General features: G+C 42.0%; 3 protein-coding genes across 4 annotated transcripts in view; all 3 read left to right on the top strand.

The window, feature by feature from the left end:
• Positions 1-2,003: 2,003 nt before the first annotated feature.
• On the top strand, positions 2,004-81,574 carry col7a1 (collagen, type VII, alpha 1). Of its 2 annotated transcripts, XM_050038254.1 has the most exons (115): positions 2,004-2,328; positions 14,210-14,282; positions 14,442-14,465; positions 14,762-14,942; positions 15,038-15,194; positions 15,936-16,029; positions 16,147-16,305; positions 16,463-16,620; positions 16,890-17,019; positions 17,142-17,261; positions 19,203-19,358; positions 19,836-19,955; positions 20,057-20,206; positions 23,234-23,350; positions 23,707-23,853; positions 24,030-24,155; positions 24,269-24,415; positions 25,769-25,891; positions 26,035-26,301; positions 26,530-26,673; positions 26,791-26,922; positions 27,086-27,232; positions 28,317-28,454; positions 28,543-28,692; positions 28,785-28,921; positions 29,043-29,169; positions 29,264-29,407; positions 30,282-30,451; positions 30,742-30,783; positions 30,911-30,937; positions 31,020-31,064; positions 31,174-31,293; positions 31,377-31,448; positions 31,966-32,001; positions 32,088-32,141; positions 32,277-32,348; positions 32,560-32,673; positions 34,541-34,567; positions 34,667-34,720; positions 34,831-34,902; positions 34,985-35,044; positions 35,436-35,471; positions 35,554-35,598; positions 37,588-37,623; positions 37,733-37,777; positions 37,907-37,942; positions 38,127-38,162; positions 38,295-38,327; positions 38,428-38,499; positions 38,619-38,675; positions 38,864-38,899; positions 38,983-39,063; positions 39,515-39,550; positions 39,683-39,727; positions 39,837-39,908; positions 40,046-40,090; positions 40,180-40,215; positions 40,382-40,423; positions 40,573-40,653; positions 40,820-40,855; positions 40,978-41,013; positions 41,420-41,500; positions 41,604-41,639; positions 42,759-42,830; positions 42,989-43,033; positions 43,429-43,464; positions 44,225-44,260; positions 45,826-45,930; positions 46,023-46,088; positions 46,507-46,542; positions 46,636-46,671; positions 46,769-46,816; positions 46,905-46,940; positions 48,760-48,885; positions 49,069-49,278; positions 49,361-49,396; positions 49,503-49,547; positions 49,660-49,776; positions 49,885-49,956; positions 50,471-50,515; positions 51,973-52,008; positions 54,713-54,748; positions 54,843-54,887; positions 54,991-55,023; positions 55,242-55,304; positions 55,422-55,457; positions 55,981-56,061; positions 56,195-56,263; positions 64,558-64,593; positions 64,812-64,871; positions 64,987-65,031; positions 65,119-65,154; positions 69,479-69,514; positions 69,599-69,658; positions 69,727-69,852; positions 69,941-70,012; positions 70,291-70,326; positions 70,414-70,473; positions 70,588-70,632; positions 70,925-70,960; positions 71,103-71,138; positions 71,509-71,565; positions 71,680-71,751; positions 73,116-73,187; positions 73,293-73,328; positions 73,434-73,514; positions 75,530-75,583; positions 75,878-75,931; positions 76,042-76,104; positions 77,213-77,275; positions 77,417-77,533; positions 80,384-80,461; positions 80,757-80,810; positions 80,953-81,001; positions 81,223-81,574. In XM_050038254.1, exons 2-115 carry the CDS (start codon positions 14,219-14,221, stop codon positions 81,237-81,239), a joined length of 8,700 nt encoding a protein of 2,899 aa, XP_049894211.1. In that variant the 5' UTR covers positions 2,004-2,328; positions 14,210-14,218; the 3' UTR covers positions 81,240-81,574. The 2 variants fall into 2 exon arrangements, with proteins under 2 accessions (XP_049894211.1, XP_049894212.1); XM_050038255.1 differs by lacking the exon at positions 14,442-14,465 and having other exon boundaries at positions 81,223-81,573.
• Positions 81,575-83,179: 1,605 nt separating this feature from the next.
• On the top strand, positions 83,180-90,512 carry LOC126386115 (WAP, Kazal, immunoglobulin, Kunitz and NTR domain-containing protein 1-like). The gene is made up of 5 exons (XM_050038256.1): positions 83,180-84,657; positions 85,029-85,154; positions 85,928-86,104; positions 86,554-86,736; positions 86,824-90,512. Exons 1-5 carry the CDS (start codon positions 84,393-84,395, stop codon positions 86,850-86,852), a joined length of 780 nt encoding a protein of 259 aa, XP_049894213.1. The 5' UTR covers positions 83,180-84,392; the 3' UTR covers positions 86,853-90,512.
• A 20,263-nt stretch (positions 90,513-110,775) lies between these two features.
• LOC126386086 (G-protein coupled receptor 22) overlaps positions 110,776-123,302 on the top strand; it is a 24,765-nt gene continuing 12,238 nt past the window's right edge. Inside the window, exon 1 of the mRNA XM_050038211.1 lies at positions 110,776-111,091. The gene's annotated coding sequence lies outside the window, so the exon portion shown is untranslated. The remainder of the gene's footprint in view (positions 111,092-123,302) is intronic.

Below are 123,302 nucleotides of genomic sequence, written 5' to 3'. Positions count from 1 at the left end.
ACTGACGTGGTCAATCTATGTGAAACTGCACATAGGCATTGAGGATTGGCATAGGTAGAAGGTGACAAAGCTACCAATGGGTACGGACTAACGTTAATTAGTAGTGTTATTAGTAACACCTGTGCTTTTCCTACTATGAAGAGTCAAAATGTCTGCTGTGTTCAGTCCGTGACTATGACAGGTAAGTTATGACTTTTTTGTTTGTTTGTTTTTTGGTCACAACCTTTATTTGACGTATGCATTTGAGTACAATGTAGAAATTGGAGGAAAAGAGAGGGGTATGGGTTCCCCCAAGCCAGCCTGGAACTGAACCCCTGACATTGCGTTTTTTTGGCATAAAACCACATTTCTTCTGAGGTGAGTAGTAAGCTATGTCATATTTTTGACAAATAGTCTTCAGTTGTACAACAAGTGCTAGCTGTTAATGGGAGAACGTTTTAGTTATCAAAAAAAAAAAAAAGTAACAGTTGAAAGCTAGCTAGTTAGCCGTGTACCGCAACTTAGCCAGCTAAGCTAACGTTGCACTGACATTCATAGCTAACGTTAGCTAGCTAACGTTTGTGGTTAATTTGGTTTGTGCTGTTAGCGTTAGCTTGGTTACACATCTCTGAATATTAGGCTAGCAATGAATTAGCTTTAAGTGATTAATATTAAATAAGGATATTGTTATCTAACTTGTAACAAAATAATTATTTTATTTGGCTGAAAATAACCTCAGTACTTTCTTAAAAAACACCACAACTCCCTGAGGTAGAGAAACGTTCTGGACTGCCCTCTCCTAAGGTCTGCTGTGTTTGGTTTAGAAATTATTTAAGCTACTTAAACAATTAAAATAAAGTCTCTTTCAAACTTACACACTGGCAGCATGGTCACAAATCACAATTATTTAAGCAGTAACTCTAGATGTATTGTTTGGGCTTTCAGCCTAACAATTACTCCCAATATCCATTGATGAATTTAAGGGCATCATAAAGAATGTGGTGACAGAGACGTGTGCTTGTTTTTCTTGAGAGGCCACTATGTTTCAATAGTTGTTGTTTTATTGTGGCTTTTTGTATTATATGTTGTATTTACTGCATTTTAAATGGGTTTTTATTTGCTGCTACCTTGGGTCTCTCTTGTAAAAGAGATTTTCAATCTCAATGGGACTTCCTGGGTAATTAAAGGTTAATAGGCTAAATAAATAAAAAGTGTGCATTAATGAAGCACCAATCACAAAGCCAAGAAAGTATTTCCTTTGAAACAGCTGAGCAGTTATGTCAGAGTAATTCTACTGTGTGGGGTTAATTTTAGCATTTTGAAAAACAAACAAAAAAATTAATACAGTAATACAAGTGTAGCTTTAATCTCCTGAGACCCTGTGTCCTCATATGAGGACGTCACACTTTGGGTTTAATTGAACTTCTTCATTCTACTTAACTTAGACCTGTTGTCCTCATTCGTGGACACTTTTTGTGACATCTAGTGGTAGTAAGAACACAATACACTAATCCATGTAAAAACAAGATGGCGGCCATCTCTGCCAAGTCAGTCTGCAGCCGATCCTGACACAAAAGTGGACAAGGTTCAAAACCTGATCACATTTTATGGTTGAAACGTGTTTATTTGCAAAGATGATAATATTTGTAGTTTGATATGGCAACAAATTTGACCAATTTTAGCAACAGTAACAAGGCAAAACACTGTTAATTAGCATCAGCAGGTTAATTTGTAGATTCTTTTTTTATTTTTTATTTTTTTTATGTCTGCATGCATTTTTTTTGTATTTTCGCTGTCAACCCCAGGCAGCTAAACCACGTGGGCTGACTGTCAATAAAGCCAACCTGCGTGAAATCATGTGACCCCGAGCAGCAGTCCTGTTTTACCTGTAAAAAGTAGCGGAATTATGAGATTGTTTCAGCTCCACATGGTTACACGGGTTGCTCGCAGGCAGGAGCAGGGAGGGACAAGAGGCAATGAGAATGAGGTGGGGAAAAAAAGCAGAAAGGGAGAGCTCAGGACTCTCCTTCAGGCATCCGAACAAGTCTGGACTGTTCTGCTGCCGCTTGTGTGCAGCTAAGACAGGCAGCCTCGGGAATCAGAAACTGCGTTTTACAGTCTCCTGCAGGGATGCAGCGACAGGAGCTCGGTTACTGAGCTTACAGTGGATGATCGTGAGGTTGTCTTGTGCTTTATCTTGTTTTTAAAGCTGTGACACTGCACACGGGTGACTGGGAGTACTACTGTGTGTCCAGACCACTGCACGGAGAGCGAGGGCTGGATATGCCACAGGTGGAAAGGTGAGGAGCGGCAGGCTGTGGCCCCGGTGCACGGAGCAGAGATCCCCAGGTAAGATGAGGCAGAGGCGGAGAGATGAGGTCCAGCGCTGGGCTCTGTGGCTCTAATGTGCATTGGTCTTGTAAATACCGGTGTTACTCGGTGTTTGTGCACAGTGTGCAAGCTGCATTAATTCTATAAGATCAGGGCATAGCTTATTGATATGTCTGCGATATCACACGTGCATATGGATGAAAATTTGGGCATTGATTGCTCTGCATGTATATGCAGATAAGCAATAACTACCATGCTGCACGTATAGAGAGCACTTATCTGAATTGTAGCCAGTGCACCACTCCTTAACCTATTGCTTTCCCTACAGCTACAGCCTTTACTTTGAACAAGACCTAGCAGAACATTCATCACCTCAAGTCACCCTCTCTGAAATTTGATTGTACAATTTGACACCTTCAGAGTATCAGAATCCTGCTGGAGTGATGATAAAAAACTTTGCAATGCACTTTAAATGAAATAATGTCCAACCCCGAGAAAACCTGTAATCATACTCCTTTGCCCTTGCAATCTCTCAGTCTGCATTAGTCTTCATTACAGTTGTTCAGGACAACGGGGGAGTGTACAACCACGCTGACCTTAGCTGAACTCATTTAGTTATAGGGCAATACTCCTGCTACACACCATGATGCTGCACAGAGGAAGGGGGTCTCGCTCCTCCTCTTCCTCCTTTGTCTTTGATTGGTTTCAATTGTCTGTTCCACTGACTTCTAAGTGTATCCATGTCTTTGCTGTGGTTTGGCTCATGCAACAGCAAAAAATCCCCCTATTGACATGGAATTTTTTATTAATGTCTAAAAAAAGCTCCAGCCGGACTGATTAGACTCTTCCTCTCTGCCGCACCTTCGCCCTCCCACTGTCTCTCGCTCATCTTTTCATTCACTGCATTGCTGCAGCTATACTTGGTTAAAGTGTTTGGCGTGCCAGTCTGGAAGTGGAGAGCTCTGGACTGATCCCAAGTGTGTCATCTATGGAGGACTGCAGCTGGTTAGTGTCTGTGTTAGATGTGTTTGATGTTGTTTCCGTCGTCCTCCAGACAACATTCTGTTTAGATCATCATTTTTAAGAGCGACGCTTAAAATAATTTGATCAACAATGGGCATTTTGCAGGAAATGTCTGCAGCCAGATTTTTTTTAAGTGGGTCTGTGTGTATTTCGATTGTTACTGGTGCGTAAATGGCCTTTTAGTGTGTTTATGTCAAATTAAACTAGCTAAATGCCAGGGGATTTTTACTTTTGTCTCCATTCATTCATGTCTTTGAATGAGATTGAGATAACCCATTGATGAATCCGGTTATTTCCTCGATTTATTCCATCTGGCTTTTGTTAATAGTAATGTGAAAGCTTGTGAAATAAAAGGAGGATAAGATCAGGGCTTCTTTTGAAACATGTTCCAACAAGGGGTCATAGAAAAATTCAAAAGCTGACTGTTTTTAGTACTTTTGTTTAGTTTGGATGAGACAGACTGATAATCCCTTAATAGCAGATGTGAGCGATGCTGTACTTGACCTCAGGGTAGAGGTCAGAGGTGACAGGATCAGTCTATCCAATTTGTGACTCCCAGACAGCCTCAGAGTGAGGCTCTAATGTTCTTGCTACCAGCCGTTTTTTGGCCACCAAGAACACAAAATCCTGGTGTGAGCAAATTTGCAGGAGTCTCTGTTAATTAACTGTGACACCCCGCCCTCCTTTGACCCCACCACCCCCATGTCCACTTGTGTCACTCTCTGTCCCTGATGACTGATGTTCTGCTCAGGGAGCTTACACAATCCTGCACTCTGTCACATTGCAGTGGCCTGTGGCCCGCCGCCCCCCCTGGGAGAATGGCATCTCTAACTAAACCACAACTCTGTGATCCTGCCTGAGCCGAGCTTTCAGAAAGCACAGCACAGTCTCTGTACAGCTCCCACCAGAAGCTCTGGGATGAGTCCTAATCTCTTTCTTCCTGTGCCTGAAAAGTCCTTTTATTCTTCTGTCATTGCTTTTTGCATACAAGGTTGTTTTTTTCCCACACTAAGTCCTCACTTGATTCCTGTTGAGGATGGTTCTAAGCAGCACTTTGCTACTAAGACATTGACCTTTTAACCCTGTGTTAGGTTTGATTCCCAGGTGGCCTATAGAGGGTGTGGCCATACCCATAAGCCAGTTACTTCATCCTTTAAAAATTCCAGGTGTGGAGGCCACGGTAGGAATGCACTTGATGAGTATCTTTACATATGCTGTAATAAAAAAGGAGTTTATCAGAGGAAGTGGGATCCTCCCACAATTGGCAAGTGGTCTAGCCCGGTGCATTATTTCAACAATTATTTGAAAATATATACCAACAGGGCTGCATGTACTCACAGATTAGAATAGAGCAGGGTTTGTGGGTGTGTTGTGGGAGTGGCAGGAAGGGGAAGAACTCTGTTTTTTGTGATACGTTTACTGACACTTCTTTTAGTTGTCAGCTGGTGTTTTTTAGTACTCTGCGTATCATTAATGCCCTTCAATTATGATCTGCTAAGTGAGCCAAGATGTAAGTGCTCAGAATAAACTGTGGGTATAGACTCTGGTTTCAGCACCTGGCTGATATAACGAAGCCACAAATAAACATGGTTTCATTAGATTCCATACAGGAAACAGAAAAATAACATCAAAGGTGAGCATGCAGATGTGGCTCATCAGGAGCTAATTGTACATAATTTAATTTTATAGGTGCAGAAGTCTTAGAATAAATCCTTTGAATCTTTAAAAGGGAAAGGGGCATTACATTTGGTTCATATTAAGCGTAATGTGTGTGCTGCGTGTAAGGGACAAAATCTCTGAAGCTGTTGGGTTTGTGGGCTCTGCATCTTACAGCGGGAACAAACAGTTATGGCTCATTATGAGCCTCTGGCTTCAGGCAGTGTCTGAAAGTTTTCATTCTTGAACAAATTAAAAGAGGAAAAAGCCAATGGATTCCAGTGTCTATTTTCGGCTATGCAAGTATTGCTTTACTTTGTGTACTACATACTCAATATACAATGTATGAAGTACTCAAGTATTGTCACATAAAGACCCAAGTCCTCCTAAATCTTTAGCACCATAACTTTTAAAGGAATAGTTCAATATTTTCTTATACTTTCTTACAGGGGATAAAGGCCTTTGTACACCGATTACATATGGGTTTTCTAAATATCTGTTACCTGATAAAAATCATTAGGCACAGAAACCTTGAAAACTGAGTCCAATTTGTTGCGGAAAATTTGCAATATGAGATAAAATGGAGAGACACATTAGCTTCCTTGCATCTCTCCACCAGAGGTACCCCCCCCTCTGGCTGTTGCCACTCTCTGCCCACTAACAGGCTGAGCTGTCCTCCCTCTCTGTCTCCACACTGTCGCTCTCGCTCTGTGTGCAGTCCTCATCCTCTGTTACATCCTCCTCCTTGTCATCATCATCATCATCACCTGTTGAAAGTGGGCTATCTGAGTTATGAAATGATATTGTGCACCCTGTTCTTCTCTCTTGTTGTGAATGAATATGTCCTGCAGATTACGCCACATTTTCTGTACTGCTTCTTTGTCAAACATCTCCAGGCTTTTGTTGTATGGAAGAAAAAATTGAACCTGTTCCGGAAACTTTAATGGTGGAGGAGAGTTTCGGAGTCAGTGTGTAATGTGACTGACATAACATGAGGATGTATTTATTTTTAAAAAATGCGATAATTTTGGACAAAAAAAAAAAATAGACTAGAGCAAAAATAGAGCAGAGGCCTTCATATGCACATGTGTGAGTGTGTGTGTGTGTGTAATGTTCTGCTCTGTGTATCTATGTTGTTTCTGTTCGTAACCTGCCAAGGGACTGCAGATGCAAATTAGCTTTAAGCTAAATCTGGTGCAATACATCAAATGGCAACATTTATGTTTAATATTGTACATGGTCCCTTTACAAATAAACTAAACTAAAATAAAATAAATAAATATTAGACGATTGATACCACTCATTTCTGTGGGTAAATGTATTTAGCCACAACCAGGAGACATTTAGCTTAGCTTAGCATAAAGACTGCAGACAAGGGAAAATGGCTAGCGTGGCTCTGTCCAAAGGTAACATAATCCTGCTGACAGCACCTCTAAAGCTCACCATTTAACATGTTCTTGTATCTTGTTGTTTGAAGCTGGAGTGGGGAAGTTTCTTCTCCCCCCTCAAGCAGTGAGAGATTTTACATAAATACTGCAGGTGAGCTTGACACATCTCCTCCGCCCCAAGGAGAGCTTTCCTCAGGTCTTTTTGACTTTAATCCTTGAAGGCTGAGTGTCTTTTCTATCTAAACTTCTCTTAAACACTTTTAGGATTTTCCACCATACTCCTAGCTGCTGCGCCGTTGCTATGGTCTCTCCGCCCTTCCTCTCCTCTGTAGCTCTGATTGGTTGACATAACACTTTCGGTGTGCAAGCACAGGAAAGTCGCAGCAGACACCAGAAACCACAACACCAGTATACTACGAAATACAGAGAGTTTTCTATGGTAGCGATGGGCTTAATTGGCATTGTCAGCACTGTGGGAACTCATCTTTTATATGTAAATGTCCCGCACTCTGGCTTTAATCTAAACAAAACTTAAAGTCCCTGTGCAGTGAAACTGAATAGTTGAGCGGTGTACAGTTACAAGAGGGATTTAAATCAAATCCGTCACATTTGATTGGACCACTATAAAGGGGGCAGGCCTTAAGTTATGTGTGATTCAGAGCTGCAGCAGAATCCACTGTTAAGCAGACTGTGTTGGCTGCACACACACCTCCCTCGCCATTAGATCAGGAGGAGGCTAAGAGATGAATAAACACACATCTCCTCCTACTGTATCTCTCCCTATATTGCTGTTTAGCTTGCTGCTACAACCCATAAAAGGTGAGGTGCAGGATTATATGACCAGTGTGGCTAGCTAGTCGCTCAGAGTCTCATTTAATTTTGTTGAACTTTTGTAAAGGCCCCTTAGTGCATAACGAGTCATCAAACATTTGAAACCATTTTACCTGGTTTTACAGAAAGAGCAAAGACAGGGATTTTGATGTTAAAAATACAAAAAAAAAACCACTGATTTTTTTGGACAGTTAACAGGAGGCAAATGATAAATTAACACAGAGACACAGGATTAATATTTTTCATTTAATTAATGGGGACTTAAAGCCACAGTGTGTGCAAATTTCTCCCATCTAATGTTGAAATCATATATTGCATCATATATTGCATTCCTCACTGTTTCAAACGCGCATTGCAACAACAGTAGCCGCTGTGTACCAAAAAGCTATAATAACATTGATGAAACCATGTCATCCGATATTTCATGGAGGATTCATTCAGGCTCCTACACAGACACACGTGACGCGAGTTGACAAACCCCCTCCTCACCATGCTGGCTGTGTTTACAACATAGGACTGTTGGGGTGGGTGTAAATTGAAACAAACCAATCACATCTTGTGGCTCAACCTCACACACCTCATCCCTCTCCTCGCATCACTGCTGGCCTGTGATTGCATTACCTTTCTCCTTCACCAGCCCCTTCCACCTGGGAAAGGCTACTCTGATGTTGACCCTCGTTTTTTGAATTCGCCGGTCATGTTGCCTTTTTGATTCTCTTTTGCGCTTTCTTGGCAACGAGGATTCCGTCTCCCGTGATGCTGCATATGCATGATCCTGCATTATGCTCAAAGAGTGGGACTTTGTTATGCTGCAGTGGTGCCTGGGTAGTAGCGAAGGGCCTCTTGCTCCTCTCCTTCGGCTTCTCAAGGCCAAAACACACCGGCGGCGTACGACGCGTGTCAAAACAGCCGCCCCCATTATTTTCTATTTACAAACCCACACTGGCACTTTACGCTATTGTCCTATTTTTCCAGCGCTGCCCTTGAAAAAGCGCTATTTTGTACTTCCCAGCCTAGCAGACTGGAGTGTGCAATAGAAATCCGGTTGACGCCCCGCAGCGCGACGCTTTTTGTGTGTGTTGGAGGCGGCACTTGACTCGCGTCAATGACGCCGCCGTCATATGACGCCGCCGGTGTGTTTTGGCCTTCAGTCACGCAGCGATGGCCTGGCTCTCAACGAAAACGCAGAAGGCGGGGCTACATGTCCATTGCTGGCGGATATATTTTTAAGATGGCGAAATGTTATGGAACCCCCCAAATGACTTACCCACACAATGTACAAAACCAATATTCTCCTTTTATGAGAATAAGTCAGATTATGGGTGGAGGTAACAGTACACCAATGATGACATATTTATGAATGCAGACATTGATTTTTGCCAATAAACAACTGAAAATGTTACACAATATATATTTATACTTTATTAATCCCCCTGAGGGGAAATTCAATTTTTTCACTCCGTTGTCATTAACACACAGGTCCGAAACACACACACATGCACAAACAGGACCTATACATGCACAAAGTGGAGAGATGTCAGAGTGAGGGGGCTGCCTTGGTGAGGCGCCCCGAGCAGTTGGGGGGTTCAGTGCCTTGCTCAAGGGCACCCCGGCAGTGCCCTGGAGGTGAACTGGCACCTCTCCAGCCACCAGTCCACGCTCTGTGTTTGGTCCGGACGGGGACTTGAGCCGGCGACCCTCCGGTTCCCAACCCAGGTCCCTATGGACTGAGCTACTGCCGCCCTTAAAGCATCCGCCATTAAAGTGTAAAGACAACAAGTTGTGGTTTTATTGGGGGGTTATGTGCCGGACATTTTCTTGGCTTGGTGCAGTAATTAAATTTTGATTAAACAACTGAGAAAGCTGCTCTCCCTGTATCCAGTCTATGCTATGCTAAGCTAACAGGTAGCTGGCTGTAGCCTCATATATACCAGACAGATATGAGAGTAGTATCAGTCTTCTCATCTAACTTTTAGCAAACAATAGTGGTGTAGTACAGAGTAGTACAATAGCTATTGTAAGCCATAATAGTTGTAATACATGACTACAACACACTGGGAGCCATTTAATGCAGTTTTTTGGTCTGCTGTCAGTGTTTCTACTAACAGCTGCCTTTCATGTGGTCTGGTTCTGATGGAAACACACTGACAGTCAGTCTGGTTCAGGTCAGTGTTTCAGCAAAATCCCAAGCAGTGAAAACGACCAAATTCCAGATGATGTTGATGTTCTTTTCGTTCCTATACAGGCTCAGAAAGTCACTTCTGTCTGCTGAACATTTGGTTTCATCAACTTAAGTGGTTTCTCATGGTTTTGATCCTGACAATGTTTAGTGTAGCTTCAATAGCTCTACAGAGAAGATCAGAGGTTTTGTTCGTTGGCTCAACATCTGTCAGCTATTTGCAGTAGCCGCTGTGTCTTGCATCACCTCTGTAAAAAGGTGAATGTGAATAGAGGTTGGCATGGAAAGAGGTGCCCGACATCTGCATTAAAGTTTTCTTACCAGATGACAGCTGTCACTGACATGACTGAGGGTGATAATTTTGTTCATAATTTTTAAGCAGTGGTGTGTGACATTGATGATGTGTAAAGATGACACGGGTCAAAAATAAAATCCACAATGAGAAAGTCCTGCGTTCTCAATGTTTCAAAGAGGAGCAAACTCCTGTGTCATTTTTCAAAATGGTACATTTTGTCCATAAGGTGCCAGCATCTGCTTTCCAGACACACAGTAGTAAAGTTATGAGTGTTATGGGTCATGGTGTGGAGCGAATGATACACCTCACTCCTGAAACCAAAGAGGCTGATCTGATAAAGTGCTTTGGAGGAGTTTATCTGCTCTAATGAAGGCAAAGAGGACCATGAGAAAAAGAGAATGTACAGACAGCAACACATGATAGGCTTGTGTCCCACTGTATAAATTTATGGTTTAGGCCGTGTCTGCATATATACAGATACTTTTTTAATCTACTATTTCCCCCCTCCATTTACAAAAAATTTAAGTACACACGACCTTCGTTTTACAAAATATTTCCATCCTCATTAGAACGCAAAAACAACACCAAATGCTTGCTGGCATTAGATGTCTTTGGCAATCTCCCTCATTACACACACATACTGAAGTGCACAGGCTGTTACCTTTTCAAAACACTTACAGGAGATCACCGTTGATTTCCCTTCTACATAAGGATGAAGGAGCTCATTCAAAGATACGAGTGATGCTCTGGACATGTGAAAGTTTTCCTTCCACCCGTTAGCGATAACAATCCCACTCTCTGAATTGCCCCATGATCGCCTGGTTTGACGTGTCTGATCCAAAACTGCTGTTACTGGTGGACTTGAAACTGCGGATGCTGAGGTGGACCAAATAACACTGGGTGACGCCTCTGTTCATCCGTGAAGTTGTGCAGCTTTACTAATTTTAAGGGGAAAGTAGTCATTAGACTAAGGAGTCACTAGTCACATCTTGTTGTTTTTTTGAACCCAGAAGTGATCATATTCAGGCAAGAGGCTGGCACTTTGGAGGAATGAGGGGTGGATGTAATTCAGAAGCTGAAGACACTATTGGCAGACAGCCTGTCACTCAAAGTAGCCCACCCTTAATTATGCGTAACTGTAGGCCTTAATGACATGTAAACGGGTGAGTAATACTAAAATTCTCCCCCCCGTACTGTCATAAAGGGGGAAATTAGCAAAAGAGACCAAAACCGTTTTTTGCACCAGGCTGTAAACATGTTTATTTCTGCTGTAAAGCTGGACATTTAACATGGGGGTCTATGAGCATTGACTGGTTACTGGAGCCAGCCTCAAGAAGCTGCTCAAAGAACTGTAGGTAATGGCACCTCTGTGTTGGCTTCATTTTTCAGCCCCAGAGGTTGGTGCTTGGCATAGACAGGGCCTTAGTGTACCTTGTATGCCCTTTAAATATAGACCTAGTAATGATAGGCATACACATTTCTGTAATTTATAAAGACCAACAACGTCTTGAAATGTTATGATTTATTTTTTAACCAGATGGTGTTTGACACTGGGAATGAGTGCAGATTTAATCAGACACATGTGACAACTTCAGTCAGAAATGTGATTTTTTTTTTTTTGTCTTTTTTGATTTGATATTTTAGGATGACAATTTAAATCAATACTAAAGGAATTTTATCTGCAAACATGTGCAGTGTTGTATAATGCAACTGTTACATCAGTGATGCTTAATATTGGCATCCGACTGCTTCTAACTTTAGTTCACTGCAGGTTAGGACCAGCTTTTTTAGGAGTTTATCTTCAACATACATGAAGATAAAGTCTTGCAGGATCTTGTAATTTAAGTTTTGTCAGATTAATATGCACAGAGGTCAATGAAACACAGCTGCTATTTTTCTAACCTCATTCATGTGTTCACTTGTTTTCACCAGATTTGATGTCTTTTTCTTGTTTTGTCAAAGTGTGTGGAGAAAGGCTTTCTGTGGTTTAACTCCTGGACCACAATTATTGAGAGCAAATGTAAAACATCCATCTAGTAACACAGCAAATAGAAAACCTAATTTAATTTTCACTATTTTAAAGTCAAAAAGCTTAAACTAAAGTCTTATGTATACGCCACATGGGGGCATTGTTTCCATTGATTCTTTTGTTTTGTAATTCCAAGTAATTCTGGTCAAAACAGGATGGGTCATGTGGGGAGAGATGTTCAAAACTCTAAAGAACTTCAGAAATGCTTTGTATACATCTTGAGTTATTTCAAATTCAGGATTTTGGTTTGAGGCAGTACAATCAAAAACATAAACATGACAAGGACAGTGTAGGGCGAGGAGGTTTACAGGGTAAAAACAATAAATACTGCAAATAATGAGTAGTAAAACCCAAACAGAAAATATTCATTATGACATTGCACAATGTGTTTCCAGTATACATGAAATGGTGTCAGGATGGACAGAGGTAGAGAGGAATGAACTCAGAAATTGCAAATAAGGGGACCAGATGTCTTTGAGAAGTTTGATGTCGTACTGTGAATGTTTGTTATGTTTGCGGTGTTGAATTGCGCTTGATAATGTAATTCTGTCTCTCAAGTTGAGAAATATTGTCTTTACAACATCGCCATTAAAGCAGTTACATTGCTATCTTCACAGCCATCAAACTCACTTGAGAGAGGGTAATTTTACCTCCCTGCACACAGGAGCTGCTGGTCTACCTGCTGCCTTGATCATTAAATTTTGTATTATTGTGTGACTGAACTAATGTGGCATCCACAGCAGTACGTAGGTTTATATGTAGCAACGTCATCATGCAGAAACCTACGTCGGGTCATGTGGGAAAAGGTTTTAAGTAAAACAAGCAGTTTTTATGTTTAAGGTTGGGAAATAGTGGCATTTTGATGCTTAAACATACATCCGGTGACCAAAATTTGAATTTTTCAGAAGGAAAATGAGAAAATACAGGCAAAAGGCAGAGTCTCTGCAGAAAGAAACACCACCACACACTTCTAGTGGGTCATAAGTGATGATTTAGAGGGATAACTTCTGTATGAGTCCATACATCGTTGATTTAGGGAAATCTTGCGTAAGGATTTCCCTGAAAGGTCACCCATAATTAAGATGTGGGCTGCTGAAGATGTCAGACAGCCTGCTCATTACTCACAAACGTAATTATTGCAGTATGGTGTAGAGACAAAGAGAGCATGAAAGCATTCATGTGTTACACAGCGTGGACTTGTTTTTATTCTGAGAAGACGACCATATTGTAACCATATTTGAGTATAGTACAATTTGTATTTTATTACCTTGAGTTTCAGGGTTCAAGGTTGGGAAGAATGAATTGTGTGATTCTGCCAGTAACTTTTGGATTTGTGCACATGTATTGTAGGTCCAGCATCCAGTGTTGGTAGTGACACAGAGTTTTCAAGATAAGAGACATAATATTATTTTCCCTGGCTTCATCAGTTTGGGTCATTATGCCAGTTTATGAATTGTTTTTTCAGAGTGTCACTACAATGCAAATATTCAGTGGCCCTGAAACTGTGCCATGCAAATCATGCAAAAGGAACTTGTGAAGTTTGCAGACTTCACCCTGTAGGCAGACATGTAGAAAAGGAAAACATTTTCGAAGAGACAAAGCTGGCAGGAAGGATATCAAAGATGCTTGGTGGTTCAGAACAGGTACAGGCAGGAACAATGGCTATAACTCTAAGGCAACAAAGACGCTCTGACAGATAACAGGGCTGCACTACCCTCAAACACATGCTGAGGAAAAAAATGAATAATGGGATGCAGCTGAACAGGAAAGTGACAAGATCAGGTGACTAGCAGCAACAGGAAATTCAATGGGGATGAATGGTAAGTGGCTGTGGGATGGCAGTGTTTCATCCAGCAGGAGATGATTACAATACAGGGACTAGTATGACCTGGAGACACAAGGGAAGGAGGAGTAGAAATGACAAAAACTAGGCCTGTCAAAGTCTCCAAGCATGAATACTATGAATGTTATTTTTCAACAACCAATTAATGGATGCACTACTTTACTTACTATTAACAGAATATTTAGTAGCATTATTTTCAAAGTGTGCTTAAAAAGTTCAAAAAGTAGTCATACGCGCACTGAAATAATTTCACCAAGTTTTATTTAATATTGGTACATAAGCAGCCTGTCTTTGAAAGGGTTGCTTGAGTGTCTTTGTCACTGTAGATGAGGACAAGGGACTAGTAGTATCACTGGGGTTGTCTGCTGTACGTCCAGTCTGTAAGCAATGGGGCTGAAACATCTCCAGAGGCACTGCCTTATGTTGTGCTTTCAATGAGGGAAAAGAAACCCATGTTGCATATGGAAATCAAACACGATTTCAGTGATAATTGATATTTAAAACACTAGCTGTTGGAAATTTTATTGTGCTTTATCGTGAAACTGGTCACCGTTTCATCCCTCAGCACAATTTTGTGATGTGGTCGAACTGTTTTGTTGTGAGTTTAAAGTGTTTTCGACATGATGAAAGTTTCATCTGTTCTTTGTGTGCCCAGGTTGTGAAGATGAGGAGCTGGTTTTTCACTGTGACTGTCCTGCTGTCCTCCATGAAACGGACTGAAGCTCAGGGTATAAACGACTTTAATTCTTCTCCCAGCTATCACATCTGCCCCAAATGTTGTCATGTCTTTGTTAGGGCTGCAACTAACAGTTGTTATTTCTCGATTAATCATTTAATCAATCAATCATGTCAGTAAAAAGTGAAACTTGCCCTGTGTAATTTTCCAGAGCCCAACGTGACGTCTTCAGATGGTATGTTTTGTCTGATCACAGTCCAAAAACCTATTCAGTTTATTATCATCTATGGCAAGGAAGAGTCTTAACTTATTACATTTAGGAAGCATGACGCCAGCAGATGTTTGGCTTTTTTGCTAAAAAAAATTGCTTAAACAATTTTTTGATTATCAAAATAGTCACCACTTAATTTCTCTTGACAGACTAATTGATGAATCAACTAATTGTGGCAGCTTTAGTTTGTGTGTCTGTTTAGATAGAGAATATATGTCTTTATATGCTCACGTGTGCTCTGTATCACTTTGTATTTGCAGGCAGGTGTAATAATGTGCAAGCAGCAGATATTGTTTTCCTGGTCGATGGGTCCTCCAGTATTGGCCGAGCTAACTTCCTGCAGGTGAAGGGCTTTATGGCTGGAATCATCAAGCCGTTTGCCGGCTCTGTCAGCGAGTCAGGGATACGCTTTGGGGCCATACAATACAGTGACACCTCCAGGTTAATATTCATCTTATTACTTTCCTGTGCATGCAATGACAAAAATGCATGCAGGTGTACAATTATGTCTTTAATGCACATTTTCCTCCCTCCAGAGTGGAATTCACATTTACTACCTACCTGGTTGGCACCGAGGTCGTCAACGCTGTAGAGAATCTGAACTATAAGGGTGGAAACACACGCACTGGTGCTGGTCTCAAATTTGTCGCTGATAACTTCTTCAACCCTGTGTCCAGTCGAGATGTTCCAAAGGTCTGAGGAGCAGCCATTCTTTGGATTTTCATAATTATAAAACTGCATTTTCAAAGGAATGCTTTGCCCCCAAATGACCATTTTATATCGGTTACTCAATTCATGTCTCTGGTGAACAAAGAATTCCAAAACGGAAAACATTCTTGATGAATTGAAGTCATAGGCGACCATGTTTAATAACAGCAAAAAACTATATCAAAAGATTTGTCTACAAACTCTCATACAATATGTGCAGCATAATCCAAGTCTCATTTATTCAGTCATATGTTGAGTACTTCCCAGACAACCCTATCCGACGGGGAACTGAATGTAAAATGAAATGTAGCTATGCTCTCTTTAAAGCAAGACTCCGTTGAGAAAAACAGTGATTTTACCCCACTGAATGCAAGAGCTGCTTGTCTACCACTGCCAGTTCATTTGTTTGTGTTATTGTGTGACTTTTGGTGTTTTTGAAGGTTAGTTCGGTTTCACCAAAGTCACACAGTAACTCCAACAAACTAACTGAGGCTTTGATAAAGCAGCAGCTCCTCTGTCCATTTAGGTAAAATTACTGTTTTTGTCAATAGAGTCTGGCTTTTAAGAGAGCATAGATAATTTTATTTTTAGGTCACTTTTCTTCACAAATTCAGTGTAACATGGGGTGAGTAACTGACAATCAAATGGTCATTTGGTGAAGAATCCCTTCAAAATAGCACATCTTGTGTTTCTAATTTCTACCTGTGTGTCCTCCTTAACTTTCAGATCACTATCCTGATCACAGATGGGAAGTCCCAGGACGGCGTGCAGGAACCAGCACAGAAGCTGCGCAGCCAAGGAGTGCATGTTTTTGCGGTTGGTAAGTGTCTCACCTGCAGTCTCTCCTCTCTTACTCAGAGTAGTTTTGACTTTTTAGATGTGTTTATGAGCCACTGTGATTTCTTTTTTATTTTGCCAATTTTCTGTGGTCTCTTAGGTATAAAGAGTGCAGACAGGAATGAGTTGGCCCAGATCTCCTCCCAGCCCAGCAGTGATTTCACCTCCTTTGTTGGGGACTTCAAACTGCTTAACACACTTCTTCCTCTAGTGAGCCAGCGAGTGTGTTCCAAAGCAGGAGGAGTCTACGTTAGTGATGGTATGTGGGCGACCTTAAATAACATCAGTATTTGAAAAGACACGCAACGACAAATGTGTCAGATCTTATTTTATCTCAGACTTTATTGTCAGACCATAAACCTGCATTTAATTTGTTGTATGTTTCATCCTGCTTCCACCCTCTCCTCTTCCTTCAGAGGCATTTTCTGGTCCAGCCAACCTCCAGTTCACAGGCCAGACGTCTGATACTCTCAGGTTTCGCTGGAATGCAGCAGGGGGGCCTGTGAGTGGCTATGTGGTCCAGTATGTGCCACTCTCTGGCCTGGGTCAGCCCATCACAGCAGAACTACGTCAGGTGCGTCCAGATGTTGAAGAGTATTATTGACACACGGAGGTGACCTAGATTGAGGTAGCAAATTGCGTGCCTTCAGGCTAAGTATAAACATGTCTAATGGGTGGATCTTCTTCATGTAGATGCTGTAGAGATTAAAATTTGGCAGAGCAAACAGTGAAATTCCCTTCTCCTGGCACACATGAAGAAGATAGCAGAATGCCATGGCTCATCCATCCATTTCAGTCAATCACTTTGCAAAAACTTGTCTTAGCCTCTGTCTCTCCCTGCAGGAGACTGTCTCTGCCAGTCAGAGGACCTATACCGCACGAGAGCTAAGGTCAGGAACTGACTACCTGGTGACTGTCATCGCCCAATACCCCAACAGTGTGGGGGAGTCTATTTCTGCCAAGCAACGAACCAGTGAGTAGTGGAGGGCACAGAATGTCAGCAGAGAATTGCTATTGCAGCCTTTCTCACACAAGCAGGAACCCTCAATGAATCACAGTCACACACCTGCAGTGTCTTTTTCTCTCCTCGTATAGGGTCTCTGCCAGGGGTGACCAGTCTACGCCTGATAGAGGCAGGGTTCTTTTCTCTCTCTGTGGGTTGGGACCAACCTTCGTCTCCTGTACAAGGCTACAGACTCACCTATGGACCGCGAGGTCAGGCACACATATACCTCTGTCTCTATTTTCTTCTGCCTCTCATCTGACTTATGCTTTTGTGTCTTAGTAACACACAGTATATTATCACCCTCTCCTCGTTTGAACTTCAAAAGACAAATCATTTAGTTGATATGAAAGAATTACCTTGTCACAAAAAATAATCTTGACAGAATGAATGATTACAGTAAAAATGCAGGAGGTGAAGAAGCTACAGTAGTCAATTAAGCAACAACCCAAGAGAGCCTGTGGTTTACAGTGATTTGAGGACAGCTAAAGGGCATTTGGCATCGTGCCTAAAACCCCTTAGCTTTTCTAAAATCACTGTGAACCTCGGCCTCTTGTGGCTCATTGCTTTTATAAAACTGATATTACACAAACCTGGCAATGTTTTAACAGAATAAACACACAGCAAAAAATGCAATAATTTATTGATGACATGTAATCAGTCTTCCACCAAGCAATGTAGTTCCTCAGAAACATTAAGCAGCATGGTTGCCAGGCAAACACAGATGCAGTGGAAAGTGCCAGCTGCTTTTGAAATCTGTGGCAATGAGGAGCCAAAGAAGTCTCCCCCCCCATGGGTCTTAGAATATCTAACATTAGGAGAAAGAAAAAAAAATTCTCATCATGTTGCAGTAATAACCACATGTGCAACTATTATGCTCACTTTCCTCTCGCCCGGTTATTTGCTGACTAACCAAGCTACGTTACACTGTAACAAAAATGAGCAAGTGATCAAATGAATTGACAACATAGCTAGGGAAAAGTGAGCCCAACAGACTACAAAGAAAAAATGCAAGCTAGCTAAAGTTACATCGTTAACTTATCATAGCTCGTTGGAGTAGTTTGACCACTTTGGATGGAGCTAAAAGGACGATGGAGTGGGTGGTGGATTAAGTTACCTGGTTTATCAAACATGAATCCCCGTAGGCTCTCCGTGTCTTTCTCGTTCTGGAGGATGATAAACAATTCAGGCTTGCTCTCTTTAGCTCTGCGTCCCACATGACAAAAGGTAGCTAATTGGCGCAGCAATACTGAAATCGCGGTCACAGCTGTGTGTTTATAGAGTATTTTACAACAGCTTCAAACGTATAATATCGTTATATAATATAGCATAATAACAGATAACCTTTTGGTGGCAAGTTGGAAACATGTTGAGAATGTACAAACAGCAGTCAGGGTTGAGTATGGGGAACATGATCTTCTCTAACACCTTACCTCCCTCAGGCACTGGCTGTCAGTCAGGATTTTGTTGCTCAATCATTACCTAAAATATCAAATGCATTTGATCATCACCAGACTTGAGATAGACAGTGAAAACCTTCACTTATGTCCCTCATCGTCAGTAATTTTGTCCTTATGTTTCTAGAGACAGGGTGTGGCATAGATCATAACAGTGTCAAGATGTCTGGGTGCTTATGCCATGATTCAGGAGAGAAAAGTGGCCCCTGAGGGCTGATATAAACAGTTTCTCCCTCCAAACATGTGGCAGGAGTGCCAGTCTCACATGGAGCTTCTCCTCTGACTAGTTAGGCTGGCACATATGTGTGAGAGTATTTAAATAAGATCAGTGTGTATCCTGTAATGAGAGGTGAGGTGTTTCTACCTGTTCCTGTCTGCTGGTACTTGCACTGATAATTTAAACAAACTAAACAGATACTGACAGACACACAAGCACACACAGGACATGCACACATTATGCTCTGCCTCCGAACAATACGTCTCTACAGCTGGCTGCCATGCTTTGTGCTCTGAGGTGAGAGTGAGGTAAAGGTAATGAAGTAAGGACACATCCCATATTTTTTCAGCTCGTTGTCAGCTAATTTGTCTAATGACATACTGTGCAGTGTAAAGTGTGATTGCTATTAGTGCACTAATTGGTCCTCTTCATGCCCGTAACGTGTATTTGCTTTGTCTGTTGTGTGGTTGGAAGAGCAGGTCAGCCAGCAGCCCAGCTGTTGGTGCAGGCTCTGTCTGCAGACTCCACATCTGTCACCTTGGAGTCCCTTCAGCCCGATACGGAGTACGTCATCAGCCTCTACCCCTTATTCCCCCGAAACTCTGCATCCCCGTCCATCCTCAACGCTCGCACATGTGAGTCCACCCTGGGGCCCATTATTAACGCCTTTTGTGTTATATGATGATCGAAAGTGATTGTAATTTTGTTGAATTACACATTAACTTGCAGGTTAACAATTAAACAAAAATGTGTGTATCACCCCAACCCTAGCAGACTAATTAATAAATAAATAAATACATATATTATTTAATAGAAACAGAAGTACAGATTTTCCATATGATTTCAAATTATCAAAAACTCCATATAAGGCCTCCATAAGCACCCAAAGTTATTGTCTTTGCTTTTTACGATATAATTCAGTCTCTCCAGAGCTAGACAGGCTTCCACTACCTTTATCCACATTCCAATAGTGTATCCATGTTCTTCCCTAACAATGCAATTATCTAATTATATTAATTAGTGTCCTTCCTAGTAGACTCAGTAGACCTAACCCTAATCCTAAATACATCTGTCAAATGTTGTCTGTGTGTTCATGTTTTTACATGTGTCAGTGCGCCTTGAGTCAGTGCAGCAGTTAACAGTGGAGACTGAGTCAGAGGGCAGCGTTCGTGTGCGGTGGGGAGGCGTCAGTGGTGTGCGGGCCTACCGTCTGGTCTGGGGACCATTTACAGGTCGGGACAATACATATGTTTAAACATTTTAAACGTACATTTTTGCTGGTCAGTATTGTGCACACACATATCATTACATTTTTGTATTTCTGTCCACGAAGGTCGAAATGTGGAGACGGTGGAGGTTGCTGGTGGCAGTGAGTTTTACACTTTGTCCGGACTGCAGCCCGACACTGAGTACATCGTCACCATCATCCCGCTGTATGAGGGCAACACCGAGGGCCCTGTAGCAACCGCCAGGTTCAAGATAGGTAGGCGTGGTTTGGGTACTACATCACAGCACCAAACATCTGTCTCTGCTGTGATTTTTTCCGTGTGTTCGTTGTACCCTCTCCTCTCTAATACATACCACAAATTGCATCCCTTAATGGGTCCTTTATTGGTAGTTATAGTTAAAGAAAGCTTAGAATTGTTGAGGAAATTTGGGGCCCTCATGAGGGTGATTGTTTAAAAAGCCTTTAGTATCTCATGGCTATTCAGTCAGTGACTTAATTGACTAGTCATTGACTAAATAGCTGTTAGATATTAAAGGCTCTTTAGATAATTACCCTCTTAAGTGCCTCAGACTCCTTCAACTATTCTAAGCTATTGGTAGTTGGACCCTCAAACTGAAGAGCACCAGAGGGACACCTTTTTCACACCCGAACAACACTCCATACTGTTATGCGACTGAGTAAAAGAATGCTTTCTGAGTAGGTGCTCGCCTTCTGTTGTGTCCCTCTGAGTACAGGGACAGGAAGTACAGATGAAGAAGATGGCCAACAGTGTTCTCTGATGTTTGTCCCTTTTCTGAAAACCTGCACATGTTACTGTTTAGTTGTGTTTAAGGAACATTTGGAGCACACCTACACACTCATTATACACACACACCATCTGTCTGTCGTGACTAAAGCCCATATGGCGTCACTTCAGTCAGACCAGTGTTACTTGCATGAGGGCTGAGTCACTGCAGGGCCACTGTGCTGAGCAGAGATCAGGCAGAAATGGAGGACTGGAGACGTTTGTGGCCCAGTTCTGCTATCAAACAAGCGGGATGTATACAGCGCTCTATATACTGTGCACCGCAGTAACTTAAACTTTAGCTGAGCTTGTTTCTCTCTTGTTTGTTCCTGTGTAAACCAGCAGAGTGACAACTATTTGCTGTGTCTGTGGTTTGTGAAGAGTTGTCTGTTCCTTCTCATTAGGAAAAAATGTTGACTTTGATTTTTTGGTTTTAGCGAGGACCACATTGAATGAAGCTTTCATGTTTATATGCAGATATATCATGAATATACTCAGCAAAACATTACGCTTTCTAGCATGTAGGGTGCCTAACATTAAGTCCTGCACATCAGACTGCATGATCTGTAAAGTTTAACTTAACTTAAAAATGATTATTGGTTTTATTTTTTATCTTCTTCCACATTGCCAACCACTTCAATGGCTTTGTGTGGCATTCAGCAAATGTGTTATGGAGCAAAATGTTGAATTTGTTTGTGTATAGTCCGACTCCTGAAAGAGACGTCAATGGGTGCCTGTTGCTCTGTAGATTTCTGCTCTGTTCTGCTCTGTTGTCTGACCTGTGTGGTCCCCACTGACACCTGGCACTTTCATGTTGATTTGTTAACATGTTCATCACGCGAACAAGAGAAGACCTGTGGCCTCATACAGTGTACAGATCATTCTTTGCTCTTTGTCACAGAGAGCATTTCTTTGAACCAAGTTCACTACACCTGCAGCCCGAGGGGCAGAGGTTTGGTACCATCTGCAATGAAAAACTCTGTATCTGTGATTTATTTAGCCATCAATTATAGAATATTGGCACCTCCTCAGAACAGTAGTTTCACTATCATTTCACAACAGATTCCTGAACTCTAAAGATAACCAAAGTACTGGCATGAATATGTGCAGGTTGTGTGTGAATGTGTTGAAAACTGCATCTGGCTGAAGGACAAATGAATTGTGGGTTTGGAACGGTTTCAAACTGACATGTGTGTTCACGATCACTGGCTTGGTTTAGTTGTTCTTTATTGTTTTGCACTGGGACCAGTGAGGTACTCCGTTGTATCAAATAGAAAAGCTCAAGGGCCTTAACCGCAAGTCTCCAGATGTTTCTCTTTACACCTCATAGAATTTCTCCAACACTTCACATAATGGCCAGTGACACTGACAGTTGTGCGTGGAGCAATTATTTTCCCTTCAGTTTTTTTCTTGTCAGCCTTCAGCACAAGACATGATACTACTAAGATGGATGTGTCAGGATGGGACATCTTTACAAGCTACAGGAGGATGTGTATATGAGGGTGGGCGGGTGTCTTTCAAAGTCATGGGCTTTTTATTACCAAGTTACTGCTTTGTGTTACTATCCCCGCTTTCCTTCCGTGGTACTTCTCTTTTTGGCCCAAATTAGCCTAATAAACCACAGAAAATACAAACGGTAAGCAGGTATCCACTATTGCAGGCACAGGTAACAGAGTGTGTTCCTCACAAGATGGCGGCCCTGTCCCACACAGCATGACGTACCTTCATATCCCCTGTTGTAGGGGGCAGGGGTGTTGTTTAATATTTAATATTTCTATGGTAGGATAATTAGGAGTTTAGTTGTTTTTGCATAGAATTGTTATTTTATTGTCTTTATTGATTATGCGGTAACTTTGGTTTGTCTGTTGGAGGCGCTTCCTGTAAACCAGGGGTCGAGGCTCCTCAAGGGTGGTTCATTGTTGAAGTTTGTTCTGATCAGGTGTGGACCTGCGGGAAGTGTGCTGCTAGCTCCCCAGTAGCCATGGGCCTAGCTGACTTACAGTATATGTCTCCTTATTTTCTTGAAAAGTTTATCTTGATTTATTTAGTTTCATTTTTGTATATAATTTGATTTTCACAACCTCACCAAAACCAGCCTGCCTGTTGGTGTTCTGTAAATGTCACTGGCGGTCTCTGTGTGCTCTTTTTGAGACAACTTGGCCAGTCCTTTCAATACCTACTGATTTGTCTAATGTAGAGCCTAACATTAGCTTCAGCTGAACTCCAGACTTGAGAGAACAGGGACTGTGGGTTTTGTCACATACACTGGAATCATTTTAGGAAGGGATCTCTTGTGGCCAGCACGGACAGAAGGAATTATTACAGCAACCAGTAAACCTTTCAGTGTACATACAGTACAGGCATTTCAGTACTGTGTTAATACAGACCTGAAAAAGTTCAAACCTGTCCTTTTACATTTTTCATTGAGTGATTGATGGGAATATAGCTGTGTCATCTTATGCAATTACATCCATATGATATAACATTTCTTCCCTCAGAGCGTCAGGAGCAGCAGGTCCTCAGAGCAGCTACCACCGGCCCCTCCTCTATTCGTCTCACCTGGAGAATTATCCCATCCTCTCGAGGGTACCGCCTAGAGTGGAGGGCGGGGGAAGGTCAGACACACATGCTCAAACATTCACTTGTGCCTTTGGTAATCCTTCTGTGTCTGCGTTAAAACATGAAGTAAGGAGGGCTCTGCAAAGTGGAAAAGTTATTATAATGATCTCAAGAAATCATTTTTTATATGTAATGAGTATGTGCTAACAATTGCAAAGTCAAGCCTAATAAGTATTAATGTAAGTGTTTCAAATCTCATTTTGTGATTCCTTGTTTTATCCCAACATGTTTTGACTGACATGTATCCAAATATAAAGCCAGCTCCACTGTTGGGTTGCAGGTAGAAGGATACCAATATTTTAGGTAAAATGAATAGAAATCCAGTGATTTTGAGCCGTTGCTCTGTCTCCAGGAGGACGTGTCGAGACCCTGACCTTTCCTACAACCACTTCCAGCCATGAGCTAACAGGCCTTCAGCCCAACACAGAATATATCATCAAGCTGTACACGCTGTTCGAAGGTCGTGAGGAAGCCACACCTGTCTCCACCACATCCAGAGGTCAGTAGCTCAGCCTGGGGGCACAAAACTCTAAATTCATTTTGGGTTGATTTATGGGTCATAAATGTGCTGGAGGTTAGATTCCAGTTAGTTCTGAATAGGTTTTCCTGCAGATATCTTAAGTTTTTGTGCTTGTATCCATTTTTCATGAGTGTCCTAATCCTTTGGTGTTGCAGAGGAACAGCCAGTGGGGAAAGTGTCCAACCTGAGAGTGGTGGAGTCTCTGGGCAGCACCGTCAGACTTGGCTGGACAGGTGTAGCCGGGGCCACACAGTACCGCATCATTATCCAGAACACAGACGGTACACCGACTGATATTTGTGCATTATTTTATGATTTCTTTAGATTTTTTTGTGCGAAATTATTAATGAAAACATGTTCGTGAATAGTATCTGTTTGTTTCACGTTATGACAGCGGGAACAGAGGAAATACGGAATATCCCTGGAAACCAGACGACCCTTGACCTCAGAGACTTGTCAGTGGGAGTGTCTTATGGAGTCAGTGTCACAGCGCTGGTTGGAGAAAATGAAGGAGACCCAGTTACTGTCTACATCAAACCAGGTGGGCTGAGCAGTGACACTGTGCTCCGGTGTGCTTTATTCTGTTTTCCTCTTCCTGTAAACCGCTAATCCCAGATAGCAGATGACTAAAATTCCCATCTAATTTTGAATGTAAATGATCCTCTGCTGTATTCATTTAACTGTTTCCAAACTTAATTTGCTCTTTCTTTTGTTTTGCCATTTGACAATAACTTGACTGTTCTATAGGAGTGTTTACATGGACCATGATATTCCACTAATAATCAGAATAATATCCCAGTCAGAATAAAAGTACCTCATGTATCCACCTCAGTTGGAGGAGACGGACTCAATGGGAAGGAATTTTCAGTCTCATTGAGACGGGTGGTGTAAACCTTTGATAATCTGTTTTAAAAAGGAAAATATTAGCACCCAATAACCATGTCAATGCTGATCTGATGTTCTTTCTGCAGATGTTCACCAAACATGGTGATAACATTTGTTGATGCAGCTGGACGCGCTGCACACGACATGCCAACAGCTGTTTCAATATGAGCCGGCTGATTTTGTCAGAAAATTGTTCATAATTTAAAAACATATTTAAAGCTCTGCTCATTCATATGTGAGTGCTCTGATTAATAAATGGATTGCTTGATTTTAAACAGTAGCCTTATGTGAGCTTGTTATTCTATTGCTATCAGTTGCAGTAGTCTGCATATGAGACGTTTAGAGAACATCTGTAAATTATAACATTGACTGATAATCTGCATGTGAGGTGTTTGGGAACGTCTGTATGTCACTGTAACCTAGGTTACTCTTACTTTAAGGGTGGAACCACTTCTTTCTCTACGCTTTATGTATTGAATGAATTGAATTTTCTCATTAAGGTTGGAAATAGAAAAACTTCTTGTTCTGTTAAATTTCTGGCAGATTAGATGCTGCACAACAGGTTGAACCATTGTGCTTAAATCAGAAATAATCTATTCTGATTAAATGTTTTGGTGCATGTAAACACATCTTATTGGATCACCTTATTTAGCATCTATCTAAACAGTTCAGTTGGAATCTCAGGACGATTCGAACTGGACTGAAGAAATATTGTCCAGTGTTCCAGAGAGCAAGCAAAGTCTCTCATTTATCTTGTACTATCAACACCACTCTTGACAGATACTGTTTAGTACTATAGTATGTATACCTGGTGTATCTAGATAAAGGCAGTTACCCAACATACAGTACGTGTCTACATATTTGTTAATATCTTAGTTGGAATTTTTAGCGTACAAACTTTTCTCTGTGTACCTGTAGTTTCTCTTCAAGTGAAATACTCAGGTTTGAATTCTTGCAAAGATTTACATTGAATTTTGCCACATGAGTCCCTGTATGTCCTTCGTTCCAGAGCAAGGTCCTGGCAGAGTGACGAACCTCAGAGTGACAAACGCAAACAGTCGGAGAATTCGAATTGCCTGGGCAGGTGTTACTGGGTCGACAGGTTACAGGGTTACTTGGAGACAAGGCAACAGTAAGTGTTCTGTGTTGTCATGTTTGGGAGTTTATCCTTTTGAACCCTGTATTTGAAACTGGCTTTGAAGTTTTATATCTTAACTTAATATTCTTCTTTTTTTTTTTTAATCGCCTGATTTGACATCATGTTGTGCCTTGCAGATCCAGAGCAGTCTCGTCTTCTGGGGGCGGAGGCTACATCCTTCACCATAGACGGCCTGCAGCCAGATGAGGCGATAGTAATTGGTGTTGCATCTGTGGTTGATCAACGCGTTGGAGACGTGGTCACACTGTCCAGTCGGACTAATCCCCACGGTGGATCAGTGTCTGGCCTTCGCATCGTTGACGTCACGTCTCAGAAGATACGCATTGCATGGTCACCTTCCACTAGGGCAACTGGCTATAAGATCACTTGGCGTCGTGAAGATGGTAAGCAATGATTACAACTAATTATTTTACGAATACTAATACTAATTATTTTAAACACACAAGATACATCCATCGACTGACAACAGGGTAATATAAAGAGTAATGACAGCTTGGTGTTTAGATGTGGGTTGTGATCTGGCTGTCAGTCTCTTCTATCCTCATCTGTCTAGTTGGTGAAAGACACAAATTTCTACATTTCCATCTCTTTGCCATGTTTTGCTGGTGAAGGAGTTGAAACAACGCGTAACGTGGCCGCCAACGTCAATTCCTTCACCATTGATGGACTACAGTCAGATTACGCCTACGCTGTGTTAGTTTCTTCACTTATTGGCTCTCGAGAAGGAAGTCCTACCACTCTGAACATCAGGACAGGTACCACACTGAGTTTTGTCAAATACACAATGCTGCTGTTGTCCAGAGAAACTTGGCTATAAGAGGGTTAATATAAAATAAAATAACTTACTCATTGTTTCCTGTTCCGACCTTCAGAGTCAGATCAGACTGTGGTAGGGACTGTGACGTCACTGCAAGTCCAGGAGGCCCGTGGAGAGGTTGTCCGAGTCACTTGGGTTGGTGTCCAAGGAGCAACAGCGTATCGGGTGTCTTGGAGGAGAACAGACGGTACATCTTTTGTTGTTCCATTTCACTTTAGTGATGAAATCTTTTCATACAGGTCTCACATCTCAGTGTCATAACAAAAGCATCATTTTAACCCTTAAAATATGCATGTCAAGTTAAAGTTTGACTGTACACTACTCACTGCTGCGATTGTGTGCCGCTGCAGGTGGTGAAGAGAGGAGTCAGGTGGTGGACGGAGATGTGACAGCAGTGGATTTGGAGCAGTTGGATCCCGGAGCTCAGTATGAGGTGCAGGTCATGGCTTTAGTTCAAAACAGAGAGGGATCCCCTGTGTCTGTCAGAGTCACCACACGTGAGTCCGGTCTTTCCATATTCAGTTATTATTTCAAGGTTCCTGAAAAGATTTAATAATCCTCAAAAGGAGAAAGCAGCCTTAAAAGCCTTCTTAAAGGAACACTTAACCCCCCAAAGTAACATTTGTTTATCAATTACTCACCAGTGTTAACATTGAATTTTTGGAGAAAACTTTTCTTGCATGCCCTGAGTGAACGAAAAATCAAAAAATGGGGAAAATTCTTAAAGTTAAATTCTTACAGTCTCATTTATCCAGTCTTATGCTCAGTTCTTCCCAAACAGACAGCCCTTTGCGACAGGGTTGTTATTGTATGACTTTGGTGTTGTTGTACAGTTAGTTCAGATTCAACAAAGTCACACAATAACATAAACAAACCAACTGAACAGCTCCCGTATTCATAGTCGATTGGACTCTGGCTTTGACGAGACCAGAGATAAGTCTGACTTTACACTCAATCCCCTGTAGTAAAAGGCTGACTGTTTGGCAGGTACTGAGCATATGATTGGATAGTGAGACTTGGATTATACTGTTTGCAAATGGATCTTTTGTTATAGTTTTGCTGTTGTTAAAACACAGACCCTTATGGCTTCAGTTCTGTAAGAATTTTCTTGATTTTTTTTTTTTTTTTGGATCCTTTGTTTATTAGAGGCAGGCAAGTAAAACAAAGTTTTTTTAATAAATTCATCATAACATGGCGCGAGTTACTGATAAGCAAATGCTAAATTTGCAAGGTGAAGTGTTCCTTTAAAGGAATGGATGAGTTTAACAGTACTTGACGTTTTTGAAAACAATTTTGTTCACAAATGCTGAATATAGGAAAATATAACATACTTCATATTGCATTGTTGGCCTCAATAATATCTTGTATATCAAGACTTACCCTGAAACATGCCAGTATTAAGTCACAAAATAAAACCTTGAAAGTCACTGAGAGGCCTTTGAACTTCATGTGCAAGTGAATACTTTGTTTCATCAAATAGTTCAGTATTGCACCACGTAAAAATTCTTATATTTCAAGAAAAATATTTGATGAAATGTCAAATGAAATGTTAATGATTCTTCACTGCGTCTGTGTACACAGCTGGTGCCTACACCCCCCCTCCGACAGTAACTGCCACAACTTTACGAGTGGCGGAGGTTACCCGGGATTCTGTGCGGCTTGGCTGGACTCCACTACCAGGTGCCACAGGATATATTCTGCGCTGGAGAGACGAGACAGGTGAGACATGTTGTGTGTTTTTAATTTTGTTGAAACTTTTATACGCCTGCTCTTCAGTCCTATCATTTTAACCATGCACATTTCTCAGATACTGGTATAGGCTTGTCTGTTACGCTCCCTGCTGCGTCCAGCTCTTACCAGGTGACTGGGCTGCGTTTGGGTCGTCGTTATCGCTTCACCATTCAGCCCACTTTTGTCAGTGGATTGGGAACAGAGACCTCTGTAGATGAGCACACTGGTAACACACCGACACATCCCTTTTCATATACTCATACCCATACCCTTAAACATCTTTTGGTACCATACTTACCCCACAAACTCTGTCTGCAGTGTGTGTGGGCGGGCGTTTGGACGTGGTGTTTGTGGTGCCAGCATCGACCGATCGGATTAGATTTGCAAGACCTCTGCGTGAACTCCTCACAAGTGCAGCACGGTCGCTCAACACTATCGGACCCCGTGACTCACAGGTACTGAACTTGATGAATAAGTCTCAAATCAGGGAGTAGAGAAATGCAAACCTGAATCTGCTGCTATCGTCCTTTTTAGTCGTCTAGTGACAACAATTTCATTATTTTCTACCTATTTCAGATGGGAGTTGTTGTATACGGTTACAGACCCAAAATATGGTTCCTGCTTAATCGCCATGGCAGGTCTGACACACTTCTTCAAGAAATCCAGTCCACCCCCTTTGATGAAAGCCCCGGGAATAACATTGGTCAGTTTCTTCTCACTGATACATGTCATTTTTTGAACTTAGTGCTCGGTAAGTGTGTGTTAGGAGTTGTGACATTGTCTGTCTCCCTCTGCAGGTGAGGCGGTGAGATACACCAGGCAGTATCTTCTGACCCCCTCAGCGGGACGGAGACCGAGGGTCCCTGGTGCTGTCGTCATCATTGCTGACAAAAAATCAGCTGACAACCTGACTTTGGCAGCCAGCAGTCTCAAGGCTTCAGGTGTGCTGGAGCAGACAAACAAGCAGTCACAATGCAGTCGTCTGTAGGATGACACTTAGGGTTTGAGCTGTAACCTGGTTGGATGTAACTACCTGCAGCCACCAGATGAATAGTGGCTTCATCCTGACAATTTGTTACAAGATTTGATCCACAAAAGTGTATTTAAATTGATTTACTTTCCTTAAACCTGTTAAGTCACTGTGACAGATGCCCCAATCTGGAACTTAAAGGGACAGTTCACCCCAAAAATAAGAATGCATATTTCTCCTCTTACCTGTAGTGCTGTTCATCAGTCTAGATTGTTTTGTTGTGAGTTGCAGAGTGTTGGCGATATCAGCCGTAGAGAAATCTGCCTCTTCTCCAATATAATGGCACTCTGCTTGTGCTTAAAATGCCCAAAAAGTGTCTCTTTCCAGAAATTGTGACCCACTCAAGATAATCCACAGACCTTGATGTGAACAGTTTCATTAAGGAACTATTTTCTTTCTACTGAACTACACCTATCGATCATATTGCCACACAGAAGGAAGCGTGCATCTACTGCTAGCTCACCTAGCACCTCTAAGCTAGCTAATGTTACAGCTCAGCCGAGGAGGACGCCATTGATGTTCATCTTGCGCTGTCACAAGCTTGAGCCTCTCATCCATAAGTAGATGCATGCTTCAACTCTGCAGCACTCGGTAACTCACACCAAGACAATCTAGATGGATAAATAGTGTCCCAGGAGAGAGGAAAAGGATGTATTTTTGATTTTGGGGTGAACTGTCCCTTTAAACAAGCTGAAAAACATAAAAAAAATGCCGTATGCTTGTATGCCTCTGTTCCATTAGACACATCTGTTGCTGTGTGTCCGTGTATGTGTGTTTTCTGTCAGGTGTGACAGTGTTAGCAGTGGGTATAGACCAGGCGGATACCGAGGAGCTGCGTCGGGCAGTGACGGATGGCAGCACCCAAAACATCCTGTATGCTCGTGATGCAGCACAGTTGGACTCTGCACATACCGGTCTGGCAGACTTGCTCTGTGGTATCGCCAGAATACCAGACGTAAGAAGAAACCTGGAAAAAAAAGCATGTTTTGTTTATAGTTTTGTTTTCAAGCTTGGCGTGATCTGTGTACAGCTGACACAGTAGTGACCAAGAGTAAAACAACACATTTTCCCATTGTTGTGGTTTTACAATACTATGACTCTCACTCTCAAATGTTGTTTATGGTATTTTGTGGCTTTTTTTTTTAATGGAAATAGCATGGGATGTAAGTACTGTAGTAAAGGAGGAGATAATACTAAAAACTCTCTTTCATCTGAGTCTAATGTTACTGTCCTCTTTTTGTTTAGGTAGGTCCAGGTCCAGAGGCGTGTCCCGCTCAGTGCCCTCGGGTAAGTCCTCTAACTCCACTTTCATGCTGTATTGAAACCTTTAACCCTATGACAGTAACAACGTGCCAGAAACATCCTTTAAGTTATACTGCATGATTTGTAGTTTACTCTTTTCACTTTCTTGTAGGGTGAGAGGGGAGAACGTGGCGAGAAGGTACAGTGCAGAAAGTTACTACCTTTTTTTCCCGCTGTCCTTGTAATTTGTATTTTCAGCTGTTTTTTGTTTGACCCCACAGGGTGAGAGAGGCAGAGATGGTTCAGATGGACGCAAAGGAGAGCCTGTGAGTCATTCATGAACACTGACCTATTGACAGCAATGTACGGATTTAAGTTATGGATCATACATACTAATGTGCTGTTCGTGTGTGTGTGTGTGTGTGTGTGATATAGGGTCGTGATGGTCTGCCTGGGAGGGAAGGCCCCAGAGGACCTGAAGGACGCCCAGGTCCACCAGGCCAGACTATCCCTATTGAGCGCCCAGGGGGGGTGAAAGGAGAAAAGGGGGAGAGAGTGAGTTCAGCCGAAGCCACGCCAAAACTATAAAAGCGTCCCTCATGAGGACTGAAATAAAAGGCAGTTTGTTTTATGTTCAGGGTTTTCCTGGCATTGATGGAAGTCCAGGGTTGCCGGGACGACCAGGTTCCCCTGGAAATGCAGGGATCCCGGTGAGTAGAGGGACCACAGACAACGATGAATAAGGACAATGTGTATCCACTTCCTCCCACTGTACAAAAATGAAGCCAAAATATCCCAGATAGAGGCTCTGCCATCTTGAGCAGGTGATGTCATCTGGAGTCAGAGTCTGTGTAGTAGTGATCTCTGGCGGTGTCGAGTTCCCACCCATACACCCGTCCGACCTGATCACAAGTGAAACACAGCGGTCAATCATGATGTCACACCCCCTTTCTATAGCATCAAATAATTAATCAAACCCAAACTTAATATGAAAACGAACATCTGGTCCCATCTGGTCACATGGAGGGGACAGGGTTCATGACCATAACTGCAGCCAGCCACCAGGGGGTGATCAAGATGTTTTGGCTTCACTTTTGGGGAGCTCCCATGCAGTCCCTCTTCATATACAGTCTGTGAAAGGGACTAGAGCCCATGGACACAGTGGATGTGTTGATGTTGTCATATTAGCACAGAGGTAATAAAATGATCTTGTGTTTGTGTCTTCAGGGTCCACAGGGCCTGCCTGGTATCAGGGGAGATCCAGTGAGTAACTCTTGTTCTCCTGAGTTGTTAGGTGGATATTTGAATATGAGGTACAGTGCCTACTGACTGTTGTTTTATTGTATTAGGGTGAATCAGGTGTGCCAGGGGCACAAGGACCAAAGGGCAGTCAAGGTGAAAGGGTAAGCTGAGTGACCATTTCTAACCTTTTTCCTAACCGACATTACACGTGTTTGTATTTTTTTTTTTGTGCCAGTTTGAACAAAGCAATGTGTGAAGTGTGTCCGTCTGTTCACACTGCTCTGCTGATGCTTCAGGGTGAACCGGGCTCTGTATCAGGAGGGGGTCTTCCGGGGAGGAAAGGAGAGCCGGGCCTCCCGGGAATACCGGTAAGAAACAAGCTGTGACTTTGACCACAATCCTAAACTTGCTCTGTGTGACCACATTTATCCTCAACGGGCGTTACTTAAACAAACCCTCCACACTCTCATCTGTAATGTGATGTCCAGCTGCAGTAGAAAGGTCGGGTGTAGCTGTCTAGATTTTTGGATGGAAAAAGTGATTTCTGTTTACCAACCAGTGTTTGTGTTCCATACTAAGGGTACTCCAGGTCGGCCAGGCAGCGATGGAGCCAAAGGTGCCTCTGGGGTTCCAGGGATATCTGGTCAGGATGGCCGCCCAGGTATTCCAGGAACACCAGGACTCTCCATCAAGGTTAGTCTCCCTTTCTGCTTCTCTGTGTTTCCCCCAGTAGACAGTAACGTCAGTGTACTATGAGCTCTTAAAGGATTAAACTTGTTTTTCTTGCTCACCTCCACAGTGAATGAAGGCTCCAAAAACAGATAGAATTCTTGATGAACTAAAGTCATAGGTCATTTAAAACAGCAAAACTGTATTGAACATGTGAGCTGCTTATCTGCCTGTTATTGTGTGACTCTGGTAAAGCCAGATTAACCCTTTAAAACACCAAAGTCACACACTAACACAAACTACCAATCGAGGCAGTGGTAGACCAGAAGCTCAGGTGTTCAGCTCAGTTTTGAATAAGAAGGGTTTTTAGTAAAGAGCATATGACTGGATAAATGAGACGTGGATTATACTGTACAAGTTTTGATATAGTTTTGCTATGGTTATATGCGGACCCCTATGACTTCAATTCATGGGGAATTTTATCCGATTTTGGATTCTTTGTTCACCAGAGGCATGCAAGAAAAATGTTTACTTCTAACCTAAATGTGGGCCTGTAACAGAGAGCACTCAATCAAGTTCACTCTATTCACCCACCCTCTGATGTTGCACAAATCAGAACTCGCAATCAAAACACAAGCTGTCTTTAAAACTGCCATTAGCATCTTTCTGTCCTTTTAAAGCTGGACTTATCAATGTTCAGTCATTTGCTGCTGTCATCCTTTCTGTACTTTTGGGTTGACATAGGGACCAGCTGTGTTGGTAAACATGAGTGTGTTCAGTTCACTACTGTAATGATACATAATCGAAACAGAATTTCAAATTATTTGCTATACAAACTTGCTTTGGCATCTTAAAAAGTTGGGCTGTTTTGCTGACCTGCTTCCAGACATTACATTTACAAGAACGCTTTTTATAGGCTCAAAAACATTGAAATTCTGTTGTTGTTTTCATTCAGCCAATAAAAAATTGTCATCTGTCATCTTTAATTTTGTTATGTTAATTATGTTATCAATTCCACCCTATTCACATTATTTTAATAACAGATGCAGTTGTGAAATGTTTAATTTAAACCTGTTTCCTTGATGGATTCTCTCATTTAGATTTCCACATACTATAAAAATCTTTCCTCAGTTTTCTTGAGGCATTTTAGAGACCTCAGTGAATTCTCAGTGGAGTTCTTTGGCTCAAAGCACTGCTCCAAGATGAAACTGCTGTTGTCAGACTCGTGCACATGGTGGTAGCATTGAGCCACGTACGTATTTCTTCAGTGGCGGCACAAGCTTTGCTTATGTGCCAGGAAGGGTGAGATTTTAGAGGTATTTATATTATATGATTTTATTTTATAGCTCAGGGTTTTGATGGCAATCTCAAGGATATTTCTCCTTGCAAATTTGAGAACTGCACACAAACTTCACCCTTTCTATACTTTCCAAAACCCATTTTTCATATATTATATAATATATATATATTTGATAGTTGAGACAGATGGAATTTGTAGTGCATATCTGGAAAATCATATGAGTTACACTGCTTAAACTTTTAGTTTTGTATTGATTGTTAAACTCTGTAAACTAGCACTACATTAAAACAACAGTTTTTAATTTCTCAGTAATGACAGAAAATAACACTGGTTTTCTGTGGATCAGAAAGAATGACCAGTTACTCCTTTTATGTCAATAGTTTACTTTTTGTCCTAGTGCTGTGTTGTCATCAGATGGCCATAATGTTAAGATACTATAAGGAGTAGCAGAGAGATGGGATGTTTGTGTATAAACCTGTTATTAAGTGTGTCTGTGCATGAAGCTATAAAGCACATCAGTGTCCTGGGTTATCGCACGAGAATGTTTCCCAACAACAGTGTTCAGCATCCTCTCTGTCTCTCTTTCTGCAGGGAGAAAAGGGCAGCCCAGGAGACAGGGTGAGTCACACCATCACCAGCTTGCCCTCTCACAGCAGAAATATCTCACAGAGCACGCGAGCATAATGATTCTCAGCTTTTATCTCTCTTTGCTGACAGGGACCTCCAGGAGTAGGCAGCGGGGTGGCCGTGAAGGGCGACAAGGGCTCCCCAGTAAGCGCTGTCAATCACTGTCAATGTGCTGACATGTTTAGTTTGCAGATGAACTCTGTCTGCAAGTGAAGGGTGTATTTTGCATTTACTAATTGCATTTTTATTATCAGGGTACTACAGGACCTCCAGGGGCTATGGGTCCTAGAGGGCTAGCAGGACCACAAGGCAGTAAAGGAGACAAGGTAGCTGCAGACTGATTCAGTTTGTGAGCATGTGGGCATGTTTGTGTGTATCCCAGTGTAAAGGCTTGTGTTTGTTTTTCAGGGTGATGTTGGTGATGGGGCGCCTGGACCTCCAGGCAGGCAAGGAGAGCCTGGGGACAGGGTAAGGTGAACACACAGAAATTTTAGATGGCCGATGTCAAATCTGGTTTTTGCACATCATATAAATACAGTAAATACTAGAAGGCACTGACAGAACATACCTCTGCTGCGCCTGTGCAATCCTAAAACCTAAAAAAAAGTCAGGCAGAGAAAAAATAATTATTCTTCTGTTATTCACAATTTAGGAAGTGTGAGCAAAGGTATAAGGTGCTTTACAAATAACCACACAGTGGCTCTATCACATTTAAAAGTACTTCTACTCAAGTCTCTCTTGCTATTTCTGAGATTTCCTGCAAACTAACAGACAAACACACACATAAACAGGACTTAAACATCATCTCTTTGTTGAAACTAATATATTTATGATTAATCATTTTGCTCGTGTCTTTCAGGGTACCCGTGGGCCTCCAGGAGAAATTGGTAGCAAGGTAAGATAAAGGTGAGGAAAATCACTTCCTTTGTAAGCTGTTAATGGAGGAATGATCTCTGTCACTCTCTCTGTTCTGATAGGGTGACCGAGGACAGCCAGGTGAGCCTGGATCGCAGGGAGACAGGGTGAGTCACGTGATCAGAGTCAAGTATGTGCACGTCTGTGTTTGTATGACTGTGAGAGTCTGTGCGGTGCAAGTGTGGGTTTTTAATCGACTAAATTACTGTGGTCTATATTCACAGATATGGCACCAGGTTTAGTACATTTTACCACGAGGAAGAGCACATGAAATTCAACAAAATCAAAAGGTCACAGTGGGATGATAATATTAACAATCTTCCTGGGCCAGACATGTGTCTCATGAAGTTCACGAAGGTCTGAAAAGTTCAAGTTAAGAAGTGTTGCTTAGAACAGGGTGGGGACACAGCAGGTGGTTGTTTTCCTGCAATCCAATAAAAGATATGCTGCAAAGAGCTTGTTTATACCTGAATTTTTTTAAGGCAGCTTTAATGTCAATTCCAAGGTCTTTTTTTTTTTTTTTGGATGAGATGTACGTCTGATCTGTCTGTGAGAGATGAGCCTGTGCAAGTTCAGAGGCTTTTCAATGCTGGCAGCAAACCATCCCAAGTAACTGTAGCACATGTACAGTATGATCACTTTAAAAGTTACATTGTGTGCTCAAGCAGGAGTGTAAATATAGACAGTGCTGGCAGTGCAGTTGCACTGGGGCCCATGGGATAGGGTTAATATGGCCCATAGAGACAGTGGTTGGAGGGCCTGCTCTCTCTAGAGCAGAGAATGGGCCATTACGAGTGCCTCAACTTGCCATCTCAAACATACGCCTGTGTTCAAAGAAGAGTACGTTAAAATACTAATGCTGTTATCTGCTATATATGCCCTCGATAAGGCAAACCCATCTCTGTCAATATGTCTTTTTTCTTTTGTAAAATAGGCAGTAAAGTTAGTAACAAAATTATATATTAATTTTACATAAACAATATAACTAATATAACAACTATGAATAAACTGGGTTTTTTTTTTAAATCCACTTAATCATTTCTTAATGTTTTTATTTGGTACTTTTGTCATTTTCAGTGATGATTGGTAATATGTGTGTTGATGTTGTCCAACATGAAGTCTGTATTTGATCATGTGATGATACTATAAAATATACGGTAGCTGTTTCGAAGCAAAATCTGGCATGAGGGCCCGACATAATAATGTGCACTGGGGCCCATCCCAACTACCATACGCCCCTGGCACCGAGATCAGTCACCCTTTTCGATAAGATGCAGGTTTTATTGAGTAAGGCTGGACTCAGACTACAGGAGTTTTGGGCAGATTTATCCCCAGTTCACATTTTCCAACAAATGGAGTAGAAATCAGTCTAGGACCTTTGTTGGTACCAATTTTCAGCCCAGATTATCTGTTAATGTGAGAGGTCTAAGGTTCCAGTCGTAAACCTTCCAAACTGCTCGCAGGTTAATCAGTGCCGCCCCGATAATTTCAAACATGTTTGATATTTAGGATTTAAAATCTGGGTGATTACACCAGTACAGAGCAGCTGATGGTGTTGCTAATCAATGGTAATCATTCCAGCCCTTGAGGCCAATGTTAGCTAATACTACTGTTGACAGATATTAAAACTGACAGTTAAAATCTCACCTCCAGCTCTCGCTGAAGATACAACAACCTGGGTTGACTGCGTCCCAAACATTTTCCGAGACTCGATAAGCCTTCTGCTTTTGTGTTTTTGTCACTGCAAAGCATTGCATTATGTTTGTCCCTGTTTTGTTTACATCTGCTTCCCCATGAGATCACTTGTGTGGCTCCCTCTCACAATAATCTGAATGATATCCTGTAGTGTGTGATGCGCCATTATTTTCAAATCTTTTGGTGTGTGCATGTTTGAGATTGAATATTTTGTGAAGTTTGTCCTTATGTGCATGATGCAACCCAATTTCAAATGCTGATAGGATTTTAAAACTCATGTAGTCTGGGCCTGGCTTAAGTCAGACAACCAAAGGAAAGTCTTTTAACAAGACTCTAGTGAGAACAGTCACAGAACAGGCACATTTGCAAAAAATAGTGAATCTGGACGTGTGTCTTTGCAGGGAGAGAGAGGACCGGCTGGTGAAACCGGGGAAAGAGTGAGTACAACATTGTTGGTTTAGTTCTTAATTTACATTAGTTTCACGATTAACATCTTTTTCTTTCAGTGGAATTGAGTGCTGTCATCTGAATAATGTTGTCTCACAGGGCGACCCTGGGAAGCTGGGCCTCGCAGGAACACCAGGGTTGAGAGTGAGTGACTGACTGCCATGTAGTATTGGCTAATGACATCAGCTTGCCTTTTTCTTCCATATTTGCTGCATGCTCTGATTGTTATGAATGTATAGAGTCTCATGAATTAGTTTTTTCATTTGTCATCAGGGTTTACCAGGGCCCGCTGGAACGCCAGGAGAAAAGGTGAGACTGATTACCAGGGCCCGCTGGAACGCCAGGAGAAAAGGTGAGACTGATTAAATTAAGTGTAATCATACAAGAAGCAGCGGGTCAATAGGAACGTGATTCCATCACTGAACGTTTCATAATCTGATGTAATGAATTTCCAAGCAAAGATGAAAGAACAAGTGCACCTGTCTGTTCCCAGGGAAATGAAGGTGCACGCGGGGAGCCCGGCAGAAGTGTAAGTTATCAGATAAGACAGAAATCCTGACATATAATAATTTATCCATCCTTTCATTTTGGATATGCATTTAATGTCAGTGACAGTCTGTCTGTGATGACAAGGCCTTAATGTATTATTCAAATCATGCAGACTCCAGGTTTTCCCGGGAAGAAAGGGGAGCAGGTAAACCATCAAATTCTGTTCTTGTAAAAAAAAAAAATTTAACAGAGCTCACTGTTCCTTTACTCTGATGGGTTTCCTCACCTTTACTGTTCTCCCAAAGGGGGACCGAGGCCAGACTGGTCCCGAGGGTCCAAGGGGAGAAAAAGGAGAGCCAGGACAGAGAGGAGAGAGAGTAAGCAACCAGGGGACGACAATGCTCTGGAAAATATGGCATTGTTTGTCTGTGCGGTACACTAACAGTTTGGCATCTGTCTCAATGACATCTCGCTTTGTGCTTTGTCATTTTTAAAGGGTCTTCCAGGGTTAGGAGGGTCGGCTGCCGGATCTAAAGGAGAGCCGGGAGAGAGAGTGAGTTCACACCGGAGTCATTGTCTTTATCAGAACAACAAATGGCCCAATCATAATGTTTGCTATGATTTATTCCTGACAATAGCATCCATTATTCATGAAGCATTCCCTTGTGCCACCTGTCAGTGTAAGTCATGCCCCAAAACCACTCAAACCAAAAATACATAAAACATGTGCTCTTCCCTCAGGGACAGCCTGGTATCAGTGGAAGGCCGGGTGCCAAGGTGAGAGGCCTGCTGTGTTTTTTTTGTCAGTGTATCTGTTTATTTTGGATTATTTGATTATTGAACTCTTAACTGTTCCTTAGGGAGATGCAGGTGACCCTGGAGAGAGGGGAGAGAATGGGCGGCCAGGACTCCCAGGAAAGCCTGGCCTTCCTGGGAAAGCGGTGAGAGTGGTGTATAGGGTCTGGCTACATCCAAAACTTAACTGTGAAAAATAACACAACTGATTCTTCGACTGTAACTGCTCGCTTCCTCTCTTTCTGTATCTTGTTGTTAGCATTCTCTAAATACAGTAGGAAGTTCTTATCCAGCCTTTCTCTTGGTGTTTTTTTTTAGACAGTGAAGAAAGACATTGCACTATCGCAAAAACATAATCAAGCACTTATTGTTAGCGCACGTTGCTCTCAGTGCTGTAATCAAAGATCAGACCGCCTGTTAAGCTTCCTTCTGTTCCTTCCAACATGCATCTCTTTCTGATGATGCCATTTTAGAGGTAAAAACAAACACTCTTTGTGTGCATGACATGAAATTTTGTCACAGTTTCTTTTGTTCTCTGTTCTGGCCCTCTACTCTGTTGGTGTTGAAATTAATTGTATTTGTATGTTTTTTTCGTAGGGAGAGAGAGGAGAGAAGGGTGATGAAGGCACACCTGTGAGTATGACTTCTTCTTATTGATGCCAACATCTGAATGTCCACTCTTTGTATAAAAACTCTGTGTTTATTTTTAAAGATGAGTATGTACATGATGTCACTGCAAATTTCCTCTTTTCTTCTTTTCGTCAGGGGGAGTCTGGGCTTCCAGGGAAGGCAGGAGAAAGAGGACTAAGGGTAGGACAAAGTGTCTTTGACAAATTTTAGATTCAGGATTCTAAAACTTTACAGCAGCCATCAATGGACGGTTCAGTTAACAGACATTTTTAATTGCCCCCCACCTCAGGGACTACCCGGTCAGCCAGGACGAGCAGGAGAGAAAGGAGACACGGGAGACCCAGGAGAGCACGGGCGAAATGTGAGGCACACATTTATGTATCATTGCACAGACAGCTTTTCAATATGCTCTTGTGCTTTTCCACTGAAGCCTTGAGAGAAGAAACAGTGAAAAAGGTCAGCTGCTCAGCATCTTTATTGATCTGTGTTCAATCACAGGGCAGCCCTGGACCCACAGGACCGAGAGGAGAGCAAGGAGAAGTGGTTTGTCGCCTGCTTTACTTTTTACAAAGTGCTTATATATCTTTATATCTACTATAAGTGGAGTCACATATTTCACCCTCTTCTTAAAGGGACCTCAAGGGCCTCCAGGACCACCAGGAAAAGTGGTGAGCGTGTTGCACTGTAACAATTTCTTTAAAAAACAAAGTAATAATTGATAAACCACTTTAATCTTAGTAACACTGTCGTCACCAGCATCTTCTTACCATTGAATTACTTCTCACAACTCAGTGCAGCCCAGTTCTGATGCTAAATGATTGCTCTCTTCAACAGTCTGACATCACAGGCCAGCTGAGAGGAGACAGAGGAGAGAAGGTTTGTACTGTATCTCTAAAGAGCTTCTGAGTTGCAATGAGTATCTACCCCAGTCCAGTCTTACTGCAGCTACTATTGCAGTCACACTGTGGAAAAACTAAATAACATGTCATGATTCGCTGAAAATGTTCCATCATTGCGCTCTCCAGGGCGATGCTGGCGACCCAGGAGAGCATGGAGGCAAAGGTCAGAAAGGCGAAGCAGGGACTCCCGGAGCTGCAGGCCTGCGAGTGAGTTTTCCTCATCCATGCAATTTCTAAATGCTTCTGTGAGCATCTGATAAGCTCCCGCACAGTATATCCATCTGTATGTGCGCCGACCCCTCGCTCTGTTGGTCTGGTATACACGACTGATGATCCTTTGTGACTTCATGTTCTTTCCCTGCTGTCTATAAAGGGTCCTGAGGGACAACGGGGACCTGCAGGCACAAGAGTGAGTTTGCTTTCACTGCCTCTCCACTTCCATTTTCACGTCAACATATCTGTAAATACCTGACTGACTTGCTCATTTGCTTTCACAAACACTGACATCACTTTCACCTCTGATATTTCCAGGGTGACGCAGGGGAAAGAGGAGCGCCTGGAGAGAAGGTTTGAAATCAATCGGTGTGGCTGGTCCTCACGATCTCACCTACTCAGCCGACCCATGTCGTTTCATCAATATTAAAACAATGAATGAACAGGTCTCGCTGTCCTTGGTTCCAGCGGATTCTGTTTACCACATGGTAGATTCCCAGTAGGATGAAGTGCAGAGTGTGTGGCAGAAAGCTTCACGGACGAAAATTGAATTGAATGAATGAATGAATGATCTTTATTGCCATTAAGCTCAGGTACAATGCAATTTCGCAAGGCTTCTCTCGGTGTAGTTAGAATAAAGCAAATAAATAAAAGCAGTAATAGCAGCATAATGTTACAAAAGAGCCTTTGAGTCACTTAAACTGTGTTAGGTTGTGATGTAAAGGTGGTTTTCTAACCCTTTAAACATCTGTGACATCAGGGAGAAAGGGGAACATCTGGGTTAGATGGACGTCCTGGTCTGGATGGTAAACCAGGTGCTGCTGGACCACCTGGACAGAGGGTATTTCAGTTTATCTTTTCCCCTGATTATAAAACACTTTGTATGTCTGGGTGAGAAATGTGTGCAGCTGATTCACTGTATTTATTTTTTCTTTGTGTTGCAGGGTGATCCTGGGAAACAGGGGGATCCTGGAAGAGATGTGAGTTCATTTTTTTTGCTGTGTAGTTGTTGAAAAATACATGATTGCATTAGTTATCAGTAATCATGAAAACAAGTGCTGATATGTTTGTGTTATGCCCTCTGTAGTGGTGAGTTTTGTATTTATGTAGTAAGTGCTTTAACAGTTTTATTTTGATCATAACATCTAAATTATTTATCAGACACATTTTCAGTACTCTCACCTCTGCCCCTGAATTGCAATCACACGTGTACTTTATGTGCACATGCTGCAGAGGGCACTGTGGAGAGGTTGAAATTCAGTCTTCACTCTTGTAGCCAGTTGCATAAGCCAACTGTAGGGAAAGATGTCTCCAGGCTGGTCCAGTTTCACATGAGACCATTATGTAATATTGACCATGATAATGATTCTGAAAGTACCCTAGTGCTCAACTTACAGTTAAGTTAAATAGTTTATATCCTATTTTAAGGGGAGACACATAACCGCTCTGTTACTGCTGCTGTACGCAGCCGTGCAGAGACCTGAAGAGGGGCAGATGCTCAAAGTTCAAAGAGGGCATATAAAATAAAATTTCAAACACTATACACCGACATAATTTATAGTATAACGTGCTGAATCATAGCAACCCATATTGCGTAACTGATGCACAGTTCGAAGGTGATGCTTTGTAATGTTAATACTATAAATGTAATGTGAAAATCAATCACACAAACGAAACTCACCATCTAAACATCGCCGCTGAGTGGCAGGTGTGGCGTCACGTGTCGCAATGGAGAGAATGTCACGGATGACATTATGTGACGTAAACTGTCTGACAGCAGCAAGGTCATTTTATTCATAGCTTAATTATTGTTAATTGTTAAATGGTCTAATGGCTACGGACTACAGGCAAGCCTTCACAAAAACACTTGAGAAAAGGACACTTTCGACATTGAGGGGCAAAGGGGCAGGTGCTCGAGCTCCCTCAGCTTTTAAACTACTAAATTATACATGTTAAACCTTTTCTTTAACTCTCCTTACGTCCCCTCAATTCAGCCTAAAATGTGGGCAAATCTAAATCACTTTCAGCTTAGCAGGCATTTAGTCTGAATGAGTGAGATTAAAGGACTATCTGTGATGTGCGTTGGTTTGATTCATCAGGGTTTACCAGGACTTAGAGGGGAGCAGGGCCCACCAGGACCTGTTGGGCCTCCAGGCAATACAGGGATACCTGTGAGTACACACACATACACCCACACACAAACTTTTACTTTGCTGCTTACATATCTCTCTGTCACTCTCATCTGTTCTTTTGTTTAGATACATCAAAGTCTGCTTTGGACCATGTTTACTTAGTTGTGTGTGTCATCATTGTTGTTGTTATATTTCAGGGTAAAGCAGGTGAAGATGGAAAACCCGGTGTTCCTGGCAAAATGGTAACTGCTCACTAAAACTTATCTTAGCCAATATACTTCAGCATCTTGAATGTAACATCCACTCTCCCTGACAAACTATAGTATGACACGTTGCACATTCATTTAGTGACTTGACATACTTTTAAAATTTATTGTGAACAGTCAAAATATTAATCTTCTTCAGCAGTGCTTGTTTTTCTTCTCTAAGCATGTCTCTCTATCATTGTCTTATTGGTAACGGCCTTGACAATAAAGCAGTGGGGACATTTATTCCGGGGTCTGCCGCATAATGGCTGTCTCTAAGTGAGTCTCTGAGGCAGCGGCACTGAATTATCAGAGTGCTCCTGCAGCAGGGCGGCCATTATTCAGTTTGGTTGTTTGTTAGAGACTGTGATGCATTTCCTTTTGACCTACAGGGGGAGGATGGTGTGCCAGGTGAAGATGGGAGGAAGGTCTGTGGCTGTTTATCAGTTTATATGATCATCTAGAACAGGCAGGGTGAGGTTTAGTCAAGTAGGGTTTCGGGATTATTGTCGATAAAAGTAAGCTTAAAATATACTGTGCAGGATTTTCAATGTGTAGACTCAGACCCTTTCAATTATCACTCAGTGTTTGGCAGTGAATTTATTTGCAGAGACTCTGCCCTCTGCCTGTGTGTTCTTATTTTCTGTGTCCAGAAAGTTTATGGGCCTGTATCCCCACAGCGCTCAGGTGAGATTGGGGCTTTATAAAAAGGTAGCGACCAGGTTTCAGGCTGTAAGCAGCAGGCATCCAAGAGAGACAGCACCAAAAAATGCAAATATAGCACGGCAAAACGCCAAATAAGAATGAATCTGAGGCTGGCTTTTACTTTGACTGTTGAGCTCATATATAAACAATCCTGCACAGTATACCTTTAAGGTGACTAACAACATTTCATGTGACTTTATTTTTTTCCCGCAAATCCTCTCATGAATGTTGTCATGTAAAATGGTCTGTTAAAGTTTGGTATCTTTGATTAAGTACTACATATTTGTGCCCATTGTTTTGCAGTGCTTTTAATACTACAGGACACACCTCATGTAATGCCAAACAAAAATGACTAAAAATTAAATCAAAGAATATTTTAGCTGGGTAGGGCTAGTGTCTTTTTTTAGAAATTTGTTCATAAAGATTGTGCCTATTATGTCTGTGTTTCTTTTTGAATCCTCCTCTGCTGTCTTTAATCTGCAGGGTGACAAAGGAGAATCAGGAGCAGCGGGAAGAGATGTCAGTTTTGCCTAATCTCCTTTCTATCATTATCTCTCTGTGTTTTGTTGTCATTTTGTTTCTCCGCTGCATCCTGTCCTGTCAGCCTGCCCCATCTCACCCCCTCCTTCCTGTATCGATCCTTGACTTTATTGTATTACACATCAGCTTTACTCCTTTCTTTTCTTCTCATCACTTTCCCACTCAAGTGTGTATTTATCAACTGTAGTTTGCCCTGACATTGACATTACCATCACACTCTCACTCACTGCTGAATCAATAAGCTTCTGAGAAGCCGCTATATAAATTCACTAGCCTCTAATGATCAAGCCTAGCCTTTAAGAGGGAGCCACTTCTGAGAGGAATCCAGAGGGGCACCAAATGTCAGACTGCTGTTTTCATGTGCAAATTCATATTAATTATCTCTAGAACATCAGTGGAGGGGTGGCAGCGGCCACCTGCTTTGATTTTATAGTTCAGCCTCCACTATAGCGCAGGAGGAAGTAACCCTGTGTGGAGAGAGTCTCAGGCTGCAGCCGAAAAGTCACATAAATACGTTCTCTGTCTTTTCGGAAACACTTGTCTTTGTGTGTGTTAAGGAGAATTCATAAGGACTCAGGAAAAGACAACCATGCTGCTGAGAGAATACGACTGCACTCCAACAGAATTTTTCATGCCGAGGTCCCCAGATAACATTAGCTCACGGCCAGGGCCCCCTTTTGCATGATGTCTTTAAAATCCCATTGACAGTACAATGGGAAATGTAAAAACAACGACTTTTTGATATGTTTAGTTACTTTTATTATGCAATAATAATGACATTTCAATGTGCAAAGAAAATTTTAGGTTTATTTTTCAAACCTTTATTTTTTTAGCATTGAGATGAGCACTCCTCATCTTCCCTCCAATTTACTGGTGCCCCCCGGTGGCTCCCATGGGCTCCCACTTTGAAAATTGCTGCACTAGGCTGCGTAATAATGTGACAGCTGATGTTACTGACGTGGGTCTGCCACGGTGAAATTACAGTGTGCCCGAGATGGACTACTAAAGCACATCTTAGATACTCTGCCCTGTGTGGTCTTACTGTGTTTCTTCATGCAGCTTTATAAACGTAGACAACCTGGTAAAAAAACATTACCTCATGGTAGGAACTGCAATAAAGGAAGTATATAGACTACCAGTCACAAAGATAAACCAAATGATTGTCACACTGAGAGCTGTTGCTCACACTCACCCCCCTGTCCACTCGTATTTATTGACATGAATCCCCAAAAAGTATGATTGTATGAAGATTATTATCAGATTTATGCAGGATAGGCATATTGTTTGTTTTTGTAAAGGGCCAAGTGATGCATTTCTTTAAATGCTGCTGCTGGCAGAACAGCGCTTTTAAAGGATGGTCTAGTGTATCCTTTGCTAGAGGAGATAAGAAAGGAAGCATTCCGTAGCTTCTAGAGAATTCGACCAGCTTTTATCATGGCTGCCACTTAGATATTTGCGGGTGATTTCACTTGGTTAGGAATCTTCCTAAGGAAAAAAGACTGTGCAAGCGCAGCCTCAGTTGTATAATCGCATGTGTTTGCCAGGGCCGTGACGGGCAGAAAGGGGACCGGGGCCTTCCTGGGTCTGCGGGACCCACTGGACCTGCTGGGGCTCCTGGAGTACCTGGCAGCATTGGTCCTCCTGGACAGGTGGGATACATGTAGACACCTTTGAAAAATATTATAAGTGGGAATGATAGGTTGTTATCTTTACTAATCTATACACTGTCCCTGCCTCCCAGGTGGTGTATGTGAAAGGAGCTGAAGCAGCACCAATCCCAGGCCCGCAGGGGCCTCCAGGAACCCCTGTGAGTATGCATGACTTTGACATTACTTTTAATTACATTCTTTAAATTCATATTGAAGTTAAACACACACATCACTGCTTCTCCTGAAGCGCAGTGTGCTAGGAATGATATGGACCTCTAAGGGCTAATGTGCATTAATGGAAGATAAAATAATTATAACTCAAAAAAAGTCCTCTGCATTTAATTATGTTTTTATAATATTGTTTCTTTTTGCATACTATCACAGACAAGGTCATTTTACAGAAACATCAGCTAGAAACCTCGAGCTTATAGTTCTTGTGTGGCCATGTTGTCCCCAGCAGCATCTCTCCTACATGTAGCAGCATGTGTTTTATCTATCTGTCCCTGTGTGCCACTGCAGCCCTCCCACAGTCTTATCTGTTGATGTTTTTATCATTGTCCTTGCTCTGTCCTTCAGGGTGTACCTGGGATCCCTGGAGCTGTGGGAGCCAGAGTAAGTCGTGGTTGTCTGCATTGATCTCAGTTTGCTTTAGATTAGTAATGAACTTAGTCGTGTTTTTTGACCTTCTAACTTTCTTTCTTCCAGGGGGATAGAGGTCTGCCTGGCCTCAAAGGTGATGCTGTAAGTTAAACTTTAATTTCTGTTGTATTGAAAATGTGACGTGGGTGAGGTTTCATGTGTTTTCTGTTGACACTTTAATAACTTTTTTTATTGGCAGGGAGACCCAGGAGAGGATGGGATGCCAGGCAAACCTGGGACAGCAGTGGTAAGACATCAGCACATCATCTGCCATGACTCAGCTCTGACTTGCTGTTTATTTCTATTTAATGATGTCTGTGTGTTTCTCATACCAGGATGTACAGAAGGCTCTGGCCGGCTTTGGCATTCAGGTATGTAGACTGCACACAACCATAATTTATAATGAAATATTCTATCATATTTCTGTTTCTTGAGTACTGTATGTTTAAATGCATAGATACAGTTTTACATTGGATTTGAACATGATGAGGTTTGAGCCTGATGGTTCCTTTTGAGATGGAAATGTTTGTAGGCATTGATAAAGAGCACTGACGACAAGGTGGGGTACTGCAATAGTACTGATGATAAGTGACATTTAAAGGTCCAGTGTGTAGGATTTAGTGGCATCTAGCCGTAAGTTTGCAGAACTGAAGCCTCTCCTGAGTGCCAAGTGTGTAGGAGAACTATGGTGCCGACATGAAAACACAAAAGGGCCACAGGCTGGAGTCGAACCCAGGCCACTGCGGCAACAGCCTTGTACATGGGGCGCCTGCTCTACCACTAAGCCACCGACGCCCCGAAAATGAGATTGACATTATGTTGATAATACACATCTGATAATATCATATAAATAATCCAGCACCTCTTAAATCATTTAAGTTTCCTTCACTTCTCGATTTGTTTCTTTTCTCCAACGCCATCTGGTTGCCGTTACACTATCCATATAAGTGTAACTGCTCTTTTTTTACGCTTCTATATAGTTATGGTTACTGACTCCTTCTCAAGCTGCCTACATTCGTATTTTTAATGTTATTCATTTGACAAAAAAAGAAAAAGACAAAACGCATATAAACCAAGTTAAAGATGAATTTAACTGATAGGATGTCTATATAGCTATCAGCATAATATCATTATCATGAACTCTTGGCCGTGCTAATTGTGTAGAGAAAATCTGTTATCATGCCAGCTCTACTTCAAAGAACAAATTTGTTTTGGATTGACAACTTTGATTGTCACTCTTTTCATCAGTGCACCTTAACGTAATATTCTACAGACCCACAAACATATGTCGGTGTAGTACATTTTTAAAAATACCTATATGGTCCTTGTTAGTTGTCAGATACTTAATTAGTCATTTTTTTGAAGTGAAAATTAATATGAGTTAATCTAAAAATACATTTTGCAAACTATAGACTCCCATAAGAACAGTAAGACCATCTTAACTGGATTTTTTTCTATGAATTTTGAACCACCTTAATCTCAGTTATTTCTCATGTATCTATTACGGATATATGACTGAATATTTCAGCATAATGTTCTTGCCAATGAAAAATGTCCTGGGACCAGTGCACAGTGTTTTCATTTGTCCATTTGTTCTTGCAAATGTCATCATGTCATTTACAGCTTGCGGATTTATTTATAATTCATGTTCGGCTGTTGTCAATTAGTTTGAAAATAAAAATGTCTTCAATGTAGTAAAAGCGGGTTTACAGAGTCGCCATGGTCAAATATGGGATTGGCTCTTGGTTTTTTATGGGTATTATAAAGTAGGACAGCAAGTAGTTAAATCCCAAAGCAGCATGTGAGGATTGATGTCATAGACGTCAACCGATGACTGACATAGGTTTATGACTGATTTGTCACCTCTTAGGAAATATGTCGCTCTGAGGTGGCGGAGGAGTTTGCGAACCTCATTTAGTATTCCTGCAGATCAATCTCTCATAGTAAAATCATATGTGTCAGAGCTTTAGTGTGAATACATTTTAAAATGACGATTGTAGTTTGCTTTTTTCTGGGCTCATGTGGAGCATGTGAAAGAAGACGCTGATTACAAGCAATCCTCCAGCTGCTGAAATGAAATCTAAATGACTGGTCTTTAACTGATGTCTCAAGCTCTTCACAGAAAGGTGACTGTGGCTGAAAGTTCTGAAGCTCTTGCTAACCATTTCCTTTTTCCCTCCCTCCACACAGATGTCTGATCTGAAGGTGGTTGTGGACAGGAAGGACATACTACTGAGTCCTCCAGTGCAGAGGGACGTAAAAGGTGACAAAGGGGACAGAGGTGAAACTGGACCGAGAGGACCATCTGGTGCAGATGTAAGTATGACTAAGGGCATCTTGGAGGCTTACAGGGAAAATAGAAAATCTTGATGAAGACCCCTAGTAAGATTATAGCGAGTCCAGATGGTGAACTACATTTCGATGTTTATTAAAATGTCTAATCAACATAATTCAAAATTTAGATTTGTATCTCTCTCTCCAATTCCTGTTGTGCACCAGGGTTCCCGTGGCCTTCCAGGAGACAGAGGAGCGAAAGGGGATCAAGGGGAGAGAGGACTCTCAGGAGCACCTGGACCTCCAGGTAGAGCCATTGGAGAGCGAGGGCCAGAAGGACCACCAGGGCCCGCTGGAGAGCCGGGCAAACCAGGAATACCGGGAGTTCCTGGGCGAGCTGGGGAACTAGGGGAGGCTGGAAGACCTGGAGATAAGGTGAGATGAGAGTTGGGTGGACAAACCTTTCATGAGATCATTGAACATGATTATGCTAATATCGCATATATCTGTATTTCAGGGGGAGAGAGGAGAGAAAGGTGACAAAGGAGATGCTGTAAGTGTCACACTGAATTTGGTACTCCATATCAAGTTAGTTGGAAGAAATTCATGTTTTATGGAAACACTTTCACGCTGAACTGAGAATTTCCTCTGTTTTTCAGGGAAAAATTGGTCTATCAGGAGCACCTGGCCCACCAGGTCAAAAGGTAAACTCCTTCTCATCCATGGTGTTGATGCAGTGAAACTACAGAGATTCCATATTTTGTAAATATAAGATACACAGTACATAGGATGTATTTCTATGTGTATTTACTGTAGGGAGCATCTGCTGACTCAGTGCTGGTTGGTTCGCCTGGGGTCAGAGGCCCTCCAGGACTTGCAGGACCAAAGGGAGAGCCTGGTGCTGCAGGACCACCGGGACCTCAAGGAGAACGGGTAAGATTTACACATGATAATAATAATTGAAACTCACATGTTGTATGTGATATCATGCACTATCATATGCTTCTATATGTAAATGAGATTTTTTAATGTGTCTTACAGGGTTTTGTGGGAAGTCGAGGTGATAAAGGAGACCGAGGACAGGCTGGAGAAAAAGGACGTGATGGCTTGCAGGTAATCTACTGGAACTAGACTTAAAATGAATGTAGGCCAGGGACACAAAGTGCGGTGGCCAATGGCCTCTTCCCTACATCCTACCCCCCTACCTCCGACCCCTTGCATGGACCACACCCATCTTCGTAATGATGTCAGTCGTGAATTATTTGGCTGTGTGCCGGCTCCTTTAAGTAAACAATAGGAGCCGACTCACAGCCGACACAAAATCTGTCCACAGGCAGACAGAAAGGCACATAAATACCTGACAAAGTACACAGAACAACTTTGGCAGTCGGTCCTGCTACAGTTGCTGTCACCATGACCATGCTTTGCCATGATGACACACACACACAGACTGACAAGGTGAAAACAATACCAGCCGTCGGGACGTGGTTACGGCTGGTAAATATTGTAATAATCACAGACTGCTAAAGTGAGATAATCTGATTTTGATCTTACTGCCACTATACTAAAGACATGGTGAAAATCTATAACATGTTTAATAAAAAACAATCTGTGGTTGTCATTTCAGGGAACAGCAGGAGAACCAGGAAAACCTGGTCAGGATGGGAAACCGGTAAGTGTGAGACCTTAATGTGAGCTATAGTGAGTTATACATTTCAACTGAAAATTGCCAAAATTGTGCTTTTGTTTTTTTAACAGAGCAGGTTATAGTAATGACTTTCTTGGTTTAGAGACACGTGTGTACCTATTTAATGAATATGTCTTTTAACAGACTTGGTAAGTTTTTTTTTTTGTTTTTTTTTCATCAGAATAACAATATACAGTCAATTATGTATAGTTATTAATACATTCTCTTCTTGTTTATTGAGTATATGCCTTTATTAATTGACAGTATTGTGATATTTAATATCAATTCATATGCATGACATTACGCACCCACTCAACTTCTTCTTGTTATCGTACTGTTTACAGTGATCACTAAAAGCCCAAACACAAATGATGTAATGTATGTCATGATTGCATGGTCGGGTGCAGGAGTAAATGTGACGAAAGGAGAGTCGAGGTGTTAAAGCAATACTTCACCCACAAAATAATAATTTGTGTATTACTCAGTCACCTTGTGTTACCTTGAATTAGTAAGGAAAACTTTTCTTACGAGTCTCCACAGTGAATTAGGAATCCAAAAACGTAGCGTGGGGATGGTTTGTTAACAACTGCAAAAGTATATTAAAACATCTGTATCAACGCTTCCTTGTAAACAGTCTCACGCACAGATGAGTAGCACGAGTGTTTAAACTCTGGTTAATGGAATACATGAGCAGAGTTCAAATGCTCGAGCTTCCCCACACACACACTACTGGCATGCACAAATGTTTTGAATAGTAATGTTATAGCAAAAATGCATGTGTTTGGTAAGTAGTGAGCATAAGACTGGATAAATGAGACTTGGATTATGCTGCACGAGTTGTGTTAGAGTTTGTTAACGGATGTTTTGATATTGTTTTGTTGTTGTTAGTCACGTCCCCCTTTGACTCCAATTCATCATGAATTCCTCTTCATTCACCGGAGGCATGCTAGAAAAACAAGTTTTCCTCACAATGTCAACATAACATGGGGGAGTAATTGATGTACAAATTATTATTTGGTGGGTGAAGTATTCCTTTAAGCCCTTCCTCACACTTTTTGTTTTCCTTCCCTCCATGTCGGAGCAGGGCCCATCAGGGCCTGCTGGTCTTCGAGGTCAACCAGTGAGTAACCTGTAACCCAGCAAGGGGGCCTCCTTTTAGGCTTGATCTTCAGATTAAACCACTGGATTGGCTGCAAGCACTAAGCTGATGGAGCTCTCTTTCCCCCCTCTTGAGCCGAGGCTTCATAGATCCTTAGAGAGTAACCTTTTGCAGCTGTGCGGCTAACACCTCACTCTCTCACTTCCTCTCTCTCCTCATATGTGTCTTATCTGTCCATTTCCTTTTCTGTGTTGTTTGTTTCCCCTATTTCAACACTGTTTTCCACCCACCTGTCCCCCCACCCTCCTGTCATCCACCTTCCTCTGTCTTCTATCCTCTCCAGGGCTTGCCTGGGTTCCCAGGAGTTCTAGGCAGACCGGTAGGTTCTCTGCTGCTGGCTGGCATGCTTGAGCTCTGGAGGAGCGGGGGCTAGGACAGCCTGTCCCCTTTGGTATCGGATACAAGTGGGAAATGGACCAAAGCTTTAGAGATACCAGGGGGGCTTTAGCTTAGACAGCAAGTAGCTGAAAGATTTATCTGCATTTAACAACAGGAAACAGCCTATCATCAGGATGCACACATTGTCATGTACCTTCCAGGCAAATTCCACCCATTTAATCTTAATGCATTTGTATTGGAAACATCCTTCTGGGAGCTGGGGTCTGGGTAAGAATCAGACCTTGATCGGTTCCTCCATAAAATATTAATGAAGACCACCTGTCCCCAAAGCATTCGCGTCAAACTCAAAAGTTGAATTTTAAACGTGTAAAACACCACAGATTTGTTGAAGGAGATGAAAGGAAGTCAGCTGACATCCTGAGCTGAAACTCTCACCAGGATCCAGTGTACCATAGTAGAGGGGAATACGAAATGGGGTTATTGTTACTCCAAAAAGTACTGTGTTGTCGATTCGCTTGAGTCTGCTTATCGTGCATGCAGCTGTGCCTGCTGTCTGTTGTGTGCTTATCCCTCTTACAGCGCTAAGCTTACCATGGGAGTGTCTCTTTGTTGACATTGTTGATCCTGTGTTTTTGTATTGTCCTACCTGTTGTCACGAGTCAGTCAGATGTTTCTGTGTTTGTATTTCTGTGCCTCCTAGAGAGACGTTCAAATCAATTAGTGACAAGTCTGTGTGTTAATTATGTAAACTCCATGTTGTCCAATGCTGAGTATATAAAGAATTATATACGTTTTTAAGTGCTCGATTTTTACAAACATATTTATATATAAATATGTTGCTTCAATGAATAGTTTTGACATTTTTGAAAAATACAGATATTTGCTTTCTTGCTGAGAATTACACGAGAAGGTCGATACCACTCTCAAATGTTCATTGAATATGAAGCTTCTGCCAGCAGCCAGTTAGCTTAGCTTAGCATAAAGACTGGAAACAGCCTGACTCTGTCCAAAGGTAACAAAACTTGCCTATCAGCACCTCTGAAAGCTCACTAATCGGCACGTTATATTGAAGCAGCAACGTCCAGGGCTGAAAAATGAAGCCAACACGGACGTGTCAAAATGTGCAAATCCTCAAATGGCCAGTTGTGACCGGCTCCAGAATTGAGTCAGTTCCCACAGACTCCTATGTTAAAATGCCCAACTTTACAACAGAAATAAACATGTTTAAAGCCCGGTACAAAAACAGTTTTGGTCTCTATAGCTAATTTCCTCCTTGAAGGCAACTGTAAAGGGGTGGTTATTAAAGCTTATAGTTGCACATGACTAAGGTAGTGACTGCTTCGAGTGACAGGCTGTCTGCAGGTCACATCATGGGGCTCTCAGTCAGATCCATCTCTCACTCTTCCCTAGCTCCACCCTTCTGATTAAACATGATTGCTCCTGACTCCGAAAATCCAAGATTGTGACGTCCAAAATGCCAAACTCGAGGCTTCAAAACAGGAGTCCACAAATCAATGGGTCACAGTAGCTACATCCATTATTTTTTTATAATCTGTGACATAGGTGTGGAATGGAGTCACGTGACTTGGACTCAAGTCAGACTTGAGTCACAAATGTGATGACTTCAGACTCGACTTGACAAAATAAAAAGACTCGATTTCGACTTAAACAGAGATGAAGTATGACTTCAATTTGCCTTGAGCGTTTTGACTTGAAGATACTTCCCCCGAGTCCAAAGATGAAAAAGTATGTTATTTAAAAAATGTGTCACGAATCAATTAATTTCCCTTCATTTCCTGAATCAGCTAACGTTAATGTAATTTCTTCCCAGCAAGGTCACACTTAATTCTCCACATCTACTTAGTTTGAACCAACAGCATCCAATGAAGTTGCAGGACAGAGCCAGAGATGAAGAGTGAAGAGATAACATTACAGAGCCACAGTCAGAAAAAAATGATACCGAGGGTGATTTTGTTTGTTTACAAAAGCCATGCGGTGGTAATCAAAAAATAAATTGCAATATGCGAAACATCTTGGTCAAAATTATGGACGAAGATAAAACATTCTCCAACTTATTTCAACATTTGAAGTTGTTAAATGGAGACTAATGTTAACATAGATGGAGAGCTAATGTTTTGCTAACGTTAGCTTAATAACTTACTTTTTAACAAACTTGTTTTAACAAATATACATTTTATAAAGAATTCATGATTTTTTGTAAATTTAATATATGATTACTCTTTTGTTAAAATGGCAGTACATTTGGTGAGGAGCACATTATGACTTATGATAGGACTCAAAACTCAATGCTTAGGATATGGGACTTGACCCAGCACGTGTCAGTCTTGACTTGGAACTTGCTTCAGGGCTTGATTGTAAAGATTTGAGACTTACTTTTGACTTCTATGGTTATATCTTGTTTGTTTAATGGGCACAGTGGCTTCCTGGAGAATTGTCATCACCATGAGGTTGCCAAGCAATCAGCCGAGACTCCAGGAAGTTATTAGCTATTTAATGACAAACACAGTTGTATCAATCTTCTCATCTAACTCTGCAACAAAGCTAATGCGTTTTTTTCATGATGTCAAAATATTCTGTTAAAATGTGGCGTGTGTGAAGTGTGCAGTGTTAGGGAGTAATTTATGATGTGAATATTCTGTGTATGACTTGTATTTTGCTTTTAGGGAAACCCAGGAGAGCCTGGCATAAGGGGGCCAACTGTGAGTATCACACACACAACGAAGCATGCATACACATTCACCGACTCGTATCGACAGCAGCACATAATATGTTGGTGGTATGTGTTTCAATTAGGGCCCCATGGGTCCCAACGGGTCTCCAGGTCCTGCAGGTGTGAAGGTGAGTTTACATCTCGACGTGCTGCCTGTTACAGCATGTATACTGAGATTCTTTTGTTTGTTGCTTGCTGACGAAAGACATAAATCTTTTGTGTCTGTGACAGGGTAATCAAGGAGAGCCAGGTGTTGGTGTCCAGGTAAGACAACTCTACATCTTTTCAGAATTAGAAAAAAAAAATTTACCAAGCAGGTTTTAACTTTACGGTGTGTACAATTAGGACACTGCACATTTTTGTGCACGATGTGCTAAAGTTCTTTTAGACAAAAGGTTCAATTGTCCTAATCACATTATAATCTGGACAGTGAAGTTCTACAACACATCAACAATGTGTGACTTAATTTCCTCTGTCTGCAGGGTCCTCCTGGAGCCCAAGGGAGCACAGGTCTGCCAGGACCACCAGGCCCCCCCGGAGCAGTAGTAAGTGTCCCCACAGGGAGACGCTGCTTTCATGTTTCCTCATGAAATTCATCAAAAACCTCATGCTGTGTATCATATTGCGCTCCTTCTCACCACTGCATTTATTTCTTGCTGCAGGGTCCACAGGGACCTTCAGGACTACCAGGGCAGGTGGTGAGTATGCGATCCTGATCTGGCTGCCACTGTCTGCAGCGCTGTGGAGCACAGTGAGGAAGTGTAAAATTGAGGAAATGTTCTTTGCCTGAGGCATTTCGATTACAGCTGAAAATGGGCAGGTCATTAAATAAAAATGCCAGAACATGTGTGCCGAGCTTTCGTTGACAAATGGAGGCTTCAGCCGCATTTTGTGTTCATGATTTGAAAAAGCAGGTTAGAGAACATGTGATTTGTTGTACCTTCAGCTGATAAACAAGCTGTCCCCTCAGCATATCCTGTTCACTGTGTGACAAACTCTAACCACTTTCTTTGTTTCATTTTTGTTGTAAACTTTTAGCTTAAGACCCCATAACTGATCCATATTAATTGATTAACTGTGGTGCTCAAGGTGAATTGGACAGCTGCATAGATTCTTTTTAGATGATTTGCAACCTTTGTAGAGCACTTAAATGTGAACGTGACTGCACATGCTTCAGATTGCACAGGTATTACAAATACTGAAGTATGTGCTGCTCCTCAGGGTGAAGCAGGTAAACCAGGAGTCCCTGGAAGAGATGGGGTGCCGGGCAAAGATGGGATACCTGGGTTACCAGGAAAGCAGGTGTGTATGTGTGTGTGTCTGTCTGTCTGTGTGCTAGAGTTTGTGTTCATGTAGTCGACTGTGTATGCAGTGAGCACTGTGACATTTTTATCAGGTCCCCCTCGGTGTCATCATTGTGTAATTTGTTCCTCAGGGCATTTCTGGACCTCCAGGCCAGAACGGCTTAAAGGGGGAGCAGGGAGACAGCGGTCCTCCAGGAAAGGTGAGAACATGCTGTATCTACCGAGCAGCCTCTGGCTACGAGGACAGTCAATGAAATTGGTTTTGTGGTTGCTTTTATTGGATGTGATTCAATGAAATTGGTTTTGTGGTTGCTTTTATTGGATGTGATCCCAGCTACAGAATGATTTGCTGCCTGAAGTGATAAAAAACATTTCTGTAGTGCTATTATTAGCTTCCTACTGCGAAAGTTTTCATCTGATGCCTATTCTGAGTCTTCCCTGAGGGCCTGTGGTCAGGCTGCTGTTGTTTGTCCACCTGGGGCTAGGGCTGCATGTAATAACCTAAGTAATGCTCCAGAGATATTCCCCTGCAATATGTACACTTTTTAAAGGAACACTTCATCCCCAACTGACCTTTTGTATTTTTATTACTCCCTGTGTTAGATTAAATTCATGAATAAAGCTCTGCGTTTAAATACGTACCATGCCGAATCTTCCTAAAAAACAATGTATAGATACATACAGAGGTAATTCCTCTCAATCATCATTTATGGGTGTGGCAGTGATTTTATTTTATTTTTTGAGACTCTGCCCTCTGCCTGTATCAAGGAAATTTCTTCAAATTTGGCACAAATGTCCACTTAGACCCAACAATGAAGTGATTAGGTTTTGGTGGTCATAGGTCGAAGGTCAAGGTCACTGTGACCCTATCTGTCTCATTCTTGTGAATGCAATGACTCAAGAGCACCTGGAGGGAATTTCTTTAAATTTGGCACAAATGTTCACTTTGACTCAAGGATGAACTGAATATATGTTGTTGGTCAAGGGTCAAAGGTTGAGGTCGCTGTGACCTCCCATCCATCTCATTCTTGAGAACGCAATATCTTAAGAACAGCCTGAGGGAATTTCTTCAAATTTGGCACAGACATCCACTTGGACTGAAAAATTAACTGATTAGAAAATGTGGTGGAAGGTCAAAGGTCAAGGCCAGTGTGACCTCACAAAATATGTTTCGGCCTTAACTCAGGAAGTCATATGCTAATTATGACAAAACTTCACACAAATGTCTACTAGAATAAGATGATGAAGTGATGACATTTTATATCCAAAAGGTCAAATGTCAACTTTACCGTGACATCATGGTGTGCTGCATAACACAGGCCATTATTCAGTGCCATATTTCAGGAGCAGAAGGGGAAATATTCAGATACTTAATTGGTGACACTAATCTCGGGTGCCCACCTTGAAACAGATTGTACAGATCTTCTGTGCTGCCGGGGAAAAATGTGTGTGAAGCATCCATGTTTTCACAGACAGATAAACTTGACTGGTGCACGGAGGCATACAATCATGGGGCAGTAATTATAGTTAATGGGATGTTAATGGCTTTATAAAAAGGTAGTAACCAGGTGGCAGACCATAAGTCGTACACATCCAAGAGTAACAGCAGCGGAAAAAATCACAAATATAGCAAGGTGAAACGCCAAACAAGAGTGAATCTGGGGTTGACTTTTCCTTTTACTCTCAGTGGTGAGCATGTTTAGAAACAGCATCCGACAGTCCTGCTTAGGATACTTTTAACAACAACAGCAAAACTATATCAAAACATCCATGTACAAACTCTCACACAACTCATGCAGTATAATCCAAGTTTCCATTATCCAGTTGTATGCTCAGTACTTCCCAAACAGACAGCTCATTCCAATGGGGATCTGAACTGTAAGTGAAAATTATCTATGCTCTCTTCAAGGCCAGACTCAACTGACAAAAGCGGTAGTTTTACCTAGCTGATCCCGGGAGCTGCTGGTCTACCACTGCCTCAGTCAGTTAGTTTTTTTATGTTATTGTGTGATTTTGGTGAATCTGTACGAACACTTTAAAACACTAAATTCACACAATAACACAAACTACCTGGGGTCAACCAGCAGCTCCCGTGTTCAGCGAGGTAAAATGACTGTTTTTGTCAATAAAGTTTAAAGAGAGCATTTTGCACTTGTAGTTCAGCTCCCTGTTAGAAAGAGCTGTCTGTTTGGAAAAGTACTGAGCATACGACTGGATAAATGAGACTTGGATTATGTTGCATGAGTTGTGTGAGAGTTTGTGAAAGGATGTTTTAATATAGTTTTGCTGTTAAACACAGACGCATATGACTTTAATTTATCAAGAATATTCTCTGGATTCTTTGTTCGCTAGAGGCACACACACAAAAAAAAAGAAAAAGTGGCAGGGGGTAATTGACATAGAAATGGTCATTTGGGGGTGAAGTATGCCTTTAATGTTGTCTAGGAGTTCCACTGGTAGCTGGTTATATGCTGCTGCCAGCCGTCTCTATTAACTGATAACTGATTTTTCTGAGTGGGCTGCAGCACTGTGAGCCATGATCCTGGTGGGAAAGTCGAGCACAGTAACATCAAGCTGTGATGGAGTTACACCAGATAATTGTGGACCTGCTCTCATTTCTGTCTCATTTTACCTCTTTGGGGTTCGCTACATACCTTTAACTTGGGAAACATTTAGGTGTGGTTTATGAATTTTGTGTGTCTTGGTGAAAACGTGCCCAAAAGCTACCTCTGTTGAAAGTGAGTTCTGTATGGAAACATATTTGAATATTTGTTCACGTGAGCCAGAATCAGGAGACACACACAAGTTTTACAAAAGTCTAGTGTTAAATTAGATGACATCATGTCTGTCAGTGAGTTCCCTACTGCAGTGTTAAATATCCAGCAAAAACATTCCTTGCCATTTGGTGGGTTTTGAGCTGGGATTAGGAAGGGATCAAAAACAAACTGTTATTGATTGACATTCAATGTGCAAATTTTGTGGCACTTGCTCACCCAGTAAAATGAGTTTTCACATGTCTTGAACATATTTAGTCTTTCTTGTATGCACTCCACTCTCACAGGTCTGTATTATCTGGCACAGTACAGCCCTGGAGTTTTTTACAGAATTGTAGCTAAATGGGGGAAAACTCTGTGGAGGCCTGTAATGCCTTCCACTCTAAAAATAACAGAGGAGCCAACCATGACTGTGAATTTCAGCTAAATCCTTGCATAAATTTATGGATAATTGGTTTGAGTGTTCTATTAAAGCCTGCACCAGCCTGTCAGTCTGCAAGTGGCACAAGCTGGTCTAGATACCATCCATCCATCCATTCATTTTCATCTACTTATATGAGGCTGGGTTGCAGGGGAAGAAGGTTAAACAACGTATTCCAAGCGTCCCTCTCATCAATAACGATTTCCAACACCTCCTGGGGGATCCCGAGGCTTTCCCAGGCCAGATGAGATATATAATCCATCCAGCATATTTATAGTCTGCTCCAGGGCCTCCTCCCAGTTGGACATGCCTTGAAAACCTCTAATGGAGGGGCACCCAGAAGGCATCCTGATCAGATGCCCGAACCTGGCCCCTTTCAATGCGATGGAATAGCAGCACTTCTCTGAGCTCTCTCCAGATGTCTGAGCTCCGTATCCTACCTCTAAAGCTTGTTTTGGTCGCTTGTATCCACAGCCTCATTCTTCTGGTCATTACGCAAAGCCCATGACCGTAGGTGAGCCTAGGGACGTAGATGGACAGGTGTATTGAGAACTTTGTCTTCTGGCTCAGCTCCCTCTTCACCATGACAGTCTGCATCCTTGCTGACGCCATGCCAAACCACATATCCTTCTCATGCTCCATTTTACCCTCACTGGTGTACAAGACCCCAAGGTACTTGAACTTATTCAGTTGGGGCAGCAACTCATTCCCAGCCCAGAGGGGGCAGTCCACCGTTTTCCAGAACCATGGCCTCAGACTTGGAGGTACTGACTCTCGTCCCGACCGATTCACACTCAACTGCAACCTGCTCCACTACATGCTGGAGGTCTAGATGGTCTTGTATCAATTTGCACATACTCACTGGCCACTTCATTAGATACACCTGATAACTGTGTTCATGTAGTTCACTAATGCAAGCATCTAATTAGCCAATCACGTGGCAGCATCTAGACATGGTCAAGCCGCTCTGTTGAAGTTGAAACGGAGCATCACAATGGGGAAGAAAGGTGATTTAAGTGATTTTTGACATGGCATGGTTGTTGGTGCCGGACATCCTGGTCTGAATATTTCAGAAACTGCTGATCTACTGGGATTTTCACACACAACCATCTCTAGGTTTTACAGTGGATGGCCCGAAAAAAAGAAAATATCTAGTGAGCAGCAGTTCTCTGGGTGAAAATGCCTTGTTGATGCCAGAGGTCAGAGGAGAATGGCCAGACTCTGAGCTGATAGAAGGACAGCAGTAACTCCAATAACCACTCGTTACAACCAATGAATGCAGTAGAGCATCTTTGAATGCACGACACGTTGAGCGTTGACGCAGGTGGGCTACAACAGCAGAAGACCACACCAGGTGCCACTCCTGTCAGCTAACAACAGGAAACTGAGGCTGCAATTCACACAGGGTCACCAAAATTAGACAACAGAGGATTGGAAAAACTTTGCCTCATGTAATGAGTCTCGATTTCATCAGGATCAGAATTTGGCATAAGCATAAAAGTACGGATCAATCTTGCCTTGTATCAACGATTCAGGCTGCTGCTGGTGGTGATGTAATTGTATGGAGGCTATCTTCTCTGCACACTTTTGGCACCATTTGAGCATTGTTTAAACACCACAGCCTATCTGAGTACTGTTGGTGACTATGTCCATCCCTTTAACACCATAGTGTGCCCATCCTCTAATGGCTTCATCCAGCAGGATAACATGCCAAGTCAAAAATCATCACAAACTGGTTTCTTGAACATGACAATGAGTAAGTAAGTATGAAAGTAAGAAGAAAATATTTATAAAGCCCCTTTCAAAACCTAGGTTGCAAAGTGCTTTACAAAAGGAAAGACGTTAAAAGAACAATGAGTACAACACAAACATTACAATCAGAGAAAACAGCACATAAAAAAAACAATTAGCAGCATCACAGCTTAAAATAGAGTTCACAATTCAAGCATAAAAACACTGAAAAAATAGGTCTTCAGCTGTGACTCAAAGCCCTTGAGAGTTTACTGACCTGACTCCCTGGGGAGACGTTCCCTGGGACCCAGAATAGCAAACACACAGTCCCCTCGTGTTTTCAGTCCTGAGCAAGGCACAACTAGCAGGCCCTGTTCAGAGGACCTGATTGGCCTAGCAGGGGTATACAGCATTAGTAGTTCACTTATATCACTCTGGAGCAAGATTGTTCAAAGTCGTATAGATGAGGAGGAGGACCATCGATCGAATCCTAAATTTAATCAGAAGTTAATGAAGTGATATCAGTGTCAGGGTGATGTGAGAGTGGCATGAGGTCTTAGTGAGTGGTCTCGCTGCAGAGTTTTGGACTAACTGTAACAGCATTTTGGCTTAGGTATGAATAAAAAGCATTATGCAAGGCCAAGCGGGAGGCCGTAAAAGCAACAGTGGGTGTATTTTTGCGCTTTGGGGTTGCATTTTTGATGTATGAAAGGCGCTATATAAATAAAGTTTGATTGATTGATTGATTGATTGATTGATATTCCTCAGGTGAAAGTAGCAGGACTAGTCTTGACATGTATATCAAATTTCAGCAAGTAGTCAAAAGTGACTCCTAGGTTTTTACCAAAAGTGTTCACCTTACCTAAATGGCCTCCACAGCCACTAGATTTCAATCCAACAGAGCACTTTTGGGATGAGGTGGAACAAGAGGTTCACATCATGGGTGTGAAGCCGACAAATTCGAAGTAACTAAGTATAAGTAAGTATAGTGTGATGCTGTCATGTCAATGTGGACCAAAATCTCTGTTCCCAGCACCTTGTTGAATCTATGCTGCAAGTCATTCTGACGGCAAAGGGGGTCAAATCCAGCACTAGCAAGGTGTACCTAATAAAGTGGCTGTTGAGTGTATATCTTGTAGTAGGTGAGATGGAACAACATCCCTGACTGGTCAGAATATATCTCTAGATATAAAAAGAGAGAGGTTGGAGAACAGTCTTGACAGATATATTGTTAAGTGCTGGTTCAAGATGTTCTCTGGTGTAATCTCACAATCAACACAGAGGAATGCTCCTGTGTTTTATGGTCGAACCATCCTAAGAGCTCCTCATCTTACCATGCATGATCACACGCAATAAACCTCTGGTAGGAATATATATTTATGTTCCAGTGTAGCTGTTCCCTTTATTGCTTGAATTTAATATTTCTCATAACACTGTACAACTCGAGCACTTGGCTAATGGCCTTCAAATGAAAGCTACCTTACCACTGACACTGAAATATTATTACCTGCCAGTTAGTCTGTATTTCAATGACCGCAGACATCTGTTAATAGAGATTGGCTCGATGAGAGGAAGCCTGTGCCAATTCTACTGATGAGGATCTCAATTAAGCCAAATTTCAGCTCAGTGTGACAGAAAATGACAGAGAAGGTCACATGCATTCATAACTTTCTCTATGCAGAGCTTATCACATCACGAAGAGCCAAAATTATCTCTGTTCTTCATGCTTTGCTAGACCTGCAGCTCAAGACAGCTCTGTTATTTACAATATCAGTATAGTTACACTGCAGATACCAACACCAATAGGACAAACGTTATATGAACCTTTGCTGAACTGCTACCAGACTATTAGTAACCTATGGGTGCACCTGACCTTAGCTTATAAAACATGCACTGTACTCTAATTTGTTGCTGCTGTGGTGCAGACTCCCCCTCGTCTGAGCCAGGAGCATTCAAACTTTTTAGCCTGGAGCGCAGCTTTTTGTAATGCACAACTCAAATCTAACAGGTTTGCTGCCAGATTTTATAATGACGGAGTAGCACACACGTTCACGAGCCGTTGACTCAAAACTGCAGTGTTTTCCAAGCATTTTGGTAGGAATTCAGTGACTCACTTGTACAGATGTGGAGCAGCTGTTTCACAGATGAAATGTCAGTTTGGCAGTGTGTAGAGAGGCTTGAGCTGTTCCGTTAAGCATCCAAAGCGCATGTTTATTCCACCACAGGAAAGGGGTTGATTACCCTCAATAACAACAAAAAACTTCCCCTGTTTTTATGTTATCAGTGTTATTTTGTTGTTGTCCAAAAAGACATTGTCACACTCCAGTAGTGCTTGTTGCTCAAACCTCTTTTCTTCCTGACCAGTGTTGCTTGTTAAACTGGGTAGAGCAGGTAGCTGTTTGCAAGATCACATGCTACACTAGAGTACCTTTTTGTGGCATTAAAAGCATTTAATATGTTGAAGAGAACATTTGTCCTAAGCTCATATATAGTAACTTTTATCAGAGGGAGGGATACAACATGTAACAAAGGTTCCCAGCTGGATATGAACCAGGGATGTTGCAATCACGGCATATGGTATGTGTCTTAACCACTACACCATCAGACAACAATTGTAACACCTCACTGCCAGGAGCTTTTGGGCACCGGTGTTGCAATTTCTCTGCTGGTAAAAAAAAAAAGTGTAAGGAGAAAAAGACCCAAAGATTGAAGCTTGCTTGCAGGTAGTCGGTATTCGCTGCCACTCCTGCTGTTTGTAATGTTGACATGAATCGTGACGAGTGTCTCGAGCAGCTCCCTCTCACTGCTGACTGCCTCAGGTTCAGCACCTTGGACAGAGCCACAGTGACACTGTCAGTGAGTTCACCAGTTTGATGAATAACCCAGGCAACACTTGCCCATCTGCTCAGCAGCTCCACCATTTGTTCACACACACACAAACACAAACACACACACACACAAAGATGAAGTGACATAGCATTTTCCAGCTCCGCAGCTGCAATTGACTTTGATAACAGACGTATCGCTTTCCAAAATACAGCTGCATGTATTTTTTTAGGGTTCAATCCTTCTGAGTGCAACAAGAGTTTCCACTTTGCTTCATTTAATATTTCTGACTGAGGCAACTTTTCTTGAGGTTGTCATTTTGTCAAGACAGTGCTGAAAACTGCGGGGACAGAGTATCTCCTGAGCGACAATATCAGCGGGTTGTCCCTTGAATAGTCAAGTTTAATTAAAATAGACATATTATTAACACAAGACTTCATCTCTTAAGTAAGTTGTGAGACCTTTGCCTCCTACAGAGCAGAAAAGTATGGATGGTCAAACACTTCCGCTGTGGTGCAGTGTAATGGTTAGGCAGCAGGAGCTGTGCACTTGTTCGCTGCCCTTGCCAAAGAAGACATTAAGGCTCTTAATCTTTAAGAGCTGGAAAAGCTAATAGCTAATGTGCTGCTTGTATACCAAGGCTTTTAAGTACACATTTCCGTCTTTTCATGAACAAGAAGAAACCATTCTAGGCTGCACAGGTAATTACTATTATTTTCTCCATTTTTCTGCACTCTTACAGGCTGTGGCTGGACCCCCTGGACCCAAAGGGGAGAGGGTGAGTCACTGTTAATGGCATTAACGTCAAAGTAGCTACATGATCCTTGTTTTTTTCCATTTCAGCTGTAGCATTGACTGCTGTTGAATAAAAAGTGAATATGAATGCATGGCATACTTAATTAAGTTGCTTAACACCGGAAACTGAATAGTAATATGCGAGGAAGCAGAGTAGCTTAATGTAGCTGATATCACTCTCCTGGTTGTGATTGATCACAGGGTCCAAATGGTGTAACGCTGCCAGGCACAGCTGGGGAGAGAGGTCTACCTGGAGAAAAGGTGAGTCTGACCGAAGCATTAGCGCTGACGACCCGCTCTCAGTTAGTGCCAAGATACAGTGTGGAAATGCCAAGTGCTTTTTCATTAACACTGTTTGATAACTGCTGCCTTTCAGGGTAACAGGGGAGACAAAGGTGTTCCTGGCAACAAAGGAGAGAGAGTGAGTAGCAGCATACCGCAGAGCAACACATAATCTTAAAGTTAACACAACAGCGTGCTCACATCGTGTTATCTGTCGTCATACCAGGGAGTGGATGGTGAGCCAGGAGAGCCCGGAGAAGATGTGAGTAATCAGCTTCCACTGTCACTGTTTGTTTTCTGGATTTCGGCTGTGATGTTAGTTTTTAAACAGACTCTGACGTGTTGTGTTACTGAATGTGGTTTTTGTTGTGTTTATACACTGATGAGCCATAACATGAAAACCACTGCCAGGTGAAGTGAATAACATTGTTATAATGAAATGTTCTGCTGGGAAACCTTGGGTCCTGGCATTCATGTGAATACCAGATGACACACACCACTCACCCAAACACTGTTACAGACTACATACTCCCCCTCATGGCAAGAGCACTCCCTAACGGCAGTGGCCCATGATGCAAAAACTGCTCAGGAATGGCCTGCGGAACGTGACGAAGAGCTCAAGGCATCAACCTGGCCTCAGATTCCCCAGATCCCAATCTGAATGAGCATCTGTGGGACAAGCCAGTGACCCTCAGAGGTTCTGAGTCCATGTCTCGACAGGTGAGAGCAAAGTCTGATCCACTTTGGGGCGTCTTTGGATCGGACTTTGCTCTAACCGGTTAAGGCATTGACACAGGACCTTTGTGGGTGTCCTGCGGTCTCTGCATTGGGGCACTGGCAGCGGATCCTTTGAGTCTTGTGGGTTATGAAGTGCGGTACCAGCATGTCCCACTGATTCTCAATCGGATTGGGGTCAGTGACATTTGGAGGCCAGGTCGACGCCTTGAGCCCTTTGTCACGTTTCTTGGGCCATTGTTCTCAAAAGTCTAAATGCTATCATCTGTCAATGAAGGTTTAATACCACCATTATACTATTAGCATTGTGTAAGTTAAGGTAAAATCTTATCAGGATAGAAACAAAGATGTTTGCTAACCCACAGATGGCTTATGAATGAATGAATGACTATTTTGAGCAAAAACAAACTAATAAAACAAACAAAACATCAACAGACATGCTCAAAAAAAGGTAAGAAGTGTACACTTATATAAACCTACCCCCTTCTCAGTATTCATGTCTCATTTAAAAAGGAAACTGTCAACAACTATTCCAAACTTATTTACAACCATTAATATAGATACATAAACAACAGTATAAGATGTTAAACATACCAATCCCATCTCAACCAATCCCAGATAAATAAATGAACCAACCCATCAGCATCCCCCCTCTTCATCTGCATACCTTGTAAAAAATATTGCATCTGTACATCTTTTTAAAGTGCTAGATGTGCTTCCCTTTACCTCCTCATCTAACCCATTCCATAAATCCTCCCCACACACTGAAACACACATACTTTTCAAGGTTGTACGAACACAGTGGTTTTTTTAGATTTAATTTTCGTCTTAAATCGTATCCCCCCTCCTGGAAGTAGGTAATTTTGTACATTGTACATTATTTGTACTGTTTTAAAGTCCCTAAATTTTAATGCAAGTGCCTTACAAAATAGTGTGTTCATGTGCTCCCTATATCCACTATTATGTACAATCCTAATGGCTTCTTTTGGTAATATGTGTTATGTTTATAAATTGCTTTTATAGGTGTTACCCAGACACACAATAATTAAGATATGGTAAAATGAGTTAGAAGTAGAGGATATGTATTGATTTATGGTGCAGTTTGTGTCTTGATTTTACCATAACTGCAATGCTCTTGGGGGCTGTGGCTCAGAGGTAGAGTGGGTCGTCCAACAATTGGAAAGATTGGGGGTTTGATCCCTGGCTCCTCCTGTCTGCATGTCAAAGTATCCTTGGGCAAGATACTGAGCCCCAAATTGCTCCTGATGATGCTTCCATCAGTGCGTGAGTGTTAAAAACTGATTAGCAGCTGGAACCTTGTATGGTAGCCTCGGCCACCAGTGTATGAAGGTGTGTGCGAATGTGTGAATGTGACTCATAGTGTAAAAAGCGCTTTGAGTGGTTGGATGACTAGAAAGGCATTATAGAAATGCAGGTCCATTTACCATTTGCCAGCCATGACTGAATGTGACTTATTTGAGGTTTCCAGCTGATTTTGTGATCCAGTATCACTCCCAGAAATGTAATATGTACTGTCAGTTTAACTGAGTATAAAGAGTTAGCTTGTCAATTATAATAGCTGCATCAATTAATTGATAGTTGTCAGCAATTAAATTAATGGCCAGTTCATTTCATAACTGATTAAATGGTTTGAGTTTTTGTTTTTTAATAAAATTTCTCTGATTCCAGCTTTTTAAATCTGAATACTTTCTGGTTTCTCTACTGCTGTATGACAGTGAACTGATTATCTTTGGGTTGTGGACAAAACAAGACATTTCAAGATGTCATCTTGTTTCTCACCATTTTCTGACGTTTTATAGACAAAAAAACATATTGATTAACTGAAAATTGATATAATCATTAGTTACAGCCCCATTGCTTAAGTCTATTTTGAATTTAGTCTTTGTTGAAGAACTATTCATGCGAACTATTATTAATCAGTTATTGAGCCAATGTGTTTTTAGTTCAAGTACCTATTTTCATTTAATTTTTGAACTTAAAACTAACAAAAATACAGCACTCTTGCTCCTTTTAATATCCTCAATGAGAGTTGTTTTGTGAGCTCAATATGCTAAAAATAGGTTTCTGGTTTTCACTGTAATGATGTGAGTAACTGCTCAAATTCAACAGCCAGCTTGAAATCGCCAAGTGCCTCACATTGATGTTTAGCATGTTTCTGCTTGAAGGACCTGTGTACAAATCAGCTCCAAATTTAAAGTTTTACTCATCCTTGTTATGTAACCACATCCTACTTAAACCTGTGTTTTAGTGGCATGGCATTTCTTTTATCCAGAAATCACACAAAGTGCAGTAAAGGTGTAATGATACGGGTAAATGTATGCATTTTTCTACCATGCACTTAAAACTAGGATTCTTTATATCAAACGTTGTCTCTCTCTCTTTCTCTTCAGTCTAATTATTTAATCTTACCACAATCAACCATTTTCATACAGCAGTGATATTAAATTCTCCAGACCTCCTGTCTAAAGGTGTCAGTTGTAACTGAGACCAATCTCCTCTGATAGTCCAGGTTTTCATTATTTGTCGTCCTTGAGGTTAACGAGGCATGTTAAGTGTAATGACGACCAAGCCGCTGACAGTACACTCCCATACTGATGGAACGTGTCTTCACCAGCATGATAATGAATGCCAGACGGATATTTGGGGAGCATGCTGAAATTTGTATCATTATTTAACCCTTAGAAACCCACCATAGACCCATGTTTGTCTTTTTGAAAGCGGGACAGGGTGTCTGTTGAGTGATAGCAGGTCAACTGTATATGCCACATGTAAGTGGTATACATAATCTAAAAGCTGGAAGCCTTAAGATTAATTTGAGATTCAGCTAATTCCATTTGTTTTTGTCATAATCTGCAATGAATGTATTTTGTTTAGGTTTTTTTTGTTACTTTAAAGTTTAGAGTGTATAAGGGCATTCCTATGCCTAATTATGTCTTGTAAGTTAGATATTTTTTGGATGATAAGATTTGTTACAGAGATCTGGTGCTAGATTTAATCATTTTGACCACTCAAGAATGAATTAAATAATTCTAATTATTAATCAAGACCACGAGGAACACCACAGAAAAATCCTTGCTGTTATTTGGCACCAAAAACCTTTGACATTTTGAGGTTTCTATAACAATTGCGTTTCGCGGCTGAGAAACCCCCTTATTGTTAATATACCTATAAAAACCATGCATCCGAGGGCTCTGGTTTGTGATTGTTAAGTTTCATGAGGCTGTGATTATCCCAGAGGTTAAAATAGGTCATTTTATACAGTGTAGTCAAGTTTCAAAAAATGGGAACTCAGTCTCAGCTTTTCAGTTAAACTCAGTTTATGCAGTTCCAGGACTGTTTATGTACCCTAGCATGCAGAAATATTCAAATGCATTATTTTTTCAGAATTGGTGAAAATAACATTTTTCATCAGCATAANTAGGTCATTTTATACAGTGTAGTCAAGTTTCAAAAAATGGGAACTTACGTCATCACACATGAATACAGTTGGGCTCTTTGAATCAACAAGAGTCTCAGCTTTTCAGTTAAACTCAGTTTATGCAGTTCCTGGACTGTTTATGTACCCTAGCATGCAGAAATATTCAAATGCATTATTTTTTCAGAATTGGTGAAAATAACATTTTTCATCAGCATAAAGTTGGCAGATTCATGGGTACCCACAGAACACAGTCTTATTCATATACCTTTTGGTGAAAGGTCACTTTGTATCATTGATATTGATTGTTAAAAAAAATAGTGTATATGTTTCTGTTTTCTGTCCAGTCTTGTGTTATTGGTATGAGCCATCAGTTGGTCTTATTTTCACACCATCATATTTGTTTTCCATGCAGGGGGCAAAAGGATCTTCAGGGCCAAAAGGAGATAAGGTAACTTTCTGTCGTGTTTTTTTTTTTTTTTGCCTGAAATTAAACTCAATCCATGTGACAGTTCTGACATTATGTTTGCTACAGGGAGAGAAGGGCATAGGACAGGAGGGTCCTCCTGGCCGGGATGGGCCTCTAGGTTTAAAGGTGAGTAACGGCATGTGGTGCAGCTTAGGATGATCTACAGTCAAAATGTAACTCTGACTTGATTCCAGGGAGATCCAGGCCTTCCTGGTCCAGCTGGTCCTCCAGGGCTACAGGGGAAGCCAGGTAACAGTGGGTTGCCTGGCCTGAGAGGAGAAATTGGACAACCAGGACCTCCTGGACCACCTGGGGAGAGGGTTGGTGGAGCCACTGATTACACAACACTGGATGTTTTCTGTCTTCATATCTGTGGTTGATTTTAAAGTATTGAGTTCTCATTTTCAGGGTCTCCAAGGCTTTGGAGGCCGCGCGGGAAATGCCGGGCCCCCTGGTCCTGCTGGACCTCCTGGACAGGCAGTGAGTTTAGATCCTGTTTTTATTACACTGTGATTAGTAGTCATCTTCAGCTGTGAAAGTATCCATATTTAGGCTTAATTTTGATCCTACTGCTTTGGATTGTTGTTGGATGACTGCTTATAGGTTGTCTACTAGGTTGTTAAATGTAAAAACCAAGTTTTTAAAAGTAAAAGTCTAAGAAAGAAAGAAAGAAAGGAAGGAAGGAAGGAAGAGCAAGGAAGATGTACAAAAACAGATGTGTGGTCATCGAGTTATACGATCAATTCTTTGTTTTCTAGGGCTCTCCTGGTACCAACGGGGTCAAAGGAGACAAGGTGACTATGCACGCCGACACATATTTCTGTCTGCCTGTTTAAATGTTAATGGATTTCTTAAAGGGTGTATATTATTTCTGTTGCCAGGGGGAAGTTGGCGTTGGACTCACTGGTCCCAGAGGAGAAAGAGGAGAACCAGGGCCGAGGGTAAGACATCCGTTACATCAGTGTATCACTGAAGATCTAATATGAAACTGCCTCTGAGTGACTGAAAATTACACCGGTGTATTCATGTGCCTTTTTCTGTCCTTCATGTCTTAGGGAGAGGAGGGCCGTGCTGGCTTGGATGGAGAGAGGGGGATAACAGTAAATATAAACATTTCTTTTTTTATCTATCACACACAACGTACACTAACAAAGCCTCTCCACCTCAGCTTTCAGTGTCCCTGCCAGGAGGTAGTCTGTATGCAGCCATAAACTAATGATTTCAAAGGCCTTGTCCTCCCTCACCCTTTAATCAAACTGTACACCTTGAGGAGTCGTGACATCATTTTGATTTCAGTTTTGATGTTGGACCAAAGTAAACATCGCCTAGAGTTAGAAACATGCACTGTGGAGCCGTATGTAATGTGTGTATGTGTGTTTGTGCGTTCATCAGGGTCCACCAGGGATCCGAGGTATTCGAGGAGAGAAGGTGAATACTACCAGTACTTTTTTTCTAATTTTATGTGTCATCATATTAGCTGCATCCTGCGAGCGTTCAGCTCATGTAAAGTAGTGAATTAAATCAACACGCCTGAATGACATGTTTTGCTCTCAATCTTCTTTTTTTCCAGGGAGACATTGGGCTGCAAGGTGACAAAGGAGAGAAGGTGTGTGCATTTTAATATCTAATAAGCTCTGCCACTGCTCCCTCTCTCTCTCTCTCTCTTTCTCTCTCTCTCTCTCTCTCTCTCTCTCTCTCTCTCTCTCACTCATGTACTTGTTTATATTTGTAAAGACAACATTGCCACAGAAATGGAGGAGGAGGAGGAGGAAAATACGACACATTGTGTCAGCAGTGGCTGTTTCTTTTTGAAAGAGCTCTTTCATGAAAGAGCAGGAGGAATACATGAATATACACAATGTTAATGAGCCGCGATACTATATGTGACACGGCTTCAGAAAAGGTAACAGGATTGTGTGTTGATGTCTTGGCTTTGGGGTGAAGCCAGATGTTTACAGCTGTACTATCACTCACAGGGGGACACGGTGCTGGTGGGAGGACCTGCTGGAGAAAAGGGCAACAAAGGAGAAACAGTCAGTGAACATCTGGAAGGGTCCAAATGTTGAATATATTCAAATATAAACTTTTGTTTCTACAGTGTGTGTTTGGTTTTGCTTGTTGTGGATGTCACTACTTTTTCATTTTAGGGTGACAGGGGACCCAAAGGTGTTCAGGGAGAAAAAGGGACAAAGGGTCAAGAGGGCCCTCCAGGGGAGCAGGTATGTTTGTTTACTCTTAGCACAATATATGTCATAGTTGGCACCTATTTCGAATTTCTCAATTAAATGGGAGTTATTAATGGATGTCAGTCTCATAGATATGGGTTAGCAGTGTTCAACTACAACATCAAGTAGGTTGACACTGCTGTTATCAGCCCATTAAATGCCTGTTCGCATCAGGAGCGAGGGTTAGCTGTAGCTCTATACTTCTTTGTCCTCTCATGTTGGACTGAGGGCAGACTGCACACTACACTGACTCACTATTGCCACTACAGGTACAAGTGGTGTTACAAGACAGGATGATCAGGGGCTAGCTGGTTAGCACGCTCATTTCAGTAAATATTTCTACAACACAATACATAGACATTTTTGACACAATGTTTGTTTTGGGGTGGTTCGTCCATCCGTCCCATTCTTGTTAACGTAATATCTCAAGAACACCTTGAGGGAATTACTATAAATTCGGCACAAACGTTCACTTGGACTCACGTTGGACTCAAAAATGTACTGATTAGATTTTGGTGGTCAAAGGTCAAGGTCACAGTGACCTCGGCTATCTCATTTTTGTGAATCATTTTTGTGACTTTCCTTCGAATTTGGCACAAAGTTCACTTGGACTCATTGATGAACTGGTTAGATTTTGGTCATCAAAAGGAAAGGTCACTGTGACTTTGAGTCCGTCTCAATCTTGTGAACACAATATCTCAAGAAGGCCTTGAGAGACTTAACTCAAATTTGGCACAAACATCCACTTGAACCCAAGTATGAACTAATTAGAATTTGGTGGTCAAAGGTCAAGGTTTCTGTGACCACTCAAAACTCAAGAATACACATGCAATTATGACAAATTGTCACATAAACGTCGTAAAGGATGAAACAATGAAGTGATGACATTTTATATCCGAAAGGTCAACTCCTCTGTGACATCATATTGTTCTGTAAAAACACTACTTGCCATGAATCAGCGTCATTACTCAGGAACAGAGGTGGAGTCATTTGGTCAGATACTGAATCGGTGAAATTAATCTTTGGTGCCCACCTTGAAACTGATTGTGTAGATCTTCTGTGCTGTCAGGGGGCAAGATATGTGTGAAGCATCCATGTGTTCACAGACATGGATGTAAACTGTATCTACAACTTGTCTGGTGCACAGAGGCATACAGCTGCAAGGCAGTACTCATAGTTTTTTTAATGTTTTAAACTTAACTTCTGGTGGTATACATAACATTGTACCTTTAACTGTAACGCAACACGGAAATACAATATAGTAATACTGCAGTAACCAAAACCCCAAATAAGATGTTGTATTGATATTACAAATGATCAATATGCAGATACCTCTGTATGTGTGTATTTGACCTCAGGGTCTGAGGGGAGAGCCAGGAGAAAGAGGATCCACTGGATTCCCAGGTGCTCGTGGCCCTGGTGGACAGAAGGCAAGTAACGCTGAGTCATATATAATAATAGCAAAGCCAGTCGGTAGTCAGTACACATAATAATTTGACTGCTATAATTACTGTAATTCTGCCGTCTCTCTGCAGGGAGAAGCCGGTCAACCTGGAGTACCTGGTGAATCGGTCCGTGATTTTAATTAATTCCAAATACAGATTATCTGTTTTCTGTGTGTGGTTTTCTCTCGTTGGTGGACAGAAACAGAACCGGATTTCTGTTTTCTCTTCTAGGGTTTACCAGGGAAAGACGGGCTGACAGGACGTCAGGGGGACAAAGGGGAGTCTGGTATCATAGGACTGAGAGGAATCAAGGTATCATCTGTGTGTGTGTGTGTGTGTGTGTGTGTGTGTGTGTGTTTGCGTACATGTGCTGTGTGGTTTCAACCTTGAGGCATCTTTCGGGAGTCAGCGATAACAGTCATAACTCAATAACAGCATAAAATTGATATGATTGCAGAGGATTAATACAAATTGTGTCAAAAATATCCACACAGAATATTTGCTTTTACCCTAACATGATGATGATTAACACAGGGAAATGGGTGTTTTGCTCAGCCTGATGGAATAAATTCCCATTTTCTTGCACTTTAATTTATTAATTTGAATTTATTCATCTATTTAAACAACTGAACCAATCTAAGATGGGGGGACATTTCAGAGGGGTGGAGGCAGGCTAGTTTTATACATATATATATGTGAGATAAAGATATCTATTGCAAGAGATACCTGAGTACAGCAGACAAGTCACATAAAAAAGTGTGTTGCCAGTCAAACAGCGTCAGCAGCAAACACAGACATCTCTAAAAAGGTACAAGGTTTAAACTTGCTAAGTGGGATGTCACGTTGAAGTCAAGCAAAACTTTATTATTCCACCAGGGGAATTTCATTTGCAGCCAGGTACACAAACACATTCATCATAAAAACATAATCACATAATGCAACAGTCTGGGCGAATCACAGAGAAAAAACAGTAGAGATCACTTTGAATGGAGACAGTACAAGCAACAGCTGAATGCAGAATACATCAAGTGCTTAGGTGTTGAGATCACATGCAAATTAAGGCTACTAATTGCTCTGCAAATGAAAATTATTTTGTATCTTTTGTCCTTTTAAGCTGCAACTCTGTGTGCTGAAGGCAGGAGCTCAGACTCCCTCTGCAGGGGGTGATCAAGACAGTCCAATATGGCCTGGGCCTCGGGAGGTCAGAGAGTTGCAGCTGACTCACCCCAATAACTTTTGCTGTTCACTGACAAGCCAGCCAAGCCTGTGCTTATTGGTCAGATTCAGGTTCCCAAATCATGCCACAATACAGAAAGAGAGAGCAGACTCTGTGAAACATCTATAGAACACTAAAAGAGTTCATTTTTCTCAAGAAGCACAGACGTTGTTGGACCTTTTAAGAAATCGCATTTAGGTTTGTTTGGAAGCTCAACTTGTTGTCAAACATGGTACCCAAATTTGCATTACCCCCACTTTCATTTATTTGTGACAGCTCACCACAATATCAACACTCCCCACTGATATTTTATTTTTGGAGCTGTTCTCTATCTCAGTCACACACACACAAGCTCCAGAGCACACAAACGGGACAGTTTGTAAATTCGAAGCACTGTTGGAATACACCATTCGGTTCTCCAGAGCACCAGAGAACCACACCTCATGGAGAGGAAGTGCGTACTCAGGCCACTCTGTCTGAGGAAATGGAGCAGCAAACTGCCAAGCTTAGTGAATGTGTGATGAACAGATGAACACCATTTGTTAATTCATATAGAAAGAGAAGGCTCTATTTCTTCAAATTAGTCAGTTTAGTGTAGAGTATCACATTGCATTTACTACGGACAAAGTTTTATGAATTGCTATCCATCTTGTTAAAGTCTATGAAGAAAAACTGTGTTGAAAACTTCTTGTACATCCATCCAAGTTCACAGGGTGCATTTGAAGTATGTCATCAACTGTGCCTGTGGATTTAGCACGGCTGGACCAGACAACATCAGCCACTCTGAGTCCTCTGAAGCTGTATTGCCACTTGTCTCAACACCCATTATCAGGAGAATGATAGCTTCCAGTTCTGCACCATATCCGTCACTGTTTGGAACTTGCTGGACAAACTGCGTCATGTTCACTCTGTGTGTGTGTGTGTGTGTGTGTGTGTGTGTGTGTGTGTGTGTATAAGTGCTCGTGCACAATGATTCAGCCTGAGTGGCAGGTGGAAGGACTGTCTCTGTATAGATGCCGTCCCTGTCTGGCGCGTTTGGAGCATCTTGACCCTTTGTGAATCACAAGTCTCTTGACGTGCCTCTGTCAATGATGAACTTATGTGTTTCCAGGGTGACCGAGGACCCAAGGGAGCTTGTGGAGGTGATGGACCCAAAGGAGGGAAGGTGGGATTGAAACAGACAGAGAAAATGTGACTTGGTAGCAGGAAGAAAAGAAATAAGCATGAATGAAGAAACTGTAAAGTGATAATTTCACACCCACTGTGATTTTGACTCTGGGTTTTTATTCTGTCCAAATACTGAACAAAGAAACGGAAGCTTGTTAATGTTTCAATAATAGCTGCTGCTTCTGTTGTGATTGTATGTCAAACTTAAATAAGTCGAATGAGTCAGACATTTATGAGTCAAAACTGCCTGGTAAGTGCTTGAAACTGAATGAATTTGAGTGTTTGTGCTCAGGGGGATGGTGGAATTCATGGACGTCCAGGCCTACCAGGAAGAAAAGGTGAACAGGTATGAGTAATATCTGTAATGGAAAAGCAAAAAGCACTTGGTTGTGTATCATATGCCTCTGTGTGCACCTTAAGATTGGGCGTCTACAGACGTGCACTCTCTGTTTTCAGGGGGAAATTGGACCCTCTGGTGCCCCAGGGACCCCCGGAAAAGAGGGACTAGTCGGTCCTAAGGTGTGTTCTGTAAAGCTTTTCTTTAAAGGTATACTGTGCAGAAATACTTGGCCACTGGAAAATGGCCAAAATGGTCAGTCCCAGCTTTGTTTACTTGATGTGCCGCCTCACTTTTTTCACTTTTTTTTTAGCGTTGTGTCCACGATTTTCTTGGTGTCTGTCCTCTTGGATGCTGCTAGTCTGGCACTTCATCACTCAGACGCTACATTTTTAAAATGTGCCGTCCTCACCTGTGGGGCTGTGCCCAGGAGCATCCCAAACACAATAAAATAAGAAGGAAATACAGGCAAAGGGCAGAGTCTCTGCAAATAGAAACATTGCTACAAACTTCTAGCAGGATTCTAGCAAAAGTGATGACAGAGAGATAACTAATATATGAGTCTCAGGGCTGAGTATCAGTACCTCAGTATGGACAGAAATAACCCAGTACTGAGTAATATCGAAACGTCTCCAGTTAAACAATATCTGTAGTCGGTCCTTTTTGCAGCAGGGGCCTGAGCACGAACTGTCCCCTCTCCCCACCAGATCAGCAGACTCTGTGTTGCTGCTGTCTTCAGAGCCGCTCCTCTCCTGGTGAACAGTCAGTCAATGTCTGCCTGGTTAGCACAAGCTAACACAGTAGCAACAGCTAACATCCAAGACTGAACCGTTAATTGTTTTCAACAAAATGAACCGCTCGACTCTGTGTCACACCAATTAATTACCGTCAGGTAATGTTAGCCATGTGATGCTAAGACTTAGCCCTGTCACTGTGTGTGCGGCCGGGTGGACTCTCACTAATTGTCCTTGGAGCAGAGCTCACGCTCTAGCAACAGCTGCTACGTTCAGAGAGGTGTATTTGACGGAGTTGGCAGTTCAGTGTGTGTTTGAAAGTATGGCTATACTACACAACCCTCCATTTACATTTAGGGTGTCATATGAAGCACTCTGTTGCTATTGGTATCAATTTAAGGGTGATGGGGTGTGGGTAATGGTATCATCATTTTTTAAATAATACCCAGCCCTAATGAATCTACATCATTTTTAGGAAAATCCAACATAGTGTACCTTTAACTAACTATAAAAGTGTCCAACTATAAAGTGTAACCTCTTTCCTTTGTCTTTGTAGGGTGACCGTGGTTTTGATGGGGTTGCAGGACCCAAAGGAGCTCAGGGAGAGAAAGGTGAAAGGGTGAGTTTCTTTAACTTCTGCAGTACAGAGTGTGGATACATACTATATCTAATCTCCATATTATACACATGTACTAACATTGCTCATCCTCACAGCTACAAGAAATCTTGAGACCCCTAACTGTGTCTGTGCTTCATGTAGGGTCCACCCGGCGTACCTGGTCCTCCTGGTCCCAGAGGAACCGATGGAGCCCCTGGCCTGACTGGACCTCTGGGACCACCTGGTGCTAAAGGCCCAGAGGGGCTCCAGGGACAGAAGGTGAGCATCGAATATTTCTTTGGCATGGTGGCAGCTAACTCTCACTTTGGTTACATCTATGGAAGCAGAGGTCTATTAAAGAGAGATGAGATATGCCATAATGACCAGCTAATGGATGCACCATCAGTTTTGACTGTGTACACATCTGATGAAGATCTAGCAAAGAAAAATAATGTATTATGGGAACAAGAATAAAGAACAGTGTGGATTGCTCTACGAGGCGAGTGCACAAAATAACACCAGTCAGGTGTGTGAGTGGCAACAAAGATAAAACTTTTGTTTCTGACAGTTGTGACATTAAGAATGTGATGTAAGACGGCTATAAAAAGAATACTGTCTTTTTGTGTTGCTCCTTAGTTTGTTCTCTTTCTTCTTCACCTGACTGCTAGTTTTGTTTGATTGCTGTGTATTGCTTCATGATGATTGACAGTTTGATGGGCCCCGGCGTTTGACTGGCTTGTCTGCTGCATCATCAAGTAAATAAAGAAAGCTGGTGACAGGGGAGCAGGGCCATATCGAGTCTCTTTGATGGGCGCACCTTTTTTTTTTTTCTCCAAACTGAGACACTCCCTTGAATCAACCTAGCTGCATTATTTTCCCAGACATATAACAATATTTTTGCTTTGGTGCAGCCTGAAAGGAAGGCTGAGCATGTAATGGAAGAGAATGGAAAAGCAGTAAAAACTAAGACAAAAAACTGTAAACCTATGATGACACAATATACAGGAGGAAGAGTCTGAAATTAAACATTTACAGCAGACTGTATGTACAAGCAAATATTCCCACTACCCAGTTTACGAAGGACAATGTTTACAGGACAAACTGAAATAGTTATCACATGTATTCATTTATTTAGGTTTAATGTAGGTACAACACCTCTATGTACCAGAACTACATCATGACAGTATGAATGTTGTATTCTCTGTAGCCTTACTGTCTACATCACATGAAATCACTTTGACACACTGTGTGTGTGTGGATTGAAGCAGCGTAAGTTCAGTACATACAGTACTTATCTGTATTTGTTTTCTACAGAGCCATTGGCCATAGAGAGTAGAAAATAAATAAATCAAGGCCACCTTTTGGTTGATTTTGGGTGCACTAGACATGTGTATATACAGAGAGACAGCACAGTGCACTCTTACAGTCCCTCCTCCTCACTCCCCTTTGAGCAACCAGCATTAGAATGTTGTAAAATAACCACAGATACGATTGAACTTGTCTTTTGATTAATTATTCTACACAGCTTCTTCTACACATAAATGGGCGTGTTGGAGTGGGATGTATTGAAAACCGTTCACACAGCTCCACAAAAAATTGTGAATTGCTTAAAACTCACTCTGCATATAACTTCCTCAGGACCATCTGTTCCTGCCAGTCTTTAACCTGGTGTCCATCCTAAACATGAGGCAACAGTGTTCAGATGTTATGGTTGCATGCGTCATCTTTTTTTAAACAGGGCTGGCCAAAATGTTACCTGGAGCTTCTCGTTTTAAAATATAATACAGATAGATGTGATGCAGGTGCTATGCTGGACCATTGTGGTGAAGAGGGAGCTGAGCTGGAAGGCGAATCTTTCAATTTACTGGTCCATCTCCGTTCCAACCCTCACCTATGGTCATGAGCTCTGGGTAGTGACCGAAAGAATGAGATCGTGGATACAAGCAGCCGAAATCAGTTTCCCCTGTGGGGTGGCTGGGCTCAGCCTTAGAGATAGGGTGAGGAGCTCCGACATCTGGAGGGAGCTCCGAGTAGAGCCGCTGCTCATTCACATATAAGTAGTCAGTTGAGGTGGTTCAGGCATCTGATCAGGATGCCTCCTGGGTGCCTCCTTCTTCATTTCATTTCATTTATTCCTTTTGACCCCTCCCCAGGGTATAAGGGGCAGACAAAAAAAACATAACATAACAAACATTAACAAATCACGACAGGCCTGTTGGAGGTGTTCTGGGCACGTCCCAGTGGTAGGAGGCCCTGGGGCAGACCCAGAACATGCTGGAGGGATTACATATCTCATTGCCTGAGAACACCTTGGGGTCCCCCAGGAGGAACTGGAAAGCGTTGCTGGGGTGCTTTGCCCAGCCTGCTAAGTGGATGTGGATGGATGGATGGATGGATGGATGGATGGATGGATGGATGGATGGATGGTTGTGATGAGCAATGTGATGTGATAGATAGTGTTCGGGTTCCAAGCTAAATTTAAAAAATAATTTTTGTCACAGGTCCCAGACAACAAAATGTGTCCTCTGAGGAAAACACTCAACAGAATTCCCAAATTGTAAGTGTGTCACGATGGGAAGAGCTCGGTAAAAAAAATTGAATGAAAGTAGCGAATGTGATCAGCCATGATTGTCATACCCTCTAATGATGATAATGTGCCCAAGTGTGCCACCAGTGTGTCTGGGGAGTCTGGCCATGAAATAACAAAAATGCGTTTGGCATACCCCGACCCACTTGGCAGGGTGCACCTGACTGCAATCTGCCTGTGCCGCTTGGTGCAAAATAATGAGAAACTGAGGAGAGTAATTCATCAAAACAACACATTTGATGTGCACTAAAGCACGTGGGGTTCTGTAACTATTTTAAAACAGTCTGATGCTGCTTGCACAAAATGTAACCAGTGAATCCGCTTTGCGTAATTTGGGCTCCACAGTGCGCAACATCACTCCAGTAAGAGACTGCAGATGGAACAGATACCTCCTGCATTTAGATGGCTGGAGAGACTACAGAGACAGTGGTGCATTTTACAAAACTTTAACTTCTTTTTTTTTACTTACAATGTGAGTTTTATCCAACATCTGTATTCTGCAGACATGTTGTATGTTTAATGTTGTTATGCTTGTGTGTCAGGGAGAGAGAGGTCCAATAGGTCCCGCCATGGTGGGTCCACGCGGTATCCCAGGAATCCCCGGGGAGCGAGGAGAACCGGTTAGTGTCGCACTTTTCTCATGGTTGTTTTCTTGGCAACCATCTTTGGTAGGAAATTACTTGCCAAGCTAAGGGGACCCATATTTGAAATGACAACCACATATTATTAAAGCTTTCCCAGCTTTATTTTGATTTTTGTTTTTTGTATCTATGTAAGTCACAATTGCTGATTTAACCTTTCGCTTTGACTTTGCATTTAGTTCATGTGCTGCACCTGGTCTTAGCCTAATAAAGTACTGCGCTGCAAGCCTCTCTGTGGGTCGTGTGTGTGTCCTAATACCTGTCCATGTTGTAGGGAGAGTTGGGGCCAGATGGAGCCAAGGGAGAAAGAGGAGAGCCAGGCATGACGGTCAGTGCTTGAGCCTTACCGCGGGGCTCAATCTGAAGACGCTGACAACAGCACACACACACACTTACACAGAGTTGATTTTAGGGTTGTGTTTGTAAAAGTGTGTCTTTTGCTCTGTCCCCCCTCTTTATTTTGATTTCAGGAGTTTGAGGTCAGAGAGTACGTTCGCACAGAGATGAGTCAGCACTGTGGTGAGTCTTTTGTGCGGCTTGCATTGCTAATTTATAACAGTTGTCCTCAAGTTGAACTTCAGATGGTGATCACAGCATATGAGTCACAGCCTCAGCTAAACTCTATGAAAGTATGATACAAAAGAAGCTGCAGAGAACTACAACATGCCATGACTCTTGAAGCTGACCTTTTTTATTCCCTCTCTTTCTGCTTCCTTCCTGTCCATCTGTGTGATCCTCAGCGTGTGGAGGTGAGTGAACCATTCGACTGCAGCAGAAGAGAGAAGGTGGACAGAAGGGCTGTGATGTAGCATGAGTCACAACTATACCACATATGCTGCTGCAGAGTCTGTAGGGAGAGCAGTCAGTCTCGTATATTATATATTTTTAGAATGCTTTAGGGCATTTGCCCTCATTAGGGCTACAGTTGGTAACTTTTATGAAAATAACTTTTTGTCATTATGTTGAACCTGTCACTTCATCCACACAGTGTTATACGACACAGGTAATCTGTGAAAAAATCAGGTTCCTCCACATCCTCCTATTGCCTCTGATGACCATTGCTAGAATCTACCACGGTGCACCAAAAACAACCAGCCAGAGCTGAGAAGTCTCCAACACAGCTGTCAATCACTGCTCGTGAACTGTGGTCAAACTGTCAAACTAGGCAGTGCCCATCAAATATGAATTAAAATTCTGTTACTCGGTCGCCTATTTCTCTCCTCAAATGTTTTCAGAGCATATTTTAGTGTACTGTTTAGCTGTTAAATGAGAAAGTTTGTTACCTAGCTGCCATGTTGGAAATAGTTTAGCGATGCACTAAGCACCTTCATCGGGCCAGGGCAAAGTTTCTCATTTTACAGCTAAACAGTACACTAAAATACGTGTGTGAAAACGTTTGAGGAGACAAAATGTATTGCACATTTAGATATAAAAGAACAGACAGTAAAATAAAAACACTTTACATGTGCAGAAAGGTTTTAAAGATACATATCTTCCACACAATTGACACTACTGAGGGGAAATACACAGAACATCAGTAAATCAGTGCTCTGCAGAAACACAGCAGCCACACAACTCAGTGGTGATTTATATTGCACCAAATCTTTTTGTCATTAAATCACCTTAAAGTTTCTTTATGTGTTGGGACAAAGACACAGAGTCCCTTAAAAAGTTCATGTTCCATAGTTGGGCTCCATGGTATCTCAATTCCTCTTGAGGTTTGATACATGGGTAAATAAAGGTTATTGGTTTGTTTCATTGTATATAAACTAACCTGAGAATTACATGTTTAAAAAAAAAAATTTGATCATATTTGATTAGCACTGCCTGGTTTGACTGTTTAACTGCAGCTCACGAGCCGTGATTGACGGTTGCGTTTGAGACTCCTCTAATGGGTTGTTTTCATTCATGTGCGGTAATGCCATTAGAAGCTCTGCGAGGAGGCAGAGGAACATGATTTTTTTCACAGATCATCTGTCTCATGTATTGCTACGTGGATGTAGTGACAGGATCAATAAATATGACAAAAGTTAGTTTTACAAAAGTTATGAGTTACAGCTTGAAGCTTTTGTGTGCGGTTTAAATGATCGTTTAAACTCATGCACACAAAAATAACACAAGTACATTACCTGCTCGGCGGCATTTGTTTGAACAAAGTTAACAAGGTGAAGTAAAATGTGCTTATTGTCCAGGATTTTTTAAGATAAATCTTAAAAAATCTTAGAATTGGCCTGAAATATCTTCTACCGTGCATGGATGTTTTGTGACGTTACTCATTTACTTTACCTTTTTGCTGTCAAGTGTCGTCCTGAAAAGCTTTAATATACACTTGATCTTTTTGACAAATGCATTTGACCAGACACAGTGCTATAACCAAGGCAATGGCCTTTAATTATACAGTGGAAACCACTTACAGTGATCAGGGTTACAGTGATTAAATGCTTGTTGCTTAAATATTTTGCTTTTAGTAATTAAGTAATCCACTTACAGTGTTCATTTTGGATCTTTATGTACATGACAACACATGGAAAAACATTTTAAAACTACAGTTATCTTATCTTTTTTACTTTAAACACATGATAGTTTGCCTCACAGAAACCCGTCCGCTTCCAAATGGGCTAGTGCTGTGTGCACATTGAAATCATGACGGGAAAAAGACTAATTTCTCCAAATGAAAAACGTAGTTCCCTAGAAGTTCCCATCAAAGTGTCAAAAATGAGTCAACAAGATGCAGCAGCGAAACTTAATGTTCCTCAGGCTACCTTGTGTAGTCCACTAAAACACCAAGAAACACTCGTGGCTGCCAATGATGGAGACAGAAAATGAAAGTACCTGTGTTTTAAGCCGCCCTCGTCCACATAATGACCCTCCTTACTTTATATTCATGTTATAAATGTACAAATGTTGGTTAGATGGTAATCTGCATAAGAAAAAAAAGAAATTGAAAAACATTTGTTTATAATAATAATGTACTTATAGTGATCAATTTGATCTGGACAGACGTGATAACTGTAAGAGTTTTCCACTTTATAATGTACTATATAAACATGTTGGACTGAACATTACACTTTACCCAGTCAATGAGAATGGATATCATTACATATGTAAAGTAAATTAAAAAGGATTTAAGTGTTATATCAGCAGAAATGGTTTATAACATTCTGAACTATGTTTTCATTAGTTTGTTACGACTGTAAAATAAGAACTATTATAAGGCTGTGATTTCGTTACCTTAGAATGAGCAGTTTTGCCTACATACGGAGCAAGTCCTTCCCCATGGAAGTAGCCCAGAACAGACAAACCAAACACTGGCCCTAGATAAGGCCATTCATGTTTCCATGTCGACGACCATAGTTCTCTTACACACTTGCCACACAGGAGAAATTGTTCTGCAACCTCACCACTAGATGGCACTGAATCCTACACACTGGACCTCTAAAAGAAAATTATTGGAAACCCCAAAATGATCAACTTTCCCAAAGTTTGAACTCTGTGTTTGTTGTGAGCTGTTAATCATTGCAGGACTTCATCAGTGTTGTGAAGCAGCAGTTAATAAATATGCAGTGTTAAACTGAGATCGAGGCCAAAACCAACTTTTCACTCATGTTTAATTTATTTGTTATCACCTAAGACATAGCTACTCGTTTCATAATCAGCAGTGTTGAGTCTGCAGTCTGAAGTTGAATCAGCGCTGATTTGACTTGGACTCAAGTCAAAAAAATGTTTGACTCGAGTGCGACACAAGTCCGTACAGCAGCGACTTGAGTCCTTAAAGGATTACAGCCAGTCTTTGGAAGATTGCCCTGTGTTGAGCAGCCCTACAAAAACTCTGTAAATCCTTTTAGCTGGTGTGTGTGTGTTGGAAAGGTGGAAGGATTTTTGTGGTGCTTTGGGGTTGTTGTTGGCTCAGATGTCTGAAGGTTTTACTACCAGAATGTTCTGTCCTGTCTTTTTTTTTCATCATGTTACCTTCCTGGCCCCCTTTCCTCCCTCCTGTGTAACACATACCTGGTCCCTCTCGCTCCCTGAATCCTGTCTCTGCTCCCTCGGTGCCCCTGTTTGCTTCTTCTTGTCCTATCTGGCTCTCTCAGGTTCAGGCCCAATAAGTCGGTCCCAGCCTACGATCAGGGCTCGGCCTGCACCAGAGCATCAACTGGTCGTGAAGGGTGAGGAGGGTGAGTGTGTACGTCCATCGCTCTGCCTGTCGGCCTCGATCGGTGTGTCTGTCTGCGTGTGTATCTCCCTAACAAACAGGTTTAACGTGGTGGCACTGCGTCTGGAGACCTCTGAACAATGGGTGGTTTTCTCATCAAGAAAACAGAGGACTCCATTTATGTTTACATCCCACATCATGTATTCTATATCTCTAATCAAACCCAGACAAATACAAATATTACTGCTCTGTTTCACTGATTGTTCTGGACTGTATGTAGAGACTTCTTGTACTGAGCTATAATGGTTGAGAGCCCTCTCTCTGTCTAAAGCGTGGAGGAATTCAGACAGAGGTGAAGGATCTCTGACCTATGTGACATTACATTTCTCTCAGGCCGAGAGCTGCGTGTGGTGGTGAACACCAACGACCCGGACTACGAGCACATCTACTCCATCGAGGCCTACGACGACCCCTTGGACGAGCTGCTTTACTTCACTCCCACTGCCAACCAGAGCGATGGTACTGTGTTTCATACCTTGTCTAATGCTGTCACATAGTGAAATAGCACTTTCTGACACACCAAGCACTAACATTACTTCAACCAGCCTGGTCTCGCATGAAATTTGTGAAATGAGCATGTTGTCTTAAAAACCTGTATGTGAGATTTTCAAGCAAATGTCTTGACCAAACCATTGTCATAACGTCAAAGAAATGTGTCAACATTAAAACCTAATATACCTGTTTACTATGACAAATATACTGGGTTTTACAAATCTCTGCAGTGGAGGTGGTGATTAATATGTTAGCAATCACAAGGTACAAACATTCAGGAGGATGAGAACCAGGTTTTCAAATACCAGGAATCCCCTTTACCTAAATTGTTTCATCCACCTAACAATTAACATAACCAAATTTGTTACAGTACAACTTGTTTGTTTCGTGTGATAAACACAAGAAGGTGTGTCAAAATTGCACTCATGTCCCTGAATTCGGTTTATTCAGTCGGCAGGTAATCCAATTTGTGCTGGTGAAGCGTGTCCCATATTAAGTGTGTGTCTTTCCCTTTGTGCTCATTTCATGACATCACGAGATCATGTTGGCCTTGCGTGTTTTCTAATAAACACACGTCTGCTGCGAGCACACACCATCCTGAGTCTGTGAACTTTCACATAGATCATGATCTTTAAACACATTTTCACATGTTTTTTTTTTTTCTATTCATACTGAATGTCTCTATGCTGTATGTGTGTGACTGTGTGTGACTGTGTGTGTATGTGTGTGTGTGTTGACAGGTGAGGTTGTCAAGGATGAAACTGTCAAAACAGTCAAAGCTGAACCAAGCAAATCAGCCACAGCTGTCGTTAAGAAAGCAGCAACAGCTGATGGTCAGAGAGCAGCCAAAGTTAAAGCACCTCTGAGAGCAGTCAAGCCCAAAACAGTCAGGTCCAAGAGGAGAGTCAAAGGGGAAGGTAAACCAGCTCATGTGCTGTTACGGGATTTATTAAGGGTTAATGCTGCCTGTTTGGTGTCTGGCCCTCTCTGCATGTCTCAGGCTACATTGGCTGTTACGCTGCTGACTTAAAGGCTTAAATGTGATCAGTAAAATAAAATACAAATGACAAAAAAATATCAGTGCTAATAATTTACTTTGCATCAAAAATATATATATTATAATACTATATATATATATATATATATATATATATATATATATATGATATACATATGCTATTGAAATGAATGGATTGGTTGAGTATTGATCTCAGTATCATGAATCCTTGTTTTGGTCCTCTTTTGCTCTTTATCGCTGCACAGCCTCTGCTCCTTTTTTGCCCGTCTTGCTCTTTTGTTTTTGTGTACATGCATATATTTCATGTGTGTGTATGTGTGTGTGTGTGTGTGTGTGTGTGTTATGCAGCTCCGGCAGACCTGTGCTTGCTGCCCATGGAGGAGGGGAGCTGTGGACGATACACTCTGCGCTGGTACTTTAACAGTCAGGTTCAGGCCTGCAGGCCCTTCATCTACAGCGGCTGCAAAGGAAACGACAACCGCTTCCTCCACCTGGAGGAGTGTGAGGAGCTCTGCCTTGGGGAGGTCGAAGGTACACACACACAAACACACAAACACCCACACACTCTTGATGTCAGGTATTGAATGAATGCAGACTAATGAGCGATCTGTTGGGCAGGTTCTCGTCCCTTGAAGACAGCACGATGATTGAGGACAAATCCTCCTCAGCCACTGGAATGTTAGCCTTTATATAACTTTATAGGTCATTATTTTGTCAAATGTTGATGGTCAAGATTTGTTTTTGTTTATTTATTGTTTCTGTAAACCCAACCAAACTTTACCCCAGGTTGAGAGGGGATCCCAGAGTGCCTCCTTGCTTAATGTTCTCCAAATAAAAGACAAAATAGAGTTATTAGGTTAAAAAAACACTTTTCTTTTTTGTGTAGTAGAGGAATTGCACACTGAGAAGAGTTTCTTTGCTTTCACCCTGATTCTCTCAGTTTAACCGTACCACAGTATTGTTGTAAAGTATATTCAGTACCTTTATCCATGTCATGTTGCACACAGATAATAAAACCTAGATCTACATACAGAAAGGAAGTGAAAAAATAACTTGACTGTCCTCACAGTGTAATCCAATATTTCTTAGGTAAATACCAATACGGTGAAGCTCATAATGTGTCTTCAACTCAGTGTTCATTTTCGAGGCTGTAGTTTGTAGTGTTCAGTCATTATATGCGTCAACATGGAGCCTGTTACTCCACCTAATATTGGGGGGAAAAAAACAGACATGAATTTCTTTGTTAGGCAGTGATGGTTGAGAATTTTCTGATGAAACAATACAGCTGTTTTACAAATCCACAACAGTAACAAAGCACTTGACGCAGATTCACTTTATTTTGCAGTCGTTAAACCTTGTCCTTGATCTGACTGATTACATTAAGAAGAAAAAAGGTCTACACGTGACCTGCATTCCCCTTCACGAATGAGGTTTCTCATGATTGGTTTATGTCCTAATTACCTGAGTCTGACTCACCGTCGATGCAGGCTGCAACCATCTAATCCTGTTTTCTAACCCTGTGCTTAAAATTGCCTTTAAAAAAAATCACAAATAAAAATGGTGATTGTCAGTAGGGAAAGAAATTGAGAACCAGTTCCAGGTGACTAAACTAGAATTGACTTGACACTTCTATACTCTTGTTTCAATTCTGTGGCCTGTGCTGCAGAACTTTCAACCTCTGTAGCACCAGTGCTGTGTGCAAAACAAGTTAAGGTACTGCCTTGTGCAGCTTGTAATGTCTGTAAAACAATCATGTCAAGTTAGGGTGGAAACCAAGGGCAACCCCGGGGGCCGACAAATAAGGCTAACACGGAAGTGCCAAAACTGTAGTTCCTTGAGTGGCCACTTGAGGCTGGCTCCAAGAGCAAGTCAATCTCCATAGACCTCCATGTTTCTAATTTCCTCCTTTATGACAATTGTACGGGGAGTGAATTTTTATATCCTCCATAGCTTAACCCTCTCATCCAAATATGGTCACTTCTGGCTCCAAAAAAACAAGATAGCAACGACCAAAATGCCAAACTCAAGGCTTCAAAACGGGGTCCACAAACCGATGGGTGACATCACAATGGCTACGTCCTTTATTTTTACACTCTATGATGAAAACCCCATCAATATGCATCTTTTGATGCAACGTGGACTTGACACACGAGTGCCACTGCTTGCCAACTGAGCCGCATGTCCTGTCAATATCCTATGTTATGATAACACGAGCAGCTTTGCCTCACACCTCATAGACTCCCGGAATGTTGTTGACGTGCGTATGTCTAGACACTTCTTTGCGCTCCATCCGCCAGAGTCGCTCTCTGTATATCAGGAAGAAGTTGTGGGAGGTTGCTCCTGACCTTATCTGGACATGTTAAGATATTAACAGATCAGTTTTGGGGAAAGGGGTGAGCAGGCATGTGCTTGGCTGGGGGCCCTGGAGCTCTGGAAAGGTTTGCTGGAATGATCATCTGAGCTCTTGGAACAAACTAAATGTTCTGTCCAGACAGGTTGGAGCCCGAAAACAGACTGACCCAAAACAGGCCAGAAAACCAAGACTAAAATGAAAGCCATACAAATATTCTGTTGATCTAAACTGTTCAGACTCAAGAGAAGATAATTAAACAGTTGTTTCCATACAGAAAATTGATCAGGAATCAATGAGGAATCAATAAAGAATCTGATAAGATAAGCAGAATCAATATTTGAACTGCTATCAATAAAATCTGATCAGTTCTCAGCTCCATTTAAGCTGACACATACTGCTGATTGGCATTCTACTTACTATGACTCACTTGTGCGGCTGCCTTTGTTATCATGATTTGCAGTAGGTGTCAAAGAGAGAAATATAAAAATCATGACAACCAAAAATATGAAAGCTTCATCAGCAAAGAGGGACACAAGCAGAACCTCAGCAACACTGAATGAAATACACACAACAGTGCATTTTGTTAACGCACAGTCCAAACTACAGCCTTTATGACCTTCACTGTACTGGTAGTTACTGCAAGGATGTTGAGATATAAGGTGTTTTTATGTTTTTTTGCTCACTCCTCAGATGTAAAGACTGTTTTACTGTCTACTTAGTAAAGTAGTGAAGTGGGCAGAGTTGTGAGTTCTGGAAGTATTTTCTCCTTTGTACATGAAAATGAGCATTTGAAAATTTTCTTCTAATGATAATCTTACTGTAATGTTCGTCAACAAGTAAGCACAGGAGCAGTAACAGATGTCATGTAAACAGAAAAAATAAGTAACTGTAATCAGCCCAGGTTAAACTTGAAAAGATGCGTAATTAGATTATAGTTACATTGTCAAGAAACACTTTAACATATTTGATTATGCCTTAAAAATACGGCAGTTTTAGAATTATGAGACTTTCTTTATGATAACCAGTGCTCTGTTAATTGATTAATTAACAGCATGTCCCACATAAAGAGTTAAGTACACCTATAGTCTGTGCCAGTTGTGTTTTTGTAAGGGTAATTTGATTTGATCAAATGTAAATGCTAAATATGCGAAATGCTTTTTATTTCCATTGAAAATGTTTTGAGAGAAAAGACTATTTGATATTTGTGAAACTCAAGTTTTTGTGGCTCTGGTTTTTAGTATAAGGTGCAGTATTTTCAATACTTGATTGTAAAGTAATCCAAAAGTATTCAGATTAGATTCTGTTTCATTTGTAATCCAATGGATTACATTACTAAATTTAAAAAACAAAAGGCCATGTAATTTGTCTTCAGTAACTGGCTACATGTCAAAGTAATACGTTCAAACCCTGTAAAGTAGTCGCCTGGTTGAAGTAACTTCTAATTTATTATTTCAGCTTTGTTTCTGAGAAATGTTGTCTTTTCGGTCAGTTTGGTTCACAGATGGCTCTAAATACTGTAGTATTAAGAAGCAGACAAAAACCAGAGACTAGGGCTCCGTATGTAATCAGAATAATATCAAAATCGCAATAATCAATAATAATAATGGCCAAGTGCAATATACAAATTGCAGGAACTACAATTTTTTGATAAAGGGGAACATGATTGTTTGGCACAGACCTCAGCAAAAATCACATCATCATCATTTTTATATTTTTTCAGTGGAAATAAAATGCAGAAATTACCATTCCCACTAAAATCAAGACTTGTATAACAATCTGTCAAAATAATCACGATGTAATTTATTTCATGCCTCCATACCGGCGCTGGCTGTGTTGTCGGTCAATACATATGTCCATCCATCCGTATGTCCTACCGTCCATATGTCTATCCCATTCTCTTGAATGCTGTATCTCAAGAACACCTTGAGGGATTCTTTTTTTTTTTTTTTTTCTTTTTTGGCAAATTTGGCACAAACGCTGCTTGAACTGATTAAATTACAGTGGTTGAATGTCAAGGTTGCCGTGACCTTGCATCCATCTTATTCTTGAGAACCCCTAACCCTAACCCTAACCATCTCAACAACACCTACAGGGAATTTCTTCAAATTTGGCACAAACATCTGCTTGGACTCAAGAATAAGCTGAAAAGGTCAAGGTCACTGTGACCTCACACATTTTTGGCCATAACTCAGGAATTACTTCACTAATACTGACAAAGTTTCGCATAAATGTCTAATAGGATAAAATGATAAAGTGATGACATTTGATATCCAAAAAGTCAAAGGTCAGCGTCACTGTGACATCATAATGTTCTATGAAAACACTTGTCTGGCCATGACTCAACGTCTCAACTTGGAAACAGAAGGGGCACATTTGGTCAGAAGCTGAAGTGGTGACACTAATCTCAGGTATTCATCTTGAAACCGTGCTGATTATGAAGATGTTCAGTGCTGCCGGAGGGAAGATGTGTGTGAAGCATCCATGTTTTTGTAATTGGTTCATGGAGGCTTACAGTCACTAGGCAGTAATTCTAATTTTGCATATCGTGCAGCCCTTTCAGAGACACAAATCAGAGCTTTAAAAAAGAACAAACACTTCACCATGAGTGCTGAATTCATGCAAAGTTGTTGAGTTCTCGATTTCAACATGGCATAAACTTTACTTTTAACCCTTTTCTAATCAAAATAACAGCAACATTGCATGGCAGCTAATTCAGGAAGCATGGAAATCTAGACCAAAAGCAGAAAAAGCAACTTAAAATGATGTATACGACTGGTTTCAGCCCTTAACAATGCTCTGTGATACATTGTCTTTACTGTGGTGCTCATGAGGAGTTAAAGCTGACTTCTCTCCTAAAGTTTTTATGTACACGGTCTTGTATGTAAGAAGCAGATTTTTTTTGACTTGGTTAAAATGAATGAATTTTACAAGGAGATTTTTATCCCCATCAAAGCCTTGAAAGTGAAGTGCTCTAACTGCATCTAATATACTGTCTATGCATAAAATGACCAGGACTTTTACTTTCAGAACTCCTCTCATCTGTCCACACGATAACTATGCAAGCACGTCTATATTGGGTTATTACTATGGATATAGTTTTGTCATTTGTATTAAATATGAAGAATCAAGCACAATATTCTGCCAATTATTTGTACATAATGTTTTTATTGTTTGGGGGACGTTGTGTTTCTGATCACAACTGCATGTTTACCTGCCAGAGAAAAAGTGCTATTTTTAAAGGTATTTTTATACTGTGTATTGAAGATGGAAACCTATGTGTCTTTGGTGCTAACCATTATGTTTCTGTAGTATTATGGAACATTTTAAAAGGCATTTCTAATAAACCAAATGTTTGAGTAAAAACAAGAGTGGTGTATTCTCTGATTTTAGCTGGTAATCATTTACAGCTTTTAGCTTTGAATGTAAACAGTGTGCTAGCATGTTTGCGCATAGAAACACACAGCTTTTGAACCTGTGACCTTCTTTTGAGCAGACAGTGTGTTTGCCAACTAAAATAAAATGATAAGGCCCCAGTGACCTGCACACAAAACTCAATATTTCCAAATGTGGAAATTCACCACATAATTTGTCAATGGAGGGGGAAAGAAATCGTTTTGTGTGTGTTTGTGTGCGTGTGTGTCTGCATGTGTGACTGATCAAGATGTTCTAATTTCATCAGCAGATTTTATTAATGAGAGGATTTTCTGCTTGTTGGCCACGACTCCTCCCCGCCCTCGGTTTTTCCATGCTCTCTGCCCTCGGTTGATTTCCCCTGGTGGAAGACACACCGACTCCATATCCACCTCATCACACTCCAACAGGCCTCACGCAGCTTCGTCGTCACCTCGTCCTCTTCCTTCACCTGACTTAATTTCAGAAGTTATCTCTGTCAGCTCCTTATCATGCTGCGAGCTTGCATGTGTCGGCAGGGGCTGTTGTGACAGCTTTAACAAATTGTGCACTCCGTAGCAAGGACAAGATCGTGACACGCTGACAGTGATTGTGGATGTAAAGATAAAGAGGTGGAAAAGGCTTCAAATTGCTCAGGTGATAGACAAAGACAGGCCGTTAATATTGTTTGTCATTATTATGCCACCAAAGCAGCTTCCACTCAGAGGGCTTTGGAGCCTGTCTGCAGGGATTTGATCCTGTTCAGCCACAAGAACATTAGTGAGGTGTGACGCTGGACTTTTCCCCATGCACAGATTTTTGTAATGCTGTAACAGGAAAGGGTCTTCCCCAAAAGGACCTACAAAAAACTGAAAGCGCAATATTGTCTAAAATGTCACTGAATGCTGTCGCCAGTGGTGAAATATTGAGATATTTTACTTAAGTCTATGTCCCAACCCACACCTATGGTCATGAGCTCTGGGTAGTGACCGAAAGAATGAGGTCACGGATACAAGCGGCTGAAAGGAGTTTCCTCTGGGGTGTCTGGGCTCAGCCTTAGAACAGGTGGGGAGCTCGTACATCTGGAGGGAGCTCAGAGTAGAGCCGCTGCTCCTTCGTGTTGAAAGGGGTCAGTTGAAGTGGTTCGGACATCTGATCAGGATGCCTCCTGGGCTTCCCCGCTGAAGGTGGTTCAGGCACGTCCCACTGGTAGGAGGCCCCAGGGCAGATCCAGAACATGCTGGAGGGATTACATATCTCATCTGGCCTGGGAACACCAGGAGGCCCTCCAGAAGGAGCTAGAAAGCGTTGCTGGGGAGAGGGACGTCTGGGGTGCTTTGCTTGGCCTGTTGCCCCCACAACCGGGCCCCGAATAAGCAGCTGAAGATGGAGATGAATGGATAGATATTACAAACAAGAACAAGAGCTGATGACAAACCAACACAAATAAGCATCTTAGCTAACAAACAATAATAACATAATATATGTGCAAATTTTGTCATCTTTCTTCTTTGGATGCCTTTTGCGTTTTCATTTTCTCTTATTCTAATCCTCTGCTCTGACTCTGGTGATCACTCACTGATGAACACAGTAAGGTGAACTGCATTGCCAGGACACATGGAGCGTATGCCAACTGACATCGGGCGAGAGGGGGTACTCCCTGGACAGGCTGCCAGACTATCACAGGGCTGACACATAGAGACAGACAACCATTCACACTCACATTCACACGTACGGGCAATTTAGAGTCACCAATTAACCGGCATGTCTTTAGACTGTGGGAGGAAGCCGGAGTACCCAGAGAAAACCCACGCTGACAGAACATGCAAACTGCATAGAGGGGGATTAAGGGTCCAAAAAATGTAAATAGTGCATGCATTTTTGTCCATATAGTTTATTTCCAGGTAGAAGTCAACAATACTATTATTATTTTCTGTAAGAGTCTCAGACCTCTTTTTAAATAGACTCTACAGCAGACTGTTGTGTGCAAAGTGGACCAAAAACAAAGCTGTGTCACTAAATGTGCATTGTTTTGTGCTCTCAAATTTGCTTAAACACTGTTTAATTCCACAGCAGCAGCACCCTATGATACCACAGCATGAGGGCTGCTCTCTCTCAGTAACAGTTACCTGAGCTCAGCCTGAAGCACTGAAGCCTCATCAGTGAGGCTGACTTATGTAATGAGCTGTTTTTATGACTCTATCAGCTCATAAACCTAATATGACCCACACTGTGGTGGATAAAGATGGAGGACATTTTGGGGCTCAAACACTCATCTCCAACATAAAGTGCAAATACAACCCTGCCTGTTCTCAACATCACATGTATGAATTTATGTATGTTTCTCACACTCCTCTGCTCCCTGCCTTTCCCTCAGTCTGCTCCGGTCCTCTCATCTGTTACCAATGTGCATATTTCTGTGTGTGTGTGTGTGTGTGTGTGTGTGTGTGTGTGTGTGTGTGTGTGTGTGTGTGGGTGTGTGTATGAATGCTCACTGGCACACACACACGCGTATTTCATCATGATTCGTGTGTTAGAGATACATTTCACATCTCCTAAAAATAGCAGCCGTCACTGATTTCGGCAGCCGTAACTAGTCAGCTTTACACAAGACACCAAAAGCCTTTGGAGTGGTCCCGCAAGTCTTTCAAAGGACATATGAGGATAGTAGGTGTGTGTGTGTGTGTGTGTGTGTGTGTGTGTGTGTGTGTGTGTGTATTGTTGCATGTAGAAGACTGACTGCAAACTTAGGTCTCTATGAAACAAGAGGAGCTTTAATAACCCTAACTAATTTGATATTCATTCTGCTACTTCTGGGGCTCCTAAGGGCTCTCTCTAAACACACATACGCACACACACACACTCTGATTTCGTGACTCAAGGTTGTCCTTCACAGACTTATGCTAATGCATGTGTGAATGTTGGCTACAACTGAATTGTAATTTAATATGAACTAAGTGCCCGCCTCACCGCGTTGATGTGCTGAGCTGTATTGTTGTTATTGTAATTCCCACCGTAACAGCGGCACGACTGCCATAAAAGTTGAACTCAGGATGAAACACTGAGATGATGAGAATACAAAACAGGAAGCTCATTCATGGCTGCTTCTGTGTGAATCTTTTAAATGCTCAAGAATTAATATTATATCATATTTCTCTATGTTGCCAGATAGAGCTGTTCAAATGAGGTGCAATAAGGATTATCATGTGTGACCCTTCAAGGGTACTCCACAGCCACCATGATCCTCCTGCTGGTGTGTAGTGGGTCTCGTGGAGGACAATCATTCATACGCTGTGAGTACAAAAGTGGCTCCCCCTGTCTGTGTGAGCCCGAACTGCTCCTCATTGCCTCCCTCGGATGTGGAGTATGCAGAAACACGTTTAGGAGTTGTTCATTTTTCCTCTTCAGTGACCTTGACTGTTTAAAGCCCCAGGGTCTTGTGTTGGCAGAGAGCTGGATCGGTAGAACCTCGCCAAGAGAGAGAGCAGCGAGCCAAAGTCTCCCTCTCTCCCTCTCCGTCACTCCTCTCACTCTCACTCTTGCTCTTTTTTTCTGCCACCCACTTCCCTCCGCAAGTACAAAGGCTGTTGCTATAGCAATGAAACATGCTAGAAATGTGCTCAATCTCACTTTTACCCTCTCAGCCATATTAGCATATGATCCGTATCACTTCTGTCTTTATTTCACTTCGACTTGCTCGCATGTATTGCTCATTAGGTAAAACACAAGAACCATTTGTGTCCTTCCAAGGTGCATACACACTCGAGCATCTATACGCACGAGTGTCAGGAGAAAATAAAGGAGAAAAAAATCTATGAGATTAAGGTAAAGCTGGTGCCTGCTGTTCACAGCAGATTCCCCTGATGCTTTGACCCCCATGTTTTCTCTATTTTATCTCCTGGAGTTTGTAAGTTGTGGACGGGGCATCAGGACCTCCTTCTGTCCTGTAAGTCTTTCACCGGAGCACTCAGAGTTGTGCCAGTCTAAGCATTTATTCAGCCTATTGATCTGAGCATTTGGGTTAACCTCTCCGGGCCCCTGGCTGTACTGAACACTTTCACACAAAGCGGTATCAATTAGAGATGGGTGTTACACACCAGCCTTCCTCTGCTCACCTCATATTTCACCAGCTTTCAGTCCAGATTTTTATGCACGGCAGATTTGTGCTTAATGATGTGTTTCAAAGAAAATTTTCAGATCTAAAGAGGCCTTTAAAAATGCAAAATGAAGGTCATGGAGGCATTAGCTGTACATTAACTGTGTCCAGTTTTTGAGCTTTTGCATGGAGCAACTTAATGCTACTGTCAGGCACCACCTCCTCCCTCCATCCCATCCATCTGTCTCCCTCTATGTCTCTTCATCACTTCGTGTCCTCGACTGTCCATCTCCTCCTTAAACTAACAGTGAAGGTGTTGTTTACTTTGTTTAATACTTCCTCCAGCAGATGAGTCAGCTATTAGCATATTCTCTTCATTATGGCAGTGATGAGCACGGGCCACCTGAGTGTCACAATGCCTCAGCATTATTAAAAGCCTCTCATGGGATATTTCAGGCGCATAAGCCTAAATTAGCATATGCCATTTCTCATCTCTCCCTGCTGTCATTCAGCAGCCCATGCTCTATTTCAATTTATGCTCCAACTAGTGATGGCCTGAGATTTTTTAGTTTCTCTCCTTCTCTCCTTCAATCCTCCACCCTCACCCCCACCCACACCACCACCAGCAGTGATCCACTTCCCTCTCTTGACTGTAAGCAAATCTGCAATCTGTAATTTTGCAGCTGACTAGGAAGCAGAGAGTGGTGGAAATTGTTGGTTATTGGAAGAGAGGGGGAGATGGCAGTAAGATAGGATCCTGAAAGTCACTTCCTGCTTATTGGAACTGGTGCGACACCTAGACCTGTTCCTGAGACTGTGGTATAGCAGGGTGGCAGCGGGAGTCGGATGGGAGTTGATGGGTTGTCTCTGCAGCTTGATTCCTCCGATGACATATTTACAAGCCGCAGCAATGTCGCCATGGCTGGTGTTGTTTCCACCTCGTGTATGTGTGTGTTTCGTCGTGGCAAAATGTGGTCCTGGTGACATAAATTGTACTGCAGAATTTGTTGTCAGTATTTAACCATGTGTTTACCTTTGTCTGTTTGTGGAGAGGTCTTGTCAATATGATAGCTTCAAAACTTTACAGGTGTGTAGTTCAGATCAAAGTATGGGTTCAGTTTAAATATGCTTGTCAAATCCAACACATACGGTAATGGTTGAGGTGGTGTAAGGAGCTGGAGCAGTGAACAGCACATGAATATATCAGCAGAGAGACTGTGAGAAGTGTCAGGTTAAAGTAGCCACGCTGTCCACCTGTGTGACTGGATTGAACTCGTCAGCTCGTAGCCAATCAGGTGATGAATAAGCCTGTGATTGTGAAGTGAAGCCACTGATGCCAGTCAGGTAATGCAAGGCCGAGTGCTCTGCCTAAACTAAGGCTATATGAAAGTGCTATGGTTTACTAGGAAGTTGGCCCTTTTTTCTTGTGATGTGGCAATGTAGAGCTCTGAAGAAATATCTGAACAACTGTTGGATGCTTTGCTACAACATTTTGTATAGACATTGACAGTTCCCAGAAGATAAATCCTACTGACTTTGTTGATACCCTGATTTTTCCTCTTTTTTTTTGTGACATCTCGACAATGTAACAACTGGTGACCCAAGCGAAAGTGGACTCAAATGCACGACTCTGGAGACAGCTCAGGTACAATAACACAGAAGGACTTACAGTGATGGCAAACAAATCCAACAGGGATGAGGCAGATGCAGAGTCAATCAACAGGCTAAATACAAGAAGAAGAAAAGGACACTGGGAAACATAAGGCTGGAATGCTGGGCACAGGAGGAGCTAAGATGAACTGGCACTGAGAGGTAACAAGACACACACTAAACACTCAGGTAAGGGGAAGGATAACGAGACACAGGTGAGGCTAATCAGGGCGGGGCCGACAATCAGACACAGGTGAAGTCATCACAAGGGAGGGAACACACACAGGGGCAGGAAACAACATGAACGAATGAATCAACTTGGTCATCAATGGTGCCCAGAGGATGAATCCTAATGACATCAGTGATCTTCTGGCTTTTCATCTAACGCCATCATCAGGTCAAAATCTCACTTTGTCCACTTGGTTTATGTCCAAATATTCCCGCTTAACTTAAGCTATACTTTGTGTTTAATGCTGAATAGCAAGTGTTAACGTGACATAACTGAGATCAGCCAGACACCACAAAACTGACCAGTTAACCCTTTGACTCTGCGCTGAGTTGTGTTGGTGGAGGAGTGATTCTGTGCTGCGGTCAGTGATTAACTTTTAAAATGTAACTCCTTGTTGGATTTTTCCTTAGCAGACGATGTCATGCTGTTTGTTAGAGGGAAATTCTGGATGTTTTTCAGGATGGAGGACCCTGACACAGATCAATGTCAGGCCATTGATGAGTGTCTGTCGCCCTACTTTTTGCACTGTGTCCCAGACTGTTAGCATTAGTCGGCCTTTCCTGGCCAATTCAGCATGTTGAATTGGTGTCGGACCCAGTGGAGTCTGTCAGTGATTGAAATCCCTCTGAACGGCAGTTCAGTATAGAGCACAAGAAGAGATACGGAAGAGAGAAAAGCAAAAGCTATTAACGTCAAGAGGGTATGGGATCAAAACAGTCGTGTTATATGAGGTAAGATTATGTTCTTAGCCACTGAGCTCTTTGTAATTGTACAGGTGCACGGTACATTTCCTTTGTTCTCTCAGCATCGGGTTGTGTTGATAATGCGTTAACTGGCTAACTAGCATCTTGAATTCGTCCTTTCGGTCTTCCTGTTTCACTTTTTTAAGGACGAATACAGACAACAGCTACCTGCTGGTGTGGATAGTTATTACCTCTCAAACAGGCGCAGAACACACTTGGTACATAGCCATTGGCTGTAGTCTTTGCGGTGTGTTTAGGTGCAACTTTCTGTGTCAGTTTGGTACGTCTGGGCCTTCTGACCCTTGATCTTACAATAAAGTTGTTCAGTATACTACAGGTATTGCTGGAGCTGTCCCCTGGTGTTGCTTCCTTCGCGCTTCCTCTGCTCCCATTTCAGTGCCACCCGGCCTCTTTGTATCCGCACTTTTGTCGACAAAGCCCTCTTGTCCGCCTCGTCATTGGTTGTTATCCAACACAGTCTTGTCTGGTTGGGTGGATGCATTGTCCATTTGTACAAGACCCCTCTGCCAGGTGCAGGTATTTAGTACTAATGAACTTACTAAATCACAACAACCCTACGATTATGAACTAAAGTATGCAAAAAATGGTAAAACTATGCACAATAAAAACATGCAAGATAAAACACAGCAACATAAATCAATGTTAAGATTTGGGGGGAAAAAAAGCCAGATGGAGTAAGAAGTGTGAGCCTGTTACGGCTATTATGATCAGTTTAGCTCTATAAAATGCATCACATCCCCATGTTAGACAGTATTTCTTAGCATTATTTCCATGAGTTGCAACAGTAACATGCTCATACAGAGGACAAAGTGATGATGAATTCGCAAAATTTGTGCTGAGCCCCGAAATACACAACCTACCTCAGGCATATCTGTCGTGAACTGTTACACAGCTACCAGTGGTATTTACTTACTGATGCAGGGCATCTATGAACTTGTGAACCCACACCAGTGAATATATGGTGCACACACACTGTACCAGTCCTGTCACACCAGCACTATAAACTGAGATGGTTCCCATGGTAAAACAAACATGCTAAAAATGTAACACTGTTGTAAGAATTTGGCTCAAAGCACCAGTGTGCCCACAGACTCACAGAGCGTCTTGAATGTCTCCAGACTCTTTGTCACATTTACGACACTCACAATCCCACAAATCTTCCCTTCCTCAGTTTGTTTGTGTTACCAGCAATGGCATCCTACTCTCTCAGTCATGGTTCACAGCGCAGTCTGTCGACCTCTGACCCCACTTAGCCAGTAGCCTGAGCTGCCAGACAAGGATTGCAGCAAGATCCTTCTGCAGCTCATATTTCAGTTTTGATTTGAATGTAAGTAAAGTTTGTCTTCAGGATTTAATCCCACTTCACTTCTATATATTCATTCAGGGTTAATGGCTTTGAAACACTGTAATCTTCAATTTCACTGTTCATTCCCGTAATGACTCAAATAGTGCTGTTGCTGTGGACCCATGGGATCATTACCCGAATGACTTTTCTCGTCTCTGCTCCCTTACTGACCTCCTGTGAACACTGCAGCTTCCCTAAGTAATTGCCTATTGATTCATTAACATTTGTTTAAAGTAAGCCACCCCTTTGAGCGAACATGTTGCAACAACTCAACTTTAAAACACAGAGAGGAAAGGGTGACACTGACGCAGAGGAATTGCCGTTTAGTGAGGATGGAAAAAAGACCGGCGAGGTTAGGCAGAAGATTATATCCCCCTCGTCTGTGTAGATGGATGTATGAAAGCTGTCTGTGAGGATGTATCAGTTTGGATTACTGGGCTCCAGGGCTCCTTCTCTCTTATTCATAATATTATCTCTGGCAGGCTTCAAGTAATATCTTCACTCTGAATCAAATGGCACCCTAAAGAAAACACAGATACCAGTTTGTAGGAGCACTGGCTTGTTTAAAATGTTTGAGGATGATGACCAGGAGCCATTATCAGGTTTATGCATGCAGGTGGGGTACAGGAGGGCCCTGCTGTTGCTGTGCAGGAGAAGTGGAGTGTGGCTGAGTGGAGATGGGAGGGAAGTGACAGGTTGTACGTGTGGACGAGGAACAGGAGGGCTGAGCTGAAGACAGGGCCGTGGATGTCAGATACCGCCCAGGGAGAGCAGACTGCACAGGCAGGGGTCAGGATGGAAGGGGGCCGAGAGTGGAAGCGGTGGTGGTGGGTGGGAGGGGGGGGGGTTGAAGTGACAGGTCAGTGCACGTCTTATCTTCCATCCATCACACAGTCCCTTTGTGGTTCAATCAAACCAAAAATGTCTTGACTGAATTTGACTGCAGGAGCACAGGTGAATGCGTAGTCATGCAGACACCTGTGCCCACTTGTCCATACCAGACAAAAATATCATCCAATCAAATGAAAACACGTCTTTCTCTTTCTTTATTTCTTTCTATATTTAGTTATGACAGTGTACAAACAATCAGTCATACCGGTTTAACTGTCAAGAAAGAAGGAAATTAGTTACAACAGTAAGATTGTTACAGATTTAAAGGTCCAGTGCAGTGGTTCCCAACTGGTGGGTTGCGGTCCAAAGGTGGGTCACGGGTCCATTTTGAATGGGCCGCAAGTGACTCGTGAATGTGTCAAGTTTGTGAAAAATACGCTTTATTTTGAAGTACAGTGAATTTCCAGCATTAGCTTTTATTTTGAAATGCCATTTCCTGCTGTAGACTGAGTAAATAATGGATTGCTACTTGACTAGCAGCAAACTAGCTCGAGGACATGGCCAAACGCAAGCACGACACTGAGTATATTGATCATTGTGGACCTTTGAGTAATGACTAAAGAGAAATCTGGTCCCCATGGCTGGACCACTTGGAAACCACTGGTATAGTGTGTAGACTTTAGGATGATATATATGTATACATAGTTAGCAGCCCCTTTGCAATGAGCAGCATCAGAAAACACTGATGTGACACTGCTTTCAGCTCCAAGTAAAAACCTCCTCAACAATGAACACTGCAGGAAAATCCAACCAAGAAAAGTTTCAGCTGGTTGCAATCTGCAATCCTCACCACTAGATGCCACTAAATCCCTCTCAAACTAAGACAATATTTCTTTAAGAGACTCATAATAGCATTCAATTTCAATAAAAAACAACTTCAGCAGTCCCTCCCAGATTTTGTGGGCTGTTTAGTGATTGTTGCGGCTTTTTGCATGTTTTTTTTTTGCAATGAAATTATGGGGGCAAGTGAAAAGCTGATCGCTATCAATTGACTATTAATGCCGCTGGATGCAGCGCTGAAGGACTGTCCCGGTGAGAGGCTCTCCTCCTGCTCTCTCTCTGCCCGGTTATCCCCCCTCATCATATTTTGCTGCTTAGGCAGAACTACAACACCACTATCGAGACATTAATTTCACACCAACACCAACACCAAAACTCCAACTCTACCAAACTCTGTTGTCAAACTTGTTAAAAACTGTTGGGTAGTGTTAGCTTTGTGATGCTAACAGTTAGCCCTGTCACTGTGTGTGACTGTCCCAGTCACAGATTTGCGCAGTCGTAGTCTCATGATAAACAGAGATAGAGAGAGGCGCTGATGGAATCAGTACGCTGCATGCAGCTCTACAATGAAATGAGATTTTACCTGTTTAAAATAGGCAAATTTGCAGATGGGACAAAATTGCAAGGTCTGCAGAATCCACAGGGACTGGCTTAAGATGCTTTAACTCTCGCGACTGCAACATTGTGAATCTTAGAGGGACTGCTGAAAGATGGGCTTGACTTGAGAAAATTAGCTTTATGAAAATGAAATGTCTTTAATAAGATTTTTTTTTTTTAAAGTTAACAATGTGCATAGTTTGTTGTCATTACATTTAGAATAAGTGATAACATTCTTATCTTCAACAATACCTGAATGTGTTGGTTTGCACAATGCATAAATCTCAAAGTCTTAAAAAAAAACCTACACAATATGGGCAACCATAAACCAGATGTGAAGAGACATGTTTCTCTCTTAATGAAACCTATACACACTGTTCAAACGTGTCATTTATTTATAAACTAAAGCACATATATGTAAACTGAGGATCAAAGTGTTTGTGCAATGGCGACACTGTATGTCATTTAGAGTGAGAATGCATTTTCCAAACCCGGCCTTTAGGGAGACCAGATAGCCCCAGAATTGTTCTGTAGCCATATTGTGCGCAGAGATAAAACTAATTTCACAGCCCATTACACTTATTTGAAAAGCAGCAGCCGGTAGACTCACAGTGGGGTTTCAAAAAAATTATAGTTTACAGTCACCACAAAATACCAGCTAAAGGTGACTGGCCAGCCATGGCGGGTCACAGAGTCATGGTGACACAGTCAATATTAGACCCACTGTGCAGGTCCAGGGCTACTTCCTGGGTACACTAATGAGAGGGTAAATCAAGCTGTCAGTCTAACCCCCTCCTTAGGCAGGACACCATGAGCTTATACAAATACACTTCAGAGGTGGCATTTAGTGAAGCGGCCTCTCTCTGCCCTGCTTCCCTTTCTTTATGCTGGGAAAAGGTAAATTTGTCTCTCCTTATTCATAAAGCAGGATTGTAATTGGCTGGATTCTGATCAAACAGCTGCTGCAGATCTTCTTGTCTTTCCTCTGATTTCTTTCTCTCTTTTCCTCACTTACTTTATCTATTTTCTCTTTCTCTCTTGGGCACTTTTTATTGGCTGTCTTTCTCACTCCACCTCACCCATAATCCTCTCCGCCTGCCCCGTGCCCCTGGCTCAGCGTTTGCCTCCCTCAAACCTCGACTCAAGGTCATTTTGTCAAACCAACCATGGCTTCACAAAGACTTTTTTCCCCCCTTTATTGCCTTCATCTTCCTCCTCGCACCATCTCATGCTTACAGCTATCAGGAGACACAGTTTGATGTTTAATTTTCTCTTCTCTCGTGTCAACTCCTCTGCTTATTTCTTCACTTGTCTGCATCAAAGCGGTCCGCTCGTCTTTATCAGTTGGAATTCAGTGAATGCGAAACTCCTTGTTCATGTTGGTTTTATTGCTTCCTCCCCTCTCAGGTCTATCTGATCAATCTTGCCTCTTATGTTCAAGTGCCTTTCATTTGAGCAGGAAATGTAGCTGAGTCAGTGGGTGACACATCGTGACATTTTAATTTGCACTGTCTCACTTTTATGGGGACAATCCGGCTGGCAGTCGTGCCGTCTATACGACTGTAATAAGGTCAGCCATAAGTATGTGTCCACAACATGTTTCTGTCACAGTCAAGGGCACGCCTTATCTGAATATACACATATCCCAATTACAAGTCTGTTTTCAGACCTTGGGAATGGTGGCTGTTATCTATACTGGCAGCTCCCGAGTCTTTGGCAGAAGTTTTGAATGGTAATTGTACAGAATAGGATTAATACTGAGGACGTAAGAACAAAAGAAGCCAGATTTTATCTCAACACCAACAAGAACACAAACAGCTTGTCTCTTTTCATAAATGTTTCTCAGTTTCTGGTGTGAATTTTAAAATGCAAGTTTAAAAAACATGTATTTTACATAGGTTATGTTGGATTTGCCTGATGTGTGATGAGAATCAATAGTTATTAGTACAGCTCTAGGGATGGCAATGTCAGATGGTGCACTTTGGTCCAGACTGAAATATCTCCACACCAGATGGATTGCCCTATAATTCTGCACAGACATTCATTGTCCCCAGTTGATGAATCGTACTGACTTTGATGATCCTATTGGGTGAAAAGTGTCGACTCCTACAGGATGGATTGGTACCACATTTTTGTGTCACACACCTCATCATATTGACTTTGGTGATCCTCTGACTTTTCCTGTAGCAGTACCATGGGGCTGACATTTTTGGCTCTTATTTAAATATCCTGACAACTATTGGATTATCCATCCATCCATCCATCCATCCATTTTCTAACCACTTATCCTCTTGAGGGTCGCAGGGGGCAGACATTGGGTGAGAGGTCATTGAGGAGAGAGTGAGAGGTGATAGTCTACCAGACTATCGCAGGGCTGACAAATAGAGACAGACAACCATTCACACTCACATTCACACCTACGGACAATTTAGAGTCACCAATTAACCTATCCCCAACCTGCATGTTGGACTGTGGGAGGAAGCCGGAGTACCCAGAGAAAACCCATGCTGAACATGCAAACTCCGCACAGAAGGGCTCCCGCTCCTGGGATCAAACCAGGAACCCTCTTGCTGTGAGGCGACAGTGCTAACCACCACACCACCATGCCTATTGTATTATTCAGATAATATTTATTTCAGACTACAAAGTCCCCAGACTTTGACCTGTAAACACCTTCACCCCCCGATCTTTCAACTAGTTCCACCACCATCAATATTTCTTAATCCAAAACTGTGGTTTATAATCAAAAACCTAGAAAACTAGTGCTATTCCCATCAGCCTCAGCTATAGTTTTTGAGCGCTTATTAGCAAATATTTGCACGCAAACATGCTTAACTAAGGGTGCTTTCACATTTTGGGTGTTATCACATATAGTCCTTTTTAAATGAACCGACCTCAGTCCTCATAAAGTGGACCAAAAAGTGGACCAAGAGAAAAGGGACTCAGTTCATTTGAAAGAGAGTTCACACTATAGCCTTTATATAATATGTATTGGCATAGTTTTTTTTTGTACTTTGATGTGGCCCTGCAGTGCATTTATGAAGCCCCTCACTTTCAGACGGACGTAAAACTGGAGGAAAACCTTAGTATTTCTGTGCTGTAGACTGTTGCCATGTGATGTGTTCTACATTCACATCTGGAGACATGCAGTATCCTCCGTGGACCAAACTACTCCTCGTCCTGCGTCCTTGCATTACAGACTGATGTGGTTTCATCTGTTTTTTCAAGCGTCCCAGTGCAACAGCATGTGATCTAGAGGGCTAAATACAATGGCAAAGAGCCAAGCGTACCTGGAGCGCTTTGTATTCACAAGGCACAGGTTAGGTAAACCCCACCGCAGACTTGAAGAAGCTTCAGAGGAATTTTTTCACAAAAAAATGCAGAGTTACCGCTCTGAGTTTGTTTAGAAGGCTGAAAAGGACCAAATGTGAAAACACCCTAAGATGGGAAACATGATACGTGCTAAACATCAACATGCAGTATCATTGTTAGCATGTTAGCATGATGATGTGAGCACTTAGCTGAAAGCAATGTGAAGCGACACAGCACAAATGAGTCTCACAATAAAACGTGGCTCAAAGAGATGTGTCAAGATATTATGAGCTAAGGGGCAGAATAGAAATATAAGACAGATAGACATTATATTAAAATTAGACTCCCTCTCGGCATTGGTAACATGTCCCACATTGTCCCAAACAAACCTACTCTGTCCCACATTTGATTTGTTGGGATCTAATCACGCAGTTTGTTACATTTCTAGCTCGCGTATTGTTTGAGTGGTGCATTGAGGCAACCAGGCCCTCTGCCTTTCTTTCAGTTGACTGGTCAGTGAGGCTGAAGCCAGATTACGCCCCTGGTCTTGACATGTGTCCAGGCTCACCGCAGGTTATGCCGGGGTCTTCAATGCCGTGCTGGACAGACGGAGACACAGACCCCTCTGCCAGGCATGATGTCAGACAGGACACAGGGACCTACTCAATAACAACAGAGGCTACAGTAAAGGTGCATGACAAAGCACATTATCACTCCAATAAATGTTTCATTTCCACATTGATCTGGAAATGTGACCACAGATTCGTTCACTACCTTGTAAAAAAAACATAAAACCACAGGGAGAAGACTGATGTGATGCGTTATTGATGCCTGTAGGAGAAATCTCTCTCCAGGGATGAAGCAGGGAGGCACACAGTATATTACAGGCTACAGGAAACATCCTGAGAATTTTGGGATCCAGTTTCTACTTTACATACTAAAGACAAAATTAACAAGCACCTTGTGGTTGTTGGTATATTTTTTCTCATTCTTGTATAATAAGGAGACAAATTGAGGTGTTTCCAGGCTAGCTACAGTGAGGCTTAACAGAAAACTCTCTACTGATCTAACACGTCAGAGAAAAGGTCAGATTTTGATATCCCCCCCTTAAAATCAGAGAGTGAGGGTTTCTTTTTAGCCTCAGCATTTTGTATTGACATTTGACAACCGTATGAGAAGAAATCCTCTGTAGAGGAGGAGATACGAGTCTCTGTAGACTCAGTCACATGTTGCATTTTGAGTTTCTCGACCGGTGCTCTGCTGGTGGTAACCTACGACTGCATGCAGAAAGTTCATGCTCCTTGTTTTGGTGTTGCTGAAAGGTATTCTGGGAAATGTAGATAATCAGGGGATAAGTTGATGGAGCACGCAAGACGAGACAGTAGATATACAGCCTTAAGCATAAGATAGCTGCTGGGTTGCAGTGAAACGTTGACGAGACTTTTCCATCATGTTGCAAAGATTCTTGCTGTGACTGGTACTTGAATGTCGACCCCCGCAGTTTTTCCAGTATGTCATCTTGCTTTATAGGCTGCAGTCTGTCTGTGCACATAAATGTTTAATGTATGTTTGTGAGTGTTTGCGTGTGTGTTTTCATGTACATGTGTCATTATCATGTGTTTTTATTTGCTTTCTAGTGTTGTGTGTGCATGTTTAGATGTGTTTCTGTAATTTTCCTTGGCTGAGTGACGCGGGCATATGGTATGTGGGTGTTTGGCAGATGCTCCTAATCACTGGCTAGCTTTGCATTTGTATGTGACTGTTTTCACAAGAGATTCAGATTGGTAGCAAGGGCAGTTCACTCTGTTTTTGTGTTTGTCAAAAAGAAAAGAGGCGACTGCGGGCTCACGGGGCTCCTCTGTGTCTTGTAAAATATGTGGCGCAGTGAAAGGGGAAAGGTGGGCTACAGAGAAAATATGGTGATGCAGGTGGTGCGGTGTGAAGTGGGTTAGAGGGGGCGACAAATGTGCGGAAGAACTGCTAAAATCTTTAGTCTGAGACCATGAGGTGTTTGGTACAATCTGTGAAGGATCACACAAAGTAATCCACTGTCTTTTCCTCCCAAAATCTAAATTCTTTCATTCCCTTTACACACATTTCTTTGTTTTACCGTTCGTAGGAAGCGAACATGAAGTCCATGCTGAACCAAACATTCCCCTAGTCAATACAATTTGTATCATATGCCAGACAAATACCAGCATGTAGAAGTATATTGTCAAAATATTCAGTTATTAAAGCAATGATTTCACAGATGAGAAGATAGACACAACTCTCACGTCTGTATGGTGGCAAAAGTTAGCAGCCAGTTAGCTTAGCTTAGCATATTGACTTGAAGCACAGGGAGCTATAGCCTGGCTATGTCCAAAGGTATATTTGCCTTCCATCACATGTAAAGTTCACTAATTAAGAGACAAAAGCAGTGCAGTTTTATGTCGTAGTTATGTGGCCATAGTCTTGTAGTCTTGAGGTTGCCAGGCAACCAGCAGATACTTCAGAGAGTTATTGCTCCCAGCCAAGAGAGAGTGTGGTTCATCAGCCTGGTCCCACTCCCAGGACGTCACATTATGCCTCTTGGGCAGTGACATCCTCTAGTCTCTGTATTAGGAGCACTGGGCTTTCAACCAACATCAAACATAATCGAAAGAGCGAGAAAGTCCACAGGAAGAAGCTGAGCTGGATTTGTCCAACAAGCCCAGGACTTTGACCCAGGAGACTGGTGTTCGTATCTTGTGTGAAATTAAAAGTCACCGTTGAGTTATCTTTTCATGTGAGTGGTTAGCCACATGTTAGTGAATCATGTAAATACACCAACCATTATCTTTTCCCAACCAAGTAGTTTTGTTACCTAAACTTAACCATCGACTGCTTCTTAGTCATAAGCGTCGACTCACATGACTGCATTTATTCATTCATCTGGAGAAAACCCATGCTGACACAGGGAGAACATGCAAACTCTGCATTCTGCAAACCACCCCAGGTTCAACCAGAGACCCCTTCTGTATCAGAATACAATGCCGAAGTCTGCCCCTGGTGTCATTGTAATAATGCTGGGGCTTCTGCCCAAGCGTCAAAATATGACAAGTAGGGATGAGGTCACGTTACGCACAAACCCATGTGAGACCGTAACTTGGTGTTTTTACAGTTTTTATACAAATTAAAAAACAGGATATAATCAGCCAATGGGTTTGCTGTTTACTGTTTCGTGTTTATCTGTAACATGAGAAAGTTTGAGACCCACCCACCATGACAGAAACAGTCAAGCCATCATGACGGAAACAGTCAAGCAACGGACTTTTTTATCAAAAGATACCAACAACAGTTAAATGTATTAATTTTCGTAAGGTCGTTGTGCACTGACGCACTATTTATGTCACGTTACATTACTGTTATGTAACAAATGTACTTAGTTTAACCCAAAACAGGATCTTTTTTCTAAACCTAACCAAGTAGTGTTTTGCCTAATCCTAACTACAACCATTTCACAACATTAACCACGTTAAAATGTGTTTCAACTGTGCGTCACATAGAGGCGCTAAAGGGTGCCCTGTGCGTAGCTATGAAACGCTGAGGGGTGTGACAAAACATCTGTATTTTACAACCTAGGATTGAGAACGGTTGGTTTAAGGCTAGCTGTTTCACCCTGTTTCCAGTCTTAATGCTAAGATAAGCTAACCGGCTGCTAGCTGTAGCTGTGTATTCACTGATATGAGAGTGGTATCTATCTTCTCTCAAGTGCATTCCCCAAAATTATTGCTTTAAACATATCACACTCTACAGATAAAAACTGAAGGGCACATAAGTTACATAAATCATGATGATACTGATACCAGCAACAAAAATGCACAGTCAAGATTAGGCTGAATATAAATACCTAGGGGGGTGGATGGTGGGTGGAGGTGCAGGAGGGCCTTCATTGATTTTATTTAGTTTTAGAGGCATGAAATGTTTCTTGTTCAAGGTTATATAAACAGCATTTATTCCACCATCTGTTTATTAGCATACGTGTACAAGGTGGAAATTTCAGACACAGGTGTAACCGGTTCTAGGACCCTTTTACCAATTCAAAATTAGTTTGATATTCAGAATCTGGTTTTCTTATACAGGAAAACACATATAAAAAAAAGTCTTAATGGAGGTTGTTTTTTTTTTGGATTTTAGCACATATTCCACCGTGGGAGATTCTGTGCGGCTGACATCAGCTGCCCCAGCTCTCCTCGGAGACCCCAGGTGTTCACACCTTTTATCTAAATCTCCCTCTGCAGTTTATCTCACATACTCACTAGCTCAGTAATTTACACCCCTCCCTTAAACAACTGTCTGTGAATCAGCATGAGAACTGCAGTGACAGAGACCTCATCCTTATTGTTTGCCCAAGGTCACAAATTTACTCGTCAGTGACCTTGATCCCTGCACACAGCTCTCAGTGACCGAGCGCTCGCAGTGCAGCAGATAGAAAGATGCACCTCACAATGAGATGATAATCTCAGGTGAAATATGGCTTCAAGCCTCATGAATCCGCTCCTTAACCAGCTCATCCTCCACCGGCGATGAAGTCGCCACATGGAAATTTAGAGTCTGATATGAGGGCAGACACTCACTGTACAGCCCCCAGTGTGCAGCAAAGCATAGACAGAAGCCTTCAAAAGCCTCCTCCACAGTGGGGGGAGAGTGATATTATCGAATCCAGTCATTTTTCCTCTGAGGGAGATCAGGTAAAGTGTGTGTAATATGTTTTGAGAGAGGAATAGGGAGGGGGACGCAAGTAATTGGTAAATCTCGTTGAATTACTAAAGAGGAGCGTTCACCCTTGAGGAATCTCAGGTCGTCCTTGTGGAAGGCTACCCATCACACACACACACACACACACACACGCACACGCACACGCACACACACACACACACACACACACACACATTCACATACATACCCCAGCCCCCCCAATCCTCCTCCCGCATCCCTGTCTCCTCCCCCTTCCAACAAAACCCCCCCTCTCCATCCTCCCTCCCTCCTCTCCTCCCCCCTGCGCTTGCAGATCACCGTATTGGTCGCTGGGATGGAGCGACTGCGCTCCAGCGAGCGGGTAGCGCATAATCATGCGTTTGGCCGGTCCGCGTGTGGGATGCTGTACAAGTCCGCTGCATAAAAGTGGACAGGTGTAGCGCGCCGTGTTGAGTGGGGAATTAAAAGAAAAACGCCCAAACACTGTGATATTACCTGATTTGTCAGCCACTGCTGCGCTTTGCATCTGCAGCCGTGGAGGGTTCCCCCCCTCCACCACCACCACCACCTCCACCACCACACCACCCCCTCCCGCTGTAATATTTATGACAAAACGGAGGCAAATTATTCTGGTCACGTTTTTGGCTGACAGCCGGCTGTCCTGGAGAGCTCTGGAGTGAATCGGGGTCCAGCGTTGGAGATAGCGCAGCGCACCGACACCTGCAGTAGGATGTAAAGGGAATTCCCACTCACCAAACTGGTAAGTTTATCAGCGCTTCTTCTCATAAGACTCATATCTTAATTTCAAGTAAAAATCAGCATGATCATGTCTTTACAAATAGCATAAAAGAAAACACATGGACTTGTGAGGGATCAAAGGGATCCAGTCTTCTGCAAAATGAAACAAATGGTGGGCTGTCTCTTGGAGGGACAAGACAGTCCGGACCTGTTTTGATTCCGGACTGGAGGAGACAACAACAAATCTCATTGTCACAGCAGCACTTATGACTGGCCTGTGGACAGCCTCGGGACATGTTGCCGGCTGATTTGAATTCCTTATTTGCATTTTCGGACATGAAGTGAGACAAAAATCCTTCAGAGCATTTGGGCTTTTCCGTCCTGCAGCAACAGCCAGACAGCACTTGTCCCAGAGAGGGAAGGAAAATCTGAAAATGATGGATAGAAGAAACAGACCTGTAGTGATTTGTTTTGATCCAAGTGGGCTCATAGTAAATTCTGATCCTCCAAGTCAGTCTCCCATTTTCCAGGGACCCACGGTGATTGTTGATATGCTTCAGTCACATGGATGCGCCACGCTTTGACACGAAGGTGGCCCGTTTGATCATTTTTAAGAGCAGCGGCTCAGTTCACCAACTAATGTTTTGACATTTAATGCTGTAATAAGATCAAATTATTCAGTGTTGAACTGGCATAACCCCACGAGACTATGATATCAAAGGATTGTTTATCAGGGCTCCTCTGCATTTACTTAGCTTCATTAAAAAAAGACAGCAATAACAGTCAAAAAATTGAAATTAAAATTTGCATTTTCTGTGCCTGACTTATGTTTTTCTGTAGATTTTAAATCTGAAATATGATAAGCTATCTTTTTAAACATTTTCCTCCTGTATGATCTTAGTAGTGGTTTCAAAATCTACTGTGTTATTTGTAGTCCAGTCCTGTCCTGCCATGTGTTGTGTGTGAATATGCAGCAGTGACAGAGAGCATTTGATACACTGCTGTCTTGTTGATGAGATGTGAAATGGGAACATGTGTGATTGGAAGGTGGCAGAGTGTGGTTGGGTTTCTCCCGGCTGATCACTAAAGCAACATATTCTCCAGTTAAGGTTACAGTTAGAGTCTGTTTAATGTCAGGCTGCAGCCTGTTTGTATTAGTTTGGGGGAGAAAGGTGCTTTTTATCACCAATTAAAAATCAGATTCTTGTTATCAAGAGCGACAGAGTGTTTTGCTACCTGGCATGAGGTGTTTGAAATGTGACAGTCATCAAAGATTTTTTAACACATTATTTCAAAAGACATTTTTTGTTTACATGTTCCCATAGGTGTAGATTTTGGGGGAAACTCGAGGGCCACATCCCCCTAAATATTTACAACACGTGCATTTGTCCTCACCAATAAAAACTTAATAGTAGCATTAGAATTTTATCGACAAAATAATGGACATTTACACATAAATTGATGCAAAAAAGACACAAATTGGTTTATAAAAACTCACCAGAATGCAGAAAACACTTTCTGGGCTCTCCAATTCATTGTATTCTTTTTTTTATCACCCAGTGCTTTGCCACAATATGTGGCAACATATTGAATTTTACTGTCATTGTTATCATTTCGTAAGTGTGGTTATGTAATTAGAGAACAACTGGCAGATTGGAGACTTTCTAAAATAAAAGGCCATAATATGGAGGATGTAGCCTCATCGGTAAAATTAAAAACTACAGTAAATGTTGAGAATGTAGCTAGAAAGGAGGATAGCATTGCATGGTAACGTGACCATTTTATTTTTCTCTCAATCTTATCAGTCAGTCTTTTTTCAGACACTTCGGTTACGTAGCTACTCTGAAAATACATAATGAGCTCATCTTAATATTAAGTAGTCTACAGTAGGACTGTTCACCCCCAAATGAACTTTTTTTCGATGAGACTGCACAAACATAAGGAGATTATAAAGAGTGAGCACCTTCTCTGTGTGTGTGTGTGTTTCTCTCTCTGTTATGTGTAGAATCCCAAAGGGATGGTAATTGTTTTAACGTACTCCCATTTGCAGTCACTCTCACGGTGGCAGCCCGTGTGTTTGCTTTGCATGTGGGTCATTGTGTGTTTGCGTCTGTGCGTGTATTTATAGAGAAGCTTTGATGCTGCTGGTGGGGAAATATTCCACCACACGTGTCACTCTCCGGCTAGATGCCGCAGCGTAGTTGAAGGAAACGGTCATATTTTGTTTAAGCTCAATGAGCAAAGGAGTACTGTACCTGTGAGCTGATGAGTCTTATTTACCTTTCATATGTAACAGTGCTGAGGAGGAGATGGTCGGAGTCTTGCTGAGGTTATTATAGGACAACAACAGTGTGGGGAAAAAGCACACAAGATTTATGTAAGAGCTGCTCTGTTGTCATAAAAGGCTCCAATAAAGCTTCAGTCTGTGTTGGATTTGATTTGGCTGTAATGTGATGGCTGGAAGACTTCTTACTTGTCAAAATGGTTGCGTTGGGTTTACATAGAGGACAACACAGCTACACTGCTGATACGCATACATTTTAAAGGGCTGTAAACAGTTATGTCGTAACACAAAGTCCCAAAAGTATATGTTTCACTTACAGTTCAGCTGTTATTTTATTTTGTATTGCATCTTTAACTTCCCTTGATAAAATGGCTAGACTGTAAGCATGGCAGATGTTGAGTGAGCATGTGCAAAATGTCCCTGCAGCAAAGACAAACAGTCACATTTACTGCTGTAAAAGCCTTCAGCAACTTGATTTGCCACCTCTCTTTTTAAGTGCGATAAACAAGTTGTCAAACCTTTGTGGTCGTTTTAAAGGGATAGTCTGGATTTTTTGAAGTGGGGTTGTATGAGGTTGTTATCCACAGTCAGTGTATTACATCAACGCCCAACTGGTCAAACACCAACGCCTGATCAATTGCCCTAAACATTAAACCATGACGCTCAGGGTGCCCCTCCTGCATCGGTTTGGGATGTTCAGCTACAGCGTGTCAATTTTATGCTCACTTCTTCCACTCTCACCAACCCAGTCTCACTCCAAAGTTGTTGAAATCTGGCGCTCGGGCAGTGACTTGCAGCGTCAGACACCAACGAGAAAAGCTGCCCTTTATCATTGGCATGATATGTGGCCTGTCGGTCAATAATAAGGCGACAAAAGTCAGAGTGGGTCAAAACAAAAGTGTATTTTGAAAGAAGACAAGGCACGTAACATGCAGAAGTTGACATATTGTCAGAGAACGGCAACAACCAATGCACCCAGGGTACCTTGAACGTCGTATGTGGATGTGGAAAGTCCATGACCAAACGTCGATATGTGACGAGGTCCGAGCGAGAATGTGTTGTTCTCACAGGAAAAGTTCTTTGTTCCGCTTGTTAAATGCATGCACTCTCTTTTCAAAATAAACTTAGTATGCAGGTAAAAAAAAACTTTGTCTTTAGGTTTACTTCTTTAGGTTTAGGCAACAAAGCACAGGGTAAGGTTTAGAAAAAACATCATGGTTTGGCTTAAAATAAATAAGTTTCCCACTAACGTAATGTAACATCATGACATATGTCACGATAGGTCAGTAGCAAGTTATACACAGGCCTACTAGCACACTCAGTTGTTATTAAAATAACTCAATTGACTTTGGTTTCACATTGGACATGACCGGTGGGCTTAGGTGAAAGCCTGGAGTTTGCCTGCCCCATCCACCTCCCCTCCAACCCGCCCAATGCAGTCTTTCTTACTCTTTATACTACGGCTGTTGCTTGTAGAATCAAAAAATGCTGCTACCCGGTGTGTCTCATAACGGCGCTAAAGGGTGCCTCTGTGCCTTGGTGTCTAATGCGCCTGGGTATTAATGAGCTGAAAGTGAGACCAGATTAATTACATGCAGTAGATGGCAGTCGGCACGCCCCCAGTTTGGAGAAGCAGACAGGAGTACTGCCACAAAGGCTGAGTAATGTATCGCTTGATGGGGGCAGCAGCAAAAGGTGCTAGACACCAACAAACACTTTAACTGTACACTATACTGAGATTATTTTCACCGCAGACAGCCCTTTCCTTTGGCACTACACTTTCTCAATTCTAGAAGTTGTGTATTCCTACGTATGAGCGCAATTGTGCCGCACACTGTATTATGTTGCAGATCAGCTGTTTGGGTTAGACAGTTTATGGAACTGTGAAGTTTGATCATAGTCTGATCTGAAAAAACATTTTCTGATCCAAACCAGCTGATCTGCGGCGTAATACAGTGTGCAGCACAGTTGCATTTATGTGTAGGAAAACAAAGTTCTACAAAGGAGAGGGCGGCTTTACTGCTGCCCATTGTGCACTGCAGTACATTGCTGAGCTTCTGTGATGGTACATCTGTCTGTTTCTCCAAGCAGGGAGCATGCCAACCGCCATCTACAGTAGGTAATACACTGACTGTATTAGTGCATTATACAACCACACTGCAAAAAAATCCTGTCCTCACTTTAAGCATTAAACATAAAAGTCCATACAGTCATTAAAGGTACGAAATAAGCAGCAGCCTCTGGATGTGTATACCACCAGAGAAAAGTCAAATCATAATAAACACCAGTAACTGCCTTTCACGTAGGTGTATTGATTACTGACGGCTGAGGGTCGCTCATCCTTCTCGTCAGTGTGCTCATGTTTACCGTGTGAAATTAAAAGCATACTGCACTTAATTCCCCAGCCAAATACAGTAAACAACAATGTTCCTCAAAGTGCGTGAGTGCTGTCGAGTTGAAGCAGATCTCAGCAGCAGATAGAACAACAGCGGGAGGATGATGTTAAAAAAAGGTGAGACGCATATAGAGAGCAACTAGAGAGCAGAGATGGAACAATAAATCATTAGAAGAGCAGAGTGGAGTGACCAGGGTGAAAATAGACTATCAACAAGAAGGAGACAGAGGCAACATGGAAGAGAAGACTCATATTCAAAGACACAGTGTGGCCACCCAGAGATATTGAAAAGGAATGCAGCTGCTTTTGTGCATATTTGTTGTATATTAAGGCATGTTTTACATAAAATATTTTCATTAGTTAGAAGCTGACAAACATTAAGTGTATGTAAATGAGGTTTAATTTACACTAAGTATTTAATGTGCGTCTCATGTACTTTGGCCCTGCTGGTTTTTATGTGATACGTCTTCATGTGGAAATAGAAAATGAATCCCTTATTTTTGAGGTTGTGTATATATGTGTGTGTGTGTTGGTCTTCCCTCCCTTGGGTCAGACCTCTGTCTGTCATTATGGCATGCGAGTACAGATGCCTGCAGTGGTGCTCTCCCCTCTTGGCCAATTTCGTCCTGTCTGCAGGAGATAAATGGCATTAATTGAGTACTAATTGCCTTCTGGAGTGAAATCGCTTAAACACTTTAACCTGCCGCAGACAACTTCAGTCTTTTTTTCCTGGTAACCCATCAGCTCCACTTACTCCTTTGCTCTTATTCCACTGCCTTCACATCCATTTTTGTCTAGTTTTCTGACCTCTTCAGCTGCTCTCTGCTTCTCTAAAGCCCCGTCGTCCATGGACACTGAGCATGAGTCTGTTTCAGACAGCTGTAAAACATGTATTGGTACATGGAGAGATTCCATTCTCTGCAGGCACTGATCTCCAGAAGAAAGGTTTGATTAAATTCAAGCTGAGAGTGAACACTACAAGAATGCAAAATTCCTGATTTGCTGTTTCACTGCAATGTAAATGTGTCCTTTGAAGTTTTTGACCACTAGTAGTGCTATGGAGCAAAGTTTTTTATGAGGGGGTCACTGATTTGTTTCTTTATGTGCACACGGATGAGTAGTATAATCCTGTCAATGGTTTCACACTGTTCCGCTCATCTGTAAGTGGCTGTAATGTGTAGAGAAACATAGCAACTCACCAACAAAGGCAAATTCATTCAAGGATGCAATCAAGGCATTTCTGTAATTTGGAAAAAAAAAAATCTTTGTTTACAAAAACAATGTACAGGGCACCTTTAAGAATAAAAGTTTTCTTCCTTCCCTGTGTGGAAATCAAAGCATCGGCACACTTTCCTTCACTGCATACACCCAATTCAATGTGTACACATTTGATCAAACAGACTGTCAGAGCATCTCTGAGAGCTCTGAAAATACATTGGGTGCATACAATAGAGATATGTGTGTGGATACTTTGATTTAGATTTTTTTTTACATTCTGCAGCTTTTAGACTTGTTTTGTAGTTATTCTGGAAATCACCTTTCCACATAGGTAAGTCAAGGTATACATCTGAGAGTAGAGAGTTTATTACATGCCATAAAGGGACACTCCAGTGATTTAGCATAGCACGTTTGTCAAAGTTGAAGGGCAAGTCAAGGACAGATTAAAAAACAAAAGTTAAAATGGAAGAGTAATTGGCAGATTCTAACCACTGGATACTACACTTCCCATAATGCTCAATATCATTCATTTTGTTCACCTTCCCATGTCGTCCAGTCTCCACACCCCGAGTTTGTGGCGAAGGCTTTCTGTTCAAAGTCTCAAGTCCAATTTTAGGCAACTGTAATTACATCATCAGGGCTATTTTCTCCAGAGCCACAGAAGACACTATAAGGCTCAGAGTCCACATAGCCTTAACTAGCACCGTATTATGGCCTATTTACCTGAAATCCTGAGCGCAGAGCTGATCTTCTTCCAGGCGCTGTTTATAAGCGTGTAGACCTATTGTCCATGGGACAGATATAAAGCTCTGGCAGGTCTGTGCTAAAATAACCAACTTTTCCATATTTATCACAGACTGATATTTACTGAAGGAGGGAAAGATATCTGTCGGCTGTGATTTGTCGTTCCTCGTCACACAACATAAAGTGCACGCTGCTGGCTTTCAAAAGTTGAATCTGTTAATGTCAGGGCACATAGGTGCTCGGGACTGTGTGCACACTGCAACGGCATTGCTCTGGTGTTTGAGCACACCTGTTGTGTGTCTAGATTAAAAACAATGAATTTGAGGGTGCAAAAACCGCGGCATGTGCACGGCCCTTAAGGCCCGAGAGGAAAGGTGCTACACCCAGACTTTGACTCCGACTTTCAGAACACACAAAGGCACCGGCAGCGGTGTTGTCACTGTCGCTTCTTTACTGTCACTCCTGAGCTGTATAATATGTCAGTCAGAAACACTCACAAAGACAGACGAGCCCATTTGTGGGAGCAGATTGGCTGGACAGTGAATGTTACTGGTGAATGTTGTGCTTTTATTAACATATCAGCATCGTTAGTTGTTAACTGTGAAGTCAACCCTCTGTAACCTAGCGTTACGTTAGCTACCTAGCTAATGTTAATGTCAAGATGCTGTCAAAACCCATCATCCCACTCAACACTGGAATGAGATAATAAGTGTGTTTTCTAAGGTTTATAATCGCCTGAAAATAAGAATCGTGTTTTCGTTACCTCAGAATGTCGTTTACATCTAAACAGGGAGCTGGTCTTCGTTCACGGACCACCATTTTTCTACAGCAGCCCAAACACTGGCTCTCGATAGGGCCATTAGCATTTTCACATCGGCGGCTGTAGTTAGCAGCCCCTCCAGGACGAACAGCATCAGAAAAAACACAGATTTTGTAACCTGAAACTGTTTTGTTCAGTGTTTTTACTGATTTAATCAGTTTGTTTGTTTTGGTAATGAAGACACCGCTGCAGATAAATTGGCTCCTGACAGAAACCTCCTAAAAAATTAATACTAAAGAAAAGGAATTCACGCTTAGCACATGGGAGAAGTTTCAGCTGTTTGCCATCTGTAACCCTTACCACTAGATGCTACAGTGTTCCTATTAGTTGGCAAAGTGCACCTTTAATTGTAAAAAATAAAATAAAAATCCACCATTGTAAATATCTACTGATTTCTGTGAGATTTCCAGTGTGTGTTCATGGATATTTTTGGCCCAGCAATGCAGGTCTGTGTATGTGAGCACAGGGTCAAAGCTTTTTCTTGTTGGGCCTTATATCACATAATCAGCTGTTGGTTTGGTGCTTTGTCACCAGAGCAACATTAAAGTGACCACAGACCTCGCACTGTGACCTTACTGTCTATTCACAACACAAATTAACACAGGTGGGTGCAGTAGCATACTGGCTACTTCAGCTTGACGACTGCATTCAGCCTGTCCATTTAATCCTGATGACAAGGGCTGTTGAAATGGAGAGATGGAGGGAGACGTTGCTAATCACATCCAATCACTTCAGAACACATAGGGAACGTACGATTAATTACTGCTATAACAGAAATATAATGAATGCTGTTTTATCTCCCCAGTTTATCCACTTTTATTGTCATACCATCATTATTAATAATCACTGCCATTCTGCTGGATGGGCCAGTGAAGAGCGTTCCAAAGCGCTGATTTACGTAACAGTCTCTGCTCGCTCTGACTCAGCTTCACTTCATTTCGCCAGCTTTCACACTTGATTTTGATTTCTTCTTGTTTTAAAGACCTGTGATTGCATGCTAGCCTTGATTAGTGCTTATTGATGGGTGGTGCCGGTAATAGCAACATTACAGGCTCGGGGTGTCATAGACAGGTATAGGATACCAAGGAGTGTCTTTAATGAATGTGCGAAGCCAAATGAAATCCATCGAACACGCTGTCAGGTGATAATGATGCCTCACACCCTGTGGACCAAAACTGTCTAGAGACCAAGGTCTTCTTCCTGTATGGAGCGGTTTCTATAGATTACAGGCAGTGATAATTAACCTGCCTACCATAGCTTTCTTATTGATGTTCTCGCAGCAGCCTGTCAGAAATGTGGGACATAAAGTGACTGGACAAATGAGTCTTTATCCCTAATGTGGTGACGGCAATCTGTGAGAGGCTGCTTGGACTTCAGTATTAAAAAATCTCAGAATATTCTGTCCAGACGATCTGGCGGGACTACACATAGATATTGCATGGTGTACTGTAAACGCGGAGAGCCATGTGCTGGTTGTAAGATGGATGGTGAGGGGAGGCGAGGCAGCGCAACTGGGACTATTCAAAAGAGAGATGGATAGAGGTAGTGAGCAGGGAACAAACATTCCCCTCCAGCGAGCACGCAACTCAGCATCCATCTGCACACCCCTAAGCCTCGCTCTCATCCATCACGCCCTCACTGCACCCACCTCCCGTTTTCATCTTACCTCCCGTTACCCCCGTCCCTCTCTCCCTAACTTGTCTCAGGCGTAAGTGCGGATGGGATTCAGCAGTTTCTTAAGCACACAAGGTGTCATTCACCTCAGATGGCAATCCATCTTCTGCTTTATCTGCTGGGGAGCACGCGGGTAGGGAGCGCGTGGGCCGGCGGTGGGTGGCGGCGTGGGTGGATGGCAGTTATCCATACATTGTGGACTACACGGTGTGCTTGTCTGTCCTCAGCGAGCTTGGCAGTGAGTTATGATAACCCATTTTTAAATTATACAGTGTTAAGTGTTTCTTGGCCTCACATAAAGAGTAGCAGTGATGGTTTTAACAGTTCTGGAGTTAGTTTCACTGCTGGAGAGATGGTCTTTTCATAACGCTGAGCTGTCTGTTTGCAGTAGACAGACACAAATACTTTTGAAATTTATCCTACATGACCAGAGAAAACAGAGAATCGCTTTTACTTAAAGGTTCAGTGGGTAAGATTTAGGGGGATTCAGTGGCGTCTAGTGGTGAGGATTGCAGATTGCAACCAGCAGAAACTTCTATTAGTTAGGATTCCTTCAGTGTTCATTGTTCAGGAGGTTTAACTGGGAGATAAATTATCTGCAGAGGTCTCTTCCTCTCCAAAACAAAACAGACCAGGAGATTAAAACCTGTAAAAACACTGGATAAAGCAGTTTCACATCAGAAATCAGTATCTCTCAGTGTTTCTCGTCCAACACGCGCTAATTTGTTCTCACCGCTTTTCTCTGACAAATTAAGATCCAAATATTTAGGAGGTTTTCACCAGGAGCTGAAATATCGACAAAGGTCTCATCCTCTCCAAAACAAATGTACCAGGTGATTGATATTGGTCACACTGATATCGGTCACAATGAATAAGGCCCCGATCACACAGAAAGCGTTTTAGCAGCTGGAGGTAGCTTTTTATAATTGTTTTTTAATGAGAATGAGGCTTTTTGCTTGCTGCTTTTGCGTTGCTACGTGCCTCATGTTGCTGCTCTCTGAGTGCCTGGCGTTTTTGCCGGAGCGCTCTGAACTCCTCAAGTTGAAAAATCTTTGACTCAGAGCAGAAAAGTGCCTCACGTCATCTCCGCTTTTGTCCTAATCAAATGATCCGTTCTAGGCTACTGTAGAAAAACAGCAGTGCAACATGGATGAGGACCCTCCATATGCAGATATAAATGGCTCTCTCTAAGGTAAATGCAAACATGAGTCTTATTTTCAGGTGATTATACACCATAAACAAACATACTTAATATATTATATTCCATTTCTATCAATATATCCCCCTAAATCCTACACACTGAAACTTTATTAGGTGGAAAGGACACAACTACCAGAATGCACTGCAGCACACCGGACCAATAAACACTCCCTCTGGTGGGTGAGGTAATACAAGCAGGTCCGTTTTGGGACAGGTAACAAACGATCTCAAATTATAGTAAACATTCATTCATTTCCTTAAACGCTTATCCTCTTGAGGGTTGCAGGGGGGTTGAACAATACAGGAAACAGTATGGTGCACACTTCCTGTTCACAAATTCTTCCTGCAAAACGGGGCACTAAAATAGGTTTCTGGTTTGGTCTAAGTTTGAGAGAAAGAAAGGGAGAGTGACAGCTCTCTGTCTCGATCAGCTTCTATACTCTTTGTGTTTGTGGTGGTTGGCATTTAAAAAAAAAAGATGCATAATCTGTAGTTTAAGCAGCAGCCTTAGAGCCAGCAATTTGAGCTGAGATTTGATGTGGGCGCTGGTAAGATGAAGGGACGTTTACCACACCTCTACATATACTACCCATCCTGTTATGACACAAAGCTGGTTGAAATCTGGCAAAGTATCCCTTTAACAGGCTGGATTCAGTTTGTTGCACATCAAAACTGCGTTTCACCTGACGTTCCTGAAGCTGTGCTGATCAGACACATATGAGATAGGCTGGGATGTTGTTGCTCTCACTGAGCCAGTTGTGTTGTTGGCCTATCCAGGCTGGCTTGTTGGGAGCCTGCCAGGGATGCTGCTGCCCAGCTGGTGGCTGCTTGCTGTTAGCGCTGCTGGATGAATCGAGTGGGAAAATCAAGCCTTTGATCGATTGTCTCACTGCGGACATTAGGAATACCTAAGACAGCCATGAGTCAGCGTGCTGCATGCGCCATCATCCTGTTTAATGTCTCTCTTTCCCTCCTTCACTCATCCTCCCTGTCTCTCTCTCTCCTCTTGTTTCTCTTTCTTCCCTAAATGTCAACTTTTGGTGTCAGTATCATAGAATCAAAGAGCAAAGGCTTCTTTCTAGTTTCACCATTTTGTTCTGACATTTTCCAGTTTTACAAGGAAAAATCCATCAAAGAGGAAACAGATAACGATTTCTCCACGGATAGTAGCCCAAATAAACCTCGACACAATGCAGCTACACTTCCAGCATCTGTAGTCGGATACAGTGCCCTCTTGTAAATGTATTTTTTTTTCTTATCTGTACAACCAGGCATGCTTACTACCACAGCGTTTTCTTTTTCCAATCTAATTCAAGGAGGAGAAAGTGACACACATCTACTTCGGTTATTGTTGTCCTCACATAAACAGCACTGATGATCCCCGTCCCTCAGGTGGACGCAAGCGCAGAGCCTCACAGAAGAGCTGGATCATTTACAACTGCTGAATATAAACCACAGCAGCAGGTATACTGATTAAAAATAACAGCTCCTGCCAACAGGACAGACTAACTAGACTTAAAGCAATCCAGTGCGCCTGACTAAACGAGACTGTTCAGATGACATTAGATGACCGAAACATCAGCTTATGGAAATCTGAGCTGCTTATCTGTCATCTTTAAGTGGTCCTGCTTCCTGCTGTTTAATCTAATATTATATAACTTAGAGCAATAATAAAACCCTGTCTGCACATGTGCTGATATTTTTGTAAAAGGACATTTTCCTCTATGTTTCGGCCTCTCATCCACACGCAGAGTTTTAAGTCACCAAAACTGACATTTTTTAAAAACGCCATCTAAGGTGCAGATTTTTTCAAAACTCGCGGCTTCTGTTTAACTGAGTAGGCTAGACGTTAAACAGAGCATTTGGAGAAACAGTGATGTAATCGCCTCAATTCACAC

Source organism: Epinephelus moara, chromosome 24, assembly GCF_006386435.1.
Source record: "Epinephelus moara isolate mb chromosome 24, YSFRI_EMoa_1.0, whole genome shotgun sequence".
Taxonomy (NCBI): Eukaryota; Metazoa; Chordata; class Actinopteri; order Perciformes; family Serranidae; genus Epinephelus; species Epinephelus moara.
The sequence above is the reverse complement of the archived record's forward strand: the minus strand, read 5'-3'. Positions and strand labels throughout refer to the sequence as shown.

Excerpts from the sequence above, each read along its gene's own strand:
- col7a1 (XM_050038254.1), top strand. The coding sequence starts at position 14,219 with ATGAGGAGCTGGTTTTTCACTGTGACTGTCCTGCTGTCCTCCATGAAA. Across the intron at positions 38,676-38,863 it reads AAGGAGAGCCGGGAGAGAGA|GGACAGCCTGGTATCAGTGG; the intron begins GTGAGTTCACAC and ends CTCTTCCCTCAG. Across the intron at positions 39,551-39,682 it reads AGGGTGATGAAGGCACACCT|GGGGAGTCTGGGCTTCCAGG; the intron begins GTGAGTATGACT and ends TCTTTTCGTCAG.
- LOC126386115 (XM_050038256.1), top strand. The coding sequence starts at position 84,393 with ATGTCTGAAGGTTTTACTACCAGAATGTTCTGTCCTGTCTTTTTTTTT. Across the intron at positions 85,155-85,927 it reads CACTGCCAACCAGAGCGATG|GTGAGGTTGTCAAGGATGAA; the intron begins GTACTGTGTTTC and ends GTGTGTTGACAG. Across the intron at positions 86,105-86,553 it reads GAGGAGAGTCAAAGGGGAAG|CTCCGGCAGACCTGTGCTTG; the intron begins GTAAACCAGCTC and ends TGTGTTATGCAG.